Source organism: Temnothorax longispinosus, chromosome 12, assembly GCF_030848805.1.
Source record: "Temnothorax longispinosus isolate EJ_2023e chromosome 12, Tlon_JGU_v1, whole genome shotgun sequence".
Lineage (NCBI taxonomy): Eukaryota > Metazoa > Arthropoda > Insecta > Hymenoptera > Formicidae > Temnothorax > Temnothorax longispinosus.
In genome coordinates, this window is record NC_092369.1 from 7,631,884 (window position 1) to 7,776,062 (window position 144,179).

Below are 144,179 nucleotides of genomic sequence, written 5' to 3' on the forward strand. Positions count from 1 at the left end.
TTCCGGGTTCGAGCGATTTTCTACGCGGAGCTGGTTAACACTCGTTTCTCGGCCACTACCGGGACCACTATTCTCCCGATTCCATTTTTATCCCTTAATACCCGAGATGACCGGTGCAAGCCGGCGGCGCGATAAAGAATTGCACTATTAACAAATTGGAAAATTCCTTCAACCCGGCGGTTTCGTGTCCCGTTTACCGCCATCCGTTGATTCTGTGAGATATGTTCAAGTTAAGCCACTGCGGATTTCTCGAGCTCTTTCACACAGCAACCGCGGAAAGAATGCAAATGCATGCGCCAGGCTTTAGGAGTGTTACACCGAATGTACGAGCAAAATGTTTTTTAATTTTTTAATACGTTAACTTCTCTATTGTGGTAGAACATTATTTAAATCTTTTCAGAATATAAAGAGTAATAATAATTGTAATAAGAAATACGAATAGTAATCATAATTGTAATAAAACATTATTTAAATCTTTTCAGAATATGAAAGAAACCCATTATTCCTTCAATTATGTATTATGCTAATTATGTGTTATAAATTTATAGAAAAGAATAATGTTCGATCAAATTTTACTTAATAAAAAGTGGTTTTTGCTGTTAAAAAATTAGTAGATCGAAGAATATCCAGAAAACCTAGAACAAGCTATATTTTAATGTCATATTACGGTTCAATAGTAAATATACACAATAAAAAATTTAATGTCAATGAAAGTCCACTCTAAATTTTGTGTTAAAATAACTCATTTATCGTGTTACTTGTTGACATTTAGAAATGTTATATCGACATTTTTTACAATGTATGTTTACAATAATGTAAAAATAACTTGTAAAAAATGTTGATATAATATTTCTAAATGTCAACAAGTAACACGATGAATGAGTTATTTTAACACAAAATTTAGAGTGAACTTTCATTGACATTTGGTACACAAAATTTTTTACTGTGTATATTGAAAATATTCATGCATAAAGTGAAGCAGATCTCTTTAAAATTTCAAAAGTATCAAAATATTTTGTCACGATAACTTATTCTTAGGTTACATCCAAGTTACATCGTCCTAAATCTCGAAACAAAGATTCCACGATCGGTATATTCCACAAGAAGAGATTCGTCGCGTTGTCCTCTCGAATATACAAGTGCCTCATTGTAAAACGCCTGAGCGAAGTATAATGGGAAAAAGCGTGGCCCCGATAGGCGGAAAGTTGCCAAGAATCAGGGGGAGGAACTAGGGGCGCGACGGGGGCCCGGAGGGGACCGGAATAAATCGAGAGACGAGAAAGCTTCCGCGTATCGAGTATCCTCGATAAATCGAGCCCCGTAGGGGTTTCCAGGAGATTAACGGAGAAGTTTGTCCTTGCGGCGGGGTGTGCAAGACGCCGTGAGAACACTTTTCTCTAATTCGATGGGAAGTCCCGGCGCACCGACGCGCCGGCCGAGTTCCGACGGGGTTGTACCTACCAGCGGATCTTGGTCAGCCGACTCCCGATTCATCGTCGAACTGCCATCGAAGTTCGCTAACGATTATTCCGGAATTGTTCACAGTAGTGTGCCCGGTTTTCATTCAACTGGCAAAATCTACGAAGATCCTATCTACCTAGGGCAAAGAAAAAATTTATTCCAAATTCGTGGAAAGAAACTGTGGTTAAAAGTTAATGTTAAAAGTTAAGAGATATAGTTTCGAGAGACGTCCCGTATAACGGACCGGCATTAAGTGAACAATTCTGCTCGGCAAATTATTACCAGTCCGAATTCTTTATCCACGGCGATCGCGACGCGACTCATCGTGTGTTATGCGGGCGGAAATGCCTGAAAGGCACGCGATCCAGCACGCTTGAGGCAAAGATGCCGGCGCCCGGCGCATGCACATATATAGAGACTTTATACAACACATGTTCCCCGTTAGATCTTAGTCTAGACGCGTTTCGTGCAGTTTCTCATCCAGTTTGTCCTAGGATACGAGTCTCGCGGGTGCTTACGGTAACGTTGGAGTTCCCGAAACTGTGTCGCGCATACAAGCGCATATATGTTGAACCTCAAAACCACATGCAACCCTTTATTTCCAAATTCTTGCATATCACTTTTTTCAAGTTGCTATTGTTTAAATCACTGCTCGAACTGTTACTCCATGAATTATTGCTACTTCAATTCTGTCTCTGCTTTTTTCAATTATTATTATAAATTGCTATCGTAAAATCGCCAACTTTATCTCACACGTGTATACTATAAGTACTAAATGCCGAGGAAATATTATTACAGTTTCTTCCACGATTCTCCTTCGGCGTTGATTGAGTCTGTTTTCCTGGGTTGGTGATCCCATCTCTGCTCGCATTTCCACGCCATTTTCATTTTTCATAAGTCCGCGCTTGGTAGCTGCCCACCTTCGTAATCCCGTATTTGAACTTCCGCGAGGAAGGTGCGAAGCGTAATTCGCTGGATGAGGAAACGGAAGAGACGCGAGGATAGGAATGGTAAACAAATGTGCGTTAGGACAAGAGATAGAGAGGGAGGAGGGAAGCACGGGAGAATAGGAAGCGACGAGTGATGCGGGGGATGAAACGCGGATGAGCCGTCAGGCAGAAGGGTAAAAGGGTACTCGTGCAAAGGCCAAAACTACGTTACGAGGGGTTGAACGATACTCGGTGGATGGTGTAAACGGCATGGCGGGAGAAAAAGGAGGATGTGGAGTGGCGAGGGTATGAAAGAGAAGCGGATGAAAGCGCACAGCGAGAGTGAAGAGCGGGTGGGGTTTTAGGTGGACGCGATTTGTGCGAGAGGATTAGGGACCGGAAAGAGGTTGCAGGGATTGGTCGCCGTAATAAATAATATACCGTGGTAACAACAAGCGTAAAACGAACGCGATTAAAACCGGTTAATTTGGAAGTTTTAATAAACAACCATACCAACTGGGTCGGCGCTGTCGGAGGCGCTGAGAAAAAAAAATGAGAGAGGAAGGGACAGCAGGAAGCATCTCTGGCGAAAAGCGACACTCCACGCGGAACAAGGCTGAGGGGGGGACAAAGAGAAGGGAACTGTCTAGATTGCACGTCCTGGCGACGGCACGACGGAGGGGTGGAAAGGGGAAGACGGATATACAGTAGTCGTCCGCAAATCATTTGCATAATTGATTAAAGACTCGTAGTATCCAAGTGTGTTGCTCGCGTCGGTGGAACGCGCCATATATAAGCCATTAAGGGAGCTGCGCAACGATACATTAGGGTCACGTCACAACGGCTCTCGCGCCTTTTCCGCCCTGTAGCTATATCGTGATAAGTGCTAAGATAACCCGAGCGAACGATGCGAGCGAGAATTTCGCGCACATAATTTGCGTAAGTTTGTTAATGAACGCCCGTAAGATACATCGGCTGCGTTTCGACTGCACTTCCACTACTTGCGGAGTACCTTAGGTGCACGATTACCGGAATTTATGGATAAAGCGGTGAAAGTTTGTGAGGCGACCGACCGCGCCCTCTCTTTGTCCACTCGTTCTTCCTCCGTCTTTATCTCCGTCTTGCATCTTCCGCGCTCTTTATCCATCTCAATCTACTCCGCTTCCCTATTCGACTTTTTATTTTAACTGTATAACGCTGCCTAGTTGAATTCTATCAGAGTTAGACTGTACTTTAAAGTACTCGATTTTCTGTCTCGCTTGATATTTTCATTGCATTGGAGAACGCTTGCCACATTTGCAAAGACTAACTCTCGTCCGAGTGTGAACGGACCTTTGGATCATAAGTCTACTCACGCGAGCATATCATAGACGAGCGTGGAAACGAGGATTTCTGTTGTGTTGTACATGGATTTGGCGAAACTCACTGGCTGACTTATCTCCATACTCTTTCGACCTCTCGCTTCCCTTGCTGGCTTTTGTTGCATCAGCCACTCCACCATGTAAACTCTCTCTCTCTCTCCTCTCTCTCTCTCTCTCTCTCTCTTCTCTCTCTCTCTCCTCTCTCTCTCTCTCTCTCAATCTCGTGTATAATATAACCGGCACAAATTGTCAGGCTTAATTTACTGTTCGATCTAGAAACTCCCGCGTGTGAAGAAGGATAAGCGATAAACGGATAATATACGTTGTCATTAAGTATGAAATTTATCGTTTAAAAAATTGGCTAACACCGGAGGACCGTAAAGCAGCAAGAAGACATTGTCGGAGGTTTTAAGTACATCGTTCGCTAAATTGCCCGGCTTTTCGTGCACCGCGTACTGTGCCATAATGACAGAGAGAGAAAGAGAGAGAGGGATAAAGAGAGAGGAAGAACGGTCGAGTAAAATTCGCAAAAACGCCCGGCGAATCGGAGAATCCGCTTATCGAGGGAACAAAGTCGCGGTTCTACTCTTCCTCTGTTCTCCCTTCCTCTTGCATGCTCTTTTCTCGGTGACTGCCGGAAGGTGTACCGCCGCCATGGACCGCACTTAATTTCATAGCGGCGTCGTAGTCCTCGGTTGCATGCAGGGCACGAGGAGAGCGGAAGAAACTTTATTTTCTCTATCCACCGGTTACTTCAAAAATATTCCTAATTACAACATTTTCTCCATGACGCACAAATTCATAATTTCCACTACGTTGCCCAAGGAAGAGGTACGTAATCAGCGAAAATGTCTCCCGAGACATATTTACGCCAGATTTCTACTGAGAGTTTAAATAATCTACAACTTAAAAAATGCAAAAATTTGGATACTCCCTCGCTCCCCCCTCTCTGAAAATCTTAAAAGTAAGGAAAAATACTATCATAGGCTACGTTCCAAAACTACACTTTTATTGTTAGCGCAAAGACCGTGCTCTGTCCTTGTTTAACTTTCTGTAAGTAACAAAGATAGAACGACGCTCGAACGTTAAGAGCGTGGTTCTGGAACGCAGCCATAAAAAAAAAGATCTTTCTATCTCGTAGATTATATATGAGAAAGTAGATAATCACTGAAAGAAATATGATTTAGCTGAAAATGTGTTTATGTGTGATTGCTTTATTTATATTTCAACACATGTAGAGCCTTGTAGAGACGACTCTTCGCTCGTCATTCCGGAAATGGAGAGGATTTCGTCGAGTGGGATACACCTCTTAAACTCAGGCTAAAGGACGTAAAAACACTTTCTAAAGAGATGACTTTTTCTAAACGAATCGAGAAACTCCGCCACCAAGAAACCAGCGTTTCATGCGTAATTTAAGCGTGCCGAAAACATATGTGCTCGGAAAACATTTTATTCGTATGCGAAATGTTAGGATCACGCAACGAAACCTGAGACGATGCCCGTTTCGAAAGTATCGCTCGGAAAATTTTATGTGGCCATCGGATCCGCGAGGCGGATACGTATTACCCTCATCCACCCAAGCGCTTTGAAACATTTCTTTCAAAAAAGATAAAAACAAAAAACAGATCGCCTTTCCTAACTTTCATGAATATGCAGTCTTGATCGACCTTGCACGGTTTACCGGATAGCCAGGCTCAGGAAGAAAGTACGTGCGTGTACATTGGGATACCCGGGCGGAAACGTGCTGGGAAATATGTATGCACGGAGTCGTCCTCCTCGTAGTGCATGCGAGATGCGCCAGCTCGATAAAAAGTGCATTTTTGGTCCTCCCGAAGGACCGCGACGCCGTCGTCTTTGCATTTCTCGCTTATTTTCCGCGCTGTTCTCGCTGCTTGTGGCAAAAAGCCGCGGTGGATGATGCTATATAAATATGAATTAGAGCAAATATTCGCCTTGCGAATTATTCTCCGTTTACTGCTGTCCCAATCTCCGCTTGAAAGTGTAAAGTATCTCAGCAAGGATTATAGGATTATTACTGAAAACCTTTATAATGTTATAGTACGCTGATTGCAATGCAAACACAATATTACCGTCTTAAAAATTCATCGCTTTAATCTTCTTAAGGGATGTAATACCCGTAATATAAACAATTTATAAAATCTAGAAACATTTAGTATTCCCAGTGAAGATCTTACATCTTCCTTCAAAAGAACTTGAAAGACTTTTTATTTATTTTTTCAGTCAATGATAACATTGATAACTTACTTTCCTGTGCTTGAAAATAATTAAACGTCACTTATTAATTCTATTTTTTTTTATTTTGTAATTTTATAATACATCGCTGTTTACGCATATTCGACACAACTGTAATCTCGTATAAGAATTAGCGTTTCCATCTGAAATGCACAATCATCAAGTTTCAGTATGCTGAGAGTAACGATAGAATAAATAGAAATATATTATATATAAGTATTTCTGGTTCACATAAGCGCGTGCAATTTTGTATAGACGCGCAACGTGTACGCAGATCGTATCTTGCAATTATCTTGGACGACGGCCTACGATATCGGCCACTTGTTGACGAGCTTCGCCGAGCAATCGGCGCCTCTATAAATTAACTCTGTGCGACGCGTTCACTGTTGGACCAATTAACCGGTGCTAGGGATGTTCGATACCATGTGATATCACACGCGTAATATCGTAAATCACGCGCGGTATTACGTCTAATTATATCTCCGCTTCTATCTGCCTTACACGAGCAAGAAACATTAACAGCAACTGATCAATTTCTCCTCTTCAATTTTTCTCGAATTCACAAAATGTATAGAAAAATTTTGATTATTTTTTTACGTTGATTCGTATTGCTTGGCAAGGATAAATTAACAAGTATGTACAAACCAGCAATCCGCGCGAAAAGCTCGAATTTTATATTTTTAATGATTTCGTGAATTATTGTATAAGTAACCAAAAATGTTTTGTAACATTTCGAGACTTAAAAAAATCAGTTTCTACCTGCATTTTATAAGCACATTAATCAATCACTAGATATTTCAAGAGGATTGAAAAGCATGGAGATACCTCATACGTTTCTTTTTATACGTATAGTTTTTTTTTTCTCTTTAAAGATATATCGCAATAAAAAGTGGATACCAGTCTGGTTACCGACGACAGCTCGTTTCTCGAACTTTCTCTCGCGCGAAAGGGAGCGAGCTGTTTTTACGGAAGAAAACATAAAACTGGTAGATCGAGCTGCCACGTAAAGAAATATGTGGTTTGCCCGTGCATCATATGGAGATATGTTCTATATCAGCAAAGCGCGTTATTCTCCCAGCAACGACATACGTTTTGCAGTCGGCGACCTAGAAATCATAACCCAGCGTGTGTGTGATTTCGTGCAAAAATGCGCCTGGTATCGCAAATAAAAAAAAAGAAGATGCTCTTCTGTTTATTATCGCTAGCAAGTTTAAATAAAACTATGTTTGCGAAATGGACAATGCAGCATCTCGTTACATTTCGACGTTTCTCCCCCGTATTATATGCGCACAATACAGGCGAATTAAATCACGCTTGTCCTTTGCCCGTCATATCGAACTAATTAATAAAATGGTAAATATATTTTTTACGGAACTGGACTGTATTATTGCGAAATGGAAAACAGAATCCTAGATCATCCTATGGTAGTACATTGACATTGCCGAGCCAATGCCGAGAAAGGAGCATCTGCGCACCGATTTGCGGTGCAATACATACCAATCACCAAATGCACACTAACTCCGGCGTTCCGACCATTTTAATTATTTTTCCTTCGTTGTCGCCGGGTCGAGTCGGGTCGGGTCGGGTCGGGTCGTATCGCGTCGCGTCGCGTTGCGTCGGCGACTCGCGGTAGTTCAAGGAGTCTCGAGAAAATTACAGACAGCTCGATAAATATTAACTCCGGGAAAGACATCGTAGGATCTACGATGTCTCCAGCTGTCTCGTTCCGCCGTGCCGTCCTGCCGCTTCGCTTCTACCGTCTCTCGTTTGCCATCCCGGTAGCTGACTGCCGTCGCTTGAATCCGAGACCGGTTGCTTAGGAGGCGATGGAGCGACGAAATGCAATATAATCCGTGGGGAGAGGGGGAGGGAAAGAGGGGGAGGGTAATAAAATGAGAAAAAAATAGATGGTCATATCATCTTCGTCCAGAACGCTTGTTTCTGTTTATTCCCGGGTTAAGTAGTACGGGTCAGTATGTAGGCGGCCGACGAGCCGGCGTATCATATATGGGGAAATCTCTGAAAGTTGTCTGTCTACTGCGGGCTATTACTACTACTCGCTGACTGAGTAGTCATTCTCATCGAATGCGCGTTTTTTCACTTGCGCTCTTTTATAACGGGCGAAACTTTGCGCAATACGATGGCTAATTACCGTTAATTATTTGAAAACATAGACCAAAGAATAAAATCGATATAATATTATACATTCTTTCTTGTAATACACTGAATGGCATTGGATATATATTTTTTAGATTGACAGCATTATTTTGAGATGCAGAATTTTTATACATTTTCCGCGCTTATTTTTTGTTCGTTATTTGTTTTCTCGTCAGAATGCGAAACAGTTTTATGGTTAAATTTCGCTTTTGGCGTTAGTTATTTTGTGGTATATTATAATAAAATGAAATGTAGTGTTATATTTTTCTATAGATATTTCCAATAGCAAAGTCGTCGTGATAATAATGATAATAATACCAACAACATTTTCATCTTTATTTTCCAATTCGTTTCTGCGGAGTCGCAGACTGTTTCTCATAAGTTTACAAATTAGCGGAAAATTTTGTACAATTGCAGAGTAGTTACTTTTGTCGTCGCATCGATTTTCTTAAGAAACAGACGCAACGACATTCAATTGTGAGTGCCGGTTCTGAGATCAAAGATTTAATTGGTTCTCCTCTGGTCTTGGGTGTCACGTAAACCGATTACGCATTTATTTCTATGTTAATAACCGTGCGACCGCAGCGTAATTTATAAATTATTTGATTTGGTTTCTATGAGCTGTCAAAGTAAAACGCTCCCGATTATACCGAACTGCCGACTAAAGAGGAACGACCGAGCGCGCCTGTGCGATGAAATAAGTATTACAAAGGAGAGCTTAGTAAGCAGAAACGGATTCCTATAAAATGCGATCGTTTCTTACGAAAGAGATAGCGTTTATCTTGCAACGAGTAATTTGTTGTCTTATTTATCTCTCTCAAAATCGAATGCTCTGTGGATGATGTTAACGATAAAAATAAGATTAAGGTAAAACGTAGATATATAACCAGCGGTCTTTCGTCCACGGTATTACATCATAAATTATATTTTTCTAAGCGAGTAATTCATTGCCGTTGCATTTATTAAAATTATAATAAAGAATACATTTCTCTCTCTCTCTCTCTCTCTCTCTCTCTCTCTCTCTCTTTCAGGAGTTTATCTAACCTAATTAATCATTAGAGAACTTTAGAGATAATAATGTAACGGAATAGCCAAATTATGCACGCAGTTTTCATAATGAAAAACGTGCAGATGAGCAATGTAGGGATTTACAAAGAAAGGATTATACATCCGTTTTGCTTTAGCATTAACCCAGCGCGCAGCGTCTTGATTTCGTCGAAACGCCCCGCGGCGCAATATCGAGTAACAGAGGAGACGAAACGATGCGAAGGCACCTTGCTCTTTGATCCCGCCTCCCACGGAATTTCGTTTCATCTCGAGTATGCGCGCCCGTTCTCCGGCCCCGAGATGAAGCGTATCGCGGGCGTGAACGCTTAACGGTTACCCGTTACCGTACCCGTACCCGTTACCGTAAACGCGCGGAACGCGCCCTGTTATATCAATTTCGGTTTGCGGCCCCAAGGCGAAGTCGACCGGAAAGAAGATCGGCGAATTCCGGGAGAGACGACGGTCGATCGCACACGCCTGCGGATGCAAATGAAAAGAGATTATCATCCCGCCTGTACGCAAATATGCGGGCTGCCTCGGATATGCACCTGCGCGGTGCATTACGCAGTTTCTACCGCGTATATTTTCTCGCTGCCCGTCGCGGCCGCCGTCGCTGGGCATCGTTCTTTCGCACCGGCAAAGTGGAGCGAACGTGCTCTCCAACGGATACCGGCCGCGAGGAGAGAGAGACAGGGTAAAATTAGTTTCAACCTCTTGCGGTTCCTTCCTCGCTCAGGACCGGATCTGTATGGAAACTAACCGCCTTCTGTTGCGGCTGGCAAGTGAACGGGTCAGTTGATGCAAGCTTCACGATTATATAATATTCTAGTCGAATAGTTCACGGGTTATTATCATTATAAATGATAATTTGCATTTTTTTATTATTTACTCCAGTTTTTCCTATTATTGATTGTTAATTGAATAAATATCTATTAAATAAAAAAGAGAGGAAGCAGGAGAGAGAAAGAGAAAGAAGGAGCATAATTATCACTTCGTGCGATCACACTGTTTATTAAACGGCCAGTCATCAACGCATTTAAATAGCTGGCGCAAACAAATCAGTGAATTGGTGTGCAATTGAACGTGCGCCGCGAGTGCCCGGTCGATCGCGATTGTTCGGACAATTAGTCGAACACGAATAATGCCGCGCGCGAGAGCCCCGACGCGAAACTGAATTTACGTGACTTCTGGGTCACGTACAAGTTGCACGTTCGCCAAAGCAACAATAGAATTATCCGCGTCGTGGACGCGCGTTCTGCGAAGGCAGCCGCCTTCGTCTTCGTAAACTTTGATATAGCACGAGCTGGTCTTCTCGCTCGTGATTCGCCGAGCGAGTATCGATCTAACGGGAACGAGAGTACGACGAGTTTAAGAGTACGCGAACGCGATCGTTGCGAAGAGATGGTTTGGCGACCCGAAAATTGCCGCCCGAAAAGTGACGTAAATTACCCGCGGGAAATATATCTCGAAAAGCGGTCGAGAAGAATTATTGTTCCGCCGATTCATCGATAATCACGATTATACCGAAGTAACGTTCTCCCCACCGTTCTGACAATGTACGCACTCAAGTGCCCCCATTTTCAGATACCCCATAATCACCGAGAAACAAGTATCATCACGACACGACACGGCGTAAATAGACGCCGATGATGATCCCCGATGTCTCTCTACAGCCGCGACCCTCAACCTTTCATGAATTATCAATTCGAGATAGTTTATTCGTATCTTCATTCATCCAGCATCCGATTATGTACAATATACGTGCTCGTAATTCTCTTTCAGACATTCTATAATTCTTCTGTGGCATGTATGCACGTTGTGAAACTCTCAAACCGCAATTAAACATAAAGTCTAGATCTGGAAACGAACGAAATAATGTATACGCGCGCGCTGATCTGAATTTTACAACAGATTTTTTTAAGCGGTACCGTATCTGGAGTGGTATTTCCTGAAATATGCACAAAGCACAGACGCCAATCCGGAATTCAGGATGGAATTTATACTTCTCAATTTAAACGTGTAATATCAATAGTAATCGCAAACATAAACTCTCTTTATATTTTTCTTTTAGAGTCTGTGTTCTTTTGATCTTTTGATCGTGCTATTTTAATATCTTTTTATTTAATCTTCAGTTTGAAGCGTTATTAAATTTACGTGTCCTAATTGCATTCGACGATAAAAAACGTATCTGCTGTAAGTCAGAATAAACAAATAATTCTTTTATCTTAATATACCAATTGTTACGTTAAATAAATATATTTAGCTATCATTTATATACCTATAATAATAATTAACAACTCAGACATAAAATTACAAGTATTTTTGTAACAACGTTGACAAGAAATTAGTGTATAATTCACAAAAATTACATCTTCGGGAAATGACTGCAAAGGCATGTCTCACCATAAAAGCCAATTTCACGATCAGAGAACGAGCTGTTCAGCGACGTCTCAAAATAATAATAATGCTAATAATAATAACATAATAAGTGGAAACGGGGGTAATGATCGTGCATAAATCGCTATTCAGCGTTGGGCGCCTCGGCGCTCGTCGACGATCGTCGCCGACTACGCGGCTCGGCGCATGCAGTTGCACCTGCCGGGAACGAGGCGCGCAAGCGCTCAGGTGCTACAAACCGCCGCACGGAGGTAAAACGACGCGCGGTCTCGAGCTTTCGTAGTCGGCATCGGCCATCCGCGACGCGAACTTTCACCCGGTCGACGGTACCGCGCGTGTCGCGGCGCGACTTACAAAGTTGTTTGTTGCGCGCGGAGGAAAGAGAGACATTTTTCACCTCTCACCTGCGCAAATTCTGGCTGATATACGCGCAAAAACGTGGAGCGAATTGAAAAATGTGCAGTTGATCTTGGAATTCGGAAAGTTAATCTTCGGATCTTTGTTTTTCGGCGATCGCGCCAGTGCAATTTGCGATCAGCGAGGAAATATGGGGATTAATCCAAGCTGGTGTTTACACATATTTTCGGATTGACTTACGCGCACACGCGCGTGCAAGAAACGATGTCTTCTCTTCGAGGACGGTGCCGCACGGGCGAATTGCAGTCGTGCCGCGTCGAATGCAGGCGTTGATTTTATCTATTCCAATCGCGCCCATAGGCAAACGCGTGCACGCGAATGGAAAAACTGTTTGGGAAAACAAAAGTTGCGGGCGGCCAAAAGCGTCGCTGTCTCTAATTTTAATTTCGCCGGCCGTCCTGCCCGGTTTATATAAACCGCGTTTTCGCGTTTTCGATTGCTCGATCGCGCGATGAAACCAGCCGGCCGGAAGAATTTCGATGCTGTCCCCGGAATTGCGGCGAGCCGCTCTTAACCCGGATAGGGCCGCGAAGGTAGGCTGAAATACCGCGGCAGCGCAACCAATGCGGCCTCAAATCGCCCAGCAACGCGAGTTAACGTACCCGCGCGTTTCAAAATAAACCACGGTCACGCTAAAATTTCGATATCGGTCGGAGGCACGATCGCCAATAGCACGAGTTAACAAGTGTATCGTATATTGTCGCATAATATACACAATCGTTGTCGAAAATCTCTTTGTATTCCAGAGAATGATAGCAATCGTATAGCGGTGGTACCGATATCCCTGAATTGGTCCACAATGCGAATTAATACGTGCAATTCAAAATAAATGCGGTTTTGCAAAATTTCAACCGATCGGAATCTCGATCGCGAATGGTATACGAGTTCATATATCCACATTCTCTGCTATTATATATATATATATATATATACACACACACACACAGAATTATATGGAATCATGTAAATTATGCTGCTTGAATTAGCTCACAATTAATGCATTCGATTCGAAATAAATGCGATTTCGCAAATTTTCAGTCAATTGAAGGCCTAAACTGCCATGTTTATCATACCAACATACGTGCAATGCGAATTTTTCTTTATCTAAAATTATAGAAATTCGGAATTGAGTGATCCGTGCAGCTTACTTTACTTGATCGATATAAAGTCCATTCCCCGCACAGGCTCAATTATTCGACTGATTATCGACGATCAGGGATCTATCGCTTTTAAGATTTGCATTTATGATTAAGGAAACGTATTTAATGATCATAATAAAACGTAATAAACTTCCACCAATTTTCTTTCTGTAACTATTAAATTCTTGCATGGTCTTTTTACGGGTAGTATTCAAAGCAAAACTGATAACATATTGGAGGAATATTTCATGTACGAGTACATGAGGAGCACACACACGCTTATACATACACACATCTAACCGAGATTGCTCGTTCGCGCAAAAGCATTGAAATTTATTAAGTAAGGATACAAACGAGGAAATATCCGTTCGATAAATGCGAACGCTGCGCTGAATCGAGATATGATTATCGAAGCGAAAGCTCGTCCCCTTGCGTTTCCGACAAAATTGTGGGAAACCGCACTTAAATTGAGATCTATAGAACTTATAAGACACGAGGGATGGATTGCGAAGTCGAGTTATCGTGTATATACTCAGGCAGAACGATAAGATAATAAAGAGCAAAGGACATCGCGTCCGTTGCTGATTGTGTGAATCGGTATCGGTAGAATAGATGATCGGTCGATTATGGCGAAAAGGGCGAAAGCGGAAATGGAGGGCGCGCGTCACATTGGCTTCGATTTTGTATGAGAAATCGAGCAATTTTATCGAGCATATACGCCAATGCATATCGATGAAACGAGAGCGGTGGAAAGCGAGAGCTTTCAGGGGAAAAAAGAAGAAATAAGAGCAATGCACGGCGGGGCTAGAATTTCGTACTCGAAAACGTGGACCGTGTCGCGGCAGATGGTAGTTATGGATAGCGATGAGATCGAAATGACAATTGAATTGGCGACGGTGATAGCGGCAAATATTCCCACGTATTGGCGACTGGAAATCGCACGTGAAATTAGCGATCGACAAGATTGGTACGAAAAATTCACGGTGTTAGAATTTAACAGATTCGGATAAGTACCACGTTAATCTGATTGACAAAATGAAATCTTAGTATTGGACATGTTAAGCGATCTTTCAACAGGTTGTTAATAGAAAGGGACATAAAATTGCGTTACGTTAAAAAATCTCACGTGTAGAAGAGGAATTTTTTTGAACGGAAGGAAATAAACCTGCGCTTTCCTAAGCAAGGGAGGAATGATACAATGTTAATTTGATACAATATTTAAAGTTAACATTCAGTCAAGAGAGGCTAACCCAATCTTGTCCAGAGGAGAATATTTACAGTATCGATCAAATATTTCCCCCTAGGACTAAGTTCTTAACTTTCATCGCATGATGGCAAAAAGGTTCGTCTTGGGTGATAAAATCCTCTTCGTTTATTCATATCGTAATACTGCCGTCGGAAGAATTTCCTCGTGAAGGCAGAGTCGACATAGATACAATAAAAAGTACGGTGGTGTGTGAATAAGTCAGGAATGGGTAGGCACATCGCCCCTTATTCGGACGTATCCGAAGGGGAATATTCGCTGACAAATCGATTCTCATAGGCCACACACGATCGGGCCGTCCGTCGAGCGTCGTGCATGGGATTGTGTTTCGCGCGGCCCGGCCGCCTGCGCACGTGAGTACGGAGGGGAAAAAACGGGAACAAGAGGAATGCGAGGATACTTGCCGAATAAATAAACCATGGCGACCCTACAATTGTGAGTTCCAGCAGACCTATCGAACTTTCAAACTTGGAATCATTTACGAATGTGGCGTGGCGTGGCGTGGCCGTTGCAGCCTCGAGATAAATCGCGTGTGAAGGTATCGTACTACCTACGCGCGAACCACGACATGAAACAATATTTCTCGCTTCGCTCGCGGCTCTCTATCGATATTGTGCGCCGCATAAAACTTCGTAATCGTGTTTAGGCTTGTCGAACTTTTCGTTTCGGCGTTCCAGCTCGCTTCTACAACTCGGTACCTTCGATGATGTAGAATATAGACCATGAAGAAAAATGAATGTACATATATAGTCGGAAATCGCCATATCTACACAATTCATAAATTCGAAAAAAACAATATGCAGTAGGTCAAATCTAGTCAGTTTTAGCTTTCGGTATCAAATGCACACGTGGCACGGAAATTGTATTACTGCTAATTTCCGGCTGCCCGATGATGCTGAACCGTAAAATCAAATATGTAATATTCACTTCTGTAAAGTAACTTCGAATTGAATACCCGAATGTTATGCCGAGGTAGCAAAGAAAAGCTTTCCGAGGTATGATTTCCGATGCACGTTGCACATGTGGCTCGGATCAGCGGGCGATACTCGTGGGTAAACGGAATCCTCGCAAGATACATCCCAATTATAAACACAAATCACTATTTCGAAGTTAGGCATCAGGTCAGCCCCGCTTGATAAACAGCACCATCCCGTTCGATCTCCACGCTCATTAGCAGCGACCGTTGTGCAATCCATGCGTCATCTCTGTACCTATCTATCTCCTCTGCCTGCGCGACGATCGATCGGCGAAGCGATGTATACATCGTATCGGCAACTTCCTCCTAAGAGCGTTGCTCTGTCGCGCGCGCGGCTGATGCGACGTCTCGATGCCGGACGACGCCCGGGACTTGCAACGCAAACTCGCAACAAGTTGCATTTAAAATCCGCATCTACTGTCCGTAGGAGCAGTTGCGCGGCAGTTTCGTCTCTTTTCTTCTCCTCCCATTCTCCTCCGCTCGCCTAGCGCATCGCGTCCCCCCCCTCCCCCCCGGAAACCCCGTCAAATCGCCGAGTATTCTCGACTGATTCGGGCTATTCAGACAAGAGCTCGCCCGAGATTTCCCGTCCGCTCGGCCCCAGGATTATCCCTGAAATTCGTTATGAATTCATTCAGGGGTATACTACGCCGCACGGATTGAGCAGCGTTTGGTACTGCCACGGCGGTCTTCTGTCTTGACAGCTGGTAATTATTAATGAGATTAACTCGCTCATTTCGAGTGGAATGTATAGGTGGAGGGAAACGCAGGATTGCTCGGTCGTCTCTATTTTTGGGTGTCGCGGCGCCGTTCTGCTTTATTCATGCGCCTCAATAATTTTTATGCTCGCTCATTAATTCGGCTCCATCTTTACGGTGGTCGTTGAGAAGCACGCCGTTTTCCTCGCAAATGCGAATTAAAAGGCGTTGCACTTTGACTTACGACTCCTCGCGACAGGGAAATCCAGTTAAGCAGCGGGCCACGTGGAATTACCGGAATTTCTCGACCGAAAGCTTCAAAGATGAAGAGCACTCGACTTGCTACGGAACGAACGCTTTTAGCACCTTACTTTGGTAAAGTAAAGAGAGAGGATAGAAAGAGAAAGAAAACTTTCAGTCGTGAAAAATTTTTAACTGGCGGGGTAAAAGGAAGAATGTCGCGGGAGGTCAGTTCCCACAAGAATGCGCCAGGATGGAGGCGCCGGATGTCAATCCGCGGATATCGGGTTAGATTCTTTCAGATGCCTCGTTTTCTCTCAACTGACAACCAATCGAAATATCCCTCGGTATAAAGTGAGTAAGCGCCGCGACAACCGGGTAAATATAAGTCGCGAGTACATATATGCGGGATAAGGGGGTCGCGCCCCTTAACTGCGTATACGTTTCTTCCCTGGGTCAGACGCATAGTGAAAACACAATAACCCGCGGCAATCATTAAATTTAATTGACAGTGGAATAACGAAGAAGCTCGCCGCTAATTAAGACCTGGCGCGATGGGCATTCTCGCGCGTGCCTGGCGAGTTCGCCTCTTTTCCTCTTTTTTTTTTCTCTTTTTCGCTATCAATTCTGCAATTGTCTCTAACGCTATGGATGTGCCATGCACAATTCTTTTTCGCTTGAACTAACCGTGCCGTGAACGCGCCTCCGAACCAACTAACGCGTGGCTGGTGATTAAATTCAAATAGGGTAGTTGGCAGTTTCGTATAAATGGGACAACACGGTGATTATCCAAATAAGCTTTATTATCTATGGAAGTAGGATTAAATTGTAATTATTAGATTAGAAAATAATGAGAGTGTAATTAATAACTGTCAGAAAATTAAGAGCGATGATCATTAGCTTTTTACTACAATAATTATCCCGTTGATCCATTTATTGAAAATGCTCAATTAAGCTCTCGATAGATACTATAATCAATTTCGTGAAATTTGAAGTAATCGACATGAGAGATTGCGCTTTACATTTTTAACCAAAAACCAGATCGATTTTGAACATCCACGAGATTAATGGATTCAAATTGTATCAAATTAATCTTTTTGACGTGAACTGATGGGAGGTGTTCATTGGCGTACATTTCCCATCTACGCTGCGTGTGGACAAACGCTTCGTTTTTTTTTTTCATTGCTATTACGCGACATTTCTGTGACGTCAGGAAGAAGAGAATTGTTGGCGAGATCGCCGCCAGTCGTCGAGGAAACTGGGTGAAAATTACAAATCGTGGACCGGAGGGTGCGCGAGCGCCGCCGAGCGATGGATTTTATGTTGCTGCTCCTCGTGATGCTGCTGAGACAAGAGGGTGAGTGCTTTCACTTACGCGAGCTGCTGCGCTTTCGAGCGCACGAACGCACATCGGTCTCATCCCGCAAACGCGTGCTTGTCCCTTCGCTACATCCACTTTAAAGGATAAACATCCTCTTTCCACCACCCTCCTCTCTCTCTATCTCTCAGCGATGACTTCCTTTTTTTACTCGCCCCTAAGGATGCTAACTACTGCGCTGTATTTTAAGCACGTGCTTCGAGAAAGCCACAAAGACTGTGAAAAGCCATTCGCGAGAATCGGTCTCGCTCGTGAAAATCCTTTAAGCGTTAAAATTGTGATGAAAATCTGATTGCGTTACATATTATATGTACCTTTTAAACTGTCGCGTAACGAGTATGACAAATCGAAACATTTGTTGGCTGAATTATGCATTATAAATATGCGTACATTTCTGTCCATTACGGAAACAAGTGCATATACGGAAACGAAACGTAGACATGGCATTGTTCTCTAACCTGTTAATATAGATATACACTATATTTATAGAAACTTAAATTGATTCTCTCTCTGATATTACATTATTCAATTATATTATTTGTAAATTTAATGATTATAATTAAGATTCAATACCCGGTAATTTTGTACCTATCTTTGTGCTCCATATAGTAACATTTTTCCTTCATATATTTTATACTACTACAGTAATACATATAAAGTTTTACATTTAACCAATTGGATTTTTTACCTCATCGATAAAATATAAAAGTTATTATCTTAATTATTATCTTAATTAGTCGAATTATATTATAATTTTTAGTGAAAGAAAATAAAGTAACGCTATTTATAAGAATTATTAAAAATTAGTAAAATTCTCATCAGTTCAGAGTTCGAGAAATAATTAAATAAACGTGAGTAAACACAGTGTGAAACGCAGCTGCGCCATAATTTATAATTACGTGAAATAATCTGACTTATTGTTAGATGGGAATTGCAATCGGAAAGGATAGTTTTCACCGAGTGGCACGGTTATCATATCGCAAATAAAACATAACTGTTGAAATTATAACTTAATAATAGCGTGCTTGATACCAATCAATTTTATCGTAAATCAGACAAATTACCGGGACCGAAACATACGGCATTTCCAAGCGATATCAAAAGCGACGTTCGCAAACTGATACCATGACATTTCACGTACGAATTACACAAACTCGGGCTTGATATAGAACACCAATCAAGCTTGTAGACGATAGTTTCGCTTTCCTCACGATCCGTCTTTAACAGTCGGGTTCAAGATCGTCGTCATTAGTTAGCCCCCTCTGGCTAAGGTATATATAGTTCAATGGGTCTATCACGAAGAGCATAACAGCCGAAGATGCGTACGTTGCAGACGATGTATAGCTCATAGTGGTTCTCAAATTTTAATATCTCGACTCCGCCGCCGCCGCGAGATACATAAATTTATTTAAAGCTTTCACGATGGCGCATAATTTGGTGCGCGATAAAGCGCAAGTTTTATGACGCGTCTCGGGATAATGCGCTTTAAAAACAAACGCGTAATAAGAATACGCATAACTTGCATAATTCACTGCGGAAACGGCGTCTGACGGTTGTTTCCTAACAGTTCAGACACATGGTATAGAACGTGGTATAGAATCACATATGCGCATATCTTTCCCTTGTTTAGATACATAAATATCGCGATACATTAAATCACAAAAAGTTATATTTCATCTGCGTGAATTATTGAATTATGATCCAAAGCGAACAGAAAGAAAATAAACCAGCTTACAAAATTTACTAGAAAGCATCATTAAAAATTTAACAAAAGATGTTTCACGCTGTGTTAAACGCTGTAAGATACATCTTGTATTAATGCTCTTTGTTATTAAGAATTAAATAATATGATGTCTTCTGGGTTTTTCGAAAAGCTTTTCTCTTTCCTTTTTGTTTACGAGAACTTGCTAGAGAATTCAAGTTGGTAGTAGGTTGCAAATAGCACTTTGAGAATCACTGAGACGTACATATAGTGTAGTTACCTACAAGCTAAACCCATCCCTACGCTAAAGTTTCCTCTACCGTTCTATACCCAAGTATTTGATAGCTCTTGTAATTTCCAAATGGCCGTTCCCCATCTCGTTTGTGCCGTTTTTTTTTTTCGATGATCTGTTCTTTCTTTCTCAGTTTAGCCCCCAATCTGGGTACGTAGCCTAACGAGGATGAAAGGTTGAGCTCGTTTTAAGAGCAAAGAACGTAAGGAACGGTTAAAAAATGACGCTATTTCTAATTACATTCCGCCCGTTCCTTCCCGGTTATCATAATTTCAACGAGGGTGCACGCAACGCAAAAAAAAATAGAAGTCAAATGAGGGTGAATTAGAAACTCGAGAAGAGAAAGAGGAAGAAAGAGAAAGAGAGTCGAGGGTGCGCGTTGAGTAAGAGAGCCGAGTGCAGGATGGCTGGGATTTATTACGTTCCGGTAGGCGGCTAGGCGGCCGAGGGAGAAGCGGCGAAGAAGCGAGCGTTACACCGTGGCGAAATAAAAGTCTCACGTTAAGGCAAGGCAAATGGTGTAAAAGTCAAAATTAAATGGGCAGAGACGAAACGAGTTTGGGAGCGGTTAAAAGGTTACGATCGCCGAGATATTAAGTAACTGCGAATACGGAGATGCTTTCTATATCAACTGCCGGCGAATATCTACGGAGATCACCTGAGATTTTGCCTCCGTCACGTCGACACGTGAAATAACAGTTTGCGGTTATGAAATTTCGCGACAGTAAAGTTTGACATACACGTCTCGCGAGTGAAGAATCGAATGGAACGCAGACTTCAGTAAAACGAATAGCAAGAATGATATAATAAAATAAACATGGGAACCAGTGAATGTTTGTCTACTGAAATTACTTTTACACAATAAATGCAGATAAGTCAATTGATAACTAAGAAATTATGACAATTAATTGCGAATAATGTTTTTTGTTTATTTTTATTTTATTAACAATTTCTGTGATCAATCGCGAGAGCTGTATAGAGAGCTCAAATGGAGATGCAAAGGAATACGAGAACGCAGAAACGAGCTGATAAAATAATGAAGAAACTGCTACGTTCTTTCTCGGAAATCGTACGGAAAGCTTTTTTTTTTATCGGTTGTATCCTCGGCAGGAAATGAAAAGCGTTTTGACCAAAGAGAGAAAAGTGCATCGCCCCATACATATCAATATGGAGAGCGTATGTACCAAGATGTACCTGATATAAAATTTTAAAACCGTGAACTTGAAGTCTATACACATATACAAAACGAGTATCCGCGTCGACTCGGTTAGCATAAATAAATAAAAGATGCATCGAACACTTCGGCGTCGCAAGTTTTTCCTTCTCAGATAAGTCATCCGCGAAGATCGCAAATTGATGGCATAATTAGACAATAAAAAAAAAAACAGAAATATCGAAACGTTTGTTGGCTCTAATAATTTTTAAAAATAATTGGCAACATTAATAAGTATATTTTATATTTATTTCCAATCTATTGAAAAATCTTTAACTTTTCACGCTCAAAAGATGATATTCGATAGAAAAATGATATCCAGAAGTGACAAAGTTTGCTGAATTAATAAAATTTTACATCTACAAATGAAAGAAAGGTAATTATCCAGAACAGGGTCTTTCCCGAATTTTTATTTTTTTTTTTGCGGCTCTCTAGGTAAAAATGTTTGTTGTGACTCCGACAGTGATTCTCTATTCTGGATAATTACTGAAAAAAAAAGAAGAAAGTCTCGCCACAGTTTGATCAATTTGTGATATCTCAGATTGCTTAAATTGTTACGACAGATTTCTTTTTGCTTTTTTATTCGCAGATGTAAACTTCTATTAATTTAGAAAACTTCGTCACTTTTTTTAAGTATAAAAAACTAAAGACATTTTTTATCAATCTGTCTGCTATGGAAAAATTCTATTACCTATAATATTAGTTAAATTTTTTATCTAATAAATATCTTATTATACCTTTTCGTTTTTATTTTACCGACATAATTTTTATAAATTGTTCTACGAATTCATATTTTCTGTTACGATACTTATTACCATAATAAGTACCTTGCTTCGACGTTAATCCTTCAAATTGTTAATTGAAGGAAATGATTAGTAGGCAATTAATGCGCGCACGTTAACAACCCTGTCTGCTATTTGAGTATCAAGAGATACATCGAAGAGAGGTTGGTAATTAAATTTCCTATGGGCAATTTGTTTCGTCTTGTTTGCTTAGTCTCAAGGCTTTTGGACATACGACACCGCGTGTGTGTACAAACACGTGGATCAGTGCACAAAGTTCTCCGATTTACGGTCCGGAAACGACGAGCAAGTCATTTAACGGCGTGAGTTCTACCGTATGTATCATGAAACTGAGATTATCGAGTATTTGTTTGTGCAATGATAGCGAGAATATCAATACATCTCATTCATACATAATTACGTATAGTCGCGTATACGAACGTTTAATAGGAACCAAGAGCTAGTGTTTATTTCTCCGAGTATGTGATATCTTGGAAATTAGAACACGTTGTCGTGTGTGTGTGTCATTATTGTAAAATTATGAAAATTATAAAAATAGCTACGGCACCGGAAATCAGTTCTATGTCAACAGGTGTGCGCAGTTATACGTGTAACAGACCGCGAATTAAGCGATCGCTCGAAACGATACACCGCACACGTTATAAAGTGCCCGTGTCGACAAGTCTGGTAAAACGAAAAATCGAAGGCCGAAAAATTGTCGCCCGATTGGAAGGAGAAGAAAATACAGCGACGCGCCCCAGGGCATTCCGGCATTCCGCCGACAATACCGTATGCATTTTCGCGCCCCGATGTAATAAAGCTGATGCAGAAATGCGCGAAACTTAATTTCCCGTCCCTCGGCGTGGAGGCTGCTGGAATTTGAATTTTTCTGCGTGGTCTCGTATTCATGTCTAGTGAGAAACGGTTCGGTTTTTCAGAGAGAGAGAGAGAGAGAGAGCACACGGGCGTATAAAAATGTCGCAGAGCGTAAAAAGTGCAAGCGGAAGTTCCTGCGCAAAAATCCATGCTTCTCGCGCTCAACATTCAACGGGCTCTCATATTGATGGCTAACTCCTTCGCGCGCGATGAAAATATGTCAAAGGAACGGAACTACCGAGTGTCGCGCCATAATTTATCGATCGGGTCGCAGAGAAAAAAGGTGAAAAATGAAGGGCATGCGAAGGAAGCGCGGCTGGATGATTGACGCGCGTAACGAAGATGAATTAAAGAGCGGGGCCGATTTATCTGGATGGCTATCGCGAAGGATCCTCGACAAATTTCCTCGCTCGCTCTAATACGAGAGGCGGATTTGCAACGTTATCATTCATAAGTATGCAGGAGGTTGTCAATAAAGTCACATGATACGAAAAAGAAAGAAAAAAGACAACATGAAAAAGATTAAAATAATTACATTAATGTGGCTCACATAATGTAATTAGTTGTTAGAAAAATAATAATATAATAATTAATTAGTAAAATTAAAAAATTAAAAAAATATTTAGACATATGCGCGTGCAAAATTTGCCGCTGTAAATTGTCCAACATGTGTAAATGTATTTCTGGCCAGACCTGTGGCAAACTGTTTTGTGAAAATCTCTCGCCGTTCGTTCGCCGACGAGAATGTAAACGTCCAGGCGTTGCCGGACTTAAATCGAAAACGCACTCCAACGAGGCGAGTTATATCGCTTCCTCGGCCGCGCGACTCCCTAGAGCAGCCAGTCCGTTCGCCTGATGAAGATAAAACGGGATAATTATAGAGCCTATCGGGGATCGCGGCGCGGCTAAATTTCGTCGGGGCACGCGAGACCGTCGAACATTGGGCGCGGCAATAAAGGTAAAACCGGAGCTTCGGCGGCGGTGCGGGCGGCGGCGGCGGCGGCGGCGGCGGCGGCGATGAAAAAGAAGAGAAAAGAATAAACCCGCGGACGTGCATAGCCGGACGAAACAAAAAGCATGGCCGAGAACATAGAAAATAGAGCGGGCGCGAAAGAAGCGAAAGGCGCTTAATTTTTCATACAAAATAGGTGCATCTGCGTTCGGCCGACCGCGCGTGCTCCCACGGCCTCGCTAATTATTTCTAACTCATTCTTTTTTCATCCGGCTTCTTCTGTTTCGTGACTAGCGGATGCTGCTGGCAGATGCGGTTACCGTTGCCGTTGTTGCTGCCGCCGTTGCCGCTCTCGTATTAGCACGCGTTCAAAGACGGTCGCTGTCGCTGCTCGCAAACTTCCTCCTCGCTAATCGCCCTGGAGCACGCAAATTCCACCTTCCGTCCCGCATCGTGTTTTTTCTCATTTTTCATTTTATATTATCGTATTCTGCTCTAAAGAAAAAACTGAGCTAACACCATTAGGCTGATGTTATCAAACCTATCGTATGATAGCAATTGGAGGAACCTCGAGAAGCACCTCGGGAGTACTTTCGCTTTAGCGAAAATAGAAGCTCGAAAATAGAAGCACTCATCAGATGTTTTATTTTAATATATAAACCATTTGTATATACAAACTTTTTGTAATTATGAAAGTATAATTTTTTATGGTAATGTGTGGGTCACTTTTTGAATGAAATCTGTTTTAAAGATTCCATACAAAATTAGAAAAGAATTGAAAGTACGTACACATTGATTTTTCTTCTTTCTCTCTCTCTTTCAAACATTGCCTTACCTTTATTTTCTCTTACGAAGAAAAAAGAAGTTTTAAAGAAGTTCCTTCGTAAGAGAAAAACTATCGATTGCAAATCGCAGTTTCAGTAATTACCCTGACATAAGCTTTCGCTAGAGTGAAGCAGTATCGTCAAATTCTCGTTGGCTAAATGTACACTCTAATAGCTTTCTCCACCTCTGATCTGTCGTATTCACTTTCTCTCTTCCTCTCGGCTCTTTCTTTATCGCGTTTATTCCCTTAGCTTTCGTGAAAAGGCGCTCGACCAAGTGCGATCTCAGCACTTTCCATCGTCGTTTCCCTCGGTGTTTCGACCTACTCGAGACGGAAACGAAATGTCCTCGATGGGTCAAGCACAAGTTTCGTCTTCTTGCTGAAAAAAAGATGATCGGAGTACAACCGCCTTCAAAAATTTTATATCAGTTTTACTGGTATTCCGATATCTCGTTTCCTAAGGGATACATCTCATTAACCATTTGTATCTTTCAAAATTTTTCTCATTTACTATTGTATAATAGTTTTAATCTCTCTTGTATCTGCAAACTGATTGTACCAGTCGATTGCACGATTTTCTGCATCAAAGGAAGAGAGCAATTATTTAACATCCAAGGGAGTAATTTTTTAACTTCAATTTTGATATTCGCGAAATTATTGCATACCGATTAATCTTCTTGACGTTGAAAATGGTTCTAAATCCTTTCTTTATTCTCCTATAAAATTGCATCTACTGGGGGCTGCAATAAAATTCTATTTTACGCAACATTTTTAAAACATAAGAAAAATAACGATCTATATGGAATTGTGACGCAGCCTCGTCAACAAATAATAATCAATGGACGGGAGAACGCGTTCGATAATAATGGCTGAGGAACTTTTGACGATAATACTACATTACGGGATCCACGTTGGATTTAATTCTCGCGATTTTTACTTCCGGGATGCTAATGGCACCAGTTTAAAAGTCAGCCCTTACCGTCTTTATCGGTAACTTCTTTCATTATACGAATAGTTACGCTTGCATATTTTATATCTCCGACTTTTACTCCCAACCAACCTACTTTTTTTCTCACCAGTTCCGTACTTTGTTACCTCACTCGCCTTCCCGCGTTTCTGCCTCCCGTAAAGCTCCTTTCGCGGAGGAGGTAAATTTAAGTCTCGATCTAACGACTCCGCGAGAAAATTTCGCGATCATGGAGCAATCGAAGGCGTTCATTTCCGCCAAACGCGACGCCGAGAACTATTTCGTGTCGCATTACGGACACGGCATTACGGGCGCGGCTTTCAAATCGCGGGATCGAACTCGCATCGGCGCTTTAATCGACGACAAAATCGATACGCTTGCCAATCCACGACCAAATAATTGACATTATATAAAGTATTCAGGTTGCAATCGCCGGGGTCGTTTAAGCCCGGCGCTCGTGCGGTAGTAATTTTCAATTCCGCGGGAAACGAAATGTCATAACGTTGTCACGCGAAACGACGTTAATTGTGAAACAAAGTGACGGGTTTAAAAGGGTGTAACGGAATGCAAAATTATCGGTGAATTTGTCAGAACTCAATTTAAAGCAATTTGCGCTTGCTCTCGCACGCGAGCGCGCTTGACGTTTTCCCACAAATAAACAACGAAGCTGAACGATCGGATATTGCTCGAACAAGCTTATATTACATTTCTCTCGCGTATATCTGTGTTATATTATACTCGTCCTTTTGCGTGATACGCGTTGATGGTCAATTCCTGAATTGGCATTAACGATATAAGGAGGGCATGGTTTTTACAGAATATCGAGAACTCTATTACCTGCAGTAAAGACGATATTAAAACAAAATTAAAGTAGCAAGAAATATACAAAGAATCACGGTTAAAGCTCGATCAGTGATATATCCATGCAGTATGCCATCGAACATTATTTTTAGACTATTGCGCAAAATTGCTTCATCCAGCATTACATTATACGTTTAAAGCAGATTAACGAATATCGATTCGCGATGTAATTTTGTTACCGTCGTCTGGCCAGTTTAAAATCGCCTGCATGACTGGAGATACGATTTTTTAAAATTACATTAGCGCATTTACCGTAACAAACTTTAAAATAATATCAGAGATAGATGGTACCAAAATTAATTTCATCTAAACGGATCTTTGTTACGTATGTATATGAGAATATCACCGCAACTTTGCATCGACTTTCCACAGACCGACTAACGCACGATATAAAACGGTCTAATGAAGATTCCGCTCATTAACATCTGACTAACGAGCGCGTTTCGACTGAATAACCGCACGACAAAAGTATTAAGCACGCTCCGCCTGCTCACACAGTCGTGTGAGCCTGATCTCGCAATCGGATACCATTATTTCTTTTTATTTTCTTTCATCCGCGATTTTCAGCGTTCCGTCTCTCGTGGTCTATCTGTCGGAAAGCAGGGGATCCGCAGTTTGATGCAGCGCCGGCAGGACGGACGATGTAATTAAAGGTGACACTGTCAGAGCGCGGCAGGACACAGTCGTACAATTACGACGAATAAAATTTAACGAAGTGTGCATCACGCGCGCGGTGTCACTCGCGGATTCGCGCACGTGGTTAATTAAGCTCGCTCGCTCGCTCACTCGTTCGCTCACTCGTCGGCCCACCCTGGGTAACTTGATCCACGCGCGATTCCCAGTCCACCGAGGTATGTAAATCGAGTTCTGCCGTTTCCTATGGCCTGGATCGTATAATTTTCCATCCGCGTCCGGGATCAGAGAAAAATAGCGGGGAGGACGAGCAAAAGAAGAGGGAACGAGGGAAAGGGATAAGTAAAAGAGAGAGGAAAAACGGAACTCGGCGATCTCATGTTCGCGAAGGTATTTTCGTTTCGGTGGGATTGCGGAGGCTTTAGTCCTCCGGATTATATTTCCATTACGCTGTTTGCCGAGTAAGTTACACTCTAATGTTACGCGATATATGTATATATATATATATATATATATATATATAATACGAGAGATAATCCCGCTAAGAAAGGAACCGATTAACGACAAAACAATTCGCGCACGCGATAGCGGAACGCCTCTTTATTATACACGTTAGAGTGTACATCCGCGATAAGCAAACCGTTCATTTCACGCCACGTGCATTATTCCGGTTCTCGTATCGGACGGGAATATATATATATTTAATCCTTTGATGGGAATTTGCAATCCCCAATCGTAGGAAACAATCACCACGCGAGAGAGCTCATTTTAAATCCGACATTCCAGCACGTACCTACACATGCATCTCTTAACGACTCGTTTGTTAACAAATACGCGTGTCAAACTTAGCTGTTCGTTTTATCGACAAACGTGCCAAACCGAATCTGCTCGCGGTCCGTCTTCTCGTCGTTCTCATCGCGGAAAATTCCGTTCGAGCTTCGCCGAACCGCCGGAATGTGCCCAGATCTTGTTACGGAGTTTAAAATGTAACACTGACTGCCTGAATCCCGAGGGACTCGGCTTCTTTTCTCCGTTCCCTTCTCTCAGGCATGCATTCTCGTTTCCAATTAATTCTTCTATTTTCTTTCGACCGCGTTCCTCTAGGCGGCGAGGAGACGTATGTACGGAAGACCGTCGGAGAAGCTCCAAATTAGTCCCGTAAATGTATTCCGAGTGTTATCGCCACAGTTGTATACTATATATTACAGGCTGCTTCCCGTAATAGCTTCTTCACGTCGGAAATTGTACCGCGACGAAGAAATAAATCGACGAACTTACGGGTCAGCGGTATCCCAAGTTTTCTGTGAATTTCGGAGCGATTCCGTTTGTCTCGGCAGAAAAATAATTTACGCTTTTCGCGTCAAATCCTTACCTTTCTCCGTCGTATGCGCGCGCGGTACTGCCGCGTCTGTGTTTTTTCAGACTGACTCCGCCAGCGCGAATTAATTTCTCCCCGTTTTTCCAGTCGCGGACTTTCTACAGATTTTCATTCTGATCGTGTCTCGGCCAAAAGCATTTCTGTTTCCCATTTCAATTTCTCGTCGCCTCGTGTTTCGAGACACTTAAATTTCTTTCGCGCGAACGTGATTACGCGATTCATACATTCCGCGTCACGCAAACAGATGTTGCGCGAATTTACGTAGCCTAGTTATATCAAATCATGCAGCCCGGAGTTGATCGAACTTTTGGTGCTGTGTCAATTTCAAGTTCCGCGACTTGCGTTAAGTCTCCGTCACACTTGCGATACGACTACGTACTACGTAGATAAATTATAAGAGGGATTCTCAGATTTTAAGCCAACAAATAATCAAACGAAAAAATTTACGATACATAGAGATTAAAAAGAAAGTCTTTCACTTAACTTTTATTTCTGATATCTTTGCATCTTATTTAATTCCAAGTTAAATTGTACAGAGAGAATTGAAATATATATCTTTCAGGTGTATATATGAGGTTAATTAAAATTAATTATATAGTTGCTTCTGTAAATATAATTCTCAAGAGATATGTTTTATTTTTCGTGTAAGCAACAACTCGCTGGAAGCTAAGCTGCCGCGCAAAACGGCATTGCGCTATATTCGCATTCCGGTGTAATTAGAAATAATACTTCCCAGCGCGGAGACCGCATAACGATGAGAGCAGCGTAATGTTGGAAGTGTACGACGGCAAAAGAAGACCGAGAGTGCAAAAGCGTGATACGTAAAATGTAAATTTCACGCATTCTTATTTTTTCTCGTCGCGGTAGCAGCGGCGCATAACACTTTTTGCCGGCTGTACAATGCACCGGGCAAATTTGAATCTACGGCCGAACAGAACACGCGGGAATATACTTTAAACCCTTCGCATAATTACTCGTAACAGGATATAAACGGGGAGCTCTAGTTGGTCCCAGTTATTTATGCCGAATCCGACTTTGGCGCACCGCGCGCATCTCTCGCGTGCCCACATTAATTTCCGCGAAAATTGTTGCATATGCGTCTAATTACTAGGCCGGATGACAAAAAGCATTATTCTGGATGCGTAAAACTATATTTGCCACGTGTTCCTACAGGACTACAGGCGTGCGTTTCTGTGGACGTTTCGCTACGTCCTTGCTAAATTTTGGCAAATTTTCAAGCCGTTTAATATAAATGATACAACGGCAAAAGCAAATGCATAATAATGACTATTGTCACTCACCAAGTCTAAAGTTACTTCACGAACATCATATATGATAACGTTCGTTGAGCGCAAGAGGATAAAAAGGATGAATTTAATTCACCCAAAAAATTTGGATTAGGCAATCTTTTTTTCTTAATTATTTTCGCAAATTATTGTCGCTCTTTTATAATTGCTATATACAATATGAATTTCGCGTTAATGTGTAATTTCGCACTTCGCATAATTTTCGCACTTCGCACAACGCGTAACTCGTTTTCATTTGACATTCGTTTTGTAACAAGGCGAATTCATGTCATGTAACGAGAAAGAGAGAAAGAGAGACAGAGAGACAGAGAGAGAGAGAGAGAGAGAGAGAGAGAGAGAGAGAAAGAGAGAGAGAGAGAGAAAACCCAGTTTTCAAAGAACCACTTTTGTCTGGCGCTCCCGTCCGTAACATTTCGCTGAATTTTTAGGGATGCTCCGTGATTTGCAACGGATGCGAGAAATTTCATATTTCATGAGAGCCGGCACACGCCGCTCGGTGTGCGAGCACCGCTCTCGCGCTTCTCGGGATAAAAATTTACCTCTCAAGATGCCTCGTCTACTTGTTGGTTTCCGACAAAATTTTTCTAAAATGCGAGAATATTATGCCTGAAATTTATGAAGCGCGACCACCAATCTTTGCTAGATACAGGTACGGGTAAGCGAAAAGACACGGGCATTTTGCAAACGCTGTAGAATGGAGAGAGGAATCTGGCCATGGTCCAGAATAATCCCGAATTCCGTGGACGATGTCTGTTCGCCGAAAGTAAAGCCATACGTTTGACGACTCCTTTTCGTAAGTCGGTCATCCGACAATGCTAGCAGAGAATATATGATTATAAAGGACCGTAGGAAAGGAAGATTTTTATAAATGTTAGATTATGTTTATTTTGATTAGAATTATTCCGATTTATAACATTAAAGTTTATGAATAATATAATTTTTCAACTGGTGAACTTAGAACATCTTTATATATACAAATAAAACGATGTTTAATTCCCCTATGCGCACCACGTTTCTATAATAACGATGGAATAAATAATAGGGCAATAACGACAAATGATAGCACTAACGATAACAATGGCAAACATGTAGCATGTTGTACGTTGCTATAATAATCGATTGAAAATGATATTGATACTAATTATAATAACAATGACCATGAACATAAATTGAAATTTGTAAACTGTTATAATAGGCGATCACGGTAAGCTATTAAAGTATGTTTGCCCAGTGCTTAATAAAGGTCCGCGTGCCAATCGAATAGCAATGTACGGTGGTATTTATATTATAATTTATTCGCACATCCATTTTTTCTATTAGATGATCTTATTAGCATTGTTATCGCGCGAGACTACAATTCCTTTCATACTTTATCAATAACGTGGAAAGGTTCAAAAAGTCACACAAATAAACTGTTAATTTGGTATTGGCATTGATAGTGCATATTATCGAAGTACTGATAGGAATCGCTATTACCAATGGCAATAATGGAAATATAAGCATATTCGTCTGAATATAAAATACACTCGAATATAAAACATGCCATGTAGTAGCTCATATTAATTGTAAACACATATTGTTACGTGCGTATTATTTTCAATCGATAAGTTATATTATATCAGAAACGTAACATATTATATGGACTATATCTCTGCGATATTATCCATTTTATGCCAAAATCATGAATGTGCAAATTTTCACCTTTTGAGTAAAGATGTGGGGTGAATGTCTTGTTCCTAATTGTATGCCTAAACGATGAATGTGTACGTGACATAGCAATGTACACGTGTGATTATCCTCTAAGCTGATTTTGATCTCTGAATTATCTGATTACATTTTACATCCAATTGTAAATTTTCAAAATTTATCGAGTTGCCTATTTATGGTATTGATATAAGGAGGGCGATATAATGCTTGCGACAGATATTAATTGGACAAAAAATTAATTTTACACAGGACGTAATAATCGCAATACTGTCTTCGTTTCTAAAATTATTTTCGAAAACTGATATTAATGCCATAATGCATAATAATAAATTAACAATTTTGCATAATAAATTATTATTAACGAATTGATTATAATTTCCTGCGGGCGTTTCAATTTAAATATCTAATTTTCTAAAATTTACATTTTATTTATACATTTAACCAGCATTGTTAATGACGTATATATAGAAAACATCCTAAAATCCACAGAGAATTCCTGGAAGCCGAATTAAGGATTATCGCGAGCGCATGGTACATCGTTGTATTACCAATAATAAACGCGGTATTACCAATATGACTGTGCTCATAGTCAACGAGTAATATGCGGTTGTTTACCGTGATCCCTCATTAAATATTCAAATGCATCGAGCGACGTCGGTCGGGCGATACCCTATGCGACGAGCGATCAGTGGCGCGTATAGAACGTCGCACGAAAGCACTCGAAAACTTACCCTCTCTCGTGGGTGAAAGCACTCGAAAAGTCGCGCGACTCCACGGGCACAAGCACGTGAAATCGCACGACAATGTAATATCACCCTTCCTTGACAGGCGCGAAACTTAATCACGCGACCGTCGGGATTTTCCTCTTCCTTCTTTTCTCTCTTTTTTTAAATAACCATTTTCGGCACGCGAAGCGGTGGTAATATCGTTACATCGCCGACCCCAAGGACCATGGTGATCGGTGGACCGTGGTTTCTTGGATTTTACAAGGCGCCTTTACCGCGCGACGCTCTCCACAAATCACCCGGAATCGCCAATTTAAGGAAGCGACGCGAAACAGCACTGAGTATTCGAATCTTCTCAGCTGCACGTACCGAGGAATGTAATCTGGCGAATGCGAATTCTCGCGAAAAGTGGCTCGTAGGTTTCGAGCTTTTAAATTGCCTTCCTATAATGGCTGTCCCTTGTGCTAACTCGAGAATTCTCCATGCCGTTAAAAATATTAAACATGAGGAATGATAAAACTCCCATGTTAATAGCTCTATAAACTCTCTCATAAATAACGCAGAAGATAATATTCCGATAAGGTATCATTCAAACTGCTGTGTGACCCAAATTAACAACAAACGAATTGCTTAATAAATGTTTGCTTATATTTCTCATCACGTTTGTGTTCATTAAGCCGTTTCTATTGATCGTCAACAATTAACGTGACCTCGTTGAGACATTTATAGAGAGAGAAATGTAAACCTATATTCGATGTCAGATTAAAAATATATTAACCAATATTAATTATTATTGATTGTGATACTTCGTAAGAGTCACATATACTGCTCCAGCGTGACTTTAACATTACGTAAATTTCATATTTCCAAAGTTCATCAGAATCACTGGAAAGCCCAACATTTGTGGCGATTAATTTATTCCACCTAGCTCGTGCGCCATCAAAAGGGGCTATAGCTTGTTATCGCGGGCGAGATAATACATTTTTAACTTTGCTAACCGCCGCAACCTTGTTCCTTCCGCAGATGTCATCGCTAGCGAATAAACCCGTTCCTTTTTCCATTACTATCGCGGATTTCATTTTTGTTATTACTCCTCGTTGAGCCGCATTTAAGTCCGTTTACACTGTTGAAAACGGTCGGCCATTGTTTGCAGTCTATTCGTTCCCTTCTTGTCGCGCTTCAGTCTCCTTCCTTCTTTCTCGATACCGCCATTATCGCGGTAGATGGAAGGGTTATATGTACCTTGCCATCCATGTTGTCCTTATGCGAAGTAGTATAGTCAACTTGTTCCACGATGGTCTCTTTATAAATATCAGATGATTGGACTTTAGTTTTAACCCGCTTTGTAAAGAATAATTATAACACAAAAGGTTTTATATATTAGAATCTTTTTCAATGCTTTGGGAAATATAAAAGTATTTGTATCTTGATGAAAATAAAAAAAAATGTATATATTAACATTATTTTGGGGGGAGATTACTACTTTGATACATTTAGAAATCAAACAGCAAAGAAATTAAAAGAAGATTATTTATTAAATATAAGCATAAAAGTTAAATATAGTATAAACTTTTCGTCCTACAATTGGGATTAGCCTTAATTTATATACAATGTATTATGCTGTATCAACTCAAAAGTTTCTGAGATTTATAAAGTATATGTAATTTTCTGTACCATTTCCGTTCACGTTTCCCATTCATATTATATTTGCATTCCATCTTCACACAGCTAAATAATTCTCCAAACTTGAAAATGTGTAAAGAGTCACATCTATTCCTCATCGTTTAAAGCTTGTTTCTTTTGCAATTGAAGTAAATTTCTACAATTAAATTTTTCAATTTGTGCGCCGATTACATTTGCATTAATTATTGTGATCTGTTGTCATAATTATTTTCTATTCTGTTCATTAATATTAATCCAAATTCATATTCGGATTAGTTACAAGTATAGTGGCGACAGAATTATTCATACAGTTGTTGCACGAACGAGCATTAACATCTGATTGATCGACAAAACCTATCATTACGCTAGAAATACGAAACTCCTCATCAGTTACCTTTCTCATAAATGTTTCTCTTGCAATGGCGAAGGTGCTGCGTTATCCTTGCCTGAAAGAATGACACGTGAAACGTGCCCAGTGTAACCAACTTCTGTGTTACTTCGCACATGAAAAATATCCGTACTGTTTTGAGTACATAGAACAGTGTATAAATATTTTATCAATGGAACTTAGCAATGTACTTTACTCCTTTCTTTCTCTTTCTCTCTTTCGTAAAATTAAAGAAATTAATAATAAATCTAGTATAATTATTAAAATTGATTTCACAACGAGATTTACAGCACAGGATTATTTTCAAATTGTTATTTTCAAGCTATTTTCAAAGCGCGCGATTGTAGCGTATTTTCCAATGCATTTTAGTTGCGGTAACGGCGAAATACGGATTATCGTCAATACGATATCGTGTTCGCGAATACGAGCCCGTTGGAGCGTTTTCGAAAAACGCCAACCCACGCGACCACGAGCGCACTCGTGCCGCGGTAATTAATATTAATGCCGACCTGCGTTTCGGCTGAGTCAGCGGCAGGACGCACCACCAGCTAACACGTGACGGCCTCGAGCCGTCTCGACGCACCGAGCGCGACGGGTAACACACAGGGGGGCAGGATAGAATCGATAGTCATAAAGCACGCGAAAAACTACCTGCTCACTCGGCGTAGGTGAAACGCCCTCGTCTCCGGTTTCTGCATTTCCGTCGTAACACCTCCCTGTTCCTATCCCGACGGCATTGACTGGTTTCTACACATCCGAACCAGCATCCTATCCCTTCGTGGAGAAGGTGACGAAAAAAGAAAGAGAAAGAAATAAAGAGAGCGCGATGGAGAAGAGAGAATGCCCCGTGCACTCGAGGGTGAAATGCGCCCCGATGGCATTACTTGTGGGTTGTATAACCTTATACGGGAGAGTCACATCCCCCTTACACGTAGATCCCTCCGTAGTATCTAACCGTCCACGTCGGGCGAGCACCGGGGGCGCGAGGTAGTCACGCCATGAGCCGGAAATGACCCCTTCCCCAATTCCCGCGCCTCAGGCCCCACCGAGGGTCATAAAGACAAAAATCGGGACTCTTATCACCGGACAAATTTATCACCGTAAGTACCGTGAACGTGTGTGCGCGCGCGCGAGCGCACGCGTTCGTGGACACGAACGAGGGGCATAAACGAGACGAGGAGGTGACTTTATCCGACGATTGTCCAGCCGCGGGCAACAATTATTTTTCCTATATCCCGGAGTCGACCAGTGACGACCAGTAAAGAGTGAGGATCAGAGAGAACGGAGATTATGCGAGCCAATCTGATTAAAAAAATGTTCACGACCCTCCAGAATTGTTAATAGATTTCTTATAGATCGTTTTCTTTTCCTGCGGAAATATCTACGTATTTCCTCTGACAATAGCTGTCCATTAACTCCTGCTTTTTTACAATGTCTACCTTCTCTAATCTGATTCTCTTCTTTCTACATTGTTTCTTTTATTTTTCTTTTCATTTATTTTATTGTAGCCTTCGTCTGTCATCTGTTATTTCCCCCTTTTTTCTTCTTCTATATATAATATTCTATATAATATTTAATTATACTCTCTTATACTATGATTATGTGATTTTTTGTGATTTCATCATTGTAAGAATATTTATAAAGCATCAATTCTTACCAATGTACTCCATTAAAAAGGAAATAAGTAAAATAAAATAAAAGTTTTCGAAGCTTCTTTGTAGATAAAATTGTTTATACATATTAGCCATAACATTTAAAACAAAGTGTTTGGCAAGCTTTTAATCGCTTGGGCTTTTAATGAGATGACTGATTGTAAGTAGAAGAAGATTAAAAAGAGATTGATACACGATGACTGAAAAGTAATTAATAAAAATTAAATGCAAAAGCTTGGTGAATAAAGCATGTTCGGAAGCAATTTCATTCGAAAAATTTTCTCGTCTTCCAGCTGAGAAGCTTTCGTTTTCAGATATGTAGATGGTGCCATTTAAATTCCGAGAAGAGCAAAGCGTGTGGCAATTCGTCAATGTCAAGGCAATGCGGCTGCCAGTATGCAGTCGTGCATGTAACCTGCGTATCTTAGCGGCGTGTAACGAAACAGCGATATTGAGTTTTGAAGTAGTTTAACCACAAGAGAAAGTTTCTCAGATAGTGATGCAAAAAGAGAGAGAGAAAGAGAGAGAGAGAGAGAGAGAGAGAGAGAGAGAGAGAGAGAGAGAGAGAGAGAGAAAGTATTGATATGTAATATATCGTTGCAGTTTATGATAACCAGTTATAAGAATATCGGTTATTCCGTTGTCTTTGCATCTTATATTTCGAAAATCTTATATCCAATTCAAAATGTGTATAATGTATTCCGGAAAGTTCCTTGTAAAGTCCATCGTTGAATTTTTAAAATCGAGATTTAAGACACCTTGATATACGATTGAAAGCAATCATTAAGAAATAAATCAAAATTTTTTAGAAAATGAAAAATCTTTTCATCAGGGTTATTAATTTTCCTTTGAGACGAGTTGATCTAATTTTGCTGGATTTTCCTTATCTTCACAGGCTTTTAATAGGAACTTTCGAGCAGACGGTGCATGGGAGCTCCGATGTGCGCGCGCGTTAGTATGGAATTCACGTTGGAGAAGAGCTTTGGAAACTTATTCTCGCGGTACGTACAATTATTTCGTCGGTTCGTCGAAATAATCGTGCGAGAACCGTTGTTAACGATCGTTGTTCTATCTACTATCATCCTCGGCGAAACGCGAGTCCAGACGTCAGTTTAAAGTCGCATCAGCTCGAACTTCCTGCGGCCGGATATCTAATTATGCGCTCGTTTCCGCGACGAATAAAGGAGAAATAATTCTATAGATATCACGTTTCTCCCATAGGTATTTGTAATTAGACGACCGAGGATCGTATCGGGCGAGAGCATACATTCTAGCTCGCGCAGTTTACCTATATCTACGTCGACAGGAAACGTGAACGCCGCGCGCATGGTTAATATCTCTGCTACCTATAATAACGCGAACGATCGGCATTTGTTTCTATTCTCGTTCTCGCAATATTACCGCGGTTATCTACGCGAGCTGGGCGAGTTTAGAACTCCAGGGATCTAAACCTAAACGATAGAGCAAGTAATGTCTTAAAAAAAATATAATAATATCTATATCTTTTTATATACTCTAAGAATAAAAGCAGAGTAAATGTTTTATTTACAAATTATTATTTGCGATTTACAGCCAGCTACTGACAATTAGAAAAATTGAAAGAGACAAATAATTGTATATCTGTTTGGCTAAACTTTTCACAATAAACCGAGATTGCTCAAATCGCTTCCCGTTGAATTTACCATTTAGTATGCTTTCAAAGTAACCACGATGCACAGCCGTGAAAAGTGCACAGCCGGGAATCGTGGACTTTTCATCTGGATCGCGCCCGAGAGAGCGACGATTTTCGGAATGGCACGGAAGAGCGAAACGCAGGCGGGGAAGGAGAGAAGAACGTATCGCGCTATTCTCTGTTGTCCCCGGCGCGACAATTAAACTCGAGGATTACAGCCGTGGACGAGAGTCCGCGGTACGTCGTATCGCTATAATGGAAACGTTAATGTCGAGCGTCACTCTTCTAGTCACGTGAAGCTCATCTGAATACGATAATGCCCGGTCAGCCGGCCGACCATTGCCTTACCGTGTCCCCGGCCTTACATTCTCCGTGGCTTTAATTCCGAGTGCACGAGTGTTACGTATAAGGAGAGCATCCCAGTTCGTGTAGCGTGACCAGATACGAGTCTTAACCCATTCGGACAGGTGGTACGGGATAAGATAAGGGAACTGTCAGGTACTTCTCTTTATTGGGATACAATCTAGTTCGGTTAATCAAACGTGCGGTCTCGTAAAAGAAATGGACTTGTCATTGGCGGACAGTTATCGAACGTGACCATCGCGCTTGTAACGTAAAACTCTGCATCTGCCGTAGAACTCCGTTGAAACCATGAACCCGTTAATCAGGCGAGCACTAATGCTTTTATCGGTAGTTCGAGTGTACCGGACTTATTCTGTGAACATTTCTACTTTAGGAAAAGATTACCTGCGAACCACCTGTTCGCGAATATTTTCTCATCAAGCAGCATTTTCACCAGTAATTTGATAACGTAGTGAAGATTACTATTTAATGCTTTACGAGAAATTAATGCACAAACTTTTCAGCGACTTATCTCTCGCTTTTTTGTATGTTAAGAATATCATATTTCGCTGGTGGTCGACGGTGGTCAAATGTTTGAAGACAGTTCTGGTCGGTACAATCGCCGCTAGAATAACTATGTTGGAAAGCGACGGAAAATAGAATACACGTAAAGTTTGTTCGATGTGAACACACGACCGGGAAGAGTTAGCGGGCCTCTTGCGTGATAAGTAGAATAGTCTAAAACAACTATAGCCGCGCACGTTGAAGCACTTATAACTTTTACCACTAGGTCCTCAAGCGAATTATTGTGATAGGATGATAAGCTTTCAGATAATCAAATTATTCAGTCAAACTAAATATTATCGCGTAGCGTGGTGGTACCTTAATGCATTTTCTCGAATATCAATGGTACAATTAATTCATGTCCATTTTCGTCATTTACGCGACTTTGAATTTCATATACTTTATTATTTATTCATTTTATCATTATTTGTCAATTTACGTTATTATTATATCTTTTACTATGCGATAATGTACAATGTTAAAACTTCGGCTCTTTTTCGATCGCTTTCATTAGAGTATTATCTTTTACGTCGTTAAAGATTTTTGATCCATTTTGCAGACTTAATGACCAAAAAATATATAAAAGCTGATAATTAATTATGTTTAACTACCGTAAGGATGCAATCATGTTTCATGAATTGGCAAACGTTTGTCGGAATCTAGTGTGGTGAAATACATGAACGTTGGAAGCCGGGTCAATAGAAGTCGCGTTTAACGTCGCGAACGAATATAAAGGACTTCCACGGTTAATTCCTCCTTTATCCAAGCTAGAAAGCTTAACCGTCCGTTCTGGCGCAAAGGAGTTTGCGGTACTATATCGCCTAGAAGCTGAAAGCGACTAATTATTTTTTATTTCAACCGCCCGGTCGCCAGACAAAGGCCCTATTGCTCGTCGCGCGAGCGCGACCATGGACAATTTTATACTCGATTCCTTGGGCTCTCTCTCTCTCTCTCTCTCTCTCTCTCTCTCTCTCTTTCTGCTTGTGTATTTTTACATTACGTTCTTGCTATTCTCGTTAATCTCGCGTTCCAGACAGAACTACTTTAGACTGATTTTCTTTCCTCAGTTTTTTCCGCCGATTCGTTAAGAGATCGTCCGAAGCAATTTCTTCAAAATTAAATCTCTACACACATATATAGAATCGTGAGGTTACCCATATTATAGTTGAATATCGTTGCAGGGATTATTTTCAATATTCCTTTTGACAGATATAATCGTCTCCATTAAATTTATCAATTAAAATTCATCAAAATGTAGCAAGTTTTTATTCCTTGAAACTAATGTCAGATAAAAAGAAGGGATCTAATGATCTAAGGAAACATTAAAAATAAAATCTTGATCATAGTTTTTAATATTTATTTATTTTACATGTAAAAAAAGAGAAATTAATTCTTATTAGGTTACATTAAAAGATAAAAAAATCGCAACATATATCTCTTAGATGCGTATATACAATTTATGGAAGATGCATATGCATCTACATCCCAGAGATACATATCTTAATGTCATGCATTCAATATTGAGATTCAAGATTGGAGAGATAGATACTAATTCTCGTTAAGTGGAAAAAAAATTGATGATGCGGAGAAAATTAACGGCACTGTTTCGGCTGACATGGCAAATTTATATTGGCCGACGTAGCTGTTTCGTCAATTAGTTGCCAACACATCGAATCAGGACTTATATATGTATATAAGTCTGTTCTCTGGCGCCGGATGACAATGATCGTGCGAGTAAGAGCGAAGAGCGCTTTGAATGCCGCGAGTCAGGGACAAAGCGACTATTACGTCGCGCGGAAAGTGCCGTTGAATTATTCAGGGCACTGTTCTTCTGTTATGCACAGGCGGTAGAACAAAGAACTGTGATACATCAATATCTGTGCAAGTGGAATAACTAATATTCGTTTTACATGCCGTGTAATTACATATTATGTAGGCGCCGTCGAGAAATAGGCCAGTGACGGTGCATCCGTATATCAGGTCGCGAGATAACGTTGCCCGCTTCGATTGCATAACAATGACAATGATATAATGGGTGAAAACAGAGGGAAACCGATCAGCGCACGTGAATTCGCCGAACGGAATTTTCGAAATAAAGCCGGAGCTCTGGCGTAACTATGGTAATGATTCCGCGCAAAAATGGTACGGGCAAAAGGGCACGAAAGGAAAAAGCGTTTGCACGCGATGAACCGCGGCATAACGACGACGGGCCGATAGCTCTGAAAAGCCAGAGGTCTCGGGGCGGATCGCACGAAAACGATGACGCGCAGGCGAGTATCATCGATTCGACATCGCAACTCGTTTGCTCGGATAACGGCGCAGTGCGGTAAATTCGCCGAGGAACAACAAGCGCGTTTTGTTGAACTCGGCAGAAACAGCGAATTAGGCGATCCTATCTCACCGTTACTAGAAGCGATAACAAAAATCGCCCGCTCGGTTCGTCACTGTCATACCCGCAGTCATTATTCGATTTACCGAGGTGAATTTGATGATCACGCACTTGGCTTCGTCTCATCAAGCGGTTTGTTGATATTTACGACACCGAACAGATTGGATGATAGACGAGTTTTATTAACCAAAAAATAAAAATCAAATAACATCTAATAATTAAAAATGTTATTTTTATTATAAAAAAGAACATTTTGCATTTGAGAAAGAGAAAAAGAATGGAATGCGAAGTAAACAAGATTTTTTCTGGAAAGGCATCTAAAATACAGTTTCGTGTCTTAACATATCTATCTTAATATTTCACATTTTTATCTTCTTATTTACTATGTGTTAATTAAATCCTGTAAGCTGCGCTTAATGTATACTGAATTACTGCTTTTGTGATATCTTTTGTAAGTAAATACGGAATTTTAAATGTTTTTTGTTGTAATCCAGAACATCATTTGTGGCATTTAGCCGGTATTTGACTTTTACCCCACAATTTTGCATCCCTCGCTCGGTCGCGTCTCTTTCGGCCAATTGAAAGACAGCGACGAAATGACAGGCTACACAAACACGTGCGCGTGGCACGAATTAATTAAAACACAGCAGGGTGAGACGCGGCGTCGGCCGTCGCGTCGGCGCCGACTCACGGTGTTCCGCCTGTGATAAAGGACAGGGAAGCGTCGTTATTAATCCGCGTAAAATTAATGTCTGCTTATAATGAATTTCAACTTCGTTCCGGGAAAGCCACCGTAACGCAGAGGGCTAGTCTGTCTCTCCCTCTGTCTCTCTCTCTTCCCCGTCCCTCTCTCTTTCGCTCTCTCTCTCACTCTCGTAACGCCCGAAACGCGGACACTGCATAAATTAAAGATACCTCGGTGTGCTGCCCCGACTTGCAAGAAGTTTTAACGATAGCGCTTTTTTAGGTGCGTTATTACGCCGCTGTTAGATAAGTCAGTATTAAAATAGAGTCCTGCTGCAACGGGGCATGCCTACCCTCTTTCGTCGTTCCTCTATCCACTTCCTCTATGCTTCCTCCCCGCGCATATGTCCATTATGCAGAGCTATCACACTTTATGGTGTGGTTTCATTTCTGGGTCTTAGTATGTTATAACACGCATATTCATCGAGACCCTGTTAAAAATTCTACAATCTCACTTTCCGATGTGAAATATGATGATAAGGAGATGAGACTTCGAGCCTTGTGATTGCGCGGACTACGTTATAAACTACATAAAGTTTAATAATGGATCCCGAGGTGACAATGTCTGTATAATTCGCGAAGCGGATTGTGAGATTTCGCGAAAATAAAAATAATGTTATTATAGGCGAATGGAATAATTAAAATTTTAATTTTTGAAAATAATTTGTGAAGCAACAACAAAAATTGAACAAATTTAACAACTTTAGAAATATTCTACGGAAAGGATATCAACGCGGAAGTTACAGTGAAATTAGCCTGTCATATCCTCAGAAATAGCGCTCTCCGCATTGTCTGGTACAAGAACAACATAACTCGCGCTAACACGGTAATACATAGTCCGCGCGCGAAGGGTGTCTCTTAATGTCGTTTAGAGCAAGAACAAGGTAGTTTCGGGGTTACACTGACTGATAAAGTGGCATTGTCGCGTAAAGTCTCTATCCGTGTGAGATTGTGTATGTCGTACAAAGAAATTCTTAATGTAGATGAAGATTTATGATAAACGTAAAAAACCGACAAATAAATAAGCATATTTAAGAATAAATGCAATATCAAATGTCACATGATATTAATTTTTATTTCAAATTATTTTCCAGCTTCTAATTTTTTAATTGTTTTCTGTATTATCTTTATTTTAATTATTTTTTGTTACTAAAAGATTGTCATATCCTCAAATTCTTTCCTAAGAAAAAAGACTCAAAGATACAAAGAAAAGCTTATCCATAATCTTATTGTTACGAGCTATCTCCAGACGGCGCGAGGCATTGTTATCACAAGAAAGTAAACTATCGATTGTTGAAAATTCTCAATGCAAATTTTAGTACAATTGTTAAATCATCGTAGGCGGAGAGTCTACGATATTCGTAATCGTTCTCCCGAACATACCGAGTTTCGTGAAGAGGCGACGGCTCCGACAGCTATGCAAAGTCGAATCCCGGCGCAATTAATTCTCGAGCCAAATCGAAGCACGATCCTTTCGATGGAATACAATCGCGCTCTCTCGGCCGGCGTCACGACCAAAGATGACTCGTCCAGAGAGAGGTCGTTTATCTCTCTTGAAGCTGATCATATAATTCAACGGTCGAGGCTAGAATACATATCGGAAGCGAGGACGTTATTGTTAGGCGATGGATGCGCGTAGTGAAACGAGAACCGGCGACGATCGGTAAGACGCAAATATCGTTAAACGCGTCCTCGCGATTAAACTACGAAATTAATCGGACATTCACGAGTTTTATGCTCGTTCGATGCATTGACAATCGAGTTACTGTCTTCTCGAGTTGCGGATAATAGCGTAACGTCACATCGTTAACGTAAAACGCGTTCGTTATTCCCCGTTTGTTCGGTGCTCAACTGCGCCGACCCGTTCTATTTTAACGACTTCAATGACAATCACGTGGATGGATAACCCTACGCTCACGTTTTGCTTCGCAAATCGCTATCCGACGCTATTCGATATGCCCACAGAATATCAAGTAAAAGAAACGTGTTTAGAAAAAATTAATATGATGAATAATTGTAATTTTGAAAGAGGAGAGTTAATATTCAAGTAAGATACGTTTGCGTAATTTAAATCACGACATGTAATTTATTTGGAACGGTACAAGGATTAAGCTCATAAGTGCTGTAGTTTCAGAAAATACGGTGGAGTGGAAGAGAATAGCATCGATTTTCGCTCGTAATGCCCTAAAAACCGCACACAATGTGTTACACTGGTGTGCTGTGGGCAGTTCTCCCTTATCTAATCCTCTTAGGGTGATCTCGAAACTCGGATTCGCCTCGGACCTACGTCACCCGTAGCTTGCTTCTGACAGGGCATAACAATTTCCACCAGATGAACATTACCAGTTTACCAGTTTACTTTGCCGGATATATGCAGAATCGAGAAGCAGACCCAAGTCCTTCTTCGTCTCTCTTCTCCCCTTCTCCAATTACGGAAGCTCGTGAGGTTTCCGCAGAAAGTTTCGGTTTGCCCGACGTTTCTCGTGCGCGCGTCGCTGGCTAAACTGTTTAGACGTGTCCTAGGACGGGCGAAAACTTCGAAGTGACGTTCGAATTTTGGTACTTACCATGTCGAGTAAAGACATCGAAAGCTCCAAAGGATCGACAGGCCGGCAAAAGGGTAAGAAGATAGACATTGCGGCTGGGTCGCGAGAAATAAAATATACTTCGTCGTGTGACGGGAAGTTGGAGAATTGAAATGATATATTTATAAAGTGGACGTTTGACATTCTATTGATATTCATAGCTTTCCATTCATAGCTTCGAGAGTGCATGATAAACTATCAATACTTATTAGATTTGCAATATTAATAACTTTATAATTTAATTTTACACGTCAATTAAATATTTTAAAGTTTAAATTGAGTAATTTTAGTCGTTACTTTTTATAATTTAATACGCACACTTTTTGCTCTTGATTCGATAGAGTGACCGGAGCGCAAAGTAGCGTTTGTTACCATCAACTTCTATAAAAGTTTTACACGCATCAATATTTTGCCGTTTTAATCTGAGTATGGAATAAACTCTCATCTCTCTCTCTCATTGCTGTCACCCACGGAATATAGTTCTGGCTTTATTCTTATACGCTGGAATTAATATGTATTCGACGTCTTCGTCTTATGAACTGTCTACGGGTTACATTTACGAGACAAGACCGACACGGGCGTCTGGAATGTTCTAACCTCCACATTTAATCTGGTACTGAAAATTTCAGCTCGTCTCTGCCTAGGAATTCTTGCTCTTAACCTTTTTGCTCTTCACATCCATTCCCGTTCTTCTGACAGCGGCGACGACGACAACGACGACGACGACAACGGCAATGACGACAAAGTTAGATACCGACCTCTACTAGTCGTTACATGTGCATACTTATGTACTCTACGTATACATATAGTTTGCTACGTTTAAAAAATAGAAGAGTCGAGTTTTAGACCTTCTATGTTGCTCAGCAATTTCTCTGTAGTTTTATCTGGTGGAATGAAAACTCGTTTGATTATTAAAATGGGGATCTTAGTTGGTTTATAAAAATCGTTGAATTTTGGTGCAAGCACGTCAAGAGGAGAGAAGATGAAGGAAGGTAAAAAAGCAGAGCAAACTACGAAAGACGTTCTAACAAAGTCTATCTTCCATTATTTGAGCATCTAGCACGATCTACTTCCAATTCTCTGGATCATCCAATCGCGGCACAATTTTCCAAGCTTTGCCGACCCTCGTCACTATTGAAAGCTCCAGCCGAAGGTCGGGGCGATACTTCTTTGTAAAAAGATCCGCGATAGGTCGAGTACTGTGGTACCGTTTTTTTTAATACTTCTATTGTGCGCTTGGCAGTGGGTCAAGAGATTTACCGATTTAAGTGTGAAAGGAAGTCTCGCATTTGAAAATGTTCTCTATTCAAGTCGGGCTACATATCGGTAGCGAGTAATATTGAAGGAGCACTTGTTCGGGAGTTTCTGATCTAACTTGATCTAACAAGTAAACCTTTGCAACAGCTCCTTTATCTATTCTCTTAGAAACTTGGAAATCTAGAACTATAGAATAACTTAAAAGACGAGAGAGAGAGGGAGAGAGAGAGAAAGAAAGAGAGAGAGAGAGAGAGAGAGAGAGAGAGAGAGAGAGAGAGAGAGAGAGAGAGAGAGTGATGTATGTGTGTAATGTATTGTTATATATAATTGTAAATTTAACGTAGCGATAAATAGTTTATAATGTTGTCTCGATTCCGATTAAAATTTCGTCTTTTCCCCCAGTTACTCCGTTTAAACTATGCTTATATATAAATATTTAGAACTAAACATCATTTCTTGATGCTTTTATTCCGAAAAAAGTATCTTTTTTATATACCTACTTTTATTATCGGCAATATAATCGAACACTCGAGGAATCGTTGTCGTGCATTTCTGGCGACATCGCATCGATAGCACCCCCAGGCGACGACGTATATACTCGCAATTGACATTTATGCGATCTCACGCGAACTTCTCTCTTTTTCTGTTTCAGTCGCTGCTCTGAAGCTACTTCACATAAATGTTCCGGCGTACACCCTCAGGGGCAGGAGCGCGCTTCTAGAATGCAGGTGAGAATGTTCGCCATAAGCTACGCAAACGTCAACTGCTTTCTGCGTGCGCGAAATAGTTGCAGTGTCAGCAGTAGTGCGTGTAATTCTGTCAGATTATCGTGGCACTTCATCTTATAAATGTAATATGAAGATCTTATCCCCTCGTAACGACATACATGCACTTTGAAAAGGAAGTGGGTTCGAATCTCAGAATAATATTTTATAATAACAACAAATATATATTGGCAGAAAGATATATTGCATATCCGTGAAATTCGTCACATGCAAATTATTCCGTAGCAGATTATTAATGCCTGACTAAATCATAGTAGAAGGTATGTCGACTTGACTAGTAGCATTAACTAGTAGCATATTTAAGAATTTAGTTTGTAATTGATAATTTTCTCTTGAAATAGAAAAAAAATCTCATTTGTCTTTGTACTGTGTCTTTTCTCTAAATTCAGTTTCCATGCTTCTAACAATATCCGACATCCCCCGCAAAATATGTGTCGATATAGATGTCATAAAATTCTTATTTAGAAGAAGAGTTTTATAATCTTTCTATATTAGGATACTGTAAATTTTATCAAATTATTAAATAAATGTCGACAATTATTAAATAATTGTCGATTTTATTAAATCGACAATTTTAGATTTAGATTTAATATCCCTTCATATATGACGAATAATTTATTTTATATTTGACGTCATTCTGAATTATCTATAAAAAATATAGACGTTAGTATTAATTACTTTAAAGTTGGTATTAATCAATATTAATTAGTTTAAACTGTTTAAAGAGAGAATCATATGCGCAGTGTATTAATAATAAAAACACGTTATTTTTAATTTATGGCCTTACGTATTTTTAAAAAGAAGAGAAATTCACGTTTTTAAAAAAATTTTAAACAATTATTATTTCTTATTTGATTTCTTTCTCGATAAAGCACTCAATTATGAAAATATTACGGAGAATTTCGCTGTGAAAAGTCAAAACTTTTGCCTGCTTTTGTTCACAAAGCATACGACCGGGTTAAATAGATGCGCACCGCCAAGATGTGTTCTGCGACTTATCGATCGATATACACACTCTTATTTTATATAAGAGAGATAATGCAAGAGAGATAATGCGTATCTCATTGAAACAAGACGCTACTTTACCCTCATTACATAATTTCTGCATTTCTCCTCTCGGCATACCTATTACCTTCCTTTCGCTCCGGCACAGCCTCCCTCATTATTCTCTCCAATTACAACATCCGATTTTACGACGTACCTAACAAAATCTCGTTCGGCGAACTTCGTTAAAAATCTTTAATACCTTTCTTCAAACATTACGTTTAGGATCGTTGAAAATTGAGAAAACAATCTTTTTTTGGCTGGTGTTGTGTACAGATAATTTATCTCTTATATTATGCGCGCATTTTAAAAGCGTCCTCCGATAAAAATGACGGAGGACGGTGCGTTTTTGTCTTTCTTTTTCGGGACCGGAAGTTCAGAAAAATAGAGAATGAGGGAGAGTATACCGTGGCGCTGGAAGCGTACAGCATGAAGCCGAAATGTATTTCCGTACATTAATTTTACACTATTAATAAAGCAACATATTTTCGTACGTTGGTGAGCCGTGTGTTTTTCATCAAAAGCACAAAAATACGTAACTAGTGAAAAGACCTTTATGAGAAATTTAAATATATTGAAAGAAAAAAAAAGAAACGAGATATATCCTGTTTAATTTATCAAACATAGTAAAACATAGAATAGAATATTTATTGTTTAAAAAAATACAAAAAGATTTCTTAAGATTATTTAACATTCAGCTTTACAATGTTAAAAATAATCGACAGATAACATTAAGAAGAAAGACAAAGTACATGTTACATAGTTGGATTTTAGAACCTCCTTCCAGTTTGCCTGGCCTTCGCAATTTGCATCGGTCATGATTACGTTAGTCTTGCATTCCATAATTTAAGTGATTTATTCCATTAATCAAGTTACAAGAATACTTCGAGGGCTAAATTGATCATTTTTCGAAGTGACCGGTCTGGTAATACGATCCCCTGCAATAGCATGCTCTTGTCGCGGCATAACAACGATAAATGATCGGTAGAGAGTACGGTGGCGTAGGACTCGCTAAATAATTCGCGTGCACGGTATATACGGACCGCACAATAAAACCGAAATATCGCGGCATAATCACTAATGTATACTAACCCAGGCTCCAAGCCAGCGGGCGTGAATTCTCTATATGTATGCACAGCGTGCAGGTAGCGCGGTGTGCGGCGGAACCCGCTGTTCGTTCGTTACAACGCAAATGGTAGATCGTAATGAAGGACTAGACCTCCCAGCGGATAGTAGATTTTACACGTGCGCCGAAAGCGAAAAACTATACCATCACTGTTGCATCGACAGCACGGGATACGGGTGCGCGTGCAAATTCCATTTCCATCTGGAATTATTAAGACCGCGAGCGGTAGGTAGTAGTGCCGTAGAGAGGAAGATACGCGAGGAGATCGAACGAAAAATAGAAAAGAAGAGCCGGCGGGATAAACCCGGCGGGAAATGCGGTCACAGAAGAGACAATACAGAAGACGGGACCGTTTCTCGTCGCATTTACTCCGCGAAGGTAAATCGTGTAAGCGGAACTCATAAAAGCATCGGTAAGAAGCGAAGCAATAAAGTACGTATCGAGTTTGCGGTTAATGTTAAAGGAAAACGATAAATAAAATTACAAATAAAAGCGGAGACCACGAGAAGGAGGAAGTGGATAGACGGGTACGGTGATGGGGGAGAGGGTGGGTTGCGAGATGCAAGTCGGATCGAAGAAATCTCGATACTTTTCGAGTCTCTTCGTAGTTTATTTATTTACTCGCCTACGCGGAGATAGGTCCGTGCGGGGAAACTTCTCGCCCTTTCTCCTGCCGCGCCTTTTCCCTTCCTCGTCCACGACTTTCTTCCTGCCGGAAAAAGATGCCCCTCGGTCCCTAACTCGACCGTGAGACTCGTAAACTCTCGCGAGATTTCTCCGCGTAAGTTCTTCACACAGACGTTCTGGACGACTGCCGTACTGCCGCGCGATCGTTTCCTCTAATCTTCCGATCGGAATTCCATCGCCGACGTTGATGGCTGCTGCTACTGCTGCTGTGGCGACTGATCGAAACCGTCAGAAGAGAAAAAGAAAGAGGGGAAAAAGAGAGGAAAAAAAAAAAAACGAAAAGAGAAGAGGGACGCGGAGAACGAAAGAAACAACGAGCCGTTAGTCAGCAAAACTCGTTTCAGCTGAACGATCCGTCATCGAATATGGGAGGAGGAAGAAAGAACGGAGAGGATCAGAAGGAACAGAAGAAAGAAGCGATCGCCCAACGTAGAAAGGGAGCACCTTGAAGGTCTACCAAAGGCCATGGATTTTCCACCCCTTCGCGTGCGCCCGGAATATACGTGACAGATCGATCAGCCCTTCGCAGTATGTATTCGCGACACGAATACATGATGAAACGTGCGACTCATATGGCTTGTGTTGTCTGGTATTCGATAGCTGATTCACGGTCGGTTAGTTTATTATCATTTTTGTGACAATAGCAAATTGTAACGATAAATACGTTGACGAGAAATCAGATACATCAAAAGGATAAGGTTTAAAACTCTATTTTGAGAATGTTAATATGTTCGTTTGCTTTTTAAATGGCATAATATTTTTGTCTTTTTTTTTCATTTCTTATTTCTCGATCCAAGTATTCTTATTTCTTATCTCTTTATTTCTTACATTTTTTATATATTCAACTTTTTACTTGTTTATCCGTTAATAAAAATGAATGTATTAATTAAATTAATATATTTTATCCTATAGCGCACAACGATCGATCTTGCCGATCAATAGAGGGTCAACATGACAACTGAACAGATAAAAGTAAAGTATTATTGTAAAATAATAGCAAATGTGATTATCACTGTTTTTTGCAATCAAGGTCACGATTTTCTACTATCTACTGTCGATTTATAAGCCTGCGATCTGTCTGTTCCAATACATTCTCACCCTTTCTCGGCCCTTGGGTCGGGACCATCCCGGTTACCCATGCCATCCACTAGATGGATGGTAATTGCATACCCTAAGTTATCACGGAATCGAAGTTTCTTCCGGTAGGAAACGACAAGCTTCACGGAATCTCTATTAGGAAGGCTCGATCGAAGTGCCGCGTGGACGTGTACTACGTACATACCGTTTAGTTTGTGTAAGAGTTGTGTAGTCACCATGTTTAGCTCGCGCACACCAACGTTCGTTCTCACGTAACCGCGGAATCACCTCGAGCGGAGGATAATTAAAGCGTAATTATATACTTGGCGAACGAGAGAAGGGAGGATGGGTGTAATGACGTTTAGTCGACACGTCGTAGATCTAAACGTCGTAATTGATGTGGTACTTAATGATCAAGAATATGATCGGTGCAAGATAGCACTGCAAGATATCACCGCGGAAATGTTAAAAAAAAAAAAAAATTCCTTGCAGTTAGTATAACAAAATATATGATGATGAAAAATGTATTACGATAAAAAATATTTACGATTGTGTTGATAAAAATAGATAGTGTTATTTTTCGTTTTTTGCAAATAATATTCAATTGTTGTATTATTTGTACTAAAATTATTTGAACTAAAATCCTAGTTATTTATTCTCTAACAACAAATGAAAGTACATATCATATATTGATTAAATTTAAAAAAAATCTGTTTTAATTCTGCAAAAATTACCCTTACAATTATAAAAATATAAGTACAAAAAAGTTAAATCTATGATTTATATCTATTATTTGAAATCAATGATAAAATTAAATTAAATTTTGACAATTTTCATATAACAGTCACGAAAAAAATTTGGTGTGAATTGGAGTAGTTCTTAAATACGAGGAACTTTTAAAACAATTTTTTTGGAGTCAATTTTAAATGAAGAACTGTCATTTTTCTGACAAAATATATATTGACTGAAAAATATCTCTATTGCTCGTTCATAGTACAGGTTTTTTTTTTCGAAAAAAAAAAAACGACAACTCTTCACTCTAAACTGACACGGAAGATATTGTTATTCAAAAATGTCTCTTGTTCACAACTAGCTCTCTTCTCTCTCTCCCATTTTACGTAGCGAGAAATCATTTTGACGTATTTGCCTTTACGAAATTTGAACAAACGAAATTTATAGGTTCAACACTATAAGATACGATTACCGTCGCTTTGACCTTATATCTAATGCCAAGATATACATCGTCGAACCAACTCCATAAATTCGGCGTCCTAGGGCCTGCCGTGTGTCGCAAGGAGCGAAACGCATGAAGAGCGATGAGCTTGCCCGAAACTCGGCAAACCGTCCGGTAACACGTCGATTCGATGACCGAGCCGTGAGTTATTGGATTTCAAAGTTCGGAAGTAAAATTCGTCACATCGACCGCTGGCGAATCGGCGACGGCAGTGTACGCGCGGCACGTACCGTCGAATTGACTATTGCACTTTGAAACTCAATAACTTACGAACGAGAATCGACGCGACGCTGCGATATTGAATTCAAACTTTCCTGTTATTCTTATATGACGGACGATTTATCCCGCTAGAAAACATTTTCTCTTAGACGTTTCCGCGGTACTAAGAACCGATTCGAGACGTGTATCTCTGTCCAAGCAACCCTCATGGATCCCTTTACTCCGCGGCATTCGGCTTTGATCTCTATATTTAATAATATTGTTTATTATATTTTCCGAAATTTATTTATCATTATGTATTTATGGATAACCCGTTAATTTATGGATAACGGCGACGGTATTCCACAAGCTCGACAGAATTTATGTATTAAAGCGTGACATGGATACTTGTTTTGCGCAAATTCCATAAAATATGGTATGCAGTGTCATTGCACGTACGTCGCATGAAGCACTTTACGTTAATCTGCGCCATGCGTATGCCGTACACGACCCCCCCTCTGTCTCCTCTCCCTCTCTCTGTAATATATCTCTATTTTTCGGCAAAGACATGCGCGTAAAGGTTTGAAATAAAGATATCATCTCTCTATCTCTCTCTCTTTAGCTAAAAAGGATATAAAACATTTCGTCAAAATCGTTTATACAATGGTCGAAAATTCTTGTAACATAACGCAGAACATAGCTTGTATTTTTGGATGCGATCATCGTTTCAATTAATATTTTTACCGTGAACAAAACACTCGTACGTTGGCCGGATCAGCCACGGCTTCCGCAAACATTATTCGCCGTCGAACAGGTATCGTATTTGCTAGGGGAAACAATATGCTCCCCACGTAACGTCGTAAACGAGACTGTGAAAGCGCGCGAAGCGCCTACAAATTGGAACATACGCTTTTTCCACGGTGTCTCGAGAAATCGTGGAGAAAGTGGAGCGGAGCGTTTCTCTCGGCGCCCTTCGATCGGCGAGACCCTCTCACGCTTTTACCCTCTCACCCTCTGTCTGCGGACGCTCTCCCGAGTATGTGGACCAACCGACGTCACATTGACTATCGCATAAACCGAAATACTTGAACCTCTCAATCTGCTCGTCATTTCGCTTCATTTCATAAGATCCTGTCTCTCCCCCACCTCCCCCTCACGCGTTATTGCACTTGTTTCCGCAGTACTTCCAGTTCGATGTTTTAAACGAGTCCGGGTAGAAGGGGCGGGAACAACGACGCCCGCATCGCGAGCATTAATTGGATCCTACTCGACTCAGACAGCTGTCAAGGAACTCGTAATTGAATTTCTGAAACATTAATCCGACTGGTACGCCGATCCAGCGGCAGCGAATGAAATCTTGAGACAGCAATAAGAGGGAAAGTGAGAGCGAGAAAGAGAGAGAGGAAAACAGGTGGAAGTAATCGCACTCGGTTTTCCCCCCTCATCACCCCTTCTCACTTCCTTCACACTGGATCGTGTCATGTTCCGTCGAAATTTATAGTAATCGAAAGTATATCATGTGCTACTTAGCGAAGACGAATAATTGTTAATTATGAATCTAAGAGTAATTGATCCGTTGGCTGTATTAGTGAATAAAAGCTATACTTGAAAAAGAGTAGGTATACATGTAATATTTCGATCAAACTTTGTAGTTAATGATTTTTACAGGAGAGAAAATTTTGCATTTTAGAGAGAGTTATTGAAGTTACAATAAAGATTAGATAAATACCTATATTTTAGTTCTAGGTAAATTTTTGTTTTCTTACGAAGAAGATCTAATTTATATGACACTTTCGCTAAACGATTAAATTATTTCATATTTTGAAAAGAAATGGAGATTTCAAAATAATCTTTTATCTATAAATTTTTTGTTTGTTTTTTTCGCGAGCGCAACGTATTATTCATATTCATATTCATCGGAAAATTGCTTTCGCGATATTTTGCCTCATTCGACGATTTTTCTAAAAAGAAGAAAGATAAATGTTGTAATAGGATATTTTTCTGCATAGAATGTTATTCTGTAATCTTATTTTATTTGATTTTTCTTTTATATTTACAAAAGCTGAACTTCAATCCTACACTTGATCGAGTATTAAAGAGATCACATACAGTACAATAGGAATGCGATAAGTTAGGAAGGAAAGGAGACGCGATAGGAAAGGATCCTACGAGCACACTATCTCTTTTGTTCTGCGATTTCCACCTTTTGACTCCTTATCCTCTTATCACCTTTTATGATACCTTAATCCACCACTTGAGTGTGGATAGCAGCGCAATGAGCTATTGTATGGTCTTTTGAAATTGTTCGAGTAATCCTTATTATACAGAAAAGTGGGATTTTATTTATAAATCACACCATAAGTCGTAAGATTTATTATTTTTCTATGTAAAATTATTGATAAAAAAATTGCAAGAATATATTATTTTTAATTAAATCCTCATTTTACAATAAGAAACAAACGCACTTTAAATGATCAATATTTATAGTAATTTAATTAAATCGAGTTAATTAAGTTTCCAATAATTGTATCATTTAATTCATATTCTAAAATATTCTCTTTCATCACAAGTATTTCCGCTGCAATGTAATTCACATTGATTTGATACGTTTAATTTAACTGAGAAGTTTCGTATCTTCACTGTGAAGATACACAAATATCTCGAGGAAACGCGACCATATGCTCTACTTGGAAAATTATTTTGTCAGAGGCAGAAACTTCCAGCAAGAGAGGAGATTCGTTGCGATATTGACGTTTCATTTCTCTAAACTGCAAAGATATAATGAAGCTCTCAGATTTCTGTGCAGATTCGCAAACTTGTACCTAATGTTGCGTACTTAATTAGGACTTTTGAATCGCGATACACTGCGTGCAGATGACCCTCGTAGGAAGGACCCTCGTAGGAAGGACATGATGGCGTTTACGTAACTTGGTCTCCCAAAAGATATTTGCTGGAGCAATTTAATGTTTGCGACGATCGATACCACGATGTAATTTACTTAAAAGCAGTTATCTATTATCTATTATCTAAGGATTTTTGGGGAAGGTATTCAAGAAAGAATGTTCTTTTCAATTCGCGTGAGATGAGCATATTTTTGTTTATCTTGTTTATCGCTAAGAGGAATAAGATATTTAAAATGCATAAAGTACATCGAGGTAAAAAAAATGTTTAAGGATAACTTCTTTCCCAGAATTATTTATCGCGAGCCTTTTATCTTCAAATCATCAAAGATGCATACGTCACAGATGTATATATATCCAATAGTATAATTAATTGATTGATTGAGCAATCAGTACCAATAGTATTGTCTGAAAGTAATAGTCTTGTCGGAAAATAAAAGATAACTGAAAAATAACGTGCATTATATCAAACTATTAATTATCTTTTTTTCCATGTGATAACAATAGAGGTGTCACAATCGCGATGCAAATAAATGTTTTGAATAGAGTACGATTATCGACATATCTTCTGTGCTGTACACGTAAATTACAAATTAGTTCTCTCTTGTTGGCACGAACTTCTCTGGTCAGTTTATTCGACGTTTATATCGCCATCTCTACAGCAGCAATTTCTCGCGCGTGCAGTTTACCTCTCTAGAAACGAAAATTATTCGTGACGCATTTGCGACTAAATCGTCAACCCTTTCATTATCAGTTTTCTAGAAATTCTACAGATAATTAAATTAGTCAGGAAACCTCGAACGACAGTGTCAGGAAACTGTGACATTTTTTAAGTTTTTCAAGAAGAATCCCTGTCCGATTATTTATGCAAGTTAATTGATTTTATGCGAATTTTCCTTGGATAATGAAATAATAAAAAAATAATTGTTGTACGGTTACAATTAAATTCTTACGCGTGCAAATCAAATCAGATGTAATTATTTCATGTAAACCCTGCTGCAGCATGATAGCGCGGTGTACACGCATCTTAAAACGAGAAATAACGCGCGAGGTATTATGTTAATAAACCTCCATTATACTGATCGCATATCCATTAGCGATAATATGTAGAAAATCACACGGCCGAAATTATTGAGCATTATCACGTTTGTATACCGATCTATTATGTGAATTCGCATAAGTTACTGTGAAATTGACTGCCTCATTTTAATTAATATCTCCAACATGTTTATTTAATATGACAAAGCTTTGAAGCCAGTATACCGCTAATTTGACATAAGTTAAATTATTAGACATTTCGCGTATTCCAACGAGGAATGCAGGACTAATCAAAAAGAGCGTAAAATACTCTTTTGACAATGGAATTTTTTAATTTTCCCATTTTACCTTCCTGAGCCGTGTTGTATTAAATTCTGATAGTTTGCATAAGTAAATACGAGAACAAGATCGCATTTTAATATTTCGCACTTGTTTCATAGACTAGATAACGCGCGGTTAAAATTTATAGGATTGAGTATAGGTATCCCAAACGAAGATTCATCGCTACGTGTTGGTTTCAACATTGCGCACTCCTTTCTCCGTATAATTTCACCACAGAGAATTTCCTATTACACGTTCCACAGTACTTCATTCTCATGCTGTCTAATCGTTGAATTTCGCCTCGATTGCCCCGCGAATCTCATTCATCATTGCGACATTTTCCTCGATCTTACTATAGTCCGAGTCTGGTCTCAGCGTGATTTGATTTCGCGTTTATCAAATTGCAAATTGATTTCAAAGCTTGCTCCGCACGAACGCAATCGCTGCCGTACTAAATTTTATAACTTTTTTAAAGGACAGGATATTTATATGTACATCAACCGTATAAAGTATTAAAATAATGTTTTATGCACGTAAAAAACCATGATTCGTTGAATTTATAATAAAAAATTCATTGAATAAATTATAAAATTTAAATAACGGGAATAGACATATATTTCACTGAAATGAAAATCATACGTTACATGACATGGACATGACTACGCGAATTTCGCGATAAATAAGAAGGCAAGATAAAGATAACATTTTAATTTTATTAATTCTTCATCAAATAATCTGCATTATTCATTTCATCGGCCAATTTTGTATTAAAAGAAATACAATACGTCGCGACGTCGGTAATTTCGAAGAAAGAATTTATTTCTATATTGGCAGTCGCAAAAAACGTAGGAAAGAAATGAAATAAAAAGCAGCAATAAGAGACAGTAAATGATGGTTCAAAAATACGAGTAGACTACATTTACTGAAGAAGGGTATTGAAATCGACAAGCGCGCAAAGAATTGGAAGAATATACCACATGGGCAATGAAGAAGGAAAGGAAGATAAAAGCTGAAAACGGGAGGGGAAGAAAGGTATGCGAAAACAGGGCGAAAGAGAGTGAGAGAGAGAGTGGAAGAGCAAAGAATTCCCGTAGGACACGACCCAGCAAATGAGCCGGAGAATGCAAATCAATCCCACGACGCGGCGCACGAAATTGTGCACCTACGCTCGAATGCGGCAATCCCTTTTCCAAGGGCTTTGCTGCACGTGCTGGTGAAGCGGCGTTACCGCCACCAACACACAGCCCACGAATGCCCCCCCAGGGTACGTCACTGCAACGGTGCAACGGTTGCAACGGCGCAATGAGACCGACATTGCAGCGGAGCGTGCATTATCGCGTCCGACGTGTCCGACGCGACCTGGAGAACCGCCTCCTCCTGCGCGATCCTCTTCGGGGAATAACGTTTCCCCGATGCTACCTGTAACACGACTTCGCTTGCTCGCGGATCCTCGGTGGCGAACCACGGCTCTCCGCTCTGCTCTGCCGTATTCTACCGCATTTCTGAAACGACGCAATACATGCCAGACGGCCGGTGGCAAATGTGGCAATCGCCAGACGGCCCTTTTACGCGGCACCTTAATACACATCGTATTTTCTCGCGTTAGTTTTTGTCGCTTTTTTGCGATAGCTCGCTATTGCTCGCTGCGCGCTGGAAAGTCGCAAAAAATGGAACAAGTATGCTGCGAGTGGCTGAAGCGGATATTTTTAACTAGGACTTAAAGAGCTTAAGAATGAAATTCGCAAAGACTGTCTTATTTCTGAATCCCGTCTTTTAAATCTCATAGTTCTGAACAAGATTTCGACGTTTAAATTTAGCTCTTCTTGCTTTATCCATTCTTATGCTGCTCTCATCAGATTTCGCGAAATTTGTCTTTGCGATTGTCACAGCAAGTGAAGCTGTATTATTTCAAGAGTGACTTGGGGAAAACTGTTTTAAGATGAGTTAAAATAACGCAGTACGAATTAAGTAGTTAAGAAATGTTTCTAGAAAATACAAGATATATATGTCAATTATACATTTCTACTTTTTATTTTTTGTCATTACTTCTGGTTTTATTCTTAGATACATTATTATTTTATTTATGTTAATTTTCATTTTGTCAAATTACTAACACATCTAATTCGTTTTTTTTCTTTTTAAAGAGATAACAGCTTTTCTAAGATTGGTCTCATAGTGCCATTATTATTTCGTACGCGTCCTCCTTTAGCGAGATAAAATCTTTAATTACAGGCCGCTTTTAAACTTTTCTGACATCCGTGCCCATTTTTAGTTCTGATTGCAACCGATTGTACCAAAAGGAATTGAACAAATGTTTTAATATCCCGACATTTCAGGAAAGTTTAATTCTCTCACTAAAATCACGTGTCAATTAAGATCATATTAATAGAATATCTCGTAAACTTTCTAATGACATCCGTTTGACGAATATAGACGGATCGAATGCGAGTCTGGAGAGAGAGCATATGCGGTTACTTTTGCAAACGCGTCACTCGTAAGAACATGGCGATGACGGGGTCGAAGAAGCGATTCCCTTTGTCCTAACCGGCGAACTAACCTCAAAAGGTTTATCGGAGCATGACCGAGAAACTCCATTGAAATGTAATTTAACGAGATGGGACGGAGGGGGGGGGCTATCTAGAAGGGCGATTATAGCGAAAACGACAAATGCGCGGTCGTGGAGTGAGGTACCTCTTCCGACCGGATCAATCGTTCCGAACATAATATCAAAGATGGAATTTAATTGCGAATGAACATAGATATGAAGATGAATTTGTTACTCGAGTTCGCGACTAATTTGTTATTCGAGCAAAAAAGGAACACGGCTGTAGCTTTTTCTTTTCGCCGTAGTTAATTATAGATAACGACCTCATTTCGCCTCTTACTTTTGACTTAATAATCTCGGTGCATTTTCTTGAAGTAGAATATATCTAAAGATCCGCGTATAATATAATAGATATACATACATCCTTGCGAAGAATTATCGATCACTATAAACGTGCAAGAAACGTTACATAATATAAGAGAGCATTATCTATTACATACCATTCGCGATACACATGTTATTTAATAAAAATCGCGATGCAGGCAACTGATATTTTCGATTTGCCGTTCCGAAAACAACAAGGGTAATCCGCGATTAGCGAAATGACGGACTACCGCGACCGTGTGCTCCGAACACGGATATCGATCAATTATTTGCAATAGTACTCGCCCTACATTCGAGTTTCGTCACGCGAACAGTCCCTTCGATCCTTCCTGCCGAACGTAATCACGTTAAAACAACATACGAACGCCGAGCTACATTTCGCGAGTTCGGGAAAATCGCGTTTATGGTCGATGCCTTTAGGATCCGTCTGTTTCGGACGATCGTAAAAACCTCTGATGCGAGCGATTTTTCAAATGGCTCTCTCTCACTCTCTCTCTCTTTCTCTCCTCCTCTCTTTTTCCTCCCCTATCAATGCAGTGTTTTATGACATTTGTGATCCATCGTTATAATCACCTACCGATGAAAAAACTATATCCATGTTCTCTTGAGAGTTCAACGGATTCGTAGAAACATCGCGACGTTGCAAAAATTTGTGCGAAACGTGCGAAACGTTCAATCCTTTGCACTCTCGAGCAATGCGCTTTCCCATGTGTCAATCTGAATACACCGTATGGCATAAGACGCAACCATGTGATTAATGTTTCATCGTGTGGAATTAGTATGCTCCAAAATATTAATGCATTGCTCACCGCAAATGTAAATATGTAATATCTATGTAAATTGCTTCCGAGAAGCTATTAAAATTTAATAAACAAATATCGAACAGGCCACAGATATCCCAAGCTCTGAACACTTCGGTGGAGATCCGTTAATCGTGCGGCGATAAGCAGCGCGTTTAGAGACGCGTGGTTCAGAGAAACAGTGCTTCGTTCGTGCTACTCTTAAAAGCGAGAGAGAGAGAGAGAGAACTATTTCAATTAATAGCGCGATCCGATGATAGAAATAATCGAACGAGGACCAATTAAGGATGCGATCTAAAGCCGGCACGAATGGGGCGCGCGTTCATTTCACTTTTATTCCCAGCTCGTCAGTATTCGCTCGTTTCCACGACTCGTCCCTATTGTGCCGAATGAACCGCAGAACCGATTAGCCCGTGGATACGTAAATTGCGTTCACGATAAAAGCGGCTTGTGAATAGGTGGACGGGAATGCCCTTCAGTAGTAAAGGGTAAGGCGCATTGGTTGGCCCGTGCAGATATACCCATACAATTAGCTCTCAGAGTCTCACCGCCAATCCGATGAAGATTCCGAATGATGGAACAAGTGCTGGCGCATGTATCGCAAACTGTTCCATGCGTGTTAGTAAAACCATTTTTTAAAAAATTAAGATTTATTTAAAAGTAACTTTTGTGATAAGATTCTCGCAACTGTTCGCCAGACCGACTTGGTAAACAGTTCTTGAACCTGACTAATTATTTTTTCATGTGCACTCGATACTTCAACTTTTAAAAGCAAAAAATATGGACTATTTAGAGACTATTCTTTAAAACGCTTTTTTATATTCTCACATTCCTGAATCTCATATCGTGTGAAAAAACTTATTCGATATGGAATATTCTTCATGGAAAACTTTGGAATTAATGCGCCAAAAATAACAAAAATAAATTAATAAATATTTCTAAATTAAAATAAAAGATTGTACGGTCTTCTATAATTTATAATCTATAATCTATTATAATCTATAATCTATAATCTATAATCTATATTATTTTAATTATATATTAATCATAAATTGATGATCATTGGCGGAACATTAAATTTTCGAAACGAGACGGATAGCCAATATTCCGTTATATAATCTGCTCTAATACACGAATGTTCAATTTGGACACGTTATGAATAAAACAAATTTTCCGAATTAGAACTGTTAAACACGTTTCTTCTGTGAATTAATAACTAGGAAGAAAATGTGCTATATATATTTTTAAATTTATACTTATTTGATTAATTTATATCATAAATATATTTGTTATGTATCGATATGCAATACGTATAACATGTATCATATCTTTAGTAAAACAGCACGGAATGTTGCATTTTGATTATATCGAGAATACCGTAACAATAAGGGATATTTGGGAATTGTCTGAGGACTTAGTGTCTCAGGTGTCTTTACTAGTAACTTGGCAAACAGCTGCGGAATGCATTTAGTAACATGTCTCGTTCAATCTCCTGTTTCAGATATGATCGGGAGAGAGACCGTCTCTATGGTATCACATGGTACAAGGACCACGAGGTATTCTACAAATACGTACTCCGAGATAAAAATCCCCACGTCTATGACGTCAGTGGTGTTAAAGTTGACGTGAGTAAGATGCCCTCTCATGTCCCATTGTAATTCAGCATTATTGTTTCCATTAAATCTTCAATACTTTATCAAGCATCCTTTTTTTGATAAAGAGCACTTCACTTATATAGAATAATTGTTAAACTTTACGTCTTCGTTACAATATGGAAAATTTTTTTATATATATTGAAAGAGAATTGAGACAAATTGGCAGATGACAATTGTGAATGAAAGCAAACGAGTACGAGTCATAGATAAAGAATGTATGTAATCCCCGGAATGCGAAATATTTTAACAGCAACGGATTAGTTTAAACCTAGATTTACGTTCATGCCTGTTTCGATAAATCATTCAATAAAACTCGACGCAGGCAAATAAATCGAATTGAAGACCGCGGCGATGCGTCATGGACGATGAATTTTGAGACAAATCTCGAAATCTATCGCGAGCACCCGATAAATTTTTCGAAGACGACCTCCTACAGATATGTCTTAAACGTCGATATATCCGGGATGCCGGGTAACAGGTTGGAGAGCCTCCGGGTCAAACAAAGTGGAGCTTTCGACCTGATCTACGATACCAATTTCATGGAAAAATCTTCGAATCGTTCGAGCATACGTATAGTGAGAGAGGGGAAACCGAAAGGTTTGCTCTAACGTTGCAGGTTATAGAAATCGGAACGGAGCGGGAAAACTATCGGTTCGCCCGCAAACGAAACCGCGAGCGATGAGCAAACTTCGTTTCGAAAATATTTGTCTCGTCGCTCGATAAACGGAAACGGTCTTTCCGTGAAGGAGTTTAACGCGCCAGCTTTACGAGCTGCTTTGTCGTCAGCAATAAAAACATTTGTTCGTCAAAGAAAAATATCGTTTGCTGTATAATCCGCAAACAATCGGAGATTAATTCAATGCTTGGACTCTGACGGCGTACAACACGAAATTATTGTACTCTGTTGCAAACTTTTTTTTATTAACTCTAACATTTATTAAAGATAAATTTTATGCCCACTTATAATATATATTTTTTAGAGAGAGAAAAAGTTTAGTTTAACTTTCTTCTGAAAGTAAATAAGTTATAATATAATCGAGATAATCTGTTATAATGTAATGACATCTCTTTTTATACAAGTTAAGAATGTATGTTTTCTTCTTGAGATAATAAATATTAAGAAAAAATTTTCTCTCTCGTAATTGAAATCATGCCGAGATAATTTGAACAAAAACTATCAAAAGTCTCATCGTATGTTTATCAATCCTTTGTCCCGTTTTATATAGAGTTGGCAAAAAATGGATCTGGGTATACTATCGGGACCCGGTGTGGTCTGTATATACGTGTGCGAGGGAATGTGCATCATATATCATAGACCGCCATTGTGCTCAACAACGTACGCGGGAGCGCTCAAGTTTTACGGCTTTCCGCAAAGATTTAGCGGCGCCAATCTACTCTTTATATTACGGAGTAGATGAGGCTGAATTCAGAGATCTTCACGGAAAGAGATTGCACGAGGGCGATGCATCCCGCGCTGTCGTGACGCGACGCGATGGATATAGGTTGCGCGATACGTTCATTGAAAAAGGTCCAACCGATTTTAATAGACACGCGATATCGGTGATCGGATGATGTGATTATATACGTGTCCATGAAACGGAGAAAATCGAGTTGTTGCAAAATTCATATCTATCGATTTTATTTATTTTTTTTTTTAGTTTTTTTTTTACTAAACCATGTTTGGCGGGAGCTAAAATATCCGTCGTTCAAATTCAATCCGCTCAATCTTTATTGATAATATAAAACAGCAGTATGTTGAAGAAATTATCATATAATGCGATTTTGCATGCAGCAATTTATATATAATTTACACACACAAAATCTAGATTATATATAACATATGGAAAAGGGTTTCTCATGATTCATAAACCTAAGAGATAACAAAGAAATTTTAGCAAGTAGAATACTTTATTCATAAATATGTATGAATCGAATTCTTTGATACTCGCTCAATCTTATTCAATATAGGGAAAGCATACAATGTACAGAATTTTTTAAAAGGATCATTTATAAACAATTCTTTTTAAGCATGAAATATCTTGTTCCAGTATAATTCTCTTGATCTTATGATATTGCAATTTTTCTTTCCATCAAGTTCGTCCATGTTTAGTGTCAACACTTTATATAAAGCAAGATAAAAAATAAGATGGATAACTACATAAACTTGTTCTTTTTTCTCTGTCTCTCTCTCTCTCTCCGTTTTCTTGTCTTACATTTTAATATCTATAGACGAGATCCTTTTGTGTTGCGCGCAACGGGACAAGCTGTAAAACGCAATTACCTTTACGACTACATACTCGCTTTGATGTAGGACGCTTTGTGGTTGAGTACGTCGAGTGTATCTTTTTTAATATTCTAAATATTATAAAATTTTCCAAATTATGAAAATCGGAATTTTCTGCCTTTTGATTTTATGACGCGCGAGATATTATCGAATGGAGAGTCTAATGAACGATCCTTTATGTTAAAGAAATTTGCTATCAATTTTTGAATGAATTGCAATGAATAGAGATCAGCACATTTTATTCTTAAAGCTATTTTGGTTTATGTTTTTTAATTTACAGTCGTAAACGTGTATCGTTCCAATTTGGCTAGTGTCAAATTTCATAGTCTGGTGTAGAAAAACTTTCAATGAGCATCGCGATTATCCAACAGCAGTCTGGTAATTGAAAAATCGTTGGACGACATTTACACCGATAGGAGAAGTCCGACCGTACCCGTACACCACGTTCGTTCACGTGGCGTATTGAATCGTCGAAGGTAACCGAGTTTACGGGGAATTGCTCGTTCGACTGTGAAGGAATCGTATCGTCGCTCGGTACCGAGAAAGGACTAAAGTGAAACTTGCACCGTTCACGATACGGGGCGAGAAAGCGTGGACATCGTGAAAGGAGAAGCGTCGAATCGGGCTCGGGACACGCGAGCACGTGTGCATGTGTGAGATTCGTGTAAAATATTTCAATTTATTCTGGGTCGCGAGAGGTGCCGCGACGCGTGCTCAACGATACTCCATGTATATGTATGAACAAAGTCGCGCAATAATAAAGCGTCACACTCGAAGCTGTAATAAAAATAAACCTCGACTACCCATCGCCGTCGTAGATGGGCTTAGTTATGGAGAGTGGTGTTATACGCGATCGTGGTATTATACGGCGTAATAAAAAGGACCATCGTAATGGGAATACGGAAATGTGCAATGCAAAAAAAAAATGAAAAATAACAAGAACTGTTCTAGAAATACACATGTACTATTTTCTTTTATGTTCCATAGCAGGGAAACTACTAATGACAAAAAAAGTATTATATAACGAAGAGTTACGAAATGTAACGAGATATAATGGAACTCGGTTGACCGTCACGAACGTCGCGTATCTCGCGACAATAGAAATGTAATATAAGATTTAAATAATTGCCAAAATGTTCAAAAAATGTTCAATCTGGCAAGCCAGTTTTCATCTAAGAATGTTTTAACCAATTCTCCGTTTGTGCACATCAAAGAATAGTAACGAATAAAGAGTATTTCACTATTAGTTTCGACTGATAAATTTTTAATTTGAGGATTAATTTAAAAAATACCATTAAAAATGAAAAATGTGTGTCAAATGATGACTTCTCTTGTAAGGTTTTTATTCAGGAACGACTTGAAATTTATCACGAGATGCAGGGATGAACAAATAAGCAGTTCCGACATATTTGGTACAGTGCGATATAGCTTTGTGTAGCACGGATCCAGGTCAATTTCATTGAGAAATCGGTTGTTACGCTTGATACGATCGTAAGTCATCATGTTTTTAAAGTACAGGTACGACGTCCCCGCGATGCTGCGAAGGATCGTCTCGATTCTCGAGACGGTGCGTCCGCTTCCGATTCACGTTTTCGATGGCACGAAAGTTCCGCCCTCCTTGGTGCTCGTTAATATCGTCCGACGTGTAACGAGCATTACGTGAGGCGAATCGGTTCATCCCCTTTGCCCGTCCGGCCGACGATCTTTCGAACCTTCTGTATTGGATAGCGGACTATTAATCTGGCTCGGTCCAATAGTTCCCCGATATCAGCGAAGAAAATTCTTCGCGGACAAAAGCGATCATGTCTACCCGCCGCTGCCGTCGCGCCTGATTCCTGGCGTGTATTAAAGTGTGAGGAACCACGCAAATTTAACAGGATACGACGTCGTTAATCGCAGAGCGAACAAAAGGAGTTATAAAATACCCAATCGCGTTATTCTTTAGTATAAATATCTTTTCCCACGGTTCTTGTCCATAATTTTTAAAAATCTGTAATTTTTCTCATACGTTTAATGAATTTCTTTCGATTTATTATTGCATTATGAAATATATTTTTCAAAGCTGAATAATGATCAATTCGTCCTCGGCTAACTATGTTATGAATTAATATTCGCTTTTTAATATTTGGTTGAAATTAATTTCTACGATTTAGTGCGCATCTCTTTGGTCGACTATCGAATTATCGTAACTGTTGCTAGAAGTGAAGCAGGTCGTAATGCATCGTGTATTCTAGTATAAATCCTTTAAATACGATTAATGAAGTAGCATTCACGTCAGATATCCTCGATAAATCCCAATAAAAAGATATTGCTTCTATAAAATGGCATTATTGTATGTTGGGTGGACATCGTAGTGTATCTCGATTGTGTTTTATAGACGAAAATACCCATCTGTCTTTCTTCGAAGTTTACGAGGAGAGATTTGTAGAAGAAAAACGAGATAACATATGATAAATTGGTTATCGGGTATCAATTGTTATCATTTTTTTGTCATCCTTAAAAGCTTTATCTTTCAATCAATTCATATCAATAAATTTTTAAAAAAATTGATAAAACTTAAAAGCTTCGTACATATTTTCTCTGACATTACTGTAGATGCTGCATTTTCTTTTTCTTTCAAACTATTGCCAGTTCGCAAATTTCACGCGATTCAACCGAGAACTTGAGTTTAACATCCTTTTTCTCATTTTGCAATCATCATTTCATGCATACCCTATCCTAATATTCCCATAACGAATGCGGATAATAAAGTAGCATTAACGAATCTCGCAGCCTCGGGCAGTTCCAGAAGGATTTTTCTAGATTTTCAGACGCGTGAAAGGGCAACTAATGTAAAAATTGTTTTCACCTCACCCGTTCGCGTAATCGCGTTTACCTCCATCGGGCATGGATGCATCCGGCTTGAATGGCGCTCGCTAATTTGCCGTAAAACCGAGAGAGATTCCGAGGTGCTTGGAAAAATGATGAAAAAGATGAGCTACGTAGGAACGTAGTTGAGAAACGAAGACATATGGATATAAAGTAAGCAAAAAGGAGAATTGAGAGAGAGAAAGAGAGAGAGAGAAGGGAAAAGGAAGAGGAAGTAACACGCGGCTTTGAAATTACCTGCCAACTCGAGTCTGAAATTTCATCGAGAACGAATCAACAGCTGGATCTCTCGCGATGTGCTAGAAGCGCGTACCTATTTTCTAGATAAACTTTCTATCTTTCTTAATCCTTCCTCTCTCTCTCCCTCTCCCCCTCCTTCTCTCTCTCTCTCTCTCTCTCTCTCCCCCTCCCTCTCTCTCTCTCTCTCTCCCCTCCCTCTCCATCTATCTCTATCCTATCTATCTATTTCTCCATCTATCTATCTGACTCCCCTTCGTTCAAGTTCTTGCGCGAAACTTCCGTAGCGATGCCAACAAACAATCTCGGATGCTTTGAGGAAGTTATCGCGCGTTTCTCTCCTCGCTGTCGACTGCTTTTTCGATTCGGTCCGGTAAACCGCTAGTTTATGGACTCTCTTCTAACCAAGCTCGCGAACGCTTCGACTTCCTTGTATAATAGAAAACTGCTATTATCGAGATTTTTTTGCAAAAGAAATTATAGCCTGCAAGTCGTTAATCAGTTGCATCAATCATCTCAGTTAAGTAATATAAACCGAATTAATGGTTATTCTTTCACAATAATTTTTCTTACAATATAGTACAGACAAAGAAATATAAGAATCACAAAATTCTATATATTAAACTCTCCTACATCACAATTTTTCTTACAATAATACAACATATAGATAGAAAATCAAATGGATCGGGAGTATAAACGAAAATTGAGAGTTGATATATAATCGATTTGAATTGACTGGATTTTCGTACGATATTCTCGAGACCCATACGTGTCCACCTTGACCCTTTAGCTTATCATTTCACAACAGAAGTAAAACGTTTGAGGAACGAATTGCCACCGGTGGGAAATATTGTCGGCGGTAATACGATTCTTACAGTCTCTACCGCGCCCGCCGTTATTTCCCCTCTTGTTTTCGCGAAACTTTTCTCGAGGGACGTAAATTGATTTGTCGGCGTAAGAACTCTATGTCCGACAGCGCCTTTACTACGAGATAAACGTCAACGTTGCTGCGCAGGAACCACGTCGTTTATACTTCGTGACTTCCTCCACGTGATCGCGGCCGGGCGCGCCTTCCTTCCTCGCATTTCCGTTCCTTCTGGAACTCGCGTTTGTACTTCCCCATTGCTCGGAAAAATCTCTGGACGTGTTACTGCCGGGAAATAAAATTTCCCCGGACGTACGAGGGGGCGTATTACTCGACCTTTTTCCCTTATGTTCGGTCGTCCGACTTTTCGATCCTATACTTCGACTCTCTTGAATTTTCTCGTAAAGATCGCGAAGTAGATACGCTTGTAACCAGACTTCTCTTCGTCATTCTCGTTAGTAAGAATACGTAATGCAAACAAAATTTAACATTGCGACGAATATTGTTGTAAGAACGTCTCTGTTTTTTCATTAAACATTTAACTAGCAAAAAAAGATATAATTCAACATTCATACGTTGCACTAAAGCCAGTAATTGAGAGAGCGTATAAGCGTTCAAAAGTACGTATTTTCCTGCTAATATGTTGCATTTATTATAATCTCGACGGGGATTTATTATAAAAGGTTACCGCGTGCACATTAAAAGATAAATTATTTCTATTTTCAATTATTAAACTAGCTTCAAAAGATCGCACAATTTGACGCGATATTAATACGTAATTGATGAAACATAAAACGTTATTAAATAAGACTCGTGATGTAATTTCTTAGACAAGTTTTCATTTATACTCCTTGTATCACATTCTCAAATTTATAGCGTTTTTAACACTTTCACTATCCTTGAAGGTGTTTGGTAGGTCTTCGAAAGAGACATTGCTTACTTACTCCCTCACGGTTGCGCGAAGTTTTATCGCACCCATGAAAGGTATTTCCTGAAAAGTTTTCGGATACCGCGGATTTCTCCCGCATCAGGGTACCACAGCACGATGCCTTTCTATCGGTAACGGCGTTTATCTTTCTCACCGTTTCTCTACAACGTACATTCTTCTTTCATTCGATCCAATATAATTCTACGATCGCTCGCGTTAGGTATTTCAAGATAAGCTTCTTGATAATTTATCGACAAATAGACGTTGCTGCAACAATGAATCAGCGCACCTATATCCCATTTTCCCGCGTGTAACTATTTCCGAAATTATACTAATTATGGAAAAGGTAACAAATTTTTTATACTAAAATGACGAGAGAAACATATCTTATGGTACATGCAATTTTATTGTAGTTGAATTTGTTACAGCTGTTTTCGAGATTTGAAACGTTTTTTCGATCAGTGTTTCAGAATGAAATGCGGTCAAAAAGTCGAAAAATAGAACATTGTATGTATATAAATTACAACGATAAAAAAATCATTATGACAATTTTAGATCTTTCCGACAAATAACGTAGACCATATCTTAACAGGAAAACTTGATTTTTAATCAATAAACGAGACTATTCTCGTCGAGCTTAATCGGGTTATTTTTTGACTACTTGTTATTAAAAGTCATCATTATGCGAGAACTGTTACAATCTGCAATTATTGAATAAATCTATCCCGGGAAAATCTCATTCGTTATTCTGAACGTCAGTTTGAAAGCTTTTAGTTCTGGGAAATTGTCATAGTGAACATATCTGTAGTGTATTTTCCATAAACTCGAATAGCAAAGAAGTGTTCCAATTTTCCGCTTCGTGAACATCCAAAGACTCGTTTCTCCGCCGCATAATTCTTAAACTCGTTGCACCGACCTACTATGGACCAGCCACGGTGAGATACGCGATATATATATATGTATATATGCCGTTATAAATGGAATAAGCACGTATATTTGCTCGCTCGTTTAAGTGCGCATATATATTTCTTTATATACGATCCAAGTGCTAGTCGGATCGTTCCATATAAAATTGAATTTCCATATTTGCCTTTTAGATAGATGGACAAAATTGCTTTTTTAGATTTGCGACAGCTCAATTTCTTGTGCTGTAATTGAATTGAATTATTGTATCATAATTACATAATAGATCGATTGTATTGACCTAAAACTAAGAGAAAAAGAATATTTGAAATTCATTTAAAAGAAAAAGCAGAATTTTCTTGATATTTACACATCGATATTGTTCCAATATCGAATTCACTAGCTTCATTTTAGCTAGTTTTAACTTTTTATTACCTTTCTTCTTTTTTTATTTAAAGAATTCTGCATTTGAAAAAGTCGACGAGAAAAAAACAACTCTATTTGCGCAATGTTATTTTTACTCGCGTAAGAGCTTGACATAATGCCAGAATCTTTAATGCAACAATTGATGTAATTACATCTTGTCAGCACGTTACAAGGAGAATTTTGTGCAATATATTATTACACTGAAAAAGAAAGTTCTGCATTTTAGTAAATATTAGTTTGCATACAACTAAAATGAAGAAAATTTTCCTTTTTATTAGTATATATTTTTTCTCAGTAAATACACAATATACTAATAAAAAGGAAAATTTTCTTTATTTTAGTAAATGGAGTCACAGTTGTATGCAAACTAATATTTACTAAAATACAGAACATTTTTTCTCAGTGTAGTAATTTTGTGTTAACACTTTTAATTATATCAAAAATTTCTTGAATGGATTTGTTCCTGGATGGGACTTCTTAAACAATTCCTAAAAGTCCCGAACCAGTTAATTTGCCCGTTAATTTTTTTCTCCACTGACGCATAAGTTTGAGCAGAGTATAATAGACGAGCCGTTTTAATACAATAAAAAAAACGAACGAGCGTAGGAGTCTTTTAAAGTCGCAGATCGCAAGCCCGCGGCAAAAAGAAAGCAACTCCGTAATCATGCGCGATCTGCAGCCGCCATTTGTAACGACGTAACTGCTCCGGCACGATTCACTGTTCTAAAAACTAAATGACTCGTAAAGTCGATGTCCCGCCGTTCCGCCTTACCGTAATGACACGAATTATTATACGTTGGCTAAACGCCGTCAAATAGCTTGGAAGAATCGCGAAGTCCGTCAAGTCCATCTTTCACCACTTTGTCCTCGATAGACAATATCTTAAATATATTTCTCTTCGAGTTTAACACAATCTATCTTCATTTGCGATATATTTTCAAACTTTAATAATTCTATTCTAGTAGCAATAAAAGATCCGGTCTTAAAAATAAATTGCATGCATTGTCAAACGCAATATGCATCTTTTGTCATTTCGCCCGTTAGATATATTTGAAACTTTTCGTCTATTAATGTAATTTATCTTCATTTAAATTTTAATGCAATTTATTTTCATTTATTAAAATTTCAAATATTTATACTTACGGCCCTTTAACAAATTGACAACGAGAAATTGAGTTTCTAAATAAACTTTCGCTTGGTACTAAATAAACATTTCTCGTCACTTAAATATAAATCATATAATACACACATTAGTTTTTGTTTAATTTATTTTTAATGCATAATTTATCTTTATTCGTATTATTTTTAAATTTATGTTTTTATCTTTTTATAACAGTTTACAATTAAAAATTCCTCACGCTGTTAAAAATTAATTTTTTTACGCTGTCAACTGCGATAAGCGAGAAAAAAAAACACGTTTAATAGAACGCATCAAATCATATTAAAAGGAATTAATCGACGAATACTCGAATGCGGTATTAAAGATTGATAATTTTCATTTAAGTATAGTATCCATTAACTTTTGAACGTATTATTCTACACGTACGATTCCTCGTAAGAGATTGCATTTTCTGCTTCAGAAATCTCACTCGGACGATCAGAAAGTGACACTGCAGGACGCAAACCTCCATGCCAGCGGCGTGTACAAATGCGAAGTTAACGGAGAGGGGCCGAGCTTTAACACAGTCAGCGCCGAGGCGAGAATGGAGGTCATAGGTGAGTGGGCCGGTGTCGCGTTTAATTAATAATGCTTTGAACGCGACCGCGTCTATCCTTTGGTAACTTGACTAAAGACTACGACGTGGTCGAGTTCGGCAGCAGCATGCCAAAAGCGAGAGAGAAAGAGATAACCATCGGTCTCCTACCCTTATGGGAGGAAACGAGAAGTCGATACTTGCAGCTATCTTTCGTGATATTCCATCATCCTTGACGAGCCCGCCGAGGACTCACTCTAACTGTGAATTCGCTACCGCTTTACACGTTCATCTGGCTACAATGAACCGATTAGTTCGCGAAATTAGCAGCAACTCACCACCGGAGTGCTGACGATATCAGATTACAGCGTCGTATAAGTTTGCAAGTGCTACTGAGATTCGGTATTACTCGCAAGACAATCTAGTAGTCGGAGAACGTGGTAATTACCGAATGTGTCAAGTTCGTCTTATTGGAAACGCTGTTTCTGAATAGGATTAAACGAATGACAAACACAAGGATCATCGGTAACTTTGATAGAGAAATTAACAGTAATCGAGAGTAATCAAAAACAATTTAAAAACTCGAATATCGTACATAACTTGAATTTTTAAAATTCTAATTAATATATTAAGAGAATAAGACATTTAAAAGAGAATATATAAATTGAATATAATACAAATCAGTTATATCTTCTCTCTCTACAAATTGCCGTACAATATTTTCATATTTATCTCTAGAAAATTAATACTTACTACAAACGTCACGTTAATGTTATAAAGTAATCTGAAAAAATCACCTCTTTAATGAATGTAGCGGGGAACATTGAATTTAAAAATTGAATTTATCTTATCCAATTAATTCTTCTCTTTAACTAGACACGTTATATTCGTGTATTTCAGATTTTCCGTTTACCTCGTAATAGATAAAAAACAACCATATAATCGCTTCATTGATTAGATGGACAAACAGATAATCGTTTGCTCCACTGACCAGTTCAAGCGGGTAAACGAATAACAGTTTGATTGATTAATCGTTCAGCTCTTTATTTGATTGCGCCATCGAACGTACGTACATACGCGCCCGTGCGGAGTTACAAATTCATCAATAATCTGCACATGAAAACGTCATCTACCCTCTTTTTTTGTTTGTCTGTTATTCTTTTGTTATTTGATCTCTGTGCATCCTGCGATTTCTGAACGCGCTTTTATCAGCTACACGCTACACAATACAGCAGCGAGGTACAGCATCGATATGTGTAATACTGCAAATGTAACAGATTTATCCCGTGACAAAGCAAGAGTATAAAATAGTAAACGGGAAACAAGATCGCGCGATATCTTGATATAGTCACGTTAATTTTCTTTCCTAAGATTGGATTTCCGATAGATAATCGCGACACGTGATTCCCACGCGACATTTAGGACATTGACCGATCAATCCGTGGTGGATAGACAATCCATACGGCCGTGCGCGTAGATGCGTATACCGTTCTTACGAGGATCAAAGGAAGCGTATCTAATTATCTCAAGCACACGCTAGATGCGGTATCCGTTACAATAGGATTATCATATGGTCAAAGTGGGCGATACCATAGTACATAGTGGCTCCGAGTTGGATATTAACTCACCTCAGGGTAGACGGCTCGACAAGGGAAGGTTAGACACGATTACGAGGGACCGTCCCGCTATTGGCACACGTAATCGTCTTATAATTATTTCGCCACAACACACAGTCTGCTATTTCGCAAATGAATATAATTCGTGAACGACAGAGTGTGGACTGCGGCGAACGGATTTTGGAATTATTGCAGAAAGAGAAAATACCCGTCGAGATGTGAAACTACAAATGCGTAAATTAAGCGCATTTATTCTTCAGTTAATTCCTCAAACGGCTATCCGCTCGTGTGGAAGTTACATTGCATACGAAACAAAAATAATTTCGCGTATGTCGTTAACAATTCAATAAAGGAGATATATTTAAAAACGGACGTGTAACTCGCCGAATGAAATGTAATTAATAGAATTTAATAATTTTATATTTCGTTTTGTTGGCGCCGAAAAATATAAAGCGCGCAATAAGAGCCTATGAGTCACGAAAACAATTTTGATTGAAAAAAATAATTACTTTTTATGCGATTTAAATAACAGTTTTACCGGTGTGCTCGTAAAAATTTTTCGTACAATCGCGTTACAAGAATATATGCATTCATAATATTTAATCGCGAGATACATATCATCCGGCATATCAACGAATAACGTGAAAATTGATGATTGGTTTGTTAATGCGAGAGAGTTAATTGTGCGGGGGTCAGTATCAAGACATCGCGCTCTCCGACATCGCCGAGACGTGCTAACTTTGCAGAATTCGGAATGAAAGACCACGTCGTTATTTCTCATCTTGTCTCCGTCGATTCCCTTGACCAGGGAAAGAGAAAAAGGAGGGCAACGAACGCACGCTTTCCTCCGCGTTTCCGCGAAGAGCACGATATTTGCTCGGGCGGCGCGCGAAGCGCGGGCGTTAAAGTTTAAGTGTGCATAAAGCCGTCGAAACGCGATAAATATTACGGCGTCGTAAGTCTTAAGCCGTAACTGGGCTCTCGCGCCGCGCCGCCCGCGCCGAGGCCGTCGCGGGCTACGCCAAAGAAGACGGAAAAAGAGAAAGAGATATCCCGAGATGCTCGCGCGCCAGCGCGAGCGGGACGGTCGTCGAGGATGGAAGAAGGATGGTAGGATAGATGGGGGAATTTTAAGATCGTTGTAGGAGTCTCGAGGAGGCTGTCGTCGTGCCAAGTTTCGCCGGCCTGTCGGCTTTTCGTCTCCCACTGCATCTTTGCGACGAAATTTTCCTCCCTCACGCTGCTGGCCCGCGGAAAGATCGATAACCCGCGTCGTTCGCCTTGCGGCCTTTCACTCACGACTGCAACGAATCTCGCCCCGTGAACCGTCACGAAAAATTCAGTGTAATCGGGACACGAGATACAGAAATAAAATATCCGATTTTCTATCAAACATAGATATTTTCTATCAAACATAGATATAAGATGAAATCACAGTTAGAGGGAATTCCGTATCGGAGATGATTTAGCTTTTTTTCGCTGTCCGATATAGCTGTCCTTTTTCTTGTTTGCATAAAAATAGATATCTGATTGCGTTTTCATGGCTGATTACGCCTTGCTTTCTCCTAGCGGTCGAGCTCTCTTGTATACTTTTTTCTTTTTTCCATCTCATCTCTTCTCGCTAACGTGCGAGTTTGATCGCGTTTCCGGCGTCGAGCGAATGCGTTTCAACGGGAGTAAGCGAGCGTGAATTATTCGAATTTATTTCGTCGCTGTGCCGGCAAGACGATAACTTTATTGCCAAACGTTAAAACACGCTGAGAGTTAATTGCAGGGGAACTTACTGTGCTTTCGATCAATATGTATCTGTATCCAGTATCTGTCATATTAATATTAATAAATTCCACCTTTACAAGAAAAGCTCTTTTTCGACAGCATCCAAAATTTTAATTATGTACATATTTTTGCTTTTTACGGTAATATTACTTGTTGGTCTATTTTATTCATTGTAAACTCGGTAGATTTTTAAAAAATTTGAAAGGATTTTTATATATTCTTTTAAAAAATGTTTTTTCGCTAATATTTTATCCGAACCGATCAAACATACGAGAAACGACAACGTTCATACTCTTTTGCACTGAAATAATTTTCTGTACAATTCAATTTATTTGAAATGAGTCAACTGAAAATAGAAACAAATAAATGCCGTTTGTGGTCTGGAAACGAATTAACGAAGCTTCCAGCGGAAACGTCAGATTATAGAAGGGAAAGATTATTAGTCGAAAGATGGTTTTGTAAAACCTGGACTGGCTTCTTAAATATTCCGAACAGAATGTCGCGGTAGAAGCTTATCTGGAAGATACACTTTTATCGGGATGGTATCTTTATCGGGAGGAGAGTGATTTTGATAAAGACCGATCTTTTAGATTAACCCACATTGCATATAGATTTAGTTATAATGGAGAAAATGATCACCGAAATCAAATTTAAATTCAGCCAAGAAATTACATTCGTGTTCCTTACACATATAATAATAGCTGCGTTCAGCAGACACAATTGTTGAGTTCGTCTTATCAACATTCTACGTTGATTGGTTGGTTCTAAAAGTAAGAGCCAATCACGTTCGACTGCTACTGAGCGGCTTGGTCTGCTGAACGCGCCCAATGATATAAAAAATGGATCATTCTTCAAACTAATATTATAAAGTTTAATATGCGTTATATTAAAACCAAAAACGAAATCTACTTAAAAGCATAATCAATACATATATTCATAGATTTATACATATATAATTAATTTATTTTAATAAAATTTATATAGAAAAATTAATTTTTAACGGAATTTTTAACTTAGAAATTTTATAAAAATTATTTGTGCAATGCTATAAAAATCTTGCTGTTTTATATATTTTCCGAACGTTTTTGCATACAGTCTAAAAAAAAGAAGAATTCGAAAGTACATACCGTGCAAAACTTTTTTAATTCTAAATTTGTTACTAAAAACGCGCAGCCGTGTAAAAACCATGTAATTATTTTTATTTAAAATAAAGTTAAAAATTTAAATCAAATTTATACGTGAGTTTTAGAAATAAAGCTAACAGGAAGCATCTATTTCCTATTTAGGCGAATTCTCTGTCCAGCAGAAAATATACGCGTCAAACAACCGCGCGTTCGGCCTCGGCCGTCGTCGTAAATTTCGCGAGTGTTTCCCAAGCGAACGCACCTAATCCCCGATGCATTCTTATGGAGCTCACTTTCCCGGCTTCGACTATTAATCGTGTCTACGCGACGGCGTATTGTATGGCCGCTTCATTATGGAGAACATTAACGCGAGCGGCACGTATACGCCAAAATTTAAAATGCACGAGATCTAAAGCTCGGTTAATAAACGCGTTTAGTGGCAGTAAAACTTCTTGCTAATGGTGCGCCCGACTTTACGCCTTACCGCGCAAAGTTCCCAAAGAGCGACGCTGTTTTTTATGCCTCCGAAACAATGTGGGATTTAGTATTAGACGTCTTAGGCGAATAAGGCCGAGATAAGCGACTGCATTCTGAGAATTCTCTTCGTGCTCTCTCTCTCTCTCTCTCTCTCTCTCTCTCTCTCTCTCTCTCTCTCCTTCTCTATTTGAAAAAGTATAGTTTTATTAAATAGTATATAAATTTTATTTCTCCGGAAATTATTTTATATATTTCAACTTAAAATTATAAATATTCAATAAAAGTTAGTCGCCAGTGATGAAATAATTAGGTATAGTTAAACGGCCTGACTGGCAAGTTTTATTAAGCATAACACAACAGTTGTGTTATGCTTAATAAAACTTGCCAGTCAGGCCGTTTAACTATACCTAATTAAAATTATAAAAAAGTGTGCATGAATGTTTGCTTTTTAAGTACTTTGTTTATAATAGAGTATATAAATAATATGTACTTCTTTTCATATCATCTTAGAAATTAATAGTAGCTGCAAATAGAGCTGAAATAAACAGCGTTATGTCGTATAATTAACACACATGTACCACGTTTATGTCTAACAATTTTTCTCATTGTTTCACAGCACTACCTCAAGAAAGGCCAATGATAACCGGAGAGGAAAAGGTATACGCGAGCGGAGACGTGCTCGCGCTGAATTGCACCAGTGGCAAGTCCCATCCTGCCGCAAAACTCAGATGGTTCGTTAATGACCAGCAGGTGAGCGCAATAGTTTTTCGACGTTTATATTTCTCGCAGCATCGGGGAAGATATTGCACAACGCAGAAATATTGTCTGTTGAATTGAATTTTCAATGTATCATCTTAGTCAAAGATACATACATAAACAAGCTAGATGCACGACAAGGAGAAAATAGAACGTTTCACGATCGATATTATATTATTGTATCTTTGTCGAGTGGCAGCGTTTACAGCGTGTACTCGCTGTCGCACGGATGGCCAAACTTGCACAAAATCTATTGGACATGTATGTATAACGTTGAAGCCTGAAATAGCATGTGGATAACACTAGCGGGCAGAAACGGTCACGCGTTGGGGTTGCACGGGGTTGTACGGCGAGAGGATGGAAAACGAGAGAGAGAGAACGGCAAGCTGGTTCCACGGTAAGCCGACTGAGAGTTTGACCGTCGTCGCGGCGATGTGGCTCGATTTCATCGCGTAAGCAACGGCGACGCTTGATGAGCCAAAGCTCCAATTAACGACCGGCGAAACGGATTCCCATTCCTCTCATACACAGCTGCATCGGCCACCATCGTGCACCGATATTCAGCACCTGGAAACCTTCTAATACGCGATCAGTGATACGCCGTGGTTTTGCCTACCTATTATTCTCTTGCCGTCAGTTCCGAACTTTCGTTTGTAGCCCCGCGGAGATAATCGCGAATCGGACAAAGAAGGGTCAAAAGCGCGCGTTCAGAAAGGAGGACGAGAAAAAAGCCGAGACTCTCTAATTAATTCGTGGCCAGAGAGGGGTCAATTTGCGTTTGCGATAGAAGAGGAAGCTTCCGAGTAGAGAATGCAGGGTTCGCGCGAGAGTTCCTGGCTTAATTGTTATCTCCTCCTTCCTGCACGATGATCTCAGATGAAAATCCGGAAACGAATTTTATTTTTATCCCACTCATTCATTTCGCTCATGTTTTTAAATCTAACACACTCGCTTGCTGTTTCGTCGGTGTCTGTTTTTCACGTTGGCGAACGAACACGCGATAAATCCACGGAGGAACGCGCGTGTGTGAGAGAGAGAAAGAAAGAGAGAAAAAGAGAGAGAGAGAGAGAGAGAGAGGGAGGGAGAGAGAAGGTTCTATTCTGCCGCGTGGGATTTTTATTTCTCTCGTTTTACGTTATTATTACAAAGTTTCCTTTCTCTCGCCACGTCACGAATAATTCAATCCTCCTATCGCTCGAGGCCGCCGAAGCTTCTATCGCATGCATATTGATGTATCGTTATCGGCGTTGCCGGGTGAAGAAAACCCGGTCGTACTTCTTGGCTCTAAGCGAGAATAGGGAAGAAGTTCGATAAAATCATCGAAGATAAATGGCAAGAATATCTCCGGGTTTTTTTTTGTTGGCCGCCAGCAAACTCGTATAATTATTTTCGTCCGTTCTATTAACGAGAAGGATAGAGGAACAATTAGACGCGCTGGGAATAATATCTGTGAAAATAAGTAAAGCTATAAAGAGAGCACAGATTAATCTTATCTTAAGCAGAAGGATTACCACAATTATAACTTGCGCGGAGTGAAAAAAAAAAAAACTACTGACCGTCTCCGTTTGTATTCTTTTGTTAGATTTAACCTAAGTATACAGCGAAGTAAGTGTTATAACTGTTTCCCTCGCGAGAGGTTTCCTCGCGAGGATCGTAGCGCACTGCCGAAAACATGAAATTACGGCGCCTTGAGAATATTCAATTTGCGAAACTTGAGACGGGCCCTCTTTTTCACCGTTTACACGAGAGATTACTCTCGTCGGCCGCGCGACGGGCAGGGACGGAACCACGCGGGGAAGTGTGTCAATAAACGACGCTCTTACGTCGAGAATAGGCAAATCACGTCACGTAAAGTGCAAGTGCTTTTCGACGAAGCTTTAAAGACCCCGAAGATTACGCCAATATACCGAGCGACGCTTCTTTAGAGCCTCTCGCAGTGAATCGCATGCGGCGGCGCCGAAACTTTCTTCCTTATCTTTCGGACTCCGGTCTTCCTTTTCCGCGGGAACATACCTCTCGCTTATGCTTCTTCCCTCCCCCGCCCCCTGTCGAACCGTTTTCCCTCCGAGAAAACTTTGCAACGCTCCCAACGACGTCCATTAGAAGTTGCGCGAGTTTAGTATAGCACTTAACAAGTAATATTGTTTCGGAAATGTTCGTGTCGCAAGACTCGAAAAACCTGTTAACGCGAGTCAAGTAATCTCGCGAAGGGAAAAAGTTCGATCGTTCGCCAACTTAAGGAATATGTAGTGGATGAGCGGTATGATAGGAGAGAATCGTGTTGCCATCGTAAAGTGACGACGAAGAGCGGCCATAGAGCGGCCAAACATCTGATTTTTTAAGGTCTGCTTTTTTTTCCAAACTCGCAGATTTTGTTTCGATATACTTACATTTGTGATCAGCAAATGAAAATTGATATTAATTTTATGCCATTTAGCGCTTTACATTATTCAATCTTTAACGCTTTAAATTGAACATTTTGTGCGCTGTTAATAACGGCTATGTTATTCAGTTTCATGATTTATTCCAAGAGAATTATTTACTTTTGAATTATTTTATACATAAAGAAATTATTTTATCGAATAAATATTAACTTTTATACATATTAGCTGTGTCGCACTAAAATTTAAAAAAGAAAATCGTTATAACTGCAAATATTCTAACTTTTCTTCTACTCTCTTAGTGCGCACGGCGCGGCGCAAGAAAATAATGGTCATTCTGGACGATCACGTCGCGGAAAGAAAGCGAGACCAGCTGCGTTCCAAATCCCTACTTTCGTGATAACCATGCGCTTTTTAACCCTTTGTCGTCGTCACATAAGAGCGGCGAAAATGGCAGCACTCCTCGAGAGTCGTCGTCGCCATACCAGCCAAACGAGTATTTTTATGAATTATGTTGCTATAAAAAGAAGTGTTCTACGTTGTAGACCTGTAATGTGGCACTTCGCTCTGCAACGAATATTATGTCGCGGTCGTGGTCTGTGTCTGCGAGAGACGGCAACAGATCGAGGGTAATTTCGCGGGGTCCTAATGAATTCTTTCTGGCCGAGTAGTAGGTATTACCAGCCGGTGTGTGAAACCAAGAAATTCTTCTTCAAACGGCCGTTCATTACATGGGTCATAATTTCGGGCTCCTAATCGCTGACATTGCATCAATTACTTTTACAACAATCTAAAGTGTTCTCCATTCTCGCGGAATTTTTCAACGTGATATATTTGTTACATTTGCATAGTTGTACATTTGTTCAGAGCCCCAACATGCGTGAAGACGAATAAATAATTACGGAATGAACTTACTTGCGTGAGCATGGCAATTAGTCATTCGTGTTTACTCGTATCGCTTGTTCTGAGTTTGGTCTGGGAGTCCAGTTCAAGACATACATGTATGTACATATTTGTTTACAAGAAACTATTATGTTAAAGCTATTACGTTACATTCGAGGATCATAAATTATATTACGATATCAGAGAACACGCGCGAGATATTTCGATAAGGAAGGTAACAAGAAAGGTAACTCGCACAGGAGGTCTTGTTATCGTATTGGAACTCGTTGCTATTTCGATGGAGAACAAGTGCAAAAGAAAGAGGTAAAACTGGATTGGAATCGTTGGTTTCATATAGATATATACGTAATATATAGATATATCGTGAGAAAATCGTAGGAAAAGAGAAGTCGGAAACGGGGGTAGCGATCGAAGCGAGTACTATCGACGGAATCAAGAGCTTATTCCGACTAGCTTAAAAATTATTTAATCTTCTCGCCTTTATTTTCTTATTATCCCGCTTTTGTCTTCTACCGAGCGCGCCGAGACAAATTGCCGGACGACACAACTGTTCAAAGATAGCGCGTAAGTACGCCGTAGATATGCCAGGGAGACGACGAAATTGCATCGTATTTCCACACAAAATAGAATATATGTAGCGAAATATATAGCGCACAGTTGCGTCAGGATAGAACGCGTCTCGCTACAAAGGGACGTATACGCCCGGCGACAAAACCCGGGCGGAAGCACTGCAGAATTCATAAAATGATAGAGAAAACGTAAAGCGTTAGAATTTGTCGATAATATGCCGAAAATGATATGCGGCCGCTGAAATATTCCAGCGTATACTCACAGTGTTATCAACTGGATCCTCGCTTGCTCTCGCGATACCGACGTATCCTTTTGCACATCATCAGCATTCTTCCCTCGAGATGCTTATCCATCCAAGGGTGGGCGAGAGGGAGGGACAGGAGGGACGACGCGACGCGACGCGACGACTGTCCTCGGCAACATTTAAACGACGCGACGTCGAAACACGAGGCTCGTCGTTTTCGCCCCATTTGCGTATAGCCGTGTCACGGCAGTCTCGCGATTTCGTTAATTACGAAATTCTGCGCTTCAAACGAGCGTCGTCGTACCGAAACTTTCGACGAAGTTCCGTCCGTCAACTTTCGCACGTTCCGCGCCGTTGCTCGTCTTGCTTAACGCGCGTACACGCACAAGCGAGGCCCGCGTCAAAGTTTTTCGTTCGCGTGAGAAATATTCGAAAGCCCGTAAAATGCCCGTGTAACAATTCGGCATGCCTGCGCGTATGAGTGAGTATGTGTGCGTGTGTAGGTGCATATGCATATATATGGGTACGCAAAGTGGTTTATTAATAGGAGGCAACGGGGTCGAGTCTCGACTTTCGAAGATAAACGGGAAGACACATAGAATACAGTCATACGCGTGGAGTAAAATTGGAAGAACGAGAGAGAGAGAGTTGAGTGGAGGAAAAGGCGGCGCGGAATAAGCGAGCGGAATTGTGTCGCTGTCGTGGCAAAAAATGGAAATTCCAGTCACATAAAATACGACGTACGGGTATAAAGAACTTGGAGGACTTGAATTACAAAGCGAGATCCGTATATCCGGCTGTTGCATGAAGTCGGGACATGGATATGGCGAATCTGACAAACGCGCGTCTGAAGGGACCGTCGGAAAGTATCATTAATACATTTCACCGCGCGTATATTTTTAGCTTAACAGTAGGAAAGAAATATCTGCATTAATTACGCTTCCGCGCGATCATTCTGTAACATTAATAAGATATAGGATATACCGATATAGGATACTTTCACAATGAATTTGTAACTGCAATTTCGCCACTCGAAATACATTTCGCGACCGTAATCACAAATGCAGAGCATTTTATCTGTTTATTTATTTAGTCACAAATTGAATTGAACGATTCCAATCTTGCGAGAGACAATGCTGGAAGTATACAGAATAACAATAGCATTTCTCCCCTATGTAACATATATTGCTCCCACATTTTTTTACTGATCCTACTTTCAACATTTATTCTCTACGTACCACCTCCAGCAACAGTTTCTCGGTTATCCTATATTTTATGTCTATTAAAAACTGTGCTTTTTCGTAACGAATGTTTGTTATAACGTTTAATGCGTCTCATATACAATAATAAGAACTTTATTCAGGATACCCCGGCGTTGTTTGCCAGCACGCCTGTTTACATTTAATTCCATTTCAACACGATACTCCGTAATCATCCTCGCGATAATCTCGAAGCTACCCGCGCCGATATTAACTTCGTCTCTAAACGATATTTGCTCGTTTTATCGCAGTTGCACGCGATGCACGTGGTATGCATTTATTAGAATCGGCGCAATCACATCGAAGCATCGCGCTGGTGCATTATCGTCGTTCTGCAGCGTCACATTCATGCTCCTCGTTTCCTCCTCAATGCCTTTGCGTTCTTCGAGGCAACAATGTACCGGACGCATATTGCATCCCGCTCCGACATCCCTTGTTTCTCGGCATCGCGGCAGAGTCTGGCCTACGATTTATTAGATGTATAATTACCTGGCACGTATCCTATGCTCTGGATTTATGTCTCCGTTCTTATGCATGGATCAGTTCCAACGAGAATCGCGCTTAATTAACAAGGTTATTTCGAGATTTTGAAATAATAGTATCTTTTTTCAAGTGAATATCTATAATTAGCTACTTTATCTGCAAATAACAATCGTCTTTATTTGTTAATACCTGCATTTTTATATTTTCTATTTTCTTAATAATCAACCTTTTCTCAGACTTAATGAATTTCTCAGATAGTTAATTACACGAGATTAGCATTAATCTAGATTGACGCGAGCAATTTTAAGAGATAACAAAGATTTATTTATAGCAAGGCAGCGTTGCCCGTTTATTCATATTCCAAGCTTGTACCGGCGATCGATCGACGGTTCCATGCCCGACGGAACTTCGCGACGAGCGACATTCATTCTTCCCCGATGCTGCAAACGGAAAGTTACTTTCAATGCGACTCAATTCGATCAGCGGCGAAAAGAAACGTTGCGTAACGAACGATGGTTTTTCCAGGTGAAGCCCGATTCGGAGCAACTGTTCGAGCAGCACGGGCTGTACTCGACGATATCGAGTCTACTGCTCGAGCTGGAGCCGGGTCATCTTGCCAGCGACAAGATAAACGTTAGGTAATTTCGGTGTTTACAACGTGCAGTATATTTCCGTCGTTCGACAGAGCCGTTACCTATGGCACCTCGGCGCATATACTCCCTATAAATATACATCGCACTTGCTCGCGAATAGGATAGCTCGTTTTACGCGAGTTTCGCGCGATGGAGCGCAATAATTTATCCTTCCGTCTGGCCGGCCACCACGCTCCAACTCCGAAACATGATCGAATGTCTTGTTGCAGGTGCGAGGCGACGGTAGAATCGGCTCACAAACTCGACAACCCGTTCGTCGATATTCGCACCACCGAGGTCTTTGGTAAGCCCACATGACACTACAGTAACAATCGATATATTAACCGACGAACGAATCGCTATCGGCGCTCGAAATCACGTGGACGAAAATAAAGACTCGCGATTATGGACGCTCTCTCGTGCCCGCGAATCTGGTTATTTCAATCAACCTTCAGTCAAACAGATTAAACACGCGAATGAAAAGAAGAATTTGAAATTAACGTTCGATTAATATATAATTTTCGCTGTTGTTAAACCCATTTTAGATGATATAATATGAGATAACATCAGAGATAGAATTATATATAATTTGATATTCCGTAAACATATAATAATGCGCATAAACGTACATAAACACTTGTACATCAGAATTATATCTACAAAGTTAATATTTATGTTTAAATTTTCTGCTTTATGTGTACGTACGTACTATTTTACTAACAATAAGCGGAAAATGCACACGACATATGTACGTGGAGTAAACTGACAAATTTAATAATCAATTCAAAAATTTTAATTACACATAATTTGATATATAATTTGATACAGCAATGTCTGAGAATAAATTATATGCTTGTATTGAGAACAAAATTATTTGCATTCGCAATGTATCTTTATTAAATTGCTGTATATGAATGCGTATGATCAAAATAATAAATTATCATGTGGCAGAAAACGAGAGAAAATATGAAAATAAGAAAAACTAGTGCGAATATAAGATTTAACACGCGACTGTATAATATAAGAATAATAGACACATATGAAAATATTCTCTTTTACATTATAATTTGAATATAAGATTAAGAAATATAATACATAAAACTTATGCTTAATTTATAATTGCATTCGAAACATATAAATTATAAATAAAATTCCTGAATAGCCTGTCTAAAACATTCTTCAATAATCACATTGTGTAAATTAGGAACATCGAAATCGTAATTATTCAATGCATTTTGCGCCAGGTATAAGGCAAAGGCAAATAGAGCTGTACTCGCGATTAAGGGTGTTTGTACTCGCAGCAACTTCGGTTATCGATATACCGTACATTTCTTTCGTGGTAACCACTCGAGGAAATGTACGCGCTTTATTATTTCCTGGCATGCGAAATTAGCATGGGACCCGCGTTACAGCGGGGCCCGACTAATCGACCGACTCGGTTCCCGCGGGGAGCAAGGGTTGCGGAGAAATTAAGACAATAATTTACAACCGTTGCCACCTGCCCTCGCAGCACGCTCTCACCCAGCTGCACCTGCACAGTTACTTTATCCTTTCCTTCGCCGCGCCCCACCGGATTCGCTCGCGACCGCGGTGCGTTCGTTATCATCTAATTCCTACTTAAATTAGTTTCGACCACTTTTATACTCTCCTCTCCTTGCTTATACCCTTCCACATCTTTGATATCCAGAGCATCGTTATAAAACAATCGATAAGCAAACTAAGCTATATAATTGTAATAAGTGGTGCGAAATTATGGCGGTGCGAAAGCGCCTCGTTTCCCGCGCGCGCGGTGTCGCCGATGGGGAAAATCGGTAGAGCGAACCGGAAATGAGGGGGTGGGGAAGAATACGTGATTCATCAGATCGTATACAGCGGTGTATGTCTATATGTACTCGCGTTCCCGACCAACAACGCTCGCGGCAATGCTCGGCGCAACGCGCGATTAAATATTTATCAACTAATCCCTCGCGTCACGCAATTCGAGTTACGATAAGAAATTCACGATTCGCGCGCTGCGTTACAGCGCGCACACGCTCGCGGACACCGGGCGTATGCCGATATACATATATCACGAGTTTTACCGCAATAGTATTTTTCGGCTCGCCCGATGGACCATAAATCGACTTTTCGCGAGAGCACTCGTTTACACGCGACGTGGCGGCAATATTTCGTGGCGATGTAAGCAGAGTATTTTTCGTGGGAACGCACAGACACTCGCAGTTGACTGGTCGTTGAAATCGCAATAGTGGCATTCGAGAGCGAGAGAGGGAGAAAGAGAGAACGAGAGCGAGAGTGAGAGAGAAAAAGAGGAGAAAAAGAGAAAGAGAGAGGGAGAGGAGGGGGGGACGCACGCGGTACACTCCACGCCTGCAGCGTCGTGCTTTCGATTCGGGTCAATTTTGGCAGAATGAGCCACCGCGGCCGATCAGCCAACGATTCACACTGTTCCGAACGTGCATATCTCTCTTTTATTAGGGGCACAAAGGTAATCAACGATTTACCGCATTTGTATACGATTGTGTTCGCCGGCTCGAAAAATACGTCGAAAAATACGCGACCAGTGGAACACCTGCCGCGGACACGGATATATATTTTTTTTTTGTAATTTAGAGGGTGCTGTTACGTGTCGCGCGCTCTCTATTTTTGTAAGTTATGGCCGTTGTATTATGGACGAATATCGCCGTTAAGATATCGGAAACTGTAATAAGTGACACAAATTGAACAGCATATTGTTTTAAGAGATAATCGATAATTTATTACATCGTGATACAATTGGCTGGCTATAAAGGTGCCTTTTCACGTTGACGCTCGACGCTCATTTTCAGCAAGCAAAAATCTTCAGAAATAATATCTTTTATTTATATATATATATCCATAAAATATTATTACTTGAAGATATTACTTGAAAATAATGAATATTTTACGTATTTCAAAGTCTATGTTTGATTGTACTGGGACGATTAACGACGATTCAGCGACGACGCTGAATATTAAACAAATTCAACTTCATTTCTTTGACGCTAGCATCAAAGCGAAACCACCACGTTGACCTTGTCGACGCTCATTTTCAACGTCTCATGAATTGGCTCCTTAAAGAAGGTAGTACATTGAAAAATACGCTTGTTTCAAAAAATAAAAAGAAACAATAAGTACGGAATGAGTACGCGTAAGATATTTTGGGCATTGCGTGTCGCAAGAGTGGTGAAATTCGTTCCAACAATACGAGCAATAATTGCATTCCGATGAGAAGGTAAACGTTTTCGATTCGACGACGATGGACGATTTTTGAGAATGCATCGCGAGGCCGCGCCGTGACGATCGTAACGACTCATGCATTACGAATGCGCAACGAGAATGATCAAATGTGCGTTAGCTGCATGCCGTCGCGTCACGCCGCGCAATACAAATCCCGCGGGCGGGCGAAGGGAATTACAATGCATATAATACCTGGGCATTTGACTATATAGCTCCGCGTATAACTATGCTATTGTAAACCGACAAACATTTCGGCGCATACAAACGCGGCCTAGTTATCGGGATATTTTGCCGCTGTGCCGCAGTCGACAACGCGTCTGGAAATATTCGCGTCATAAGTCGAGCCAATTCCCACATTGTTAGTTAACGCGCGAAACACGTTCCGCGCAAAATTCCTATGAAAACGTTGACCCGTTGACGGTTAATTTTGCGAAATAGGAAGGTCGATGCTGGATGTAATAACGAGTAATTCACGAACTTGAAGAGAAGGAAAATATTCATTCCGTTAATCTATGAATAATTCATGAATTTACTTACTTAGATAATAGCGCTCGATAATAATCTTTATAACATTTGTCGTTATCGTACCCATTATTTACCGCAAACATTACGGAAAATACCTATTATAACGAAACATATAAGGAAGAACGTATGCTTTTATCGTCGCTAGATACCCCAATGGTACTCGGCCTAATTGCATAAGTGGGCCTCCGAATATCGACCGGGCGAGCCGAGCGCTGCACGACACCGGGTAAAAGGGTAAAAGAAATAAACGCAAAGGGGCAACGGACACGCGGGGGAGAATAAGAGGGAAAAGAGATGAGAGAGAGCGAGACAGCCGGTCCCGGTCGGCGGAGTCAAGTCGAACAGCGCCGTGTAAGAAGGAGAGGACAGGTAAAAAGAGGCAAGGCAAACCGGAAAAGACGTCGAACGACTCGAAGAAATTGCTCTTAACGATCTTCGATTTTCTCGTTAGGCGGAATCGTTCTTGGAAGCGCCCTACGCGACGGCCCGGCGCTACGCCTCCTGCATTTACCGCCGAGCTAGCTACCTATAACTCGAACCTCTGCCAACTATCAGTTTTCTTTCTATCAGCGGCCACCTTTCGTCTCCCTGTGTCACTCCTCCTACCTCCTCCTCGTTCCCTCCTGTACAACCTCTCAAATTATCCTTCCGCACCCCCTTTCCTTATTTCTCCTTTAACCCAGTCACCGGTTTAACTCGGTCACGACGTCGTCGATCCTGCCAAAAGGCGTCCCGTTCTCGGCCGGCTTTAATCCATTTTAATCAGACGGGATAAGTTAATTTTAAAATATCTTCGTAATTTTGCTGTTTCATATTTTGTTAGTTATGTAATTATATTTGTACTCTGTCGAGAGTAGAATTAAACCGCGAACATTTATTATGCGTGAGACCCGCATATCTGTCGTTACTAATTTAACAAAACATATGGATGCATTGTCACACGAAATATAATTCGTTTAAAGAGTTAAATATTTTGCAGTAATGTACGTATTTAAATAGTTTTATTCATGTATTTTTAAGTTATCATAAAAAAAATAAAACTGCAGCCAAGAATTTAATGTGATCATCGAGTGTCATTCCTGCATCAGTAATTTGATCTAAAAAGTAAAAAGCGAAGAAATTGGATGCTGCGATAAGAAGCAAAAATTGAAGACAAAAATTTTAGAATGTGAATAAATCGTAAATTTCACTACACACTTTTTCTTGCAAAAATCGCAGGAGATAACCTGTGACAGAGATTCAACAAATTCGATGCAGATAGTATCAACCCTCGAACATGTTTCTTCTCCTTCAGTGCGTTGCCCCCGTATAGGAAGCAGAAAGGACCGTACGCGTAACTTTATTCTTTTCACAAATAATACCAAAACGCAGCGAGAGTGAACCGACAATAGCTCCGGCTGGGTTATGTCGACGGCTGATATTGTATTTCTCTTTATATTTCCGGAATGAGTCGAATGCCGTTCCTTTCGGAGCGCGGATAGAAATACCACACACATTCGCGTTCGCTCCTGGCAAAAAAAGAAGAAAAGAACGTGGAATAAATCTGAAAAACTGTATTGAGTAGACGATTTTCAGCAGCTCAATAGGCCTCCGAGTTATGTCATATGAATGACTAGCATTGTCCGTCTGTTTACGTTGCCTGAATAGCGACTATATTTTCCGCTTTGCACGCGATGTATGACGGTCAAGTTGTCACACGTCCGTGATTCCCGCATTTTCTATACGTACGCGGAAACATAGCGTGGATCTCCGTTCGGCTTTACCGCGGTTGAATAATTTCTCATCTTGATGAAATTATTGAATAATTTCATACAATTTTTACGCAAGTTTTAGTATGCCTGAAAAAACAATTATTGGCTTCTTACTATTTTCCTTTAAATCAGTTTTAAATATGTCTAGTCTAATAATATTCTGTGCGAACTCCTACAAGTACAGGATGCTCTTTTGCGTTAATTTTTTTATTTTTAATTACAAATGCGTACCACGTAAAAAATTTAATGTGTTTTAACATAGTCGAAATAGGATAAAAGTATAACTAGAACGAATAAACTGTCATCATTAGGAATGCGTAGTAGCGAGCGCAAGAATAAGGACGCCGCGCCGTTTGCGCGAAGTCTTTCATCTCATTACGAAATGTATCCGAAAGTTACACACGTTTCAGCTAAACTACCGTTCCTCCAAAGAAAACTAGCTTATCGAGTTATCTCAAAGTACTCGTGCGTGACGAAGGTGACGATACCAACTCCAGGCTCTTATCTGTTTTCTGTGTGTCTAGAAAAACCTATTTAAAATCCATAATTGCTATTGTACATTCTGTAAATAGATTAGATATGCATACAAACTTACGTAAATCTTCAAATTATTCAGATTTCTTTTAGAGGTATCATGTATATTGTATATTTAAACTTCACAATTATTCAATGAATGTTTTCCTAACTCTGCTGCTTATATATATAAAAGAAACATAAAAAATTTACATATAACTTCAGGAATTATGTAACGATATATTTCACGCTGTTTTTGCTCTAAAAAGAAATTGGGTTATCAGTACAAAATCATGATTTTGGCTGACGAACCGATTTATTTTTACATCAAAAACAGCGCGAAATAGATCGTTATATAACCCCAGATGTTATATGTAGATTCCATAATTTCTCTTTCTTTAGTCATATTATTTATTAATCACATATCAACGGAATTTGTGCGAATGAAATTTTCCTATTCACATTACAACATAATCTTCGCCTACATATCTGTGGTTCGAATAATTGAATGTCATAATTAATATTATACTGTCACTCATGTCGAAACCGTAATCTTTCTTCTACGAGACGGAAATTCAATTGTCACTGGAATGAATTAGCGCGAGTATGCAACGATGTAGCAAATAGTAAAATGTATTCGTGATAATTCTGTCGTTGACGATGAAGAGAAATTAGAGAATTTTAGTAATTTAAACGTCTAACAAACTGTCGCTTTTCAGCTATTTTATTAGCGATCAAAATAGATTGAAAAAAAATCGAAAAAAGACTTGCGTTAACAACTTTTTCATTTCTTCATATTTCAGTTCAAGGTCTCGCCACTCTGACAACCCCATCGCTATGTCTGTTGATGGCCGCAGTACTACAACGATTTCTACTACCCGTGTAGACCCTTTCGGCACAATGAGGGCATCAAGACGACCCGAGAGGAAACAGGGACAAAGCTGATCACGGAGGAAACGAAAGGCGAGGAACGACCAACATTTCGTGACGAAAGACAATCATATCTTAATACGAAGCGAACTGCGACGAGAAATCGGGAGATTCGCGTCAGACTTGTTGATCGTTATCGCAACGGCGAACGGCCACGCGTTCTTGCGATTCTTGCACGTCGCTGCGCCTTCTCGTTAGATTGGAGAAATCGAGTTAAATAGGCAAATCGATCCGCTCGTCGTTGATCTTAAGAGTACATTCCCCCCATCTTCCCGACACTCGTAAAATCCTAGATAGTCTAATTAACTACGGAAGAAAATACGCGATAACCAAGTGGACATCCACGATGTTCCCTCACGTGCGAGGAATCTCTTCCCTCTACGCTCGTTTATTCTGTTAGGATCGATATCTGCGTCGTTTCTCGTGAAATAGATTCAAATCGGCCGCACTCAGGAGTTCAAACTCTCGATAACGAGAAGAAACTTTTTGAACTTTCCATCTTAACGATATAAGTTGGAAAATGAACTAATTCTGCAGCCGTAAAATAAATTTGAATGAAATTTTATTAACAAATTATTACGGATTCTACGGAAATTGCCAATTGGAACGTCACTTGATATTATAACATAAAACGAAACATTGATTTCTACCTTCTTCGGAAGTTTGAACCCCGTGAATCTTTATTTTTTTTTATGTATCGTTTTGTTAATAGTTTTACAAAAAACGAAGTGAGAGGTGCAGTCAATCGGAATCATCGGTGAGGAATGAGATTTTACACACATCAGGAAGGTCAAAAGGAAGAAGAGTAAGTACCTAACCTCAATACCGTACCAGAAATAACACTCGTGAGTTGATCAAGAATTTAAAATCCGCATCGAGAAAATTTAACGAGCTAAAAATGCACCTGGTTCAGATACATAACGGCATATATCGATGCCCGCAATTTTCCCGTTGAAATAATAGCATGCAAATCCTATGTTCTGTATTTTTGTTTTTCGATCTTCTCGTTTATATTTGACTTGCTTATATTATATTTTTCATAAAAATAGTTTAAAAATAATCCGAATGAAAGCACAGAAACGACGATGTATACGGAAAAAATGTCTCGGGGAAGTAGCTTTAAATAATTTTCTGCATAAGGTATTGCAAGTTTTATTTCCCATTTAATCTTCCCGTGATATAATGGCATAAAATTTTGCAATCGGGAGAAATTTATTTGAAAGCGTCTAGAATACGTTGTACCTTGAAGGGTTCGAAAACCTTCTGAGCGTGATACCACTGTCCGTGATAACGGGTGCAGCAGTTGTCGTCGGGATGCAATCGTTATCGATTATATACGTGCCGCGGCCGAGTGTAAATATATACAACATCTATAGGTAGACACACGTTTTCATCGAGCCCCGTCGTAAGCTTCCTTCATTCTAATTATAACTTTTAATTGATACGTGTAATTAATATAATAAGCCAAGAAACTCGCGAATCTCCAATTGCACAAGCACCCTCCCTTTTTGCCGCGTAATACATTCTCACGCCGAAAAATCCGCTAAATGAATAAGGTAAAAAAGAAGAATCTTTACCGCTAGGGTGAACAGTAATCCCCTGAAAAGAATTGCATTTATTATCGCAGAAAAGAATATCGTTATAAAATCTTGAGAGAATTTATTCATCGTTATACAAGATATCTATAGATAACGCATGCTTCAGTTCCCATCATTATCGTTTTATATATCCATAATTCATCCAAAAATTATTAAAATTTAAATTATATTTAAAATCGAAAATTTAACAATACTCCATAGTTGAAGAAATTGAAAAAAGAAATAGAATTGCGAAAAGTCATTTATATTGCAGCGCTTAATGTTTTATTTAAAAATATTTCGGAAAACATTTAATTATGTTAGATTTAACTTTTATTGAAAAGACAGAAAATTAATTTTCGAACACTGTATACTAATTATAATTTATTTATTTATAATTGTGCACAATTATTTATAATTGTGCAATATTGGCTGATCGATCACGGATATGTAATATCAATGAATATTCGTAAATTCACATGTCGAAAATCACTGCCCTATAAAAAGTTAAAGGAGTCCATTGGCTTGCTGTTTGCCCTAGGCGTTTCGACACCTGCGAGATATCGTACAACGCATAAAATGCGTAACAAACATCAGAGCTGCAGCGTGCCCGAAGTGTTTATTTTTTTTTTATCGCGTAAACACACACACATGTATATAAACATATATGCACGAAACGGCAGCAGCCGCCATCAACGATCGCGAGCGATCGGAAAATATGATTCATACGCGTAAGCCGATTAATTTACAAAGTTCAACGTACACAGGGCTGACGTAGATATTTATACAGGACTCTCCGCGGAAATGCGTTATTTTTTCACCCGAGATTAATAGTTGTTACATTTCCGCGTCCCACCCCGTGTTTTCACGTGTCTCGCTGGTACAGTCGTGCGTCGTATCGCGATCGACAGGTCGACGTAAATAAATAAATGTTCACGTAATAAATATAATAGCTAGATTTTCGGAGCACCGCGACCGGGACGCGGGCGTCGATAAAACCCATTATACATTCGAAGGACATCGAAGTGGACTCACGCCCGAAACTAGGACGTTTAGTCTCCTCACGAGAACATTAGATGAGAGGATATTCGCGGACTACGATTAAGATACCGCTCATTAAAGTTTAATTAGATGCGCTTCCGAGAGGACGATTCGATAAAATATTCAATTGGAATCCCGGAGGATTGTGCGAGCGATATCGGTCTTTGCCTTCATCGCGAATACAATCATCTTCCATAATCCGCGGAAAAGCCGCTTGTAACTGTATGCGAGGCGATATCTAATAGGAAACCTTCGAAACACATTTTCGCGTATGATTTGCATTGTTAGCCTTATTATTGCAATTTTGTTTTCAAATTCCCAGTTTGTATTGAGGATTTCATGACAGATTCGGCGATACCGCGGTGATCAAGTGTACTGAAATGTTACAAACGCGCAGAAATGACGTTACGCTATTCGCTCTTTGTCTCGCTTTTCCTCGATGCGTTTATCGACAACAGCAGCGCGTGCAACAAATACAACCGTTAAGCTCTTCTAGTTCCGCGCTTCCCATTTCGGAATCGATAACTTCCTAGATAACAGTAGCAAGGTCTCGCGATCATGGGATTGTTCGCAGGATGCGCCGCGTTTATACGAGGAGTCGCGTGAGGCTGTAAAGAGGAATGGGAGCGTGCGCGGTCGTTCGTTTATCGCAAATTCATGTTGGAATTCAGTATTGCACTCCGTTTGTCGGCAAATGTTAAATCGAGCACAAGCGAGACGCGTTTCGGCGGGATAAATACAATTTGCGGAGTGAAAAAAAGATTGTTCTATATATGATTTTAGTGAGTTATTATAGCGCGCGTGTGTAAGGTTCTGCGTGATCAGGGTGTCTCTTTGGCATGCAAAAGACCCGCCGGAACTTAAAGGTGGGAGGTAAAGTTTCGCGTTGAGAATTTATCATTAATTCTTAGCAGCATGCTGCGTCATGGCTTAAGAAGGTAACACGTCATCATGACAGTACGAAGGTATATATACCGTATTAATTACGTATACGTATAATCGTACGTCACCGTACATTCATTTGCTCCGATTCCTTTTTTCCTGCGGTTCGTAATTACTGTCAGACATGTATTGGCGCAAATAAGTGGCTATTTAAAAGAATTTCCGATATTTTATATGGACAAGCTTTTTGGTATCCAAATAATGTGAAAAGCACTGGATTTTCTTTCAAATCATTAATACGGATTAAAAGTTTATATAAAACAGGGGATACGCATAAATAGAAATGATCTCTCCGATCGTTCTGGTTTTACGTAAATCAACAAAATTTTCACATAATTATTATTATATCGTTTATGTTTATCGGAGCAGCACTTTTTAAATAATTAATACAGTCGGACGTTTTAATACCTCATTCGGTACGAGAAATTCCACTGCAGATGGAGTGATGCTTAAATTCCGCATTACATCCACCATCGTTATTTTCGTGCTCCAATTATATCTCACTTCGCCATATAGTTAATAAACTTCGCCGGCACGGTTAACCGCACTCGACGTACAAAAACTGTACATAGCTGATACGTCTTTTCTGATTACGACAGGAGAGAACGCGAGGCCACTTTACATTTACATATTCCGGCGAGCAGGCTTTAGCTTTTCGTTTGCTTTGAAGTGTCGTTGGGCGGCAGTATGTTTTACGTCTTATCGGGGACATATCTCCGATATTTACGGCGGCGTTGGCCGAGCAAAGAATTGTACATACCCTTGTATATAACTGCGCTGTAATGTATAATAGTATAAGGGTTACTCGAAGGGGTACTGAAGGACTTCGGCATCTCGGAAGTCTCGTGTGTGATTAAACGGATGCGGGGATGTCAATCTCGCGTCCGCCAGGAAGATAACGGAAGTATTTAGCCACATTGTGAAAGTGTTCAAATGGCGTGTCTCGAGTATCGCGGGACATTGCCGCAGTACAGATAAGGAATATACGCAAGAACGCGCTAACGCGACCGTATCTTCGCTCGCGAGGCGAGACGTGTAGTTGTTAAAAGAAGAAAAAAATAAAGACGATGTACTCGGTGTTAGCTTTCAGTTGTAACGAGCTTCTGGATACACACACATACACACACATACACACGCATACATATACACACACACACATACAGTAAAAACGCCGATGCGGAAATAAATATATGTACCTCCGTACACACCTGTGTTTTTAAAGCGGTAAACGCGCGAGAGGTTCCTCGCCGTCACGACGACGAGGAATCGAGCGCGGCGTTCCGCTCATCGAGATATCAGGAACCTACGAGAAAGATTACGTTCTTATGTGTATGGCCTAATGTATATATCTCGCGAATTTAGTAATAAATCATATTTCATTATATACCCGTGGCTTTTATTACCCCAAAAGTCCATAAATTGATATTGAAATGCGTGTAATATTGATGATTGTTAAAGCGCTGATATATACTCTTTATAATTTCAGATCGTGCGAAAGATGGGATTAGTCCAAATCAAGATTGAAAATGCTCGGTCTTTCGTTATATTACGAAGACAGTTTAAACCGCGAATTGATATTAAAGTCGTTAATTATTATTTATTTCGCCGATAAATATGACGCGGACAAGCTGACGCTGACGCGTATGCACGAAAGTAATATTATTTTCGCTCCTCGCTAACTCCATTTTCTGAAACAATTCTGCCGGGAGAAACAAACTCATATTCGCGGGTCGTTCGAGGGCCGGCAGAGCTCGATGGAGAATAAACGCGTCGGCAAATCGTGATTCTTCGTATTCAGGGATAATAATTGGATGCAGAAAGAATAAGAAAGAGAAAGATACACGGGATGAGCCAGATAGAATTTGAAATCTCCAGCCGATGTAAACGGTTGGTCTACCGGCCGTTTCCTTGCTCGGCTGATTGTAGACCGCCGGAAAGCGATTAACGCTAACGACTCGTGCGAAACTCATGAAAGAGGGAAAGAGAAAGAGAGAGGGGAGAGAGAGAGAGAGAGAGAGGGGCGAAGAAAGAGGAGAGGAAGGGGAGATGTATGTCGACGTTTGAATATGTATCGATGCATATTTTACCGGGCGCTATCGGAAAAGATTTTCGCGAAATCCCGAAATCCCGCAATTCGATACCGTAGCCGGCCATCGCACGGTTACGATGTCACGGCATGGCGGCTGCAATACCACGTATAATTGTAATACGGTTGCATTAACAATGGCAGTACCGCGGCTGATCACTGAACGTCGAGATATTTTCTACGCACGCACGTGCCGTAACTTCGGAAATAAGCATGAAATTAATTATCGCTCACCGGCGCTAACCGCGTTAACTGTGCTTGTTTAACATTATTATTCACCGGCGCATACCACGCTAACTGCGTTTATTTAAAGTTACGATATAAGTTATTGCATGAAGAGGTATGATATACATTATAATATCTACGCTGCCCTCTTTACATGTTTATTTAATTGTAACGTGTAAGACATATTTTATATTTTAGCGTAAGGCATATTTTTATGTACTAAAGTACATTTAATTGTATCAGACATTCCGGACAATCGTAATGCTTGTGTAGACGTAATTCGCAATAATTTAATATCGTTGCGATTTTCACGTGCCACTACTATTGCCAAATTATACCTGTTATGAAAACCGTCGCGCCTTTCACCGATTACTACTACTAAGTAAATATGTTCAACGAAATTTGCAGATCTTTTCGAGCCTCGTAAATATTGACTAGTTGCCTAATCGGTTCTTGGCGTAATGGACCAAACAATTCCCACGGTATGCGTAATAAAGCAAGTCCGTGTAGATGAGCCGCCATTGGAAAATCGATAACAGGCGATGCGGACAGATACTATCTGCTGGCATGTATCCGATACAGGCATGGCTCGTGCCAGAAGCATTGATCGCGTTACCAGCACATGAATAAGCGCGCCGCGAAAGGAGGGATTATAACGAGCGGCGGACAGGAGACGAAGGGGAGACGATCGGGTCTGGGATTGAGCGGAGTGGGCGGACGCGGAAACGAGAATGTTTGAGCGCGGAACTCATCTCCACGTCCCCTTGACTTTTACAAACTCACTTTGATCCGGTTAGTATTGACACGGGTGGACAAGCTTGATTTATAAGCGAGAGTGCGCGCGACACGTCATGAGTGCATGTCTCGTAATGCACTTGACATCGCGACACGGACGATATCGCACGACGGGCCGTGATGGAAAACGAGCCCCGTCGGGTCTCGATGCTCCCTTTCGACCACGTTTAACGACCGAACATATCACTTTTGGCTCGGTAATGCGAGATAATTAATTATGCTGCCCAGCTGACACCTGCCCGGGTTAAATCCGCGGACTGTCCCCCCCCTTCGCGTTCCTCCTTCCACCCTCGCGATTTCCGCGCGTAAGCTGGCCTCCCGCCCCCCTCTTCGTTCGAAGCTGATGAGCGCGCGGGTTCAGGATCCTGCGAGGAACATAATCGCGATGCGACCGTGCGATCTTTTAATATCGAGCCGAACGCTATATTATTCCGTGACTGATATTCAAATGTCTAAGGGAAGACTTTCATGAATAAGCCTTCGAGACGTGACCTTGGCGCTTTATTGAAATTATTCCAATGCCGGATTGTCGGAACGGGGAAATCGGTATCATAATGAATTGATCGATCCATCGATATACCTGTCGGCGGCGAAGTCGTTGACCTCGGATTACTTTCCTCTAAAGTGCAGTTTCCTGTCTCATTATCGCTGAGCCAAGCCAGCGCATTGTTTACCCGTTTCTGTATTTTTTTCATTTCTTTTATTTATTTTTTTTTGTTTCTTTCCCTGCGTGAAATCTATGGAACATTTTCAGACGACCGGTGCGCGACAATTCACTGGAGATTGGGGAATTATAGCGAATTAACCCCTCCTCGTGTAAACTCGCGCATCTGTCGCGGCCAATTTAAAAGTCACGTTTCCCACGTATAATCTGCAATAAAACGGCGCGCATATGCAACACGCGGATATTTAAACAGATTATTGCCGGAAGCTTTTTGCTCGCCGCCTGGCAAATGGACAACATTTTTTATAATGCAGAAAAATAATATCATGCAGAATTTTAAGTCACGCGCCGACGAATTTATCAAATATATATACGGCAATGCTCTATATTTCTACGTCAAGTTTCTATATGGTACCGCGAAACGTGTGCTTGCATTAGAAGTTTAAATAATGCGCTAACAAAATGGATGTTTAAAATCGACAAATAAGGAGGAAACGAAAAATCAGTGAAATCTTGCAAGGTAATTCTAAATGTTTATTACGTGCGCGAAAGAGATTCTCAGATATTAATTGCAACTCATTTTTCATAAGTTTCACAAATTCATTTACAATTTTGTTCATAAATATAATAAACAAATTTCTAATCCGAATGAAAATGAGCGCGTTTTTTGTATACTAAATTGAATTTTGTAGTACATTAAAATTTTCATAATTAATCTATCTTTAGTCCGCCAGTAATTTAGGATCAGATTATCTACTTCTAAAAGTTAATAGCTCGAGTGTATAATTCCTTCTTCAAGGAAAGATTTGTTGCTCTAACACCTCTTCGGTGCTTGCATATGCGGGAAAATCATGAGTAACCCTGGAACTTTCAACCGTGCAAAACATGTATCAGCGTACTCACTCCGATTCATGGCAATCGTTCACCATCTCCGGTACTTTCTTCCGCTCTCTTTCTCTCTCTCTCTCTCTCTCTCTCTCTCATCTTCTTTTGAATTATAGAATGTTAAAACGAACCAGTAAGGCGCACCTGCTTCTCACGAGAGAGAGAGAGAGAGAGAGAGAGAGAGAGAGAAAGAGAGAGAGAGAGGGAGAGAGAGCGAGCATGAGAAAGGATCGATCGAAACCACTTGCGAGTTCGCATACGTCCTCGCGGAATTTCACTCCCGCTCGTATGGTGGCAACTTTGCGATTCTGTATCGACTACGTATATCGGTCGGGCTAACGAGCTGCCGCGGGAGAGAAATTGTTTCTCTACCCGTGAATACGACCGATCGATGAACGGCCCGAGGCCGAGCGCAGACCGATGCCGTTCTGAGCTTTAAGCGCGCTCGACTTGCCCGCGAACTCTTTTATCGCGGCATATTATCGAAGTGGGCTTACTATTACTTGCGCCGTTTCAACCGGCCGCGCGCGGGCTCTTGTAATTTTCTAGTAATAACTCTTATCTTTTTACATTACTCCAGGAGTGTGTTAGCCGGCTTTTTAATTGACCGATATATACCGGATACAATAATTCTCACGATACTTTTCGCTCTCGCCGTGTGATTCATTTCTGCTGTGTGCTTAATGCCTACGACATGCTTATTGTTAGTGTTTACAAGATCCGTTTCTTGAGCGTTTCTTTTAACTCTAGCACGTTTAGTTTATTTCCTCTTTCTTCCTAGTATACACACAGCTAACAAACCAATTATATATGTTTACAGAACTTTGAAATTTCTATATGTGGCATTACAAATATTTATCTCTTCTCCTCTCGCAAAATCCGATTGCTCGCTATATAAAGTTTGATCAGCTTTAAAGCATTCATAGATTTTTGATTAAGCTCTATATTTTAATCGCGAATAAAATATTCAGTCAGCGAGGATTAGATATTAACGAAAATTATCTACCGAGAGATTAGATACATTCTCAAGCGATATCCACCGAACGTACATTCGCAATCGGCAAAATTGGCGATTTCTAAGTGTGGAAAGGGCGACTGTATAAGATTAAATGAATTCCTTCGTAAGATAGATTACAGTTCTATCTTTATACGTCCGATCATGCGAGGTCCAGCGACATTGCGAAAATGAGGGAGTCAATCCGGCAGCGCGAACAGTGGCTCGTTATCGGCGTCGCGGCATCGAAATTTCTCTAACGGTCGGATCGGCGCGTTGGAGGGAGAGTCCCGAGTGCAATCTCGATGACCCTTCATCCTGCCAACGTCCAGGACGCGCACCGAACGCCGGTGCCCGACGTGAGCGTCGGTCGCGTTCGCGTGGAGAGCGACGGCCGCACGTACGCGTCCGTCTGGCTGGCCGGTCCAATACGTTCTCGCTCTACTGTCACTTCATTTGCTGTCCCCTCGCCGATCACCCGTAGCTTTCACGTTCTCCCCCGCTGCGACGGGCGCGAGCTCTCAAATCCGAGGATTTCTCGACCCCCCCTGCCCCCCCTCTGCCACCTGTTCCATGCCCGCTGCCACCTTGCTCGTGGTAAGGGCACGAAACTCCAAGGGTGGTCCCATTCTCGTTGCATGTTGACGGTGCATGTGACCTCCGTCGCATACACGCTACCCGCCGCGTACGCGAACGGATGCGGTCACATAATCAGCACTATTGACGCCATTATGGCCCATAACGGCAACCGTACCGATGCCTCGTCGATGTCGTCGCCATTCCCCTCAAATACATGGCCCGACATCCTAGCTGCGCCATTCCCTCCACCCCGCGATTCATTTCACCGACGAAATTTCGTATTCTCGTCGTCGAGCCTGGCCGGAGATGCACAAATAAACAGGCCGCGCCGTCTAATTGTCTTTGTCCCCGTGGGTCGATTATCCTTCGCAGTTCACTCTAATTCGTCCGCCCTGGTCCACCGGATCCAGTTTCTACCCCCTTGCTATCTCAATTTCTACTTTTCTTTCTTCCTTACATTTTTTTTATCTTTATCTTACTTTATCTTTCATATTATACATCTTATCTTCACAATTTTGTAGATAAATAAATACCACGAAATATAAAAAGCTACATATACGTGCTAAAGGCGATACTAAAAAATATTAATAATGAAATATCGATAAACCACTTCTGTCATCAATTGCAGAAGTTTCGATACCTATTTATTGTCTTTCGCGTAAGATCGAAGATTTTGCATTGCGCTTGCAATTTAACGCGCGAATTATCGTACGCGCTGCACGATGACACGAAAACTTCCACGCGAACAGTTAGATTCACGCGCGCCCGATAAGTTTACGTGGCGCGCACTTGACTCTCCGCCGCAAAACACTAATTTCCTCGAGGCGCGCAATTTGCGCCCGCGGTATGCCCCGCGGTTATTACCACGTACCGCAAGATCACGCCACGGTTATCATATTTTTTTATTTCGTCATTACTCGTAATACAGACCTTTCGTGTCGGTTATTAAAAGCGCCCCGGAAGAACGCGCGCGCTGCGTGATACGACGCATTATCGTTTATGAAAAACCTGGTATTATCCCGATTTTATTACAAAACTAGTTGCGGCTATTTCGCTTATGAAGATTTCATATAAGCGAGCAGAGACTTGCTGGATATCGATCGGCTGTCAATTTGATGATATTAATTTAATTTTCCCATCGACTTCGTTCAACCCTTACGGGAAGATGCGCCTCTCCGGAATGAACAGTAATTACTCTCAGAGTAATTGACGTTATTGCTTTCGCAAATATGTACCGTTTTTCTACGCATAGCTTTATTTGCGTATTACTTATTTGCTACAATTTTTTAATTATCGTAAAATCAAATTTAATATTATAACATTTGGTTCTAATATTATTATTATTATCATCTTCTTTTTGTCTTTCTGAAATATTTTCCTTTGCTATATAATATTCATTTTTCATTCACGTAAAAATATAAATCAGGATTTATTGTTATCACGTATATAGTTCGCAACAGTTCAGGATCTTTTTTAATTAACATGGTAGTAATTACGATTCCCGAATAGTATATATTTGTGTATCTACATAAAGGCGCATCTCTTTATAAGAAAACTCATCGCCCGGCAGTCGCGTGTGATGTGGACGTTACGCGACGGGCATTAAACTTACGGGCGCGTGTAAACAACACGATTTGACGCAGATGAGAAATGTATTGCCGGACTGAGGGTAAATATGGACGAAACTGCAATTTCACCGACGCGCGCCTAATGAAGCAGCGCTGCTCTGATGTCGCTACTTTGCGGAGCGTTGCGATTCGCGCGGCGCGATCGTCCTTGTCCGAACTTCCATAACGGCGGCGACCACGTTAATTCCGTCTTTGAGCGAACGCAATATTCGTCAGGAATCCTTTCATCCGACATTTGTAAAAGAGAGCAAATTCGCGAGATGCAAATCTCTTCGTCGATCGATCTTCCAAGAACAAGCGCTCGAAAATTAAACGCATTATATCTTGTGATAAGGAAACAGGCGCTGACGGGGGTTTGGAGAACTCGTCTCGAGTTTCAGAACGACCTCGTGGATGATTAATCATGGAAGATACGCGGAGGATTTACCGTGGGTAAATGACCCACGTCACGACAAATTAACAAAACGGTACATCTCGAATGTAAATGTCGCCGCCGAGATTCGTCCGCTGCTCTTTTGCTCCTGCCCCCACCCCTCTCCCCGCCATCTGATTAATATCAATGAACCCGGAACCTCTTTGAGAACGAAGAAGTGATAAAATTAAAAATTCGTTTTTACCTGCCCAAAGACAAACTCACGAACGAGGAATGTTAAAGTGTCATCGTGGAGCGTCACTCTATACGCGCAGAAAGTTTCCCCTCGCGTTTCATGGAGTTAGAACTAGCTGTGCTTGGAATTATTTTTAGACAATTTTCCTAAAAGAGCGCGCTCAACTCTTTGACGATTTACTTCTTCCATCCATACGACTTCGAGGGCGAGCAAACTTTCGCACATCGCGAGACTGCCAAGACTAATGATAAGCCTAGCGCGCGGTATCGTACGATTTTTCTGGAATTGATCTGGAAAAGATTGCATTAAATAATGATTTTGCTCAATTTCTCCATTTAATTATTTTTGTTCTGTTTCGCATATATACTGTTAATTTAACTTTTAATCGCAATGTTCAAATTTAACTGTATATTCTTTTAATTGATTGTTGAAAAGAGATTATGTGATCCGCCAAACATAAAGTGATACATTTTTTTATTTGATATTTTTATCGAATGATATACTATCAATTTTATATTTTTCATTTTATTTCAGTTGTAATTAACTTTAATTTTATTCTACTGTCGTTAAAAACGAATGAACAATAGACCATGTCATACATGTGTAATACGGAATAAATGAAATGCCTAAAAAATACGCGCCGGTCCTGTTCTACTATTTCATTTTACCGTTATCACAGTATATAACTGACGTTAATTAATATCCCGTTTCATGAACTGCGAAGCACTGTGCTGGGCAGTACAAAATACAAAAAATGCGAATCGCTTATCAGTCAGCCAATACATGATAGCGAGATCTGTTTAAAAAAAAAAACTTGGGACGGCTATTGTAAAAATAACTACGGCCGAGGGTATCACGTCGTAATTTCAACGCGGTAAATAACAAGTTGAGCTGGCACGTTAATGAATCCCCAGCGAGTAAATGAACGTAAGTACTCGTTCGAAAATAGTCGGAGATCCCGCGGCGGCGTAACCATATATTTAATTAAAGTTCGATACAACACCGGCTGATTTTCTTTTTAATATAAGCACGACTTGCTCCAGAACAGATGATTACCGACTAGCAGAGCGCAAAATCGCTCTACGCTTCAGACGCAGTAACATAGACAACTGTGACGTCTCGCCCAAGATACTTCGTGCTCTCAAGTCAACGTCAGGGATCGCGACGGACTTATAAAAATTCCGATCGCACGCTGCGGCAGAAAACGAATCGTCCGCTAATTCGATTGCGATTACCGCGAGCCCGTGTGGTTGTACTGGCAAACCACTTTGCCAATACGACCATAATCGTTCGCATACAACCCGAAAGATTTAGAACAAGCATCGTAAATCGCCAGGGAGGAACGAACCCGCGGAACAGGGAATGGTCTGGGCGGGGGGAGGGAGAGGGACGTACAAGGGTTAAAACCAAGCGTAAATATTGATTTTCAATTATACTATTCGTGACTTCGCGCAATGTCGCGACGTAGAAGCCCCGCGCTCCCGGCAGCCTTGGCATAACATAAACCTCAATCTCAAGGTCCATCTCCGATGCGATCCGTCATTGATCTATCGAGAGCACACGGTTACATGCTGCCTCAACGTTTAAACATGACAATTCGGTTTAATTTAAACAATTATTTTCTCTTTGTATATGTTGACTATAAATTGGAATAATGCAGACTGATGGAATTATGTAATTTATCGTTAAACTATCCTGGAAGACACTGAATGATAAACCGGACTCGTAAGGAATGCCCAGAGGACCTTTCCATCCACAAGGGAAAGAAATACCAGAAGAGCCAGAGAAGATCCTTCACAGCTGTACAAAGCCGCGCACTTAAGAGTTAAACGATTGCCAATTGTCAGTTTATGTAACAAGCAAATGTGATAGTTTCATTGTATGATTGATATTAATTTGATTATCGATGATAATAAACTTATACAAGGATATTTAACTTTTAACGACCTAAAGTAAGAATTAAATGACAAACCTAAAAGGAGTCTAGAGTTTCAAGAGGAACGATACTCTTTAACAGGACCGCGGAGGATCGATATCATCGCAGAATTTAAAAATGTAAATATCCGAGTTACACCTCGGACGAACCGGAGGTTTGTTGTCGCCACGTCGTTATCGTTTACTTTCGAAATGTGTATATAAATACGTGTGGAATACGATAGAATTTGATGGTGAGTATCGGAAAGCGATGATACGCGAAAGAATTGAGACGTGAAGAGCTTTTACCGGAACGAGGGACATCGGGTGCGCGCGGCGCGGCGCCCGCCGCTCTGTCGGAGTCGTACGCGAACGGTTGCGCATCGGCTCTCTTTCCCCCGATTTGCCTCGCGAAATTTTGCCTCCTCGCCTCGTGGACTTTGATGGGGCGCTCCGGCGCCCGGAAAGAACTGCTGCAAAAAAGAGTGGCCGGTGGGAGAAATATCGGCTCTCTCGCATTGGGTTACTTCCGGTGAGGCGATTTTTCGAAAGAGCGAATCGAATGTAACGTGACGCGGCAAATCGGAAGGAATCGACGTGGAAACCGTTATGTCAAATCGATATTTCTACAAACGTCCTCATACGCCCAAAAAGCGGAACGCTTTTCGGAAATCGGGCGCCGCGCCCGGCATGCGCAGCACGCGTTTCACGCAATTGCATTAAATTTCATAAGCTTTTCCGCCGTCATGATTCCGAGGTTTAAAAGCTTTAAAGCGGCGCGTGCCAGCGATAGAGAGCGGGCGAGCCGAGCCGAGCATGAGCAGCGGTCTCGTCGGCGTTTAAAGCATTCAGTCCGTGCAAACGGAACTTGTTATCGCGATCACCGTATACCCTTTTACGTCACCCGCGAGTAAATAAATATTGGTACGAGAGAGATCGGCCAAGCGTTTCGATGCGCTCTGCCACAATAACTTGCGTGTAATTTTTACCGTGACGTGGAACCTAAGTGAATTCCAGGAACGTGTGTATTTTGAAACGGACGCGACGCTGTTTCATATCGTTATGAAAGTACCTATCGTGTTTACAACTGGTATTGTTACGCAAAGTCGACGCTTGTTTACCATAATTCGCGGGTGGATATTTTCCATTTTTGATTCTGAAAGAAGAGGGTTTTGTGAGCGCGGAGAAGACCATGTTTATTTCCCATTTCTTTTCTTTTTTACCATTCAAAAGCATACTTTCACCACTTGAAACCAAATGTTTCTTGAAGCAATAACATACGGAGTCTGTGCTCGGTTGAAAAACGGGGAAAATAACCGGAAGAAACGCCGTGGTAGAAAATATAGCACTCGCTATGAACGATCATTTCAGCGAAAGGGAAGAAATCGAGATCGACGATACACTTGTACTTGGTTTTTTGCAATAACAGGAGCAATCAAATACGTTGATTATCCCTCATCCGTTCCCGATCTCGAGGCGATGCGAAGTAAAGCGTTTCATGCAAGAAATTAAAGACCTAAGATATTGATGTATCTATTTTTATACGTTCAAATTCTATTTTTATTTGTCTAATTTAAAGTGTCAAAACGTGGCATTGATATTATTAAATTTAAAAGTTAATTAAATTTAGACTCTAAATGGATCTATCATGCTTGATATTATACTTCTTGCATATATGGCATGATTGTCAAACGTATTAATCATACTGTCGAATTAGTCAATTTCCTTGCCACGTGGAGCAATTGACTTGTCGACCGAGCATGTCATACGACTGATGTAATAGCACCCTAAGGCGTGGTGCGATCCAGGCAACCCTTAACACGATAACTCGTCATAATAATAAACGTGCACGACTAATATAAAAGCAGCCCCCCCCCCCGTATTTGCGTGGTAATTAAAAGATTGGGATCGATCGGAGTAAACATTGCTCCGAACAACGATATAAATAAACGATAGATAGAAAGCTTCGTTAAATTGTCAATCACATTACAACTCGTTTATAATTTGAATATTTATATAATTGAAATAATTTGAAGTTTAGCTTTCAGCGGCTGTGATATACAATAGATAACTTTAAAACACTTCATATATTTGCAAGAATCTACATTCATAGCAGAGCTATAATGAGATATGTAAAGATTTTTGCAAGATACTATAAAAGTGAATTTGTACTCCACTTATAAAATATTGATTTATGTGCGAGCAACGGGCAATGTACAGAATTACATATACATACGTATTTTGCTTATCATTTTTTCACTATTCCATCTACCTTATACCGATACGTGTGTGAGAGGGTGTTAAATAAATGATCCAATTTCACCTTCTTTGAAACATTCAACGTCGTACATTCACGTCGCAGACGCGCGTTCTTCTCAACAGATAGCGGAAGGTTTCAGAACGCATTCTATTTAAATACTTGCCCAGGCACCATAGACGAGCGATGCCCTGCCAAAGTTGAATACTACAGTGAAACACTTCCAGCGGAGACGATTTATAAATCTAGATTCTGCACAAACCGCTTGAAGCGTTCGACCTGTCACGCGCGGAACTTCGGCGATTTATCGAGTGTCACTAGAAGACAGAGGCAACTTCGAAAAGTAAACTTATTTTAGAAAAAGTCGATGAGTCGACGCTTCGAAAATGTGCAACGTGAAAATAAGTTATATTGAGAATTTTTTTTCTCGTTTATACACTCTCTCTCTCTCTCTCTCTCTCTCTCTCTTTCTCTTTCTCTTTTACATAATATTTCTTTGAATTGTATATAAAATTTATTTCCATGTATTCGTAACATTATTTAAATAAATATTTAAATAACGTCTGAAAAATCGTATTTAATTTTGTTACCATTTTATAAGTTAATCTCTTTTTTAATCTAAAATAATTAACTAGATTAAGGAACATAAATAAATAATAATATAAAATCGCATGTAAATCCCAATATAAAAAAATTAATGATAAAAGGTTTAAAAACTTTATTTTATTAAATTTTATAAAACTAATGTCGATATAATTTACAGCGCGTCGAAAAACCTTTCCGCGAGATCGAATCGTTGCGCGTTCTCATCGATAACCCGGCATTGCTTTCTCTCCTCGATGAATTGCCCGGCAAAACTGATTTCCAAAGCATTCTTCTCTCGACTCGTACGCTCGCCGACTTTCTCGGGAAGAGGACTTGTCGCAGGTCTACGGAGTGGAGAAAGAAAGAAAGCCATGCCCGTCCGTTTCGAAACGACATTCTACGTCGGAAAACGAGAAGTGGAAGTGGACGAGGACAAAGGGAATGCTCGCGACAGAAAAAGGAAGACGGGGAAAATGAAGAAGAAGGACGAATCGGCCCGATGCTGTATAACAGATCTGACTCTCTCCGATTCTTACCCGACCGACAATCTGGTAATGCAACCTCCCCCGGGATCCGGGGGACTCTAAGTCTTCTTTTCTCGTGTCCATCTTACAAACTGCGTCGTTGAACGATAACGCGCATATGCAAATACTCCTGCAAGTGACGATCAAAGATATGAAATAACTCACCCGTTATTTTTTTTACAGACGTACCATGTCCCAGAAAGGATTGTGAAGTGCCAGTCGCAGAAGTAAAGAGAGAAAAGGACGTCGATAGAGGTTACGAGAAAAGAAAGGACCAAAATAAAAGAAGGAGGAGCGGAAGAGACGGAAGAAGGGTGGGTACGCACGTTGGGTTTCGCGCCCGAGCACGTTTGTCGGTATTACCGGAAAAAAAAGGGAAGGACAAGAAAGCATTAATTAATTCGTACGCCCCTTAATTGCTGCCGACGGGTTTAAAACGAGCCCGCAATTAACGCGCGATTCCATTAGAATCCTCAGCCGTAAAATTCTTTGCCGCTCAATGCTTCCGCTGGATGCGATCGAGACTCTCCTAAATCGTTGGCCGTCCGCGGGCTCGATCTTCAGAAAAAGTCGAATTGCTTCCAACTTCGCACGGAAGTCGATTCCCGATGTAGACGCATCGTACTGTGTGCATTCTAGCAGAAGCCTGGCGCCGATTTCATCGCGATCCAATTTACTCTCCCCCAAAAAATCTCTATTCCGTTTTTCTCGAAAAATTCCGGCAACACAAGATCGATACACGATACATTTCAAAATATTCGACAAATAGAAAATTCAACTAAGAAAAGCTGGTCTCACAAAAAAACTGGCTCCGTACACTGATAGTTTCGCGAATACGTTTACAGTTCTGAAGTATAGTAAATCGGGAAAAGAATGCCTTAGAAATTTATTTTGAAAATATATGAAGTAATTATGTATGAGAATGATCAAGCATATAGAGTGAGAGAAGAATTAATTCACGCAAAAAGACAAATTAAAATAACGATTGATGACGATAAAGAGTTTTGGTGTTCGCTTCAGGGAAATATTTAAAATTTTACTAAAATCAATATATCGCGTCAATTTACATCCGATTGCAATTCAAATTGTCGGAAAACTGGATTTATTTTTTTCAAAATAATCGACGCAAATATATATATATATTTATATAAATATATACACACACACACACACACACACACACAACTATAAACTTTTCATTTTTTCCAAAATATTGTGCGCAATCTGTCGCGAGACCATTGACGTCAACATTTTTTTTCCATTCGGCGCTCTATCTGCCTCTGTCCAGGTTGCGTCTCTAAGTAAATTTGAATACAAATGTATCCACCAGCCGCGCCGAAATAATGTCGTTAATTACTCGTCGAAAACCAGGCTGCGCCGGCGGTCCATTCGTCAATTCCACGCTCACAATACGCATTGGATACTGCAGCTAGCAGCGATAGCTGTGATCGATCGTATCGTATCGAATGATCACGTGGCGGACTATGGTGTATGTGAATACTTTCGCGTGCGTGCGTCGATGCACGCACACACGTCGGCAAACTGTATCCATGTATCATCGCGGCACGACCAAAAACACTACGCGACGCGGCCGGCGAGAGAGCGGCCCGACATACACAGGCATTCCCTAATGAACTTTCCAATTAAAAGGGGAAAATGATAACGGACACTATCACAGCTTAATCGACACACAGAGAATGCGTCGTTTTACACGTGAATTTCGTGAAAGCAACAATTTGTTCAATTTAGGTAGCAATCAAGGTATAAAGGGAACATCTCAGGGAAACTAGGATCGATTACGTCGAATAATGAGAAATGTATCTCACTTTCTTCTCCTCCTTCTCTCTCTCTCTCTCTCTCTCTCTCTTTCTCTCTCTCATATTTTAAAGAGGACATAATAATACGTAAAATAACACAAGTAAACATTGTTTTCATTCACTCGCAGTCTGCAGCTTCTATTTAGCTATATTTATTAAATCAAATAATAAAGTAAAGAACTAGAAATGATCTAGCACATCGTGTAACATTCTAAACAGCATTCAAAAGTAATTGTATAATATCAACAGCAAATTCTGATCTTTCTTTAATCATGTGATGCAATTATATTTGAAAAGAGAAAGATAAAAGCCAATTAATGTACGTGGTGATATCAAGTTTATTTACCGATGACAATGCACGCCAAATGGCGATCGGGGGTGCGTCGTGACCACATATACTTTACTTCCTTTATCTTCTTTTTATGATACTCTGACCATATTTCTCTGGGGCGGTTCTCGGCGCCGCCACCATCCCCGAGGACCTACCAGGACGCAGGATCTCTCGTAGGTGTTCACCGCCTCGCGGCTCGACGCGCGTAAAAACAGACAAGAAAGATATTCCTTTAGGGAACTTCGGGAACGTCGAGCCGAGAAGGCTACGTCGGCACGAGAGGAAACGGAGACGTAAATAACGATAGAATTCAGAGAGGAAAGAAAGAAGCACAAGGGAACGAGACGGATGCGACGTAACGGTGGCGAAATAGCTGCATGCACAAAAAAATACGTTTATTCAGAATATCCCTGATATATGCGATAAAATGACGATTCTTAAGCGAACGCTCATCAAAAACGCGAATTTGGATCGTTCCAAGTAATTAAATTACAAATTATATCTTTTAAAATATCAAAAGGTATTAATTATTTTAATCAATTTCGAGATTCTCTATAATTTTGCAACGCATAATTCCAATACTTGGTGTCAAGTCTGTTATCAAAGCGCATTTCTATTTCGAGATCAATTCTAATTCTCAATCTCATAAAAAAACCTTCACATATTCTAGTTACATAAAAAGAATTCACGGTATTCGGATTTTTCTCTTAACAAATGAAAGGTAGATAAGGATCAAAAGGTTCAGAAAGAAGTGGACGAACGAATCCGATTTTCGATAATACGGCTTCGTTTTTCCACGATTACGAGAATTCCCGTACGAATAACGATCGACGTATTAAAGGTCGAAAACTACTTGACCCCGGTAGTAGACAGGCCGAAAATATCGATTATCCGATGACCCACTTGAAGGAGAATTATTACCCGAGTAACGCCGCCAACCTTCATTACGAGCTGTTTTCTTCGAGCGGCGCAATTCGCAATCGGCACTTCCGTTTACCACACCACACCATCGCGCGCCACACGGTCGGCATCGCCACCACTACTTCCACCACCGACACCGACACCGATACCAGCCACTGCCACCGACGCCGTAACCACCAGCGATGCGAGAAACGATGGAATTAAGAACAACGGTGGAAAATCAATGAGCTGTCTCTACCACCGCGAATTTACGGCGGCCCGAGTCCGATAGCTAACCAAAATCACTTTTCGTTCCACGAATCGAATAAAACGAGCCGCACTTGCTCGATTTTTCGCGACACCCGACCGGCACTACACGATTTATAAGGTGCTCGCCAATAGACTTTGGTTTACCATCCGACCCGAATTGCATTCGAATAAAATTAATGACCCGTGCCGCACAGAATGTATGAGCGAAGGTCGCGTTCCCGTACGCAGGAAACATTCCAGGCACATGGAAAAAAACGTAGGACGAGACGTCACGTTGGCGTCGCTTCGCTCTTGCGCGCCTTATCACTAATCATTCCACGATCCGCTTTGGTGTTTTGTTAGTTGATACTTATCTTCCTGTACAATGACATTTTCGCAAAATACTATGTACATTTACTTTACTATGCAACGCCATGAGAATGCATTAGCATTAAATATTCTCCAGACATCTTCGCGTAGCGCGGTCACGACTTGCACCCTTGCAATTATTTATTTGGCTCCCAACGTTTACTGTAACGTTTCGTTTACTTCCATGCTCGCATATTTATTCTTGCATGTCTAAGAGCTCCTAAGAAACGCAATCTTATATGGGACAAAATTATTTAATCGCATCCAATTCATCCCATCGTCCACTTATCTGATCGCGAAATAATATTATGTCAGCGTGCTTTGTTACTCTGTATGTTAATTTCTGCGGCAAGAATTAATTACTCGTTATTTGCATATGGATAGTACGCGATACCGAACTCCTTTAGCATACGATTGCGCGTTTCTACTGTTTTAATCAGTCACTTTAATTACGTAACGAAATATTGTATATCGCGCGATGTCGTGATAAATCGTTCGCTTTATCCGTCGATCTCCTCTGTCGATTCATCCCATTATCCTGCACGTCACGGGATAATCTCTGCATACACTCGAAGCGACGTCACATCCCGAGATAAACGTCGATCGGTTGTCTGATATTCCGCAGTGTATTTTATATCGACAGAACGTACGCCTGAGATATCTGCGCGAAAATTATTTGTTTCTCAATACGGTAAACTTCTTAATTAAGTCGAGACGCCTTATCATCGTCTCTCTCTCTCTCTCTCTCTCTCTCTCTCTCTCTCTCTCTCTCTCTCTCTCTCTCTCTCTCTTGGATTTTACGACCGCTCTTGTCGAAACGAAGAGAGCAATTAACGCGCTAACGAGTCTTCCGTTAAATGTGTTCCCCGTGCGCTCACCTTTTTCGCTTGCCTCAATTTTAACTGTCTTCGACGGATAAAACCGACTGGGAATAAAGCACGCGCACGCCAGTGTGTGCACTAATAAAAAAGTTATCTATAAAAAATAAATTAGTTTAAGTTGTATTATCGTGGCATTTGAGAAATGCTGGTAAACTAATTGTAAGTTGAAACGTTTTATCTATTATTACTTTATGATTTTGACGTATTAATACGTCATTAATTGATCATTAATTACCTCATATAAAATCAGTGATTTTCTTTTATAAATTAAATTTTAAATCTATAAATTGAAAATAAAAATTAAAAGTTAAATATTAATTATCTTGATAAATAATAAAGTAATTTAAATATACTCCGCCGTGTAAATATATCAAAGATTCCTTGAAATATTTACTTTAAAGTTCAAATTATCCGTTCAGCACATTATATATAAAATGCACTTACATAATAGAATTTTTCTGAATAGACTAGACAAACCAGCACAGCTATTTCCAGATATCAAACTGGCGATGAGCAATTTAATTACTTGACACATACACATATTTTCATTATATTCTTTTGCAAAATATTAAATTTTATTATTTTAAATATTACATTAATATTTCATATATCTAAACGGACGAGATTCAATGGGATGGAAGTGCAATCGAACACAGCTATTTCACATATCATATTTGTCATGTAACAGTCATATATGTATATACATATTTTTTCTGGTATCTTTTTTCATATAAATGTATCATATTCTTTTTTATTTGAAATATTAAATTCGCCCGTAAATAAATGATACACTCAATAGAATAAAAAAGTACAACCAACATAGCTATATTTCACATATTACATTCGTGATTAATCTCTCGATAACTACATATCTTCTGCAATATTTTTTTTTCATCAACATTCTCATATTTCCCGTTTTATTTTATAGAATAAATAAGAACTTTATCTGTATAAATAAATATAACGAATAAACAAACGATAAATAAATACTTCTCATAAATAAATAACGCGTCGCGAGACATCAGACAATCGACTGCTAACTTCTTGCGACTTTCGATCGAGAAACACATTTACGTTCAGTTCGTGGAGTGCAGTTCTTCTAGCTTTTCCGCGAGAGGAGAAACTATCGTACTTGGAACTTAACGAGAAGTTGTTAATGTCACGTCGCAAATGGGGTTGCATTCACCGTGCATTCGCCGCGCATACGTAGGAATAAACAATCCCTAGTTGCTTGTCGATCGGCTTTCTCCCTGTCCCTCTCTGCCCCCTCCCCCCCTCTCTCTCTCTCTCTCTCTCTCTGTCTTCCTCCCTCTTCCTATCGTGCGATGATTAGCCCGGGGAACAGGTACGTTTTATGCATCCCCCAACCCCGTGTGAATATTTACGGCCCTTTCTAAGAAGGGCGAACAGAACTTCGGAGTGCCACGAGAGACGCTATCGGATTCCCGAGTAATAGAGAAGCCGTCTTGGTAAATGTACGCGCCTTCGGAAACTCCGTAACGCGATAACCCCGATCTCGCGGCCTTCCTCAACCTCGCGGAAAATTCGGGGCACACTTTAATCGCATTATACAAATTTCGCGCGACACCGAACGGCATCAAAGTGCATTCGCGGCGCATCTCGATGGCGAATCTCTAAACCGTTTTCTTTTCCGCTTTGCTACGCGTAGCTTTGCTATCACGAAACGGAGAGTAGTCTATATACTCTATATCATGTATCCACATTCAAAGGTTGAAAGTACTTAGCTAAGAGAAGGACATTTTTCGAGCAATATCTTAAAAGCATTGAAAAAATAATGCGCGCGTCCCAACGGCGATTTCTGACGATTCAGCTCGACGACCAACGACGCAACGATGCTTGTCACGAAATATATATCACTTGAAAATTACAGGAAATTCTATTATCCCGGTATTACTCGCGAAAAATATTGCACCGCTCATGACGAAATTCTCGATCTTTGTGCGCGTTGCATTCCTAGTGCGGAATCTTGTTCGGTTCCGATTCCGCGTACGTATACGCGAGAGTACGTTCCTGTGTGCGCGCGGATGTATATGTCGGCCGACGCTAGGTCTCGCACATAATTCTCAGGAAAGTCAATTTTCGCATTCCCGGAAGGACGAGGGATCGTGCGATAAGAATTGCAGAATGTATTCGCGACGTTCATTCGTCCGCCCGATCGGAATTTTTCTACGATCTATGGGATCGTAAAGAGTCTGTACATATATGTATGTGTGCGCGCACGCGCGCGCGAATGAGTACGTGTGTGTGTGTATGCGAAGAAAGAATTACGCGCGCGCGAATCAATGACGCGCGCCGATAAGTTCTTCCTCGAGGGTCTCGATTCTCGATAGATTTGTCGGATACGACAAGATAGAAAAAGAACGATCGATTGCGGATCGCGCGGCGCGATCTTTCGAATCGTATTTTCCCTTGACGTTCTCATTCGGCTTATGGAACGGTATTGTGTATCACAACTTCCGTAAGCCGTAAATAAACAGTTCTCGCAGACTATTCTTTGACCATATAGTATAATCGTGTTTTCTCTCACGAGAAATAGCAATAGTTCCCAAATAACTGATCGGAAACAACTAGCTTTTCATGAATCAATGTAATTTCTGTTTAACATGTTTTGAATATAAATTATATTGATATTTCACATTTAGTAGTATTTCATCTAATATTTTCATAAAGTTCTATATCTTATAAATAATCCATCATAGGAAAAATTACATTAGAAAATTGAAGTTTCAAGTTTTTGCCATATTTATCAATCTTGTATCATATTTTTTCCTTGTATTTTTCACAAGATGCAATTTTTTTACTAAATTTCTACAGTTCTGTTAAAATTCAGGATCAAAGTATGAATATCTTTCCGTATGGATTTTGTTCTTGCGATTTTCCAGCAGTGAGATCAACGGTGATCGGAGAGCGCGTCTCCGGCGGGCTGGTAATAAAGCTATCCATCTAGCTATCTAACTTTCGTCGCTCGCAACCGCTCTAAAATGAATTTCAGTTTCTCCGCGTGATAAATGTCGCGGAACACCTCGAGAGAAGTTAACGATTTTCCAAGGTTCCATCTCGCTCTCCATGTTTCGCCCGGGCCCCGAGATTAGTCGTAATAGAAATAACACGACGGTAAGCTGATTTCCGCATCGCCTGCTCGTAAAGCTGCATCAACCGTGACTAGCGCGTCGCAGTCGTACACACGCTAATTAGGTTCGCAAATTACAAAACGACAAACCGATTACGTTAAACATAATGCAATACGTCGCGGAAAATTGTTGCGGAATATCGGCGAGCTCAGATCCGATTCAGCGATTCCCCCGTAAATCCCCGATGCCGCGGGGCTCACAGAATTTGTAAACTGCCGTTGGCGATCCGATTCCGACGACGGGTCGATGCGCCGAATTTCTTAACTCTATCACGTAGCGGGAACCTGCGGCGAATATGGTCGGTCTGAGAATTCCACTCCTGTCCTCGCGTACGCGACAATCCTGGTAACCCCGACAACATGATGGAGACGGCTTAGACGGCTACAATTGTTTTCGCGTACGTGCGTGAAAGCAAGGATTATCGTAATACAGTGCAATTGTAACATTATTTTTTATCATCGACTAAATAGCTTTGAGAGCAACCCTAAATATTTCCTGATAAATTGCAGTAATTGCATTAAACCGATCAACGTGCACGAAATAGGCATAATACGTTTTAAACATATTTTCCTACTAATCCTTCTTATATTTATGAGTTGATTTGAATATTTACAGCGTTATCAATTATTTATAATGTCAATTTATATATACTTAAACAAGTATAAATTTCTGATAAATTAATGATATAATTGTTAATCGTTTTTTTTTTTACAAGATTTCGATAAACGTTTCTGAATTATCTAATCGGATTAGATCGATTAATCTGCGACTGTGAAGGAAGATCACAGGGAAACTTGCTTAATCCGTACTATGAAAGACATACATAAAAGCACCAGGAAATAATACAGAATAAAATTTTATAGACACAATTTCATTAATGAAATTATTGAAGTCCAAGAGACGAAAAAGGCGAAACGGTAGAGGCAACTCGACTCGGCAAAGAACTGGCAGATGTACAGTGTGTCATATAATATGTGGAAATATGAACTCGAAAATCTGGTTCTTTAAAATCGTATAACTGAAAAAATGCGTTTGATATAAAAAGAGATCTATTATGATGCGATCCATATCTAAGTACACGATATATAGATTTGAGATGTCGCCAAGAGATATTTTTTTCATATTACATTGCTGCGTTATTTCACGTCCCGTTATATGTTATATTACATCTCGTGTACGTAGTTTTAAACTCTCCATCGTATGTACTCTAATTACAACGAAAAAAAAAGAACATTGATAACGTTAAAAATAAAATATTAGTAAAAATAAGTTTTGATGTCCTCCGTAATAGCCCTATAAATCATCACGTAAAGTACTTCCCACATATTTACGCGACACCCCGTATACCTGTCTGATCTCTCTATTATTCGCCGTACCCCGTTCCCCAGCATTCCCGACACGTCTTCGACTGCGCGACCGACGCCTGAGAAACGCGAAGCGCTAAAAGTCGCTAAGGTCAATTTCTTTCCGGTTTCACTCGCGCTTGTGTCTCTCTCGTCTCGCTTTCGCGTCCGGTACACGTTTCATCTTTCCCTCCGTTCCAGCGGCTCAAAATAATCTCGGTAGAAGCCGAGACTTGGCCGGAGTACTAATTAAGCTCACGTCTTTCAATTATTCTGCTATTGACAGTCGAGCAATCTAGTTTCGCGGCGCACAAAGAGCAGCCAACGACCCCTCGACCTCTCGTCCGCGACCTCTCCGCCGCGCCGCACCAACTTGCCGCATTTTGATTCGCGCTTTACCTGCATTTTAAAGCGATGTATACATTCTCGAAAAAAAAATTGCCCGACGTCTTTCCGTAATCGCAATTGCGATTGCGAACGACAGAAAAAATAGCAACCGCAATTTTTTTTTGTCGGTAAGCCACCGATAGTTTCCAAGTTACGTGGAACACGCTCTGTAATGTTCTTCGACGTCAGCAATTTTAGCGACGAGAGAGGTAATCGAGAATACTGTGAGACTTGGTCTCTCGTTCGAGGGCGTCAAGCTGTTTCGCTTCAATTTCGTTTGCGTTTCGATGGCGTTGCCCAAGTTTCGCTCTATTCGCGCGCATTTCCCGATGAGTGGTCCAGCACACAGAAACTCCGAAGAGATCGATCGATATCGGAATTGAAACATAGGAATGATTGGCTTTTATATAAAGAGAATCACCGCAAATGGGTTTCGTTTGCGTATAAATCGTTAAAATATGATAATATGATAATATGATAATTAAATAATAATATGCAAAATTAATTACATGTACGTAGATCTATCGATCGATTGTTTATTAAAACTTTCCGTATAAAATTCAAAGTAGTATATCACGCGCGCGTCTCGGCAAGAAATATTTTAAACCTCTATCGCTCGCGCACAGAGAAACACATGACGTGTCAACTAGGCCGCGAAAACAACAAAAAATATCGATATGAAGAAACGGATGGATAAATTGTATACGCACGCTGGATATCGAAAGGGGGGCGCCATCGAATCTATTGGTCGATAGTCACCGTGGATAGCGCGCGCCGATGCCGTCGACGATGGCCGGAATTATTGTAACGGCGAGTGACACCTTTGATCTCGTTCCGCGCGGATCGAGAGCGCGCCGAAAAATTGGAGGCGACGCGTTACAAAGCACGACATACGGCACGTCGCCGCGCCGATACGCGCCGACAGTTTTCATATCTCGCGCGATCGATACACGTCCGCCCGAAAAATAATTGACGAACGCGCGCTCGCGGTTAGAAAGATATTAAAACCGATAGCGGTCGAATTGAGCTATTGTGCCTTTGGAATTTGAAACTTTTCGCCAGCGACAATAATCTCGCATACAGTGGCGTAACATACAGGTCTTGTAGATCCTGCACTTATAACAGGAAGTCCGATGTTAAAGTGAGAAATCCTTCAGACGGACAAAGGGGAAGAAAATGCAGAAAGGAGGAAACAAAAAGACGAGGAATGAAAGGAGAAATAATTATTCTGTGGAAAGCATCTCCGAGTAAATGGATATTTACAAGAAAATACATCAAAATAATTAACACAAAATAAAAAGAGCTAGAGAGAAATAATTTGTGTCAAATAAAAATTGCAATAACGTTCGCTGATTATGTCAGTGCTCACGTGTGTCCGACGAGTAAACATTTGTGTCAAATGCAAAACCGAAAGAGGAAAATACTGTATAGGCATAAAATGCTTCCTTTTCACGTACACGCGGACAATATATCCGATTAAATATGACCACCAAAATTTTGTAGCTCTAGACAGGTGTAAATTAAGCGTCACAAACGTAATTCCGCTTTGGATGCCAATTGTTCCGGGCGCGTTGAAAATGCATGCGCACTTGTTTGCTAAACGTTATCAATGTAATTTATTATTTATCACTGAATATTGGGTTCGGTCCAATGATGATATAATTTGCAAATTTCAATTTATATCACATACATTCTTCAATCCCCATGATTGCCATCATTTTGTTTGTTTAATTACGCGCGAGCATTGTTCCCTGTAATGCGTATGCATTTTTAAAGTGACGTTATAGGTATAAAGCCTCGTGTAAATTAAATTATATCTTGCATAAAACGTGCGAGTGGTGAGTATCGGTGTTCGGCACCTGCGAAATAAAATTAACAAATTCGCAAGCATTAGGGATAATAATGCACGAGTATTCTAAGCCACCGCGAAATTTTCCACCGAGACTATTATTGTTACAGTTCTCTGCGCGTGTATAATCCAGGAATTAACTATACGTAAATCCCTAGCGTTGATTAACAGGTGAAACAAGCACTGCAGGAAACAAACTGTATTTTTTCCCCTCACAAATTAGTATAAAAACACCGATTTTAATTTCCATTATCTCTCTTGAGAAACATATACGTATGCGTTTGTATATAGCACAAAAGCCGATATATTTTCCGCCATTATTGCTACTTTCAGATAACACTGTCCTTTTTATTCGTTAAGACCACGTAATTTACGATAATCCTGATCCCGACATTCTATTCTCGCATGTCGCCATTTGTCTTAAACGCATCTTCGCGAATGGGAATAAAAGGACCGTAAATTAAAAGAATTTTTTTTTAAAGAGTTGAAAAAAAAACGGAAAATTTGCAGACGATACTTACTGCATATCATGTCGCTTTTTCTCTTGAGATTAAAATATATAAAGCAAGAAAAAATGGAGCAAAAATCGGGAAGCGATAAAGATTCGGAATTGTGCACGCGTGTCCCAAATCCACTCGTCACTATAGATCGATTTACAGCGATTGAAATTTTTATAGTGAAAAATGTATTGTAAAAGCGTATTTTTTCCGCTATTATCTGCGCGGTTAGAAGAACACATGTAAACGCCATAACGCGATGACATCGCTCGAGGGTGTGCGATCTTGAGTAGCCCCGAGCGACCGATCGAAAAAAAACGTCGATGTCGCTGTGAAAATTGCCCGATAGTTTCAAATCGATTCTCTACTTTACGACGTGTTCTCGAACAAGCACGATCGGGCCCGTTGCCGCCGCCGCCGCCGCCAGAACTGCATTCGTGCGGATTCGAGAGGAATTTCAACCGACCTGCGAGACCGACGATAAAAGACGAGATTTGCATTCGCTGACGTCACGTTCTGTGCCGATTGCCGCAACCAGCGGTAGTAGTTGCTGTCGTTGTTGCATCCGGCAACTCGTTTTCGATCGAAATAAGAGAGAGAGTCGGCCGGGGGACGCGGAGATAATGCCAGTAACAGGATTCTGTGTAACTCCTTAACGACAGTTTTGGTTATCGTTACGCAGGTATATGGTAAAAAAGCTGCGCAACATTACAGAATCCCGCCTACGGCTGTTTTGGTTGAGGCTACATTATTGTTTAGATTATTTGATGATCCTTACAATATTTAAAGTTAAAACATTCGATATGTCAGTTCGAGGAACATAAATTAATTTTTTAATCAACTATTTTGTTCATTTTTCCGAATAAAATTATCAGATGGCAATTCTTTGATTAGGAATAATTTCAAGTACAGTAAAATCATTTATAGCAATCTACTAGGTCAATCATTTTACTCGATACTAGAAAGAAAACCTACTTGAATTTTTAAGAAAATATTTGATTATTTAACTACGCTTTTGAAGTTTAGAAGTTCGGAAATCACAGACTTTTCAAAACTATGGTCGAGAGCTGACCTAATCGCACGCCGCGCCACTTTATCTAAGATTTTATGTCGGGCCAGAGAGTTACATGGAAAACTTCGTAAGATTATGCCATATACGGATCGTAACAACACGAGTGTTAATATTAGACAGTATAGCATAAGCCTCAGAGAGGTCGGCAAACTTTTGACACTTACGGGTTACATTTATCTCTCGGCCTTAATGAAGGACCTGTGACTGATGAATATTGTAATGAGACTGCACTGAGAAAAAAAAATCGTAGATTCAAAGAAATATTATTTAATTCAACTAATTCAGCGGTCACGGGCTGTCAAGCTAACATTTGTTAATTCAAAAAATATTATATTTAAATAGATTCAGAATTTCTTGATATTACTCACGTATATTTGATTTAAATATATTATATTTGCATTAACAAATCACTACAACTAAACAAGTTTAGTCAAATTTACATTTTTTTCTCAGTGTGGAGGGCTGGTAGGTGATAGCAAGGACATAACGTATATAAAACGCTTAAATATTAATGTGAGTTTTTAAACGCGATTTATATATATAAATATAAGATTTTAGTGTATGAAAGAAGGAAATGTGTGTGTGTGTAAAAACGATCCAATAACTGCCACCTGTCACATTCTGACACGAGCAATGAATAATGTAAAAATAATTATTCGATTATTTCAGTTTCGGATAACTTTAATTAGGCGGCAACGGAATATTATTTTTTCATAAGAGATCGAAGATAAATATAGGCTGAAGTAATTCTTAAAAAGAATAATATTTAAAAAAAGTCATTCTTATACTATTGTGTACCTCACAAGCGTAATATATTCTTTCTAGAAACATTATTAGTATATTGAAACTTCAAGGAAGAACATCTGCTCTCCCCTGGACATAGAAGCGATGCCTTTCTTCATGCAAAATTCGGTCATTCGGTGTCATTCGTGACATCATCCATCGCGAGATGGAATCTATACAGCGGTGTGAAACCGCGGAGCCATCGAAGTGGCAATGCATGTCCAAAGGCAGTATATTCTCATAGACCTAGCCCCAGGAGGTGGCTGACTCTCTCGGCAGTGCCGGGGTGGGTATTTATTTGCATTCCGCCAATTAGCCAGCCATTAGTCGAGGTTGCGGCGACGCAGATACGTGCGCAGCAGATGCGTGGCAAAATAATAACCCTTTTTGCCCTTTAGTACTTCTTCCATTTGTCCTCCGCCTCTTGCCTTCTAGTCTACTTCTCTTTCTAATTCGTATACATTAGGCTTCCGCATAGATATAAGAGTGATATACATAATTAAAATAATAATGTTATAATTACTCTTTATATGTACGTTATCTTTGGGTTAAGTCGTAAAGTAATTAGAATAATTAAAAATCACGATGTTGTAATTTTAATATAATCAAGTTTTTCATAAAAGTTGATTTGTATAAAAGAGATTAGAACAACAGCGATAATAATTACAACATTTATTGTTAAAACGTATTTTAGATCTCTAATGTATGTTATACGCTGTTACCTATAATATAGAGAGTGATATATGTCATTGTGACGTCGCTTATCGTATTCTACTTTCATTTTCTGAAAGCTTTTATCAACCTCAATGCGGATTTTGCATCGTACCGATAAAAATGTAATTTCTCGTGATAGAATCAACGAAGTCTTTCTGTCTGTTTATATTCACGCATTTTGCTCAAAATTACAGGACGGTTTTATTGGTACGGATTAATGCGCAACGTAGATAGTACACGAATACCAATAAGTGTCCGTTTTGTAAAATCAGACACATCGATTCTCCCGTGTTATTAACAAGGTTCCGAGAGAAATTTGCATTCCCAACATTGATATACGGTCGGCAAAACTATGTTCGCGCTCGCGATCGTGCAACTACCGCAGCTAGCCTTCGCCGAAGTCCGCGCTGTCTGTGGACCGAATTATGCAGTGCCGGGCATTGAGGTACAACGGTACCGCTGCCGCTACGTAACAAAGATATGAAATTCAGTCAATTAGAGCACGCCCCGACTATACACCGGCGGAATACAGAGGGGAAACACTCTGCAGTCCTATGGCCAGCGATCCGAAGAGGAAACGGGCGCGGGCGACGCGACATGCGAAAGCGAGCGGTCGCTTAAACAAAGGTGACAATCGTTCGTCGTGATTCGCATAATTTCACTTGACGCGCGGTATCCCAACGTGCATCTCCGGTGTCGCGTCTGTCTCTTTACCTGTCGAGTCTCTCCCTGCTGGCCTCTCTCTGTTGGACAGTCCACCGGTAGTTCCGGCGTTTGCGACGTCGCCGCACGTTCAGTGCCGTCCTGAAATTATAAACGAGACGAGTGGGACGCCCCCGACACTTTGTGCTCGCTTAATTATTCCGTGGTGCGCGAGACCTTCGGCAGGTGCGCGAATTCCTCTGCGCGAGCTGGACAAGATGCTGCACAGCCAATATTAATCGAAAAGGAATCACAGAAAATATCACGTATATTAATTTTTATTCAGTTAAATATATTTAATATCTAAATATGTGAATATTTATTTTTAATCTAAATATAAATATCCACTTTTTAAGCAACATTCTTTTAGAACATCCAAGTTAAATAACAATATTAAATGCTATATATAAAAATGTAATATCCTGATATATATATAGATATATTAAAAGCTACTTCTTTCTCGTGAGTGATGCACGACATTAGACCTGTTCATTTTCGCTGAACTTCTGAACTAATGCAATAAGTTAGAATGAAACAAATATATTTTCTTTTATTCTAACTTATTGCACTAGATCAGAAGTGCAGCGAAAAAGAACAGACCAATTGTGTCATAATTTCATAAACATATTGCATGAGATTTTTAGTACTACACAAATCCGCGATGGCGTGCTAGTTATTTTTACAAATTTTTCTCTTCATTAGTAATAACCGAGAACAGTATTACACTCTACAAGTACCTTTCCAGATTTCAAAAATTATTATCGGATAACGGAAAGTGGATATAATTTGCCGCTGACAATGGTCAGACTGCCCTATCGAGAGCAAACCAATTAACAACATCATGAAAAGTTGCGTCAAATGCAATCTTTGCGTTATTTGTTACTATCGTTTCAGGTTCCTCTTGATTTTCCAATTGTCACGTAACGCTGAGCATAAAAAAGAGTGCGTGTCGCGAAACGAGCGCAATCAAATTTTCTCGATGATTTACGCCTGCCGCGCTACTCCCTCTGAGGCGAATCAATTTTGGAAGAGTGAGAAGGGGCGACAAATAAAGCGAGAGAGATATCGGGGGTAAAACGGGGGATGGGACAGGCAAAGAGAAAGAGAGAAATGCAGAGAGAAAGCGCGAGAGGGTTGAAGCGTGTATAATGGCCTCGCCGGGGAGGTCCGCCGCATCGTGATGCGATAGCGACAATCTGCATTAATGCGTTTCTCGGCCATTGGCCAGAACTACTAAATATTAGGTCGGAATACACGCAGACATCGCTATTAACATGTCTGATGGGCAATTTCCGGCGAAAGCCGAGCGCGATGAGTACTCGGTTGCTGAAGAGTCGCATATTGCGTCGAGACAGCCGCGTCTGTTCGAAGGCGAGCTCGGCAAGAAAACCCGGATAAAGCATCACAGTGAGGTAAAGAACAGAGTATAAAGTCGAGACGTGAAGCGCTTTATTAACGGCCGTGTCTTGAGAGTACTTGAAAAAGCATGGCGAGCACAGGAGCAAAAATGTCGCGATGACAGCAGAAAAGAACACGAAAGAGTAGAAGACGCGTGACCCACGTCCGAGATACCGCGTACGCACGTGTATTAATTGAAGAACGAAAAATAGGATTATTTTCGACGATGGGCGAACGGCTATTATTCGTTTATGTATAGAAGAATATTGGTTTCTCCAGTTTTTGTAAAATTTGCCTAAAAAAGAACGGAAATATTCTACTTCCTGGTTATGTGCAAGTATGCAAGTATTATATTTCAAGATTATAGATTTATATACACACACACACACACACACACACAATTAAATTAATTTAAATATTCAAATTTAAAGGCAAAAGACCGAGAAAAAGTTAAAATAAAAAATTAAACACGAATATGAAGTAGAGGTATAAATTGTTAGCTTATAAGTAACTGACGATGCGTAAAACATACTACGTTGAAAATTGAAAGCTCACAATCAGTTAAAATTTGTCCAACATATTTACGACGCCTGTTATCGTAACAAAGTTACATTTGACAGCGGATTTCGGTTCAATAGAACCGATATATTTTGTCGCCGCGCGCAACCGGAAGTTAAATATAATTCTCATCGTGTCGCTATTGCCGAGTCAGCTTATCCACTACGTCGCGCGATCGATAAGTATCATAGAAAAAATTCCTACTGCGTTATCAGGGTTGTCGCAGCGGTCGCAAGAGATTAAAACGCGCATCTGGAGAAGCTCGACGTTCGAATAATCGAGCGCGACCGCGCGAAAGAAACGAAATGTTTGGAAAAAACCGCGAAGGCCGCCGATAATGCCATAAGCAACGACGTTTCATTCGTTTATTCGATAACGCGCGCAGCGAGTCGTGACGTACGGTTTATACGAGCTGGAAGACTGGGTGGACAGAAAATTCGGTGTTGCGGTACGAGCCAGGGCTGTCCCTTTCGGGGAAGAGTGGGAGACGGGGTGTAGTTTTTTTATCTCCCGTTTCCACGGGCGTGCCATTCATAAAATCGGCCGCGAGGTGCGGGCCGACTACTCTATTTTCCGCACGACTTAAAGTCGATATCGCCTCGTATCATTCGCGAATGTATACTGGACAAGATGAAAAATTGTTGTCTCCAATGATCGATTTGATCGTATTCTCAATTATATCGATCCACAGCATAAAATTTGCCCGATCTCTACAGCAAGAGGTACTTGATCTTCTCACATACAAATTTATAATAATAATAATATTTGATTCTATATATTAATTTTATGATTGTTACATGGTTAATATCACGATTTTTTAATAATATATTTCTTTAAATAATAAACCAATAATATAAAAATATATTATTGACTTTTGTTAAAATTTTCTTTTTGATTTAAATACAGTATCTAATAAAAATATTTATATGTGAACAACAAAATATCGGTTTTAATACTTGTGTTACTTTAGTACAGATCAATATCAATAAGCTATGATCTATAGGTTTATGGATCTATGAACCTGTTTGCGTGGCGAAATTAGAAAATTGAATATACTGATTCCGGAAGCATGGTGGTCGACGCAATATTCATTTCGGATTTCATCGATAAAGCATGATAATCGAATTCGCATGCTAAAGCGACGGTGGTTATGAAACTATTAACGCGTCGTAGTCGAGTATGTAATTTACAATTATGGACTGTGAGACATAAATCCATTATTAACTGTTATTCAACCATTGTACTTTAAAAACAGCAGATTCTCTTTAAAAAAGAAAGAGAGCAAAATAATTTTCATGTTTATTCAAATTGTTAATTGGAATAGCAGATATCTAAAATAAATCTTATAATACAATTATCGCTGTAATATTCTCTCTCTCTCTCTCTCTCTCTCTCTCTCCTCTCTTACTACGAGAAAAGTGGATTTACCTCTGTACTGCGCGTGCTTGCCTCACAGCAGCCAACGGAAAACTTTCAACTTTGAAAGTTCTACAAGATTCATGCTGCGTTAATTCTTATAGAAACGTGACGTTGCCCTTAACGTACAAAGAGTGTTTAAGTTTCACCGCGGCGATATTGAAAAATGTTAAATTTAGTTCCGGATCGCTTACCATTACACTCATTATAAGGTAGAACAGAGAATTAAAAAAATATAAACGAAAGTTTTGATAAAAAGACATTTAAAATTTTAATTTGAGTTTTAGTCAAATATGACATTTTATTTAGATCATGGTTGAATTCTCTAAAATGACATTGACTTTTAGCTATGTGCTTACGTACAGTTAATTTGTGATTAATGTATCAAAACTTCGTTACGTCACAAAGAAGTACTAAAAAGTACTAAGAAGTTAAGAAAGATTCCGTGAAAGATTTTCTGAACAGAAAATATTTCTTAATCAGAACTCGTTATTCCAAAACTTTAAAATTGTTTTTTTTATTAAAAAATTTTGTTTATTATATTATTAATCCTAACCATTATTTTGCAAAAAAAAATTTTATTTTTTTTATAGTATTCAGAATATTGACATAAGACAGTCTTCAAAGAATCCTTAATTAGAAAAAAACGTAATATATGTATATATACCATATACAATATCTGATATTTATTATAGCTCATCTCTATATTGTTCCTCTCCAGTTTACCTACTAAAACATTTTCTTAAAAAAATACTTTCGGAAATGGAATATTAAAGTTCTCTATATTTCACATATATCTCCTATATTCTACACGAAACATGTTTTCCGTCGATCTTCCTGATTCGGCATTGGCGTGAGATAGAGCGCGATAGCGGAAACGGCAGAATGTGCGGCGCTAAAACCGATAAAACGAATTCTGGAGCGCATCCAACGGTCGCGAATCGAACGAGCCCGGGGTGACGATTTTCTCTCGAGCTCGCAAGCACTACCCGGAGAATCGAACGGCAACTCAAACGACAAATTCGCGTCACTCGGCAAGTTTCCCGAAGTAATGATTAAAGTAACGCGAGATGCACAGATTACTTCGGTCGTTGCTCATTCGAAGCGGGAATTAACGAGGTCAGTAAGTCGCTCTTAGAATCGCAACCGGTGCTCGAATTAACGGAGTCCAAAAGCAGTTACATCGATCCGATAATCGTCTTTGAACTTCGAGTAAATTGTCACAGGCGACTAATATAAGGCTTTAATTAAGGAAGGCTTTGCTATCTATTCTCTGTACATCAACTTTCTCCTTAATCTGACTTGTGATTTTCTTCCATTTGCGTTTTCTATAATTTCTTTCTTTCTCGATAAGTGAATTAAGAAGATTAACATTTAATTTGTAAGAGTAGGCCAAGTAGAATAAAGAAGAGGCATGTTTGTGACGATTTTCGATTTTTATTATTATTTCTTTACAACTCGATCAAAGTTTCAAACGTGCCTTGCTATTCTTTTCATAACAAGCTATATCGAAGATAGCCCGAAATCTGTGTCCCACTATCTATTTGTATCTATACCGTCCGACTGAGTCCAACGAATCAATATGTAAAAGTTAATAAATTTTTAATCTTCAAGCTCGAAAGTTGCTTTAAAAATTTTGATGTTACAAATAATAGTTCTTTTTATCTACTTGCTTATTTTTAGATCTAACCAAGAACGATGTATAGAAACTTATGCCTTCGTTTCTATTTTGTATCACCCCTTCTCTTATTTTGCCTATCCCTATACACGCACATTTTCTGCTCCGTTCTCTCTTTCTTCGTTTCTTCCTCTTTCCCTTTTTATTTTCTCTGTCGCCCTTATTTTATCTCGACAAACATAATCGGGAGAGGAGACTCACAAAAGCGGCGAAAAAAAAAATCATTCGCGCGACGGAGGATCGTAAAGCGACCCTACCGCGAAAGAGGGGAAAAGAATCGATCGCGGCCTAATCTGATTAAGACTCCGGCCGCCATTGGACAGTGACTCGTGCGCACACGTACATATTCTACATACGTTCATGAATGTGTGTACGAACGTACATGGTATCTGCACGTCAGTGCGAGGAAAACATAGGGGTCTTTCGTACACACTCCGACGGGCCGCACCCCGTCGTAAATAAAGTCAAATTCGCGACTGTCGCGTTAAATAAAATCGCCCGCATGAATGCGCGTCGAGACAAGTAACGCGAAGTCGTCCGAAACGAGAGAGAACTAGGTTGTTAGTAACATAGGCGACGATTTCGCTACGATAAATTCCGCGTATACCCCGTTCCCCCTTTATCGAGCATTTAAATCTTCTGACGCGCAACGCGAGTCTTACGCGCGTTCGAACTCGCACCAAAATGCAATGTTACGACGCACCATCGGGCCAAATCGTTAATCCGCGCGGACAAATGTTCGACAATAAAACCACATAGTATGATGGAAAAACGTGGAGAGTCAGTTATGGAAAAATGGCCTTTTGCACGCCCCAGGTTTCCTATATTTTTATTAGGCATACGAGGAGAAACAGTATGGAAATAGATTTTTTAAAAATATAAAATCAATTGTAATTAGCGATATTCATGCATACAAAGTAATTTCAAAAGTTTTCCTAAATCTCCATTTTCTTAAATCATTCGTAACGTACAATCCAACACTATTTGAAAAAAATCTGTACACCGTTGGTTACCTTCGAAAGTATGGATCTTTATTTTCTAGAAATTTAACTTTCAGGGCTTTTGTTCGCCTAAATAGGCCGTTACTAAGTCGAGGAAAGTCGAGCGAACTAATTCGGAGAGTCGTAAAGCGCGCTTCTAGCAGAAATGCGAAGCCCGAGTTTCTTACGCGTGTGCACTGAGGCTTAAACGACGACGTGAATTCGGAAAGTCGCGATACTATTCTGACATAATTGAATGAAGAGATAGAACGTATTTAAACGTAACCGTATTAACGTAACGCATAATTTGCTTTCTCTCTTACTCTTCCTAACATTTCTGCTAACTATTTTAGCTTTGTTATTTTTTCGATTTTTTAACTATTTTACTACTTATTTTTTTACAAGTCTAAATTTCTGTTAACTAAACCGGAAACCTATCTCTCTTTTTAAGTCTGTCACAATGTTATTTACTTGATTCGGGTATATAGAGGCAATCTGTGATTCGAGGAGAAAGGAACTTCGAGCCGAAGATGCGCGTTATTCGCGAGAAAAGTTTCCTTTCGCGTGAGAAGTGCAAAACTTGAAACGACGACGATCTCGTAGCACGACAAACTGCTAGAGAAAGCTATTAATGATAGTGATGCGGATATGCTGCTCTTATCATCATCAAGCTCAACGAGCGTAATATCATTGCGCGGACGCGATTGTTAAATGATTATTTTCCGCAACAGCGTGTTCCAGATCGTTTCCCACCGCGGCACTGGATCGAGAAAATCCATTCGCAGTCGTACGAGCGTGAAAACCCACGAAACGATCCCATTTATTGTTCATACGGCATGTGTATTCGGTATTCATCGAAAAATCGCTCGCGAAATAAGTTTCGAAACTGAGGCCGGAGCGTACGAATGGAAAAATAGTATGATGAAACGTTCGCGAACTGAACGAAACGCGAGCGATAACTCGGGGATGAATGGCAATGTCGCTGCACGTCTATAATCTATTTGCAAAATGATGCCTTTCATCGTAATATTATCAGTGTATCTAACCCTAACAGAACTTTTACAAACCAGCAGTCACTTTTTCTAACATTTTACTAAAATTATCGTACAAGACATATTTTTTTAATGTTTAATGATTTTCTGTTCCAAATTATGGATATTTGCAAGTTTGTTTAACTGTAAGATTTCAGACAATGTTGAAATCGTGCCGCGGTGATGCTATAAAAATATCAATCCTGATTCTTTCAAGTGACTTCCTGATGTAAGATGTGCATAGCGTGCTCAATATCTGACCATCGAATTGTTTTAGAAAAATCTCTTTATCGTTGTTATCAATGGTAAAACGATGGAAACCATTCGACTTCTATTTTATATAGCACATCACACAAAACTATCACGTGTCACCGTACACGAAACACCGTCCAAATACGCGTCTAAAATTGCGGCCGGATGAAGGATAGCGCCGTTTTCATCTTCGTACGTGGTACCCGGCGATGGTGGGAATCAGCGACGTGCGTCTTGCGGCGGTGAGAAAAATTTCTTCACGTGGATGAAAGCGACGATATTGAATGCAGAGCATATACGCGGGATATTCTAGTTTATCCTTTCATCTATAAGTGGTTATTTTCTGTGGTAAACACGAAGGCGATTTTTTTCTTAATGAAAATATTATTTGGCGTCGCGATCTCTGATATTTAATATGATCAAGGCTTAAATTAGAGGGTCATTATTCTTAACGCAGAACGCAGTGCACGAGCGATGTTACGCAATTGCTCGCTATTTGACGCTTTCTATTGTATCTTTGATTACATTGTAAAATAAGTCACGTAATTGCAAAGATAAAGTAAAGTAATAAATTTAGAACAGAATAACAGATACCAAATGAATGCAATTCCCCGCGAGCGGCTGTGTGTCGGCACATTAGATAATATCGATTATCAATTACGACGCGCGTATCACGGCAACGTATCGCTCGCTTCCGTCGTCAAATTCGGGTTTTCGCAAGCAAATCACATCGGTCGATTATTTGCCATTAATAGATATCTCGTGCGCATGTCATACGTCCGAGAATTTAAAGTTCGTGGCAGTTCTTGTGGTAAAAGGTAGCGAGACGGTGCCACGAACAAAGTAAATATTGCAGAGAGAACAGCACATTTCTCTGAGCTGGCTGTTTGGATGCTTTCCGTTTGATTGACACAAATTGCTCATCCAAGCTATTTCCTATTTCATGCTTTCAACCGTTACAGCTGTTTATTCAGTTTTCATGCCAGCTCGTACCAACGATCTAATATTTGTTAAACAATTCTTAAGCAATGAGAGTGCCAAAGTGCCATCAGGCTGCCATAAAGCTCGTAAAACTGACAAAATAACCTTGTAGTTTCTCTTGTTCTCATAACGTATTTACGTACGGATCAAATGGATCATAGCCCAAAACGACAAGATTCCGAGAACAGTTTATTTTCAGTGAAAGGTAAATTATTGACTCAGTACTTCGTATATTTCGCGCGATGATACGACCAATTCTTTGATAAGTAAAGTAAAAATACTACCAAAAAATAATATTGTGACGTTTATTTTCATTCGTTTTGCAATTTTATATATATATATATATATATGTAGGTATTTTATATATTTTATATAAAATAAAAATTAATTTTAAATCAGAAAATTTTCGTATAAAAAGCCCTATTTGGTACCTACATTCGGAATATTAATCATATATGTTTAGATCTCTTTAAAAAAGTAATATATATTTAGCGAATTTAATGCTCATAATTTTTTAAAAACCCCTCAAGTATCGTTGTAAAACACAATAACAAGAATACATTTCGGTTTTCATTGCGCCAAGTACTGATAGGGATCATACAAGTCGAAAAGGCGACAGCGGGAGAGGGATAGGGTCAAATAGGGGCAGTCTTGTTTGTGCACGTGGTGTTACAACGGGGAGAAACACCAGGCGAGGGAGAACGGCTGGACACGGGGCAGACGAACGGACAGACGAATGGACAGAGAGGGTGGTAAACGGGGTCGGTTCGCGTACGCATATAAAATATGCCGAGGCCGCGCTATCTCGCGGCCGATTGCCTGGAAAACTCACGCGAAAATATCGATCCTCGGCCACCTCGCTTGTAATCTGATTAAGCAAGACCAACGGCTCGACCTGACCATAGGTATAACGGGACGGGTGGCGCAGCGCGGTGGAGCGCGCGAGTGTGAACACCCTCTCGGTGTGTGCGAGTGAGGGTGCAATGCGCACACTTACGCAGCGTCCCGGACCCTCCGCAATGTGATGTATACGCACACCGGCCGTTTCACGCATGCAGACGTATAGGAACCATGATTCTGATGTTTGCACGCCATTTCACCCTCTTGTCTTTCCTCCCTTCGAACCCGTTCGAGTCCTGAAGGGTCGTAGGTCACGACTGACGAACGAGCCGCGCGAGTCAGTCGTTCCTAAAGCTTCATTCACGCTGTTTGTACGGTCTTTCGGTATAGGAGCGGATCGACACAAAATCGACGGAACATTGTAATTTACACGAGATAGTTGCAATATCGACACGCAATATCGTTATTAAAGAGAATCGTTTTGATAGACAATTCTGATACGCATGAAATATAATAATCAAGTTGATTAAGTTATTTGGTAATTATTTGTTGAATAAAGTATTCATACATTTTAAAAATAAACTAAATAATGGAGAATTAATTCTTATGATAAAATTATAAAATAAAATATCAATAGTTGTTCTATTTTTGCTAATAAGCAGCTAAATTGGTATTTAAACACTTAAAAGCATTAACAACATTTTTTTATCGTTCGACAAATTTTTGTATGACATGAAGCGTTTTGTTTTATTTTTCCAATGTAACGAAGATTTACGAATTTATTTTTAGATTTTATTTTTTTTGCTTATATTCTTCAAGTAGTAAAATAATAATTGCTAAATTATATTTTTATTAAAATATTTTGTTCAAATTAATCCATTGGTAGTCTATCATATAAATAATTTAAACAAATGAGGAATTTGTGGGTGTCGATCCATTTTCTACCAATAAATACTATAAATAGTGAATCAATCAAACCTAACTAGCTAGCTGTCGATTGGTTTTTATCGTTTCACTTTTATTATTTTATAAGCAAGAAAACTGGAACGAGTTTCTAGAAAATAACACGATCGATATCGGCGGATGAAACATAAAGATTCTTACGTGAAATTCTTGACGAGACTCTTGGATAACACCTTTTTTATCCTTGTTAGTTTAAGATCCGCGCGTCTCTATAGAAACCCTTTGTGGCGACCGGTTCTTTGCAGCATTAGCATTATTGTCAAATAGCCTTATTGTCAATACTGAATGTGAATGGTAACCGCAGAAATAACCGCAATACAATAACTAACCGGTCGACAAAGTATAAGGTTTACAGGCCAACTGAATGCAGAAACGCAGTTTAATTTCCATTAAATTTCGGAAATTTCGTGAGCGAGCCTGTTTGCCTCGGGTACACACACCCAATTTGCAACTATAATTTCGCGCATAGTGCGCGGTTCAATTTCGCGTAGCGGCGCGCCTGCGAGTCGTTATAGAATCTATCTACTGTTTTCCACAGGTGATTTTCTACAACCCAATCGACCGTACAACCATTGGTCTTCGCCGTGCGAGCTCCGTAAGTGCTGTTGTATGTTCTTTCCACGTTCAGTAATAAAATATCTGACCCGCGAGGGCGCACAATCTTATTCAATAGTTAGATCCAATTTGAGAAATTTCACACGAAAAGCCGACTATTGGAGAACGTGAGTGCGCATACATGGGAAACGATCGCATCCTCGATTCTCTCGAATGCAAAGCTCGACAAAGTCTCGACCGGTTATACCAATATTGCCTTCTAATCCGTCAGAAATATCGTTCGTGCTCCCCACGTAGACACGTCGGTATCGTATTTGTACGGGAATAAACGGGAAACAGAAACAAAAACGTCACGGGGCGGTAACAAGGAACTAACTTCGAACATCCACATCGATAAATGCTTTTGGCGCGTAGGGAAAGAGCGAGGGAAAGAGAAAGAGAGAACAAGGCAAACGGAATTATCTAACATTCGCTTAACTGGCGTCAAACGCGCTCCGAACATGTAAGAAATTCAATCGAGAACGCACGCAAATACTGCAGTACGACACGCACAGTGAGCATGCTACTCCAGATTACATATTAACACTGAAATTAGGTTGTTTCTCATTGCGTACGTAACGCTTGTGCACTATAATACATGCATATAGTGTTCCTGATCTCCTTACTTTCTCTTATCTGTAGGTTTCTCGACTATGTTTTTGAAGTAGGTATAACACTAAAAAAGAACAAGTAGGTATAAGAATTTATAAAAAAAAAAATGCAGTTTATATAAAAGTTTTAGAAGACTTTAAATAAAAGTTTCAACTCTTTATTAAAAGAAAAATAGACTTTTGCGAATATATTACGCGATACTGTGAAAAATATGACGGTCGGAAGAAGAAACAACAAGAAAATAAGAAAAAAGTATTCGCATATAAAAATATTGCAGCCGTTAGAAAGCAACAGATCATACATATTAAAAATGGGCTATATCTTGGATTAAAAAAAAAAGAAAAAGAAAATACATAAACATAATTATTGTATTTATGATTATCGATTTAATTTTAGTTCTCTTCTTTTAACTTTTTTGTTTGTTAGCTTTTGCTTTTATTGCTACCAGGCTTTACCGTAGATTTGTAGCGTACAGGGTGGCGCATATAAACTGCAACGAGATAAGATTCTACAATACATTTATACAGTAGCGCAAAGGCTGCGATTAAACGAGATATTTCTCCTAGGTTCGAAAACCCATCGGGTTGGCAATGTAGTATATGTGCCGCGAGAGATGGAATCACGACTCGATTGGTATACAGGCGAGAACTCCGGACTGTGGTTAGGTGAACGACCTACATATTCGAAACACGAGAGACTTCGATTCTTCTCCTACGGTAACTTCCGGCAGCCACGCAATACGTATGTAAAACGCAAATGCTGCCGATTCTTCTCTTTCGAGTCTTGATGCTCGATATAAAGGTGCGTCCAGACTTGTAACGTATCGTATCGCCGTAATGTTACAAATGGTAACACGCCACGGTGTCACGATCCTATTTGCGACGCGACGACATATACAGGATATTCCACGCAAAATGTCATAAAAGCCTTTTTCTCAAGAGGTATCAGGTATACAACGGTAACAAAAATTTCTTTGTTATTTCAAGATTTGTTGGACGACGGTGTTCTATAAAGAGCCGTAACAAAACTTTAAAAGGAGAATTTTGTCGCCATTCTTAACAATTTCCGAGAAAACAGCTTGTAATATTTTACGTGAACCATCCTGTATATACGCAGACCATATTCTGTCCGCCGAGCGAAGGCGGATGTTGGCTCGCTGTAAAAATAGAGAGAAAGAGAGCGAGCAAAGAAGCAGATGAAAATTTTAATTTTATAAAATATAATACGTGTTACGACGCAGAGCGCGCGCTGCAATTCTCGTAGATTGATCTATTATTATTAGTTATTTTGTTTATTAAAGCTAATTATGCATATTAACATTTACACAAAACGCATTGGTGTGTAAATTAAAATAAATGTCAAAGTATTCATGATGTTTAACATAGATTTCATTGATTATTTGGTAATGTTACCAGTCCATATGAAGGTAACGGGGTAGCTCGGAATAAAGTTCACGCATGCTCGCGTACCGGCGGACGTATGCCAACATAATAGTCACATTAATCGGTCATCTCCATTATCGAGTCGATTGAGTCATAAAGATTTCAATGGCCTTTCAAATTGACCGCGAGTGACCGGAACACGAGAAGAATGATAAAATGCATTAACGGTATAGGGTAGCTTATAACAAATTAATGAGCTTTCAATGCGATAATATGATCGACGGAATCACTATCGAATAAATGTGATTGTCGCGTCTCGCATATGCGTATGAAAGATCAGCTATCGTTAATAGATCAAAATTCGTTTAAAAGTAATTGGTATGATCGAGACGATACAACGTTTGATTTAAGTATGCCACAGTGTTGCATGTAAATATGATATCCGTTAGAAAACGAGAAAAAATTAGATTAATCCTATAACTTGAGAATCTCGAGCAGAAGAGTATAGAAATAAACGGGTACTAAACATATTATAACATATCAACATAACAATATCTATATCACGATCGTTTCATTCAGTAAAAATAAAAAGTATATTCAGATATAAATATGTTCTTACTTTTGATCGGACCAGAACCGCACCGGCACACAATTTATTTGCGATTTAGGTTTTCAGCTAATAAAAACTTGAGACTCTCGAGCATCTTCCATACTTCTCCCCAGATAATTCAGACGATGTAGAAACTTGGTACTTATCGGCGGAACCTCCGAACAAAAACGAGCGTTTTAGTCCGAAATATTACAAAATTTTGATTTGCAAAACTATATCGGACAATAGCAACGTTGTATGCAACTGTGTGTAAACTTTAAAGCAATTAAAAGCTATAATAATTGATTTCCTCGATTTATTAAATCAAAATAGTCAACGAAGAAATAGATTTCGTTCCCTCTTCCTGCATGCTTCAAACCTTGTATATTGAACACGTTATATTGTTTGCGGTAAACATGCGCAACACCGCCGTGATTGGACGTCGCGCACGTATTGAATATGATATACAACGTGACCTCGTATGCGCGCAAATTGAACTAATCCTTGATAATGAACCATTATGGCGCGGGGAAACATCGCTCGGCTTCTCGCGATATCGTAGAGGCAGTCGCTTGACCGCGCGATTAGTAACTTAACCAGGAATAGACGTGCATAATCCCTGAACATTTATCGTTTGTTGTGTTATGCAGCGAATCAGTTTCACAACGATGGCGCATACAATCCATGGATGATACACAGGATATCCGGCAAATTGTAATACATTCGACAAGTCGTAAAATGTCGAGGTATCTAGATAGAACTATACGGTGTCGAACGGACATATTTTATTTTTATATTCCAAATCTTTTTCTCTCCAGAGCTGTGCAAGCAATAAAGAAATTATTTTATATTTTTACTTATTTGCTTCATAAAAAGTTACATTCTAGCCGGTTATATTAGAACTACTAACAATTAATTTAAATTGTTATTTTTTGGAGGTAAGCTATCATATAAAGTTGTTATATAATTTCAATAATAGCGTGAAATTAGGCCAAAGTATATATCGAATAAAAATATTTATCGTGTTTCCATTCCATTGTTACTCTTTTTCATTTCGCGACTGATTGTGAGTTTCGTCTTCGTCTCTTTGGTTTCGCCTCTCAGTGCGAGAGAAAATCGAAATTACAATCCAATCTAAATGATTTTAATCTCCCAAATATTTTTCGATCTCGTGGCGGTCGGTTCGCGGGAAAATCATTTTCGCGGATGGAAACACGTAAGCGTTATCGTTGCTAATTGAGTTTACTGCACAACGACCTTTCGACTGTTTTTGGATCGCGATAGCTCGGTGGCCTGTATAATTCAATATGGATATAACTGCGATGTATATCGTAAAATGAGATTGCTATTCTAAAATCGCACTTTATAATGCCTTGTACACGATCGGAGCTTTTTCCACATACATATGTAAAAGGCAAAGGGACAACGTAAAGTGCAAATAATTAGATCAAAAATTGAATTTTCTCTCCAAATTAAATTACTATTCTCGATCCTTTTATATAGGTAAATTATATTGATAGCCATACTAATGTTATTGGGGCTAATTACAGCTAACTGATAATAAACATTTTTACGATCTCATGCATTATCCATTCAATAAAGCTTATCAAAGTAGTAATCGATCTGATTGATAATAAAAAATGTATTAACCGGTTTACAAGAAATAAAAGTCATATTTTGGTCGAATCGAGATATTATTAAAACAGAGCTTTTAACTGTTAATAAGCTGATAATCGCATTTTGCAGTAATAGTAAGACTGCGAAATCAACAAAATGAATATCTATCTAATTTGCAATCTATCACTATTGTCATCTCATCAATTATTATCATTTTAAGTTAACATTACAGCGCACTTCGGAGTTTCATAATAATTGAATTTTCCAAGTACGCATATATTTGCATTTGCAAAATCATCGGGACATACTATATGTCAGTTTTAGTTGTAGGTCATTTGCCACGATTTTACTCGCCGTGTCTGCGTTCTATATTCTATGTCGTTTTATTAAAGCAACCTATGTGTCTGTGCGTATGTAATAACGTCAGTACATGCAGCACGATTTTTTAAAATGAGATAACTGTGTAAAACATGGGTTATAAACTATCATTGAAATATCGTTTCCCTGCGTCTGTCTAAATAGCAGATAAAAATCAAAAGAGCATCGTTTGATAAAAAGATATGATATACGACGACAAATTCATTACTTCAATTAAGCACACACACACACTCACACATTCAAATATATAATAAGCACAATATAAATTAGTATTTCATATGTAATACTCGAAATTTGCTTGAAATTGGCAGATAAGTGTTGTGGGTTACTATCAGTCTGTCGGTTTTCGATGCGCATTTTGTGTTGTTCTGCGACACGACGAATACGCGCGATCGATATAATCCCCGCAAATAGTTTTACGCGTAGGTGGACGCCCGGTGAGATTAACGATTACATTATGTTTTAACGATCTGGATCAATGCGGGATCGTCGAGTCGGGTAAAGCCGATCACCGCATCGCGCCGCGTGCACATCCGGCAGCACTCGCCAATCGATTTGTCAAACTAATTAGAGAGTCGCGCGCTTGCGAGAGGGAATCGTAAACTTGCGATCACGCGAAACCAAAGCGCACACGTACGCCGTCAATTTGACAAGTTATCTGTCTCGTGTAGATATAGGCTTGCGCGTGCATTCGAGCGGTGTTGGCCAAAGTTTAAATTACTTTCTTTAATAAAAGAAACTTTATTTATTTTAGGAAGAATTTTGTAGCAAATAATATGAAAGTAACTAAAATTGTAAATTTTATTTAAAAAGAACATTTATAAGAAATTTATTAACTGATCGATAAATTTTTAATTTAGATTTAAAATTGTCCTACTATATAAAAATATAATTGGTTTTTTATTTGTAAATAAATTAGAATTGTATTTTTGTTAGACATTTTGAGGATCAAAAGGATCAAATGATTTATTTTTGTATGTGTGCATATAATATAACGTAATATCGATTTTATTGGTGTTACGTATTTTTTCTATAGATTTTTTAATGTTTGAAAAATGCTATTAATTTATGTGAAGTTCTTAAGAAAAATGACCGCCAATAATACGACTTTCGACAGCGCGTAGATGAGAGTACTCCGGAGAGCAAAACAGGAATAAATGACGCATGTAAAACACACGTGCAGCATACTGGCGCTATTCTCGTTGTTCATTAGCCGTACCATCGGTTAAGTTTATTATAAATATCGTTATATAAATTTCAACGTCCATTGCAGTAAATATAGCGACAAAGAAAAATATCACAAAATGTTTCGAGTGACATTAAACGTTAAATTATCACGGTAACACACATCAAAATTGTCTATATAAAAGATGCTGCTAAAATTATTAAGGTTCTTTCACCTTATAAATATTTATTGACAATTAATTAGCCTTCTGAAAGATAATCAATCAATCAAAAAATTATTTATTATTATTTGCCACTTTTCTGACATTTGATTATAATATATTTTAATAGGGCCGTTTATTTATGCATCTAGCGGTTGGGAAGGTAAACTCTGAAGTATTCTATATTTGCTTGCCGGAAATCGATAGAATATAAAATGAAACTATACACGTAATCATATCGGAATGCGATATAACGCAATTAATGTATGATTAAATGAATCGGTGACGGTTGACTGTAAATAAATTAAATTAAATTACATGTAAAAGCTATTTTCTCGTAAACAAATATAAACAAATGTAATCGACAAAATGGTAAGAGTACGAAATAAAATAAACAAAGGCGCAAAATAAAACAAAACCAATGATGTAATAATAAGGTTCCGGTTTATGTTTTTAATCATATCCCCACTGTGTCTTCTCCGATCAACAATAAAATTCTCTCTTGTCATTAAATATTACTCCGTTGGATCGACCTCGACGCGGAGCGGAATTACCCGTCGAAATAGCCGGTAACGCATTGAAATACCACTACCGATCATTCTTCTTTTATTTCTCGGCTCACAGTTTCGAGATCTTTAGAGGCGGAGTCACGATCCGCATTTTCCCGCGTTTTAGGCCGATCGGGAAATTCCGTAAAAACGAACGAGAGAAAGGGCAGCATGTGAGGTTGGGCGCCGACTGTTACCCACGAATCAGGGGTGGAGAGGATGGCGAATTCGTAACTTTCGGAGTGGGGGCGAGGGGAAACAATTTTGCAGGAAAGCCGCGGCCGATGGGGAGAGCGAGAACCATCGAGAACCACTGGCGTGCACCCAGTTGGGGAATCCAATTTGGATTATCGAAAATTCATAGTACTCGGAGCACAGGCGTGCGTGTACGTGCGTGCGTGTGTTCGCATACGCGTGGCGTTGTCCGGTGAAAGACAGGCGGCAAATGAACGAGTAACTGCGTTGTCTTTGTGACTGGGGAGCACGGAGATTATTCAAAGAGCTTGTTTTGCGAAAAGATGACTCCAATTTTTCTTATTTCCTCTTTTTACGAACAGAATTAAGAGAGAAGAAGAAAGAGGTACATTGAGGGATAACAAAATAAAAAGCAAAATAGAATGAAAAATTTGTATCGCAACGACAATACCGCCATTACCGTGTTGACACCATTTTGATCTCTTGTGTAAAAAGACCAGTAAATCTATAATAGATAAATTAGTTGAAAATACAACCTCTGACGAGCAATGTAGTTCAATTTTTGAATGTAATAATGAGACAAAATAATAAAAAAAAAAAACGATAAAATAACGAAATAACTTGGCAGACTCTTGTCTGAGCATACTGAGAATTTATCCAGTTTGCTCGTGATGGAGAACGGTACTGGCGACACTAGTTCCACCGTAGAGACACATGGATAATATAAAGCGTCGCGTCCGCAACTTCCGGCGACAGCAAAGTGTAGCTCTACGTTCGCACTGTATCATTCTCGTTAATCTTCTCTATCTTTCTCGCGATTCTTTCCGTATCCTCTCATCTTCTCACTCGCTTGTTTATTTAGCCGTTCTGCTTTCTTTCCGCGCACCATTATATTCCATCGCGGTTATTCGCGTTTTTCCCACAAGTTGTCACAGTAATTTCACGATCAAAATCCGAAGAAGAGAGATAAAAAGGCTACAAACAGAACGTGTGAACGAAAAGTTATAGAAAATAATAAAACTCTATTTGATATTAATTTTTTGTGATATTAACGTTTTAACAGAATCTTCATGGAGGAATTAAATCCGAAGCTTGAAAATTCTATTGTTTCAAAAGGATTAAATGCGCGATAATGAAGTACGTTCTTAACATAATAAAGCAATCTGTTTCTTGTCTGTAAGTCTTAACAGATTCCGCACATAGACTCCGAACGGAGTTCATCAATATTAGAGACTCGTTAAATTCAATCAGGGGGAGAACAAATCCAACTACTCCGAAATTCCATTTCGAAAATCGATATGGCAGCAAACTTGACGAGGCTCGCAACTATCTTTGCCACGAGAACGCGGATAATATCGGATAACATACTAATAGCCCGCGCGCGCGCGTTCGCTCGTGTACGAGTCAACGAGCACACGCGAAACAGCCTTCATTAATCATCCGAACACCTAAGAACTGCAACGTGTAACCGGTGTAACTCAACCGGCTACACTCCCCTCCCCCCGGTCACGTTAGCCTAACCGCACAGTCAAGATATCTCTTCCGCGCGTGCCGGTCGCTCCTCCAACCCCTTTACCTCTGGTCCATCTCACTCTCCGTCCCAGAAGTGGGTGGAGACGGCGGCATAGAAACGGGGCGCAGAACGCGATATATATCGCGGCATATACGGTGCGCGCGCTCGCGCGTGTATATATATCACGCGAGATTTTCAGCCGCGAAATTTATAGCGTGTACCCAACTCTGGGGGCTACGGGACACCACGCGCCGGGTTCGAGAGGAGGCTGGAGAAGCGGACGGCGAATGTGGCGGTAACCCGTATAGATCACGTATGGTTCCACTACGAGGCGAACTTTCTCGCGAAAACCGTGACCTGGCGACGCGAACGCGACCGGGCGGCATGAGAGGAACTTCGTATTCCCTGTTGCAACACTTATCTCCCCGCATAGTCGCATTTTCCAGACTCTCGAGTTCATCCCTCTCCTTTCTTCCACCTGCGTTCCCCTTTCTCGCCGCGATGCACGGCGCACAATGCGAAATTTGTTCAATCAAATGGATAGAAATATTCCACTTTATCCTACAAACATCCTACGTTTTTTTATGTTTCAATATTTAACATAGGTATACATTATAAATTATGTACTTTCAATAAATTGTACAACTGGCCGGCGGATAAATACTCGTAAAAAAATAATAAGGAAAACATCATAGAACATCTGTTTTAATTATAATTGGATAGTTCTTGAGAAAATTAATTTTATATATTTAAAAAATGTCCATTTATTTGACAAGAAGCAGAGAGAATTTTTATTCTTGCAACGAAAATTTGGACTAGTTTATATTTTATGAAAAATATATTTTTTTAAGTCTTTGAAAATTAATTTTGTCACTGTATACAATATTAATGCATATTTACTTAAATAATTACTACATACATTTTATCATAGAGGTGTAAGATAAAAGTATAAAAATAAATATTAAATTAATGCCGAAAAATGTTTGTTAAGCAAAACTAGATTTAAATTTTTGATTAAGAGAAAATTGAAGAAGTGATTACGCATGGTTACTACTGCGTTGCAAGAAGTTAAAGGATTAAGCGGTTAAGGAAACACGCAGCAATTTCAGCGACATAGATAAATGCACTTGAGGTAGTCGAGGATCGAAAGAATTCGATCCGGTCTGTGATTTTAAATAGCGAAGCGGTCGATCGCTTGCCAAGTAAAGGGCTGAGTTAAAGAGGAAACTTCGATGTTCAAGGAAAGTGAAACACCTATCGATCTCAAATATCCTCTTGAGTTTCTCCCTCGCTAACGTTCGCTGTTTTTTATAGCGCTTCTCGAAGTCCTTAACAAGTTTCAAGGAAATAATGTAACCGCGGCATTCCAATCCAGGTACGTTGATTATCTATAATATGATGGAAGTATAGTACCTATCCTCTTTATTTCAGAGCCTAATCTTAAACATTTCTAAATTAATTTCTTTCATTATTTACATAATAAAACATAAAAATATACATATACGGGTGTATTAGAAGTATAATGATACACTCTATAGGATGTAAGTAATACATTCCACCTTTATGTGACATACGATACAATGCAATGCGAAACGAAAAGAGGCCTTTCGCTCGGATGACCAAAATGATTTCCACATAAGAAAACTACTTCGTGAATCGATTTTCCATTAGTACAACGTTTTGTAGGAGTTCGGCATCGCGCTTATAATGCCTTCCCGGCCGGCTTATATTGCCGAACATTTCGCGACTGTTTGCGACCACGCCGCTGATTATCCCCCCGAACTCTCGCTCGTTCTCTCTGCAGCGCAAAAGCCGGACCCCGGAGTTGTTGCCGGAATAGTTATACTTCGACGCCATAATCTACTGCCAGACCACAAGGGTAATAAAACGTAATCCGTTTCCCGCGCATGGAAATTTATTGATACCAAACTACGTGCCCCAAGTATACATGGAAAGTTCGCCATCTCTCCCCCTCACCGAAGGGCGTTAATACTCGAATGGAGTACAATGATACACCGGCTTCTCGTTAAAGGGAGGCTAAACAATGAAATACGGCACGCGTTTTGCTTGTCCGCCATCTCTGCATTCGCGATATTGCCTCTTTTCTTTTTTTTTTTCAAGAAAATTAAGTCATTCTGCTTAAAAATATTGGAGCGAAAACAGTAGAAATATGTAATATACTAATGGATAATTCATATTTTGCTTCTGGCCTAGTTTACATCAATCACTTGATACGCGTATTAAATAGTAAATAACTAGTAAATCAGTTTGATTATTGGCTGATCTGTTCAAATATACTATTCGATACGCGTATCAAGAGATCGGTGTAAACAAGGCCTCTACAAAGTTACGTACAAACCAATATTACCGACATACCTCTTGACTGTTTTTTCTCCAAATTATCTCTGAACTCTTGCTCTCATCTATAATTTGGCTTACAAGAAGTAACTGAACTGCACTTATGATTTTTTTTATTATAAATGTGAATTTAAAAACATTTTAATGCTCTTTCGGAAACTATTTTTGTTCTAA

General features: G+C 39.8%; 1 protein-coding gene across 2 annotated transcripts; it reads left to right on the forward strand.

Moving 5' to 3' along the window:
- Window positions 1–11,890: 11,890 nt before the first annotated feature.
- LOC139822855 (cell adhesion molecule 2-like) lies at window positions 11,891–95,331 on the forward strand. 2 transcript variants are annotated; one of them, XM_071795000.1, is made up of 9 exons: window positions 11,891–12,555; window positions 17,553–17,696; window positions 45,846–45,921; window positions 60,834–60,957; window positions 71,079–71,214; window positions 76,802–76,935; window positions 83,307–83,419; window positions 83,644–83,717; window positions 90,261–95,331. In XM_071795000.1, exons 2-9 carry the CDS (start codon window positions 17,651–17,653, stop codon window positions 90,341–90,343), a joined length of 786 nt encoding a protein of 261 aa, XP_071651101.1. In that variant the 5' UTR covers window positions 11,891–12,555; window positions 17,553–17,650; the 3' UTR covers window positions 90,344–95,331. The 2 variants fall into 2 exon arrangements, with proteins under 2 accessions (XP_071651101.1, XP_071651102.1); XM_071795001.1 differs by lacking the exon at window positions 83,307–83,419.
- The last annotated feature ends 48,848 nt before the right edge of the window (window positions 95,332–144,179 follow it).

What these genes read in the sequence shown, in the direction of transcription:
- LOC139822855 (XM_071795000.1), top strand. Translation starts at nt 17,651, where the DNA reads ATGGATTTTATGTTGCTGCTCCTCGTGATGCTGCTGAGACAAGAGG. An exon ending in AGCGCGCTTCTAGAATGCAG is followed by an intron (nt 45,922 to 60,833) that starts GTGAGAATGTTC and finishes CTCCTGTTTCAG; the next exon opens with ATATGATCGGGAGAGAGACC. An exon ending in GGCGAGAATGGAGGTCATAG is followed by an intron (nt 71,215 to 76,801) that starts GTGAGTGGGCCG and finishes ATTGTTTCACAG; the next exon opens with CACTACCTCAAGAAAGGCCA.